Raw genomic sequence first — 144,179 nt, 5'->3', positions numbered from 1 at the left:
CTAAACAGTACCTATTTTGTTGTATAAACAAAGATGTAAAAAGTAGGGTAGATAATGTTTGTTTTGAAAAAGTATTGATCCATTTAAATTGAACATCCCGAAGCCAATATCAGCTCTACGCAAACAGGATTATTTAAGCTGAAATGTGATAGGCTGTAGAAAGTTAACAATATCCTTATTCAAAAGTAGCAGGATGTTTATGTGGGTTTATAGCAAAAAAAATTTGTAACCGCTAACCGAAATAGATAATCTTTACAGTAAAGCTTCTTATAGGTGTATAAAAAGTTTTCAGATTTATTTAATAATTAGAGTCCTGGTAATGTTTTATGCTATTTCGAACCCCCTCTATTCCCCTTCGAAAAAGAGCTTGTAGAGGTTAGTTTCTCTAAAGGATAGATTAGTTTTTCATAGTTTAGTTTTCCCTTATAAAGCATTTAGATTTACCAACACCTTAACTTCGACAAGGCATTTGAGAATTATTATCTCACAAAACTGATCCCTTATGGAAAGGGGGAGTAAAGAGGGGCTAATGAATTTGGAAGTACCTAACTTCCCCTTTTCAACCCCCTAAATAATCTATGTGCACGCCATTGCAGTCCCATTTCATATTTGATTGTAAGTTAAACTTGAAAACAAGAGTCGACTTTGTAACTTCTATTCTATCTCAGTTGAAATATAGAAAGGATATAGATCCCAAATCCTTGTTTATGTTTGTGTTTGAATAGCCAAGAGCTATTCTATAAGGGGAGGGTAGTACAGCATCCTATATAGAATCCCAGTGGGACTAGAGATATATATACACTGTAGTAGGTATATTGTACCCATAGGTAGAGGGAATATTATGCACATAAATCTTCAAATAATGTCATTCTTGGACAACTTTTATAATTAAAATAATACCTTCAGTCTTCGTAACTATTTAGTAAAATTTTGAAATAACATCAAGAGGAAATAAATATATACCATAAAAATATATAATGTTGGACCATTAATTTTTAATGAATAGTTTTAAATGATATAATTGAAAAAAAAGGCGCTTATCATATCCATATGACATAATAGCCGATGATGTTTATTAAAAGCTTAGAAATAAAACTGTAGAACAAACGAACATGAACATTGGTAGAATATTAATCTAAAGGTTTTCTACATGAACTTGCTGTATAATTGATACACAATTTTTAAGACTTGAAAATTTGTTTTAAATAGTGTACCTTGTTGTAGGAATCAATGTTCTAAAACCAGATCAATAGGATTATTATAACGCAGAAAAAGTAGTTTTCAAAAAAATTTAGTCCACAGGTTTTGAAGGGACGTAAAGTTTTGCTATAGTTTCGAAATTGTACCCAACTTTTACAGGAATCAACGTCTAAAGGTAGACATCGATATGACAATTCTAAAAGAACTACTAGTTACGAACAGCCGTACAGATCCTTAAATTCGCCACCTAAATAACCACCTAAATTAGGATACAATTAGACAAAACAGTAGCAAAACAGAAATCAAACTTTAAAATATGAAATGAAAACTTTAGATCTTATAGAAATATGAAAATTCAAAGAATATTTATTATATATACTCAAAAAACAATATGTACATAGGGAATACTTTATTGTAAAAATTACATCATAAACCAATAAAAGTCAATAATATTCATAAATAGATACATCTCTGTAACAAGTTTAAGTTACTATTGTCATAATACAATTTTAACTAAGGACTAAATTTTTCTTGGATTTCATCTGTTGAAAAAATGACTGACTATCTTTGACAACGATCTAAATAAAATATCCATTAGAATAAACAACGCGCATATTATATAACAAATGAGAAGTAGCTCTATCCATAACTGCAAGACCTTAAGACAACTTTTAAAGAAAGCTATTTAAAAATGATTATTCATACATGGATTAAAAATTTCGAAATTCACAAAGCCAAAGTAAATTCTAAAAGGGTTTGCAATCACAGGAATTTTATCAGACTGATTGAATGCTGTTAATTGCTGTTAATACTATGCAATAACATAATGCATTAAAATAAAAAGAAACTGCTCTTTTAAAAGTCTCTTAACAAAAATACTCACATCTACTTGGGAGAATTCATTTTCATGCCTGGTAATTCCTCCTTGCCAATCAGCTTTATTCTGGCTCCCTGCAAATATAACAATTTACATCTATCAAATATGCATAATCAGGGGGTGCTGTTCAGCCAATTCTTTCCATTTGAAATTGCCGAAAATTAAATATTTTGTTGGAGTAAAAATTGTTTTTTTGGTGTAACTGAAAGGGAAGTGGGTAAGGGGGGGGGGGGAGAAAACAGTGTTGAGGAAAATTTCACCTAAAATTGGTAAGTCAAATTACATTCCCTTTTCCCTGATGCATATGAAAAGATTTCAGATTTCAGGCTGAGCCGCCAGCCGTTACTTTTTCAACTTTTTGTTCGATTTAGGGAAATTAGACCTATGCAATATTTCAGATCGAAATTCGAATTCTAAGTGCTATTTAATCCTTGATAACGAGATGGTTGCATTAACCCCACACCCCCCCTTACACCTAAATTTTTAAATAAATTAACTGGGAACATTTAGTACCTGTAATTCTGGAAGCAGGGCAATCTTCAGCTTGGATCTGCTGCAGTACTTCTTGAACACCGCCTTATTAAGAGATATAAGTTTTCCGGAATTGTAATGTAGGGAGTAGATTTGAAATCTGCATCAAATTTTAAGGAATTTTTATAAAATTCGTTTTTTGTATAATTCTTTATCTAAAAGCGGAAATACAAATTAAGTTAATTAATTTTGGCATCTGTGATTGGTGGATTTAAAAAATCTACGCTCTGATTGGATGTCGTACATCATTCAACCAATTAGAGCGCAGGTAGTTTAAAATCCACCTATCCTATTGGTCAACATTAATTAACTTAAAATGTATTTTCGCTTTTAGATAAAGAATTTTACAAAAAATTAATTTTATAAAAAATCCTTAAAATTTGATGCAGATTTCAAATCTACTCCCTATATTAAAATTCCGGAAAACTTATATCTCTTACCGCCTTATAGGAAATAATATCTGGTTTTAGAAAGATTTAAAATCAAAATAAAAATGTTTATTAATAAAGAGTTCAAACCCATATTGATACACAACTTAATTAGCTGTATTTCTTAATAAAATATATATGTGTTAAGACAAAATTCAAACAGGTTAAGGGAATTTTGTCATCGTAAGAAAAAACATAAAAAATATTTGTAACAAACAAAAAAAAAAGGGGGAAAAGATTGTGGATGCATTTAAAGGAAACTGGAGAAAAAGACATGGTTTCAAATACTAAGTCAACCTTGCAAGAATGAACATTAGCAAAATTATACCTTTAATTTACTTGAAGAGGCATTATGAGCAAGAACCGCTAGCTTTGAAATAATGGGCAACAGCTGGTGCTTCTTGTATTGGCTGTACCATTCCAAGGTTGTGCTCCAGACTTCCAGTTTGGGTTCTGAAAATGATACATTTTAAGCAAAAGAGGTAATAAATGCTTTAAATTTTAAGAGACTTTAGAATAGAGGGTCTAACGCTTAAAATCTCTTGTTAGAAAGTTTTATTAATATTTTATTTATTAATTGGGGTGCTAGATAGATTCCTAGATTTTTTAGGTTATGGTTTTCTCAATTCCTATTTAGGATTGGCGGTTATCAATTTAAATTATCAGGGATTGAGAATGCTCATGTTCTACATATTTACATCAAGTTTCCTTAAGATTTGTCTATTAATTGCGGTGCTAGATCAATTCCTAGATTTTTAAGTTTTCATGATTATAAGGTTGCGTGATTTTAAAGGTGTGATGATTTCCCTATTTTACCAATATCAATATTTATTATATGAACTGCTTTATAATATTTTTTCCTGGTATACAATCATAATTTTTTAGCTTTGCTACTTATGGATGTTGTCATCCTTGTTAGGATATTATTCTTTAATATAATATACCTGGAGTAAGAAGTAATAAGGAAAGATACAATGAAGCAGCAGATAGTTGAGATGGATTCAAATGAGCCAAATCATATTCCACCTAGAACAAAATTAGTGTTAAAATTTGAGATGTAAGGCGTATGTACATTGTTCACTAAATCCCAAGTAATTCAATACAGGTTTCAAATATAAAACTTAAAATTTAAAAAAAAAACAGTTTTAAATGTTCGTAATTCCTTCAATCTATTAAAGTAATTAAAATCTAAAATAGTGGTACAAATGTATGTAATAGGGAACAAACCAATCAAACCTGAGCAAGTTCAACTAAATATTTGGCAAGTGTATGCTGTAGAATGTCAACATCTCCTGCCTGAATATAATAAACAAAACTGAATATAATAAACAAAACTAAATATATATATAAAATCAGATATTTGACAATAGACGTTAAATTATTTTAAATAAGAAATTCTCAAATACCTCAAAATTATAGATAGAGAAAATCTAACCAACCAATATTAACTAAAAGTAGTACCAAAAGTTTGAGCAAGCGAATGAGAGAAAACAAAAAAATTTGGATACCAGAATAGACCAATCCTAGCTAATCCCACATTCCTGAAAATACAGGTTTAAAAAGTAGTTACCTTAGAATATCTTCTGAGAAAATGTAGAGGTAAAGGACGACTCACACCAAATTTCAAAACAGTTAAAATCCTATAATAAAGTTTCAGATGAAAAATTCTCAACTCTACAGGTATACTTTAAAGCCATAAAAAACATAAGGGAAAAAGGGAGGTAAGGATAAAAATTCCAAAATGCTCCGAATTGTGTTGCGGCAAAAAAAGGACCTGTTAGGTTGTTGTTGTTGTAGCCATGATTCTCTGAAGTTAGGACTCAGATGCACACGGAGACTGGAAGTAAGAATCCTTTGGCCAATCTTAGATTGGTAAGCTTCGCGCTCAGCTGATTGTATTCTATGTTACATTACAAGCTGACCCGCAATTCTCGTGGAAGCTACTCAATTATTACATCACCCTGGCCTAGAGTTTTGGCAGGTGTTCCATATTAAGCCACCCTAATTAATGGCACTCTCATACGAGGAGCATGGATGAGGGAAAGCATGGTTAGAGCTGCTTGATTAGTAGAATCCTAACTTCCTACAAATCTTCCCCCTTACAACCCTAGGGCATCTCAGGGAAGGTTGAGTGATCATAATCTGACAAATTGCGACAGCATTTGTCAACCGAGTGCAAAGTCTATGTGGGAACTTAGGTCAAATGCCGGCTCAGAAAGCAATTTAAAAGACGAAAAATGACCCCCCATCATTAGAACCAGGAGGCAGCCTAGGTTATACAATATACATCTATACTTTAACATTTATTTATTATACTTTACCTCAGCTCAGTTTGTCTAATTTGTGCAGCTGAATAAGAGTTATCAGTGATGTATACAAAGTCTCTAATCTCCGGTGGATACATCTCCTCTATCTTGCTGGCTGTAAACATAGCCGTTACACCAACCAACTGATACCTGCATAGTCATACATTAAACAAGGATGAAAACATCCATAAAAGCGAAGCACTGAAACGGTAGGACAAACGGACATTAACACTTGTATAGTGTCTTAATTGAATAATCAGAAGAGTCGAAGCAAAATTGTAAGTATATTTGTTGAAAAACTGCTTGATAAATGATAATGTTTATGGACATACTTACATCTTTAGGACTTGATTATAGAGTTGCTTCGCTTATAATATTGTTCTTTGTTGTCCCAGGAATCAATATACCAAAAATCAAATCAAACGGATAATTAGATCACTTAAAAATTTGTTGTTAAAAAAGTAGAAAAATGGACATGTTTAAAATGGACGCACGGACATTCTAGTAATGATTATAGAGTTGCTACGCTTTCTAAATCGTGCCCAACTACTACAGGAATCATCATGCAAAGTTTGAAATCGATAGGACAATTCTAACATGCCTAAATTAACGAATAAAAGCTATCTATCTCGGATGGACGGACGGACCGACCCTAATTATAGAAGAGCTTCGCTTTTAAAAATTAATTTTCTTTGAAAATATATTTTTTTTATATTTAAAAAGAACTAAATCCACAAGGTTTAAAAATGATATATTCTTTAAAGTCAAAAATGAAACAAAATTAATGTACCCTCACTTTTGTAAATATAAATTATGGATGGAAGAATTCATCAATGTAGGTTTGTACAAACCAATCCTTATTTATACAACATAAATTTTTTTTCGACAATTAAAAATATTACCCAGAGGCCATTAAAACAAAAGATATTTAACTAATGAAAAGTGCGAAGTTACTCCAGTTTTCAGAAAAGTTTCCCAAGTAAAATTCTTCAAAGGTCTTACTTACCCATCTCTTTTGACATTGATACCATCGAGCTGCATGTAGCGGTCAAGCAGAAAAATTGTTAAATACAGAGTTTCCTGCAAATAGTGTAGGATTATAATTCTTAAAATGTATATACTAAAAATAAAAAATCCTGGGTATGAAATAAAAATAGTTTGTTCGCCACTAGTCTGAAGTATGAAATATCTGTCCGTCTAACCACTTTTATTCGTAAAAGTACCTGAAGAAGTTTAAATTGTGCATGAACTTCAATCAACCAGTCAATAAGGATACCTCTTATCCTCGCGTTTATATGGAAACCCTAAAAAAACGCTATAATGAATATAGGCCTTTAACTTCATGCCCATAAGGTCACTGTTTAGTTTATAAATAAAAGAATTTAAGGAAAACATCGTATTGGTCTTAAACAGGGGTTATACCAATTCTTCAAATAAAAAGGAAAAAAAATTCCATCAAAATGCATTTCTCACAGAGAACCCACAACCCCTCCACTTTTTATTTGCGGAGTCGAGCAAATCCATTAAAGAAAATTCAAAATTAAGAGGTTTCAGTGCTAGAAAATATGAAAAGCTTTATATCTTTAAATTGTCATTAATTACATAAAAATTAAATATGAGAAAAATGTATGCAAACCATATTATTTAAAGAAATACCTGCAGAAAATTCTTCCGTATTTGAAATTGTCCCTCCAGTTGCCTAAACACATAAATCAATCAAGAGAACTTACAGTTATTAATAATTCAGTTTACAAGCATAATTGAATACTTAATTAACCAAATAATTAATCTAATATTAGCTTTAAAGTTTTACTTTTAGAATAACAAGACTGACAATAAATGCGAAGCACAAAAAACATGGATAGACAAAGGAACAAAGTTGTATAGCAGATGTTCAGGCTCAGTTGTCAACAAAAAAGAAAAGCATAGCGTTACGGACAGAAGAAATTACTTAAATTAAAGAGTAGCTCCGCTACAACAAAAAATACCTCAAATATGAATATAAATAAGGAGCATACTCCGCGCACAATTGAGGATTTTTAGTCACTTCCTCTGTATCATCAATATTGGGTATGCCTACAATTTGTAAATATATATATTTCTCAAAAAAAAATAGACTTTATACTAAGAAAACTAATGAAAACGAACGAGAAGTTTAGCTTATACCGAAAACGAAATTAATACGGAAAAAAAAATCAAAATCTATGTAATTTCAGCTGTCGTTGGGAGTCAAAACATAGTAAAATTGAAGACCTCTACATCTGTCCCCCAAATATTATTAATTTATTTCGTGGCGTTATCCTCTTAGAAATTTTTTTTTCTATTTTGAAAATTTGAGTACCTCCCCCTCCCCCCCGACAACGACGAACAACTATTTTAGATTAGGTTAGGTTTTAGGCTAGGGAGCCGAGCGCTGCGGCTAGACAGGCAAGGGGGCCGAGCGCTGCGGCTAGACAGGCTAGGGGGCCGAGCGCAGCGGCCAGAATTCGCTGTCAGGGGGGGGGATAATCAAGTTTTCAAAATTGAAAAAAAAATTTCTAAGAGGATAATACCAATTTCGTTAGTTGGTTATATTCTTATTCAGCCGAGAAGTTAAAAGCAAAGTAAAAAAATTGCCTGGTGAATATTTACTAAAATAGAGTGATTATTTGATTACCAGGAGGCGGCTGTGGTAATTCTTGAACTCTGATATCACAGTCTTCAGCTTTTCTATAGAATAAAGAATTATTAATTTATATCATTCATAACAAAATAACAGACAAAAAGGTGAGCTTTGAGTAACTTAAAAAAAACATTTTACTTTGTACAATTTTACCAAAACAAAATGTATACTAATCGCATTTAATATGAAACATTAGTGAAGAAGTCTGAACACAAGTTCCATATTAATCTAACTTAAAAATTACTTACAACAGGAAAATATGGACTTTAAGGCCTAAGCTTGTAATTTACCTATGATAATTCTTGTAATTAATATTTAATAAGACAATCGGATAATTATTATTAATTAACATTTTGAATTGTACAAACTAGTCAAAAAAAAAGTGTCATAAGAATGAAATTTATAGAACAAACTAAAAATGCTTAAAAGCTATCAGTTATGGTACGACGCGCATACCAACCCGAAATATGGAAAAGCCCTGCTTTAAAAAATGTATATTTACGTTTCAGAGACACTCTCACAAAGCTTAGGTTTACTAATTTTCTTTGGCTCGCCCTTGAAAGTGCTGAAAGTTTTGCGGGCTACCTGAAAGAGTTATAAACTGTAGATATTCTCCTAATATCTTAATAAAAATATGGCGGAAATATTTTGGACGTTTCGACGTTATCAGACTTATAATTACAGCGTTGCTTCGCTTATTTCCGGATCGGACAATTAAATCACATACAAATTAATTTAAAGAAATCATTAAAAAATTAACATGTTTATAATAGACATACGTACGTTTAGATACTGGTTATAGAGTTGTCAGTACCTAAAAGATTCAGACAAAATGGAAAGATTAAAGTTCATGGGACAATTCTAAATTAGATTAACGATCAAAACTATCCATTACAGACAGGCGGACCATAAATAATTGTAAACAAGACCGAAAACGGTCATAGATGCGTAGATGTAAATTTAGTCCAGATAAAGCATAGAATAAGGAACATATCTATATTACAATTATAAAGAAAAGGAAAGTTAAAGTTTAATTTTAGTTGCCTTTTACCTCCTGGAAATTTTAAAAAATGGGTGAAAGCGAGAGTTTTGAAGTGAAGCGAACACGCATCTATAACAATTTGCAATTAATGAATGAATAAAAAGAGCAAACCTGAATAGTATTTTGATCAGACAGTATTCTGTTTTCACCAAGAATAGTCCTAAATGCCATTATTCAAACTATTATTCAGGCACTTATTGAAATATGTATTAAATATTATAAAATGATACGTTATCTGCTGTAGTCAGATTTCAACTGCTTTGACTTATGTTTACATAAGAATAACTGGTTTCAAAATAGTTCATTTCTTGTTTGGCAAATTAACCCTTTTCGCACGATTTTGTATTAAACTTATATAAAATGAATTGAAAGTCTTAATCGTTATTTAATTTATAAATCATTATACTGTTAATTTTCAAGAAAGGCTTAAGACATTTTTTATATTCATCTGTCTGTTACTTCAGATCCGTAAAACGAAAGTACAACATTTTACTATTACCAAATCAATGGATTTTTTATATATATTTTAAAAATATGCAATTGGTTTAAACGCACATAATGCACTGTAAATAACATTCGTTGATGTACAGGCCTTACAAAAAATAGTTTAGAATAGAAACCAAGGGGAAGTGGGTATGAAGAATAATATTTTTTTTAATGAAGTTAAAGACATCCTTCATCCATTTGAAATCGCTGAAACTGTGTCTCTTGCCCCATGGTCTTTTATTGGTACGGCTGTTTTTTTTATCCAACTTTCTGTATTTTTTTTTATCTTGGGAGGTCTGCTCAAAAATTTCAACATACCATTTATTGTTAAAAATATGTCTTTTCAATATTCATTCTTTTTAGGTAACGAAGCAAATCTATAAGTTGTGTAGGAGTGTTAAACTGTAAGATTATGCAGGGCAAAACTACTCTTTCAGTCTTCTCAATCTCTCCAAATTTCAAGTCGAAAAATTGTACCAGAAAAATAGCCTAAACCCATACCCAGATTTATTTATAAACATAAAGTAGCCTAAAATCCTCTCAGCTTCACTCTCCCTGTTACATTGCTGTTTTTTTGTAATTGCTTTAGAAACAATTTGGACAGTTTTATTTCTCCACAGAAACAACTTCGTTACCACTATTGTTAATAATCTTCCTTGTTTATCCAACAAAAGATGAATGGGGAGCACATATCTCCTCCCGCAAGATTTTAATTCATCCCCCCCCTCTCAGTTGTACCTTTCCATTTTAGTAATGCTCTGCTCATAGTATTTCTCAAAGTCATTTCTTTGTGTTCAACTTTTATTCAAAAAGTTTGAAGAGAAATTTAAAAGTTTTGTATAGAAGAGACTGAGTAGGAGCTATAAAGTTAAAAACATATAGGCAATATCTCTAATACTTAAAATGGGCCGCTCTTTTTCCCCTCCCCTGTGGGGGCTTATTTAGAAAAAATGAGGAGGAGGGGGTTCTGCAAACATGATGATTATTTACTTTTTTGGTAACAACTTTTTGTATGATATATTTATCCTATTCATCTTATTTTTGGATTAATGTTTACTAAGACAATAAGGTACAATATTATATTCGAAGCATTTCTATAATTAAATCCTATAATTGTCATTCTGTCCTCGTACAGTATCCCGTATTTACCCAATTTTGAACAATTTGGTTTAGACTTACAAATTCTTTTCTTCTTATAAAGTGCTAGCTGCCAATCTACAAGAGTTATTCTTCGTTTGTTCATACTTCTTATTTTAGAGATTCGCTCTCATGGAATTGGTCATCCATGTTTATTTAAACCGACATTATTATCAAACAGTTCTAGAGAGGGCCAAGATTAGCCCACAGAAAGGGTAAGGGATTCTACTAACATATTGTGCAAATTTAAACTTTATAATAAATTTGATATTACATTTATTATTTATTGAAGCTGATTCTACTATATAATAATTTGAATATATTTCTTAATAAAAATTTAACTTATTTTCTTAGCTACAAATCCAAATTTTTTTCTACATTTATGACATGTCTTTCCGCATGGGACAGCTTTGATCGCAGCTTTGAAGATTCCTATAACAATGATGCATAAGCTTTAAAGTGTAAAACTTTGAGAATTATTACTTGAAAATCAATAAGTCTATTCTAATCATGTTGAATTTCATGATTCATAGGACTATTCAGATTCTTAAATACATACGGTAAAATGATTAAGTAAAAAGGATGGATCTTGGAAAAAGTAGCCTCGGACAATGTAGCCTCCGGATAAAGTAGCCTCTAGGACAAAGTAGCCTCAGGACATTTAAACAAAATAAAGTAGCCTCGTAAGGAAAGCACTCGGCCCCCTGGCCTGCCTAGCCGCGGGCGCTCGGCCCCCTAACCTATAACCTAACCTAACCTAATCTAACCTAACCTATGTTAGCCTCAGGACATTTATTTAAGAAAAATTTAAGTTTCAATATTGTTTTTACAATTTTAATATTGTATTTACAATTTTTAGGTTAGGTTAGGTTAGGTTATAGGCTATAGGGGCCGAGCACTGTGGCCATGTCCTTTTATTAACAGTGGAGGCTACTTTCCTTAGGAGGCTACTTTGTCCGGAGGCTACATTGTCCGAGGCTACTTTGTCCTAGAGGCTACTTTGTCCGGAGGCTACTTTGTCCTAGGCTACTTTGTCCAAGATCCAAAAGGATTATATCTTATTGAAATAATATTTTGATAGCTTTAACTCTTTTTTTTTCTCTTTAATAATCAAGTTTGAATGTTTTTGCTATTATCCTGTGCCTATGCATTTTCTTAAAGCCTTTCCAAAACTTTTTAATACGCTTTTCCATGTTTCAGGAGACATATAAAGTTTTGAAGAAGGGAAGGAAAAAAAGTTAGGTTAACCCTTTTCACAGAGAATATTGTTTTATTTAGGAAAGCTTATTTGCAATTGCAATTCATTTTTTTTACTCCAAATTTATCGTTAAAAGTAAACATTATTATTTATTAAATTATTTTTTAACATTGGCCTTTTTAGCATTAGATGTTTATATAAGATTATAGATCAATGAAAATATTATAAATGAATTTGATTTGAAATTAACTTTAATATTTTTGTTGCCTTATCGAGAAGATTTAAAGTGTAATGTTAAGTTGTTGTGATGCTATTTCAAAGAATAATCAAATGAAGAAAAAAGATGGGTTGTGGTAGACTTTTTCAAAAAGAAAAGTGTAATTTTATTTTTCATAATTTAATTCCCATAAATAAAAGCTAAAGCATTTTCACTCCAACAATCCTATGTTAACTTAGCTGCGCCATTCTTTTATTGTAAGTATTAAAATTTCCTCATATTGCGTTTGGTCTAAAAGCAACTTTTTGATGAAAAAACATGTGTTTGATGCTTAGTTTAGGCTAGGTTAGGTTGAGTATAAGATCACCGCAGGGATAGTTCTCCGCCGGGATGGGGTTTACAGGGTTATATCCACACATACAAAGGGTGGAAATATGCTTTAAAAAAATTTAAGATGGGGAAGTTTTTTGGTTTAAAAAAAAAGGTTTGAGTGAATGCACTAAATAATAATAATAGCTCAATAATGTTAAGTTAGCAGATAGCAAGACTACCTTAATATCCATCTAGATGATATTTATTCTGTGTTAAATGCATATAATGCACATAGTATAGCCTGAGCTCTAGAGCTTGCCTCTAGCTGCACAAACTTTAGTCCCAAAGTAGCCTTTAATACCTCTCTTCAAACTTTATGTTTATATTCTCAAACACCTCTCTTCTTCTTATCCCTCTTTTCTTGTTCTTTTGGATATCTTTTTATTTGTCTTCTCTTACTCTCCTTTTTCCAAACAAAAATACTCCAAAACTCACAAAGTCTGTCGGTGACTCCATGGAAAGATTGGATTACTCACTTGGCTGCTGTTGAAATTGATTTTGTTTTTGGTGAAAAATCCCTTAATTACTACTACATAACTCGCCATGTCCGATGTTTTATGATCATCTTGGAAGGCTTAAAACAATTTTGGTACCTTTTAACCTGTAAAAATATAATTTTTATATATGATTTTCGTAGTATTTTTATTGGCAACAATCATTCTAACTATTGACAATAAAACCGTTGATTGGAAGAAACTTGGGTATGGTAAAATTTTTTTGGTCAAGGAATTCATTTTTACTCTTAAATTTAGAATCATTATGCATGTACTGCAATAAATTCATACCAAGTGACTTACAAAAGAGAGAATAGATAAAACTTCGAACTTATAAATTCTTGACTGGATATATTAAAATATCTTCTTTTTTTCTTTTTACAAAATATTAGCATAAAATATTTAGGTTGCAATTTTGCAGAATTTTTGGAAAGCATTAAATAATTTTATTGGCAAAGCAATATAAAAAGGTAAACCAGGCAAGCAAATTTTTAATTAGATTTATGGCTTAGCTTCAGAGTTTTTTATGTCAACTCTTAAATTGAAATTCTAACTCATAAAATAAATATCTTGCAATTATTAGATTTAGAAGCGAAGCTAATTTCGTGGAAAGTTGGTAAGATGTCAAAAGATTAAATTAATATGCGCTGAAGCCTCAATTAGTGAATTTACTATTGAATATTTTAAATATGCTGTATATTAAAGTTTAAACATTAAAGAGGAGCCAAATTTTTGCTGCTTATAGGCGCGTGATCATCCTTGGTCTCTCCTCTAAATAAAATAAAATAATTCTATATTATTTTATGTCTAAAATATCTTTCTGTAGGTAAGCGTAAGTCTTTTTGTACTATTTTCCCTTCCTAAGTTAAATAGAATAAAATATATTCATATTGTATACTCTGCATTTAGTATAATCTTCCTTTTCTTTCTCTGTTGATTTAAATTTGAAAGAAAAAAGTTTAAATTTGAGGAAATAAAACCTTCCCAGGAGAATTTGCAGTTCATCATCAAAATGTTGAAACAACAGAAATGTATATTTTTCCTTTTTATTAGACTTGAAGCTCCTCTGCAATTTATATTGCTTGTAATACAAAACAAGTAACAACTTTAAAAGCGAAGCTAACGAACCAGACAAGCGGAAATGGACAAATATAAAGTAATGGTTGTATAGTTGCTACTCTTTCTAAATTAAACGTTACTGTCAAAGAAATCATCCGGACAAGTTTGAAATCGATAGGACACACAGGCCTGAAATTTAATGCTATACATGATTTTTTAGTATGGCTCAGAAACTCTTCTTATCAAGCGGATATAAGTCGGTTTCGAAGCCATACTGGAAAAGCTTTTCTTTTAAAAACAGAAAAAGCAAAGTTCGGACAAAATGAAATATATATTAGATGCCCATTTGACAATACATTGATCATACATTTTGACAATGGAGACAGTTTGGTCGGTCAACTTCTGTTTTATAGTTTATGCTTATCTGTAAATGTAATAGCAGCCGAGAGATAAAATAATATCACCTATACCGTTTTATACAATAAATAATCAAAATTTGTAAATATCTTAAAAATCTATAAAATTTGATAACATCGTGCAAATTAAATTTCCGCAATAATGCAAATCCTTGAACTTGTTTATTAGTGTGCAAAACCTGATATAACTGTAGTTTTTCACCAACATGTTAAAATATCAACACAAAATTGAGCAACACAAAATGCTAATTTGAAACAAATCCTTGCTAAATTTTGGCAAGCTTTATTTCCTAAAATGCAAATATTTTAGTATTGTTTTGGCACCCCGGGGTACGTTTGTGTGTGTGTGTGTGTGTGTGTGTGAGCCGTAAATTCATCAAAAAAATGCTATCCAACATAAAAAGCCACAAAGTGCCCATAGATGAAAGATTGATGAAGTAAAAATACTCATTTGGACCAGGAATCATTCGAACAAATTTACACAAACCAATACTTGCTCTTTTATCTGGGATGGTGAACCAAAAAGCCACTTTTAGGCCTGCAGTGAACCAAAAAATAATATTTTAGTCATGTCTTAGCCCATCCATGCAACATAATTTTTAATGGAAATTATCTTTAAGTAGGGCATCAACAACATACCGCTGCACTGCTGAGAATAATGAAAGAGATATTCTATCCTATTGTATAAAGGTATATTGTCTAAAGCTTAAGGTTTCATTAAATGGTGGTTTTAGGATATTTTGTTTTCAGATTTAAGTCATCGAAAACTGTTATATGGTTTTAGGTTTTTTTATACATAGATTAGAATCTTGTGATGGTTTTAGTCCATTTTTATGCCATTTCCCAGCCCATTGAATAAGAGCCCATAGAAGTTATAGTTGCAGCCGCCATTTATTACTAATAAATGACAATGTGTATAAGAAAAGAATGATTATTCTTTACAGACACTGTCAACCAACCAGTTAGACTAGAATAATAATTTCTGCTCCTTTCACAAAAATTGTCTATTGAACATTGATACACCCCGCCCCCCCCCCCCCCCCCCAACTTAATTCTATAAATAATTGAAAATAAGATTGTTATGTTAGTTCCCTAGCTTACTACCTGAGTATGGCATTAACCCTGCGGGATTACCCAGTACCCAAATTTACCTAACTTAACTTAAACTGACCTGAAGTTATTAATAAACAAACCAAAAATTACCCTCCCCTTTTATTTTTCATTTATTTAAAAATTAAATGGAGGGGGAGGGTTTCAGGAATCAAAAAGGCACTTTGTGTGAAAGTGCATAATTTCTTCTTTTGTACAGTGACAGCTCTTTAATATTTTTGTGTGAGTAGTCATAGCAGAAATGCTCTATGTTAGAAGCCAAAGATATTAAAAAAGGCTAGTCTGCTGGTAATGCTTATAAGTTATATTAGATTCAGACTAATTTCTTTCCCCCAACAATGCCCCTAGATGCTAGGGATTCAGCGGCATGTATTTAATAAAAACAATTAGTAAGATTCAGAATGTGTAAGTATTTCCCTTTATATACATTAATATTGTTGACGGAGTTAATGCTAAATATGAATATAAATATATAAAAATAATAGACCATAAAGTGAAGCAAATGAGAGGAATATTATGGAGCCTATTAATCCTAGTTTCCTGGAGACGGGGGAATGTCTTGTCACTTTAACATGTTTCAATATTTACTTTACATTTTTAATGGAATAAAAAGATGATTTGTAGTTTATTCAAATACTCACAGCGAGTTTCACAAAGCTTAGCTTCCATCACTCAGGGAAAGAGAGGAAAGTATCAGTTTAATTAATCTACAACATTTACTAGTTACCAAAACATTGATTTTTACAGCCATTCACCTTTAAAAATACCTTACATCCGATGATTTCTGAAAGTCGTGAAATATAAATTGCTTAAAAATAACAAGATTAGCACAAACCTAAAGAACCCAGCTCATATAAATACATGCATATACATATATTTATGATATTCATGAGTGTAAGAAAGGACAGGAAATTAAGAATGGAAATGAGTTTATAAGATTCATCATCAGATTAAGTAAAGCCGTTTAAGTTGATATGTATTTAAGTTATACATGGTTGTATAATATATATGGAGTTATGTTCTATATAACTTTGCTTGTCCGCCCATCCTAGACATTTTTAAAGCATAATCTTAACAATCAATGATATTAATTAAATATATTGATAGGTCATGATACCCAGTGATATATGGGGCTCAGAGCCCCAGAAGTATTCAACCTAAAAAAAAACGGTAAACCACTTGAATTTTGCGTATTTATATGAATTTATAGACAAAATATTTTGTCCAAAAAATATATAATAATCTTTACAGAACCTAAATAAAGCTTATTTAAAAGAAGAAATTAATGGAACCAATGCAATGATTAGCAAGGTATAAGTAAAACATCTACATAGGCGAATTAAGTCTGGTAATCATACATACTGTACAGATGAAAAAAAAATAAGTTTAAAAATGGCTAACGATAAAATATTACATAAAAACTAACAGATTATTAATCCGCCATTCTTAGTTGTTCAGCTGCTTTATAATTTGGGTATGGCATATCGTTTTACTATACGTCACTTCAAGAAAATTCCATAGCTGCACGTCCTTATTCTCAAGTTATAAACAGTCTATGTAATACAATAATTACACAGTGACATTTTTCATTCTTACTGTATGATAAGATACTGTTATATCAATTCAACTTTGTTAACTTATGTGATTTTTGTGTCTGTTAATCGAAAAAGGTTGCACAAATGTACATGTGTATATTGAGTGTAAAACAAGGATGAAAACATCCCGCTCACATTATGTATGGGAATAAGGATAATGTGATTTAAAAAGTAGATGTTTGAATCAAGAATATATTAAGTGGAAAAATCACGAAACCTTTCACATGTATTTTTATATTTAGTAATATTTATATTTTGCAGCATGACTGACAGACCGGGGGACTGCCATTTACATATCCAGCAAATTTACAGTGTATGTATTTTCGCCAGTGTAATAGATGTATTTATGGCAAACTGAATATTGACTGTGTAAATGACAATAAATCGATTCCCCTGGCAAACTTACATCTAAAATAATATCATTTATACTGTCAATAATACATCCAACACTGGCATTTGTTTATACATCTATATTCACCAATATTGTTACGGACTGACTGACGGAAAGACAGACAAAGTTAATTTTGGAGTAGATTCGCTTCTAAAAAAGAACATATGTTTATAGTCTTCAAGCTATTTATGGAAATAAGTACACAATTCAAAATCCAAACAAAAACTTTTTTGAATAACGTTTAATTGTAAGGATATTTAAAAAATTTGTTACATTTCTCTAAACAGACCGATGGACACTAATTTTTAATTTTTGTTTCTGATTACAGCCAAGAAAATCACCTTTAGAGCATGACAGACAGACCAACGGACCGAGTAAAATATAAAAAGGAGGTTTAAGTGAAATTTTCATAATAGAATTTCAGCTGTCTATAGGAAACAGTACCCGGAAAAATAATAGCTTTCCGGACGGACAATGCGAATTAGAGATTAACTTCACTTTAATCAAGATAACGTACACTTAAAAACAAAAAAAGTATATGATAATCATGCGTACTAAAAAAAGTATAATTTAAGAAAAGCTTGGTATTGGTGGTTGGTAGATTTTGTGCTTTTTACAAACCTTCAACCCTCACATGATCTACGTTGCTATTTATGATAGGGGTGAAGCTAATAGTAAATAAAAATCAGTTTTTAAACGCAAGTCTTTTCTATAATTAGAGTTGTCCGTCCGTAACAGTTAGCTCTTTTCGTTAATTTAGACAGTTCTAATTATTTAGTACTGACACTATACATTACAAGTGTTAATGATCGTTTGTTCTACCGTTTTAAAGCTTTGCTTTTATGAATTTTGCCATCCTTGCTTTTTAATTTATATCCTCAATTCTAAGATATGATAACCAAAAAAATTGTCTGCTAACCTATTCTAATATATGCTAATATTTGCAAAAAAACTAAATTGTTAAGTTTGTAAAGAAGTGGAAACTTTAGAAATGAATAATTTATTGTGAATGTTGGATGTGGTGTTGTCATATTATACCTTTCATAAGCTATTTAATGTTTAACCTTAGACTTGGTTATCAACAAAAAAGCTAGTCTTGCACTCAACTTTTAGATATTTATTATTCTTCACTGTTTATATTTAGTAGCATTCCTGACAGACCAACTATTGACTTGTTAAGAAGTTTTATCACTAACTAGGACATCTACAATTGGCATCTCAAATACATTATTGGGCTAAATAACATAAAAACTTTTTTGGGGGGAGAGGGGGAATACCACCATTACTCACTTACCTTTGACGTTCTTGATTAAAATTATCATTCTTCAGACGCCATATCCCTGTTTACAATGCATTACTGTACAGTAATGATTCACACATGTTTATGGAAGTGGAGGGAGGGGTGGGGGGCAATTTGACAATTTCTTGCAAATTTTCTAGGAATCAGCAACGAAAAATTCTGAAGGGAAAAAAGTTACATTAAAATAATGTAAAATTATAAAATGATAAAATTAATTTATTTCTTATCTTTACCTTTCTTATGACTTATCTCACAATTAGTTTAGAACAATTCTAATATAAAATCTCAAAGCCCAATAAATAATATCTAGTGGTTTCACCCCTAGCCTCTAGAGATTACGCCCAAAGAAGCTTATAACGCTTATAACATTGTGAACATAATTATAATTAAACCAAATATTTTTTTAATGAAAACAACAAAAACAAAAAACATCATATCTAAAACGGTTATGATTATGAAATGCTATGCTGCTACCTAACTATTAAATATTATCTTGTAAAGTTTATAAAACAATAGGATGTTTAGAACATGCCAAAATCAACCAAATTATTATCCATTAAGGTTGTATTGACGGACGTATTGACGTGCGGACAGAACCACCTTTAATTTTAAAAAGTTTCGCATTTAACAATACCGTGTATTCCTTGATTTTAGTTCATACGTTAAAAATTTTGACCACTTTCTTTTTTACAAATTTAACCTTTTTTTGATAAAAGTGTCACTCAAAAATGTGAAATAGTTTCACTTTCTAAATGACCTATTGGTCTGACATATTTAATTTGTATTCTCCAATTTAGGTTTAGCAGGGTATAGGAAAGCCCCGCAGAAATTTTTGCAGTTATATTAAAATGATTTTTTTCTTGATCCTATAATACATCATGGTTTTATCTAAAACCTACAATAAATCATTCTATGTCAGTTAAAGATTATCAGCAGACAAAAGTCAGAGCAAAACATATAATAAACAAGGATGACAACATCCAGAAGTATATGATGGATATATAAACGTCTAAGTAGAACAAAATAATAGACAAAATCAATAATGATAGAAATTCACGAAACCTTCACATATCTACATGTCTTTTGTTGCATCTGCATGACTGACAAAGTAAGTTGTATTTAGGGTGATCTTTAAAAGATTTAACTTATGAAAAAACAGCAATCTGTCTTAAATAAAAAGCTAAATGTCCTATAATCTACGAAAACAAAAACAATTAGAATAATATAAAATCTTATTTTGAAAATCAGACCAAAGACAACAAAGATATGTGGAAATCAGTAAACAAAAGCTGCGTGAAAGCTGCTTTAAAGCAGTTGGACATTCATTGATGTTCTATACTTTTTCACTGTTTCATATTTATGTAAGGAAACATCATTGAATTAGCTAAGTAAATCGAATTTTCCCTATAATGTCATGTACTTATTGACTGACGGACAGACAAAGTGAATTATCGAGTAACTTCGCTTCTAATAAACAAAGAGTTTTTTTTTCAAAGAACTTATTTCGTTTCTGATATTCGCTTTTATAAATGATGTCATCCTTGTTAATAGCACAGCTACTATATAGCGCAGTGTATCCTTATGTTTGTCCGACTGCTTTTAAATTGATTTTTCTATGAGAAATAACAACTACTTCTTGGTAAATTCAGAAACATCAAAACCAATGATTCATTAAGAATTACAAAATATTTATGTCAAAAAAATACTTTATTATTTACTTCATATAAAATCCTTTTAGCTTGATATTGCTGCGCTCCTTTTTAAAATACTTTTGCCTGTATTTTTATGATATATGAACGTTAATTCAGATAATCCTACATGTTTTCTTACTTTGTTTACAGTAGGCTTTAGAGATCTAGAGTGTTTCAGGGCAAAGGATAATTTTTCACTGACAAAAATCCAAATAAGTACTATAGTTATTCATTTTGTAGAAAAGTATTAAAAAGAGGATTCAGCAGACAGTGGTCATGTCTCAGCTGCAATTGAAGTTTATCCATATAGTTTGAACTGCAGATTGTCTAATAATATTGTAACTCTATGCAATTTTCAAACTGGCACATTATAAATAGTTATAAATATTTCTTATTTAAAAAAAAATTACATTTTAATCCCACAGTGTTTTTTGTAAAGCATAAACTTTGTGTGCCTGTCTGTATGCAACGCTCTGTCTTTTTTTATATCTATATTTTTTTAGAAAGATTTTAAATAATAGATATTTTTAAAAAAGCTCAACAACAATATAGGCTTAGCAATATATAAATAGTAAATATTAAATAAAAACTGTTAAAAATTTTGCAGAAATTAAAGTTTATATTTTTTATAATAAGGAAGAAAAACAAAAAGCTAATATAGTAATTGAAAATATTTTATTAATAGCGAAGCTACTCTATAATTCACAATGTCCGTCCGTCTGTCCGTCTGTCCGTCCGTCCGTCCGTAATTAATGAATTGGGGGAAACGTGATTTTCTCGGCTCCTATAAAAGATAGAGAGCTGAAATTTTTTGACAACATTCCCATCATTAAGGAGCACAATTAACTATAAAACATCAATGGCGGTCGGACTTTTTTATAGCAGGTTTTAGGCTATTTTTTATATTTTCCAAATTTTCCCCATATCTTTGGTGTTTATGGTCCGATTTTCAAAATTTTTTCAGTTAAAGATATCAAAATTAAATTTCCCGTCATTTGAAGAAAACAACAATGACGGTCAGACTGCCTTTTTGCAGGTTTTTGGCTATTTTTATATTTTTCACATTTTTCTCCATATCTTTGGTGTTTATGGTTCAATTTTCATAAATTTTTCAGTTAAAGATATTAAACTTAAATTTCTGGCGTTTTATGAAAAGAAACAATGGCGGCCAAACTGCCTTTTAGCAGGTTTTTGGCTATTTTTATATGTTGATATATTTCCCCATATCTTTGGCATTTTTGGTCCAATTTTAAAACTTTTTTGCATTAACAGTTTCAAAATATTTTTTCCCATTGTTATGTGCATCTAGTATGTAATTTACTTTAACCATCTTCATCATACAAAATAAAAAAAGGTTTCATGTTTTTTTCTCTCCAATAAATCTATTATTGATTTTAAATCTACTTCTACGTATTCCCATCCACAATTTTTGTGCCTCGCTACTTATGGATGTTGTCATTCTTGTTTTATAATGTTTTATGATGTTATCCGGCCAACATGTTTATAAAGCTACCTTATTTATTACAGACAAATAAAAAGATAACAAAATCTGTCATCAAATTATTTATTATTTGCGCAGCTACAATATTTATTACCTTTTTCTTTCTCATGAAAGATAATGAAATATTAATCATACTTTTTCGAAATAATTCATTTTTTATAGAACCCGTATTTTTTACAATTATTTAAAAGTTAGGCATACATATCTTTATCATTACTTTAATTATATTAATCTAACTTAAAAAGAATATTAAAGATATTTTAAGTTATATATTACAAATTGAGGTGTACTTAAAGTTGAAAATGAGTATCATTTTATCTGCTTAAAGGTCTGTATCGTTGTTATATTCTAAATTAAATTTGTGTTTCATGAATCAAACAACATGATATTTGTAGATTGGACTATTAGATCACTGAAACCTTTCATGATTATATTTTGCGTGTAAAAAAGCTGTGACACTGCGGGGCTGTCCATTATTATTGAACCTAATCTCATTTAAGATAAATAACAAAATTAGGTTTTTTATCCGCAATTTTGTTTTGCTATAACCCGTCTTTCTCGAGAGGAACTCGCAAAAAACCTCGTATTGCTCTTATTTTCAATCATGCGGGTAGCCACTCCCAGCCAAATTTCAAGCTATGACCAACTTTTTTTCTTGGAGGGGGGGGGGGGAAGGTTACAATTTTATATTTAGATTCGATTGCTGTGTAAAACTTTTGGCAAAATTTAATTCTTATATATATGATGTATATTACACAATAAACTCAGTTTATCAGAATCAATAAAATCCTTCACACTTTGTAAAGCTTGATTTATGGTAAAGTGCATCTGCACGTCCCCATTCTACATTAACACCCCCCCCTCTCTACTTCCGCCTTTTAGGTTTTCAATTAAAAAGGGAGCTGAATATCGGGGGGGGGGGGGGGGTTAGGATAGGATGGGGGTTAAATTTTGAGCAGCTTCCATTCATGGATGTAGGAAATATAAAATTAGATTTTTGTTTGCAGCTGGAAGGGGGGCGGTGTAACAAAAAAACCAACGACTACGTATGTACGTTAGGTTGGTTAAGTTTAGAAATACTACAGAAAAAATTAAGATTATTTTATAATGTTTTTAATATGTCTTTGGTAAATACTAAATTGAAAATTGCCTATTTGTTTTGAAAGAGGACTTATTCTTATACAATTAATTTATGTTAATTAATAAAACTAGTAGCTCTACTCGTGATATATTTTATTCAGAGATTAAAATAACTCACCCACACCTCAATCCGACCCAGTCCGCTTAAGATTAAATACATTAAAAGCACTACCTACTGCTGGAATTTCAGATGAAAAAACAGGCTCATTTCATTACCAAATAGTAAATACACACTTTCAGACAAAGGTCTTGAAATTAAAGGATTGGTTGTATGCAATAGTTGGGGGGTAATAGTAATAAGGACCCACTTAATAAGGGCCTTACAGTACAAATAAGGAATAAAACATTATAAAATTTTACAGAGCAAATAATATTCAATGACATCTTCCTTGATCCCTGATTTGCTGGAAGGATCCTACTGGTGGGGGACACCATTAGAATTGTAATGATTCCACAATCATCAGGGTGTTGCCACCTAACTTAATAGTAGCACAGCTCCTCAATAAATAGGATATGTCCGAGTTAAGAAACGACCGTCAAACCCAATAAGTTAAATGACTAAAGATTTATTCTTTGCTCGTAATAAAGATGACTTGGTTTTATTTATAACTTGTAGCAGCAACCCTAGCCTCTAGGAGCTAGATAAATGAGCTCATGGTCACTAGCCTAAATAACGCAAAAGTTATATTAAACTTCCTAAATAGTACAACTTCACCCATCCAGTATATTAAGAGATCTTTTGGCTCAAACAAATAAGCCCTACTATTTATCTTATAGCAGATAATAAAAATAATACTTTTTAAAACTTTCAAATTGTCTGTTTTTTTATACATATAATATAGAATGTAGGGATCCTAATAGATAAGTTAATGGAGAAGACTTTTTTACATCCCCAATTACAAAAAAGAAACTTAGAAAGTTACCCATTTGGCAAGTTCAAATTATTGATGGACCCTTATGGTTAAGTTTCTAAAGGTTTTTGAGCCAACGAATGAGAGATTGTGTTTATAAAACTTTGGGGTTCTGTATAAGTTACTGTCCAATGTCCTCCTCCCCCATGAATATGTTGCTGCGTTACTTATGGAAATAATTTTGCTTGGATGTATACATTTCATCATTAAATATACGAGAAAATTTCTGGGGGAGGGGGGATAATATAAATTAGGATTATAAGGAATGGTGTGGAAGTATAAGCTTTATTAATCCGATTCATATCAAATTTGAAATATCTATCCTTGGTTCAACCTTTTAAATTACGACTAAGATGCCATCTAAACTCAAAAGCATAAAAAATAATAATTCAAGATGTGTTCCAAAACATCTTCAACCCTTCATCTTATATTTTCTCCATTTCCACAGAGTTAGGGCTTAAATTAGGAAGGTGCCTTATCAAGGAAGGGAGGGCAAAGGGGGTGAAACCCCACCCAAGAAATGTTACTCCGTTCTCGAACAGCTCGATGTCCACAGAACCCAGAAAATATGAACACACACCGGAGTGTGCCGATACTTTCCCTCATTCTCTCGCCCCCTTCTCTACCTCTCACTATCTCTCTCCCTCTCTTTGTCTCTCTCCCTCCCTTACTCTCTCTATTTTCTGATTCTCTCTATTACAAAATCTAAAGGGAAAGTGGCATTAATTTTCACTTAAGTTTTTTCATTGAAGCTTTTCATAAGTCCAGATAAGGTAAATTGCTATTTTTGGGATGGTTTTTCCACCCTCCCAAGATAAAACTCTCAAGAAAAAATACCATTTTACTTTTACTTTTAAAAATCAAACAATAGATATTTATTTGAAACCTAATTTATACCTATTCATTAATAAATAAACATTTGTTTAAAAGATCTGTAAAACTATGGAATGCATAATTAAAATACGATATAACTGTCCCTTTAATCCTTATTTACTCTTCACCTCTCTCCACTCCTATGTGATCTAAGCCATGCCTTCTCTTTCTCCGAGTTTTTACTCAGGTTCCCTTTTACCACCCCCCCCCCCTGAACCCACGTCCCTTTTACGTTCATTCAATCAGTGAGTTAGTGTAGTAAAGACCGGCATTTGCCTAAGAGTATATTGCAAAAATTTTTTTCAAAAAAAGTTATTATAAAGAGAATATTTAACAATTGTTATAGCATAAAAGTAAAAAACAAATTACAAGTTATTTTAAGTTATCAAGTCCAAAATTAAGTTTATAAAAATGTGAAACTAGATAAAAGTGAAAATATATTGGTTAGTTAAAGTGGTTTAAAATTTTTTAAAGAAATGAAGTTTTATTTATAAAGAAAGGTGAGAAAAATGTATTTTAAAAAGTTTTATTTTTATAAAAATGTAAAACATATATCAGACATAGTTATTTATTTTTGTTTTGACTATTGTGAATGTTAAATTTTACCAAAATATTAAGTTTCTACTTGTCTAAGTGTGAATTTTAGCAAATTTTTGCAATTTTTTGCAATTCTATAATTACTTTTGCACACATTATGAATTCTTTATAAAGTTTGTTTATTTTGAAAGGTGATTAAATTTAGTAGGTATATCCAACACATAATAAAGTAACTGAATGTGTGTTTGCATGTGCATAAAGATCTCAGAAACCACATTAGACTGATTGATCTACAGTTCTAGTGTAACCTGTAATGTAATAATTCTTCAAATCTCATTCAAAATCACTTCAGTTTTTTTTAGGACAAAGCCAATAGAGGCTGCTAGCGGATGGTTTAGTCATTTGTAATACCTTTAGCTTGAAATTGATTAATTATGGATATTAATTTTATATCATCTTTTACCATGTAGGTAGTTAAAGTACCATAACATGATAATATATTCTTGTGTGTTTCAAAAATGAGTAAAATACAGTCACTCACTTCGGCTTTATAAACATACATACAAGAAATCCAAGAAAAAACATTTGTTATATATACTATAAAAGATTGGATGAATTAAAGCAAAGGCTTGAGGAAAAGGGGATGATTAAACCTCTAAACCATGATACTAGGAAGAACTACCATCCCCTTTATTTTCATCCCCTAAAGATGAATATCCGTGTACGCCACTGCATCTAAAGTTTTTTGTTTGTGAAAATTAAACGATTTATTTAGAAAGAAAATTATAGAAATAAAACAAAAAAGCTATGATTAATTTAAAAACTAATATGGTTCTGAAATAAACCTTGACATCTTCAACAAGGTATTAAGATGTAAGTAGTAAATGATGAAAAATTACACCTAAAGAGATGGTACGCATCTAAACAAAGTTTTGTATATTGATTAGCCTGGTAATTAGCACACAATTACTAGTAACAAATATACAATAATTAAAACTTTTCTTTCTATACCCGACATAATTGTTTTTATTTATGTTTTTTTCTATGTAGGAAAAACCCTTTTCTTTAATTTATGAATAACCGTCGGTGCTTTCAATAAAAGCTCTGTATTCGCTAATGAACCCCTCACCCCATTATTTTTATTTTTTCTCACTTCTTATTTTTAGACCCAGCAAGTGGCTTTTATCATTGATAGCCCTATCCCTAGGAAATTCTATCCCTTTGGGGCTAATATAACCTTTACTTAACCTGACCTAACCATAACCACCAAATACGTTATTTTTACAAATACTTCATTTAATACAATACAGTTACTATATGATCCAACTAATTGAAGAATATATTTTTATGCAAAATTAAAATCTTTGAGAATAGAAAATTATATATAAAAATCATGAAATAAGTTTAGAAAATTTTTGTTGTCTTAGTGATAATAACTGCCATCTCCTTCTTTGATAGTCAAATTAGAGCTTCAAGTTCAGAGTAGCTATGGTACCTACTAAAAAGTACACTTTTTTTCTTTTTGAAGTAGCTTTTGATTCTCATATATTGTAATATTATGTATTTAATGTGTATTGGTTTAATTAGTTTGATTAAGATTAACATCATACAAAGATGAAAGGTAGATGGCAATTTTCCTCCTAGCACCAAGTGGACCACAAACTACCTTCTTATCCAATAAATCTGCAATTAATAGGGTTACTGCTCAAGTTTAATTAAATAGGCACTGAAAGGCCCCGCCAGGTAAGGAAATCCCGCGGGTGCTAGGCATAGTGAAGCCTTTGCATAATATATCAAACAGACTTCCTGGTGGGTTAACATCGCTTTGCCGTTCCTATGATCTTATATGAACTGGCACTTCCATATTTCCCCAACCTAACTCCCAATATTTTGAAGAAAAAAAACACCGGAGTGGCCGGTTTCTTTAGTCCAATAGGGCTTCAAGGGAAATTGGGTGGTAGATTAAGATCTAAGAAAATAAATAATGAATTGTCTCAGTTTTCTGGGGACCAGATTAAATGAAGATTATTAAGAAATATGAAATCTGAATATGAGAATGTTTATTAGGCCGGATGTGCCAAGATTTTTATCTTATTCATTGGTCAAATATTTGTTTTTTACAAGATTCATCTGAAATTATAAATTTTGAAGAAAAAAACTATTATATAAGACTTCTATGCCAATCAATATATTATTACTTAGATGTTGCAACAAATTTTCATGTAATCTACTAAAGTGAACCTCACAGGTGGCTCAAATAAAGTTAACCCACATCTACCCCCTTTACCTCATCCCATCCCCTCCTACTAGATGAAAGAACTGACCAATACATGAGGACCATTTTAGCATCCTAAATTGACGACGATATCCAATTCTAAGAAGAAAAAGAAAAAAAATATTGTTAAAATTTTTAACTTTTGTATTCATTTAAGCTTCTTTTTCACTTTAATTAACCATTCATTTTTTTTCTCAAAAAGATTGTATTTTTACTAGTGCCTTCAGTTTGCTTAGAAACTTCATAAGTTACTTCTCTGAAACTTAAATAATTTTGTCTTGTTAAGTCAATATTTAGAACAGTTTTTTAACGGAATGGTTTAGTGGGTTATATTCTATTTTTCTACTATACGTCATAATTCTTAGTACACAAAATCTTTTTACATAGTTTTCTTGTTTATAGAAAATCTTTGCTAACAAAACAGAATAACATTAAAATAAAGCAAGTCACAATTGATCCAATAAAGTAAATAAATAAATAGCTTGTCTCTTTAAATTAATTTTAAAATAGTGCTTTCTAAAAAAAGATTATTTAATTACACCAAAATGCTGACTAATTCATTTCATAGAGTAATTTAAACAAGAGAAGGTATTTATTTTACCTACTGGCTGAGCTACCAGCTTTACGTACGGGGCTTCTATGTAAGAAAGTGAGAGAGGTAACCCTGTCTGAAAAAAAGAAATTATTTTTTTTTTGGGGGGGGGGGAAGAGGAATAAATCAACAAATCTTAATTAAATAGTGTAAAAAATACCTATGACAATACTAGGCTCAGCCGTTTATGTTATAATACTGGCCACATACAAACATACATCCAACTACTTTAATAAGCAAATAATTATATTGAATTTGTTTTAAGAAGATAAATTTCAGGGATCGGAAGCCGCGCGTAAGCCGCGTGTAAGCCTCAGTGAAATCGTCATTTTATCACTATAAAATTTAGCTGGATGTATAAAACTGTCTATTTAGTAGACAATCCTTCTTTCAAAAATTTCTTTTTCTGCTCACAAGCAGGTTTAAAACTGAGGCTTATGCGCGGCTGAGGCGCGGCTTCCGAACCCTGATAAATTTACAGCAATTGATAATAAAATTGTATAATTGTCTTTTTTCTCTCATTATTTGTTATTTTCCATAAACATGGTTTATTGTATGTTTTTTTTTCTTTTTTGCTCTGGTAGTGTGATTTCTGTCAATTGCAGGCCAATACAAAAGACCTGTAGAAGAGCTTTGCTATAATTTGTTCAGCATTTTTAAGCCACTCTTAGGAGAATAACTCCCACCCTTGACTATTGCCCCAAGAGTCTGTACGACATATGTTTAGATTTACAAATTTCAAACACATTCCTCTCAAATTTAATTTTCTCCTGCTCTCAAGTAAAGGAGGGAAATTTACATTCGGCATTATCCCTGCAAGCACCAAGTTGACCACAACAAGCCCCCCCCCCCCCCCACCAACACACACAGACTTGGAAAAAGATGACATTAAGATAGGTTATTTGTCATAGCGAAATCATTATCATTTTGCCAACAATGATGTCTTTGTTTTAGGGGTTCAGATTTGGTTACTTGGTAGTCATAGGACTCAATTGAAGCTTCATGCAACACTCCCTTTTTAAGTGCTTTAACTTTAGAGTACAATTCCTCACAAACCTAATTTTCTTTTCTTTTTTAAATAATCGAAAGGAGGGGGAGGGTGGGTGTTGTCATTTAAGAATTAAAGGAATTTTCTCTTACATTCTTTTGGCCGCCATTTAACAGATTAATTTTTCTGCACTTTTCTTCCCTTTTTTCTTGTTTAAGATATAATCAAAAGTTTGCTGTAATTAAATTGTTGTTCCATATTCCCCCACTTTGAGCTTTAGTAAAATTAAATTTTAATTACAAATAGTTTAAATTATTAAACTGAAAATTAATGTATAACACGAAAGAATTTAAGCTTATAGCCAATATGGAAAATGATTGTTTTTTGTCCAGTAAGAGTTTTACAACTTCTGGACTGTTTGGTTTACATTTTTCAGGAAACCTGGTAATAATTGACTTACATTAATCCCCTCCTCTCGTTCTTCATGAATAGCAGAAACCTTAAATCCCATTCTAAGAGTCCCAAGAGGCTAACGGTGCAGTCTTTTTTAAATTTGATAATTAAGATGTATATAATACATTTTATTTTTATTTAAACCTTTATGAAGTGATATTAGAAAATAAATAAAAGTTATAATAATGCTGATTCAGTAATAATTTGTCCAGGAATCATTGCTAACACCACACTTTATTTCCCCTTCCATTATATATTATATTCAATATTGTCAACCAAGTCAGGGAGAAAGGGATATGACAATAGACATTAATTATTCCCATTAATTAAATTTTCTCAATAATTATTCCTATTGTAGCTAGGAGGAAGAATAGATTAAAGATTAATCTTACAGTTTTAATTGTCCCCTAAATCCCTGTCTCCTAAGTGTCCTTAAAAAGTCTCTTATCCATTTATTTAAAATTTACTGTGAAATAATCAAACAAACAAAAATAATAGTAACGCTTTATGATAATTTGAATGATATGAAGTTTAGTTTAAGGGCGGTAAAGTAGATTAAGGAGTGCATATAATTACTGAATTTACTTCGGTTTTTGAGGTTCTCTAGAGCGTTTTTTTGCTGTTTCCATTGAAAACTGTCAACCTTTTAGTTTGGTACATTACGGGTCATTTTGAGTTTTATTTAAAGTTAGTCAATCTCCCACTTTTATAAGACTATAAAGGCAATTTCTTGCTTGTTTGTTTACAAGTTTACAAAAAATTAATGGAAATAAAAAGATCCATCAAACGAAAATTTTGATTTAACGATATATTAATAATACCCAGTATAAAGTGAAAAATTGAAAAGCCTACAAATATTAATGAAAAGATTTTTCGTTAATGTTGACTATTAACCATTGTGAATATGTATAAATATGTTGAAATAATACAATAGAAACCTTTCATTCAACTATAATGTTGTGGGGTGTGCATTTACAACCACATAGTAGAAAAATTATTTGTAGCAAACTTTAGAAAATGTTTGTTGGTTAATATTGGTTAGAAGATTTGTGTCTTTGGGTGGTTTTAGGCCATCTTATAGTGGCTACGTCTTTAGAAGCCCTGAGGCATTTTAAAGTTAGTTAGAGAGGGAAGAGCACTACAAAACTTTTGAAGTTTTAACACAAATATATCTACGTTATAAATTGTTTTAAAAATTTGCTAAAATAAATGCACACCATTCAATTTTGCTTACTTTGTACCATTCCATTATTTAAGGAATAGCTAAATAGAACATAATTATCTTTTTAAATTATTGGTGTAATTTAATGCTTTTAGAATTTGCAAATCAATTTATTATTAAATATGACAAAGACCAAATTGTGTCTAAAATGTTCCATGTGACGTCATAAAAATGAGGGATTATCCATCTCTTTTTTAGGGGGTTTCTTTCCCACTTCTCCTCTCATCTCCCTCATTTTTATGACGTCGCATAGATCATTTTTGACACAATTTGGTCTTTGTCTTAAATTTTCGAAATTTTTGAAATTTATAAAGAAGAAAATTAAAAAAATAAATATACCTACCCTTTTCCCTGAGTCTTAAACACTCTTTTTTTTATCCCCACCCTCTCCTATCACAATATTGATCTTTTTAGAGTCAACCAATTCAGTTTGGACGCTTTTAGGGATATCCAACAGAGAATGGGGAAACTTATTAAATTTGTTGAATAGCAAAGCTACTCTACATATAATATCTGTCAATAAGAACGAACGTTACTCTGTCAAAGAAATAAAAAGTTATTTCCTGTTTAATTTAACTTGGCTTGTTTGAAGTTTTAAACTTCGGATAATTGAATAAGCCGTTTAGTTTTGGTAGATAAATAATTTCCAAAAATTAAAGTTAAAAAAATATTTTTAATCTAATCCCATTCTATAAAGTACTAAGGTTTTTTGTTGTCTGAAGCTTAAGATTTTAAGATTAACTGCTAAACTGATTGAGTTCTTCTTCGCATGGAAGTTTCACATAGGTCCTGGGATGGTTTTAGACTATTTTGATTTTTTCATTTAATCCTTGGGATGGTTTTAGTCTATTTTCACTCTCTAGATGCTAGGGGCGCAGCAGCTAATATTAATCAAAGTAAGAAACTATCCATGAAAATAATACATAAAGGTTATGGGCGAAGCAATTTGTTTATTTTGAAGTAAAAAAAAACAACTCGTTCATTTGTTTTTATGAAAAACACAACTCATTGAAAGTGGAGTCTACAACAAGAATATTCAATTTGTAAAATATAAAAACAAATGCTTTTAATAATATATACAATGAATTTAATATTTCCATAATTTTAAGTATAAAATTATGATGTAGATTGCCCAATAAACACGAGTAAATCCATTTCTTTATTCCATTATTAGGTAGTTTTAAAAGGAAAATTCTTTTTTTTAACTTTAACAGGCTATTTTAGATTGTGTTTTGTTTAGCTCCTAAACTCAACACCAATAAATAGAATACAAGTGAGCCTTTAACTCAAATGAATTTATTTTCCTTTCATTTATAATTTGTTGTGTTGGGAATATAATAATGGAAAAATGAAAATTAATGGTTGATATTAAAGCGAGGGGAAAATTATCATTATGGATGGAGGACTGTCTTTTGATTATAATCGATTATCCAATATGATTAAATATAAAATGTGCGCGTGTGTGTGTTAATTAGAGTGTTTCAAATATTATTACTTTTTTCTACAATTTTTAAGCATAATATTGAGGTCATAATTAAAAGGAAAAATGTTGGATATATTATTTTGTATGTTTGAATTTTACCACTAGATATTGATAACATCAAATATTTAAAGATTGAAATTTCTTTTATTGGTGTTTTGTTTTTAGTTTTATCATTTTAAGTTATTATATTTTTGTATCAATATTAGATTGATTGTTTTTTCAACTAGTAAACAGACAGACTTGTACACTTAAAGAGTAGCTTTGCTCCTTAAAAATTTAATGAAATTATATTACACAATTAGAAAAGTAAAATTTAATTTGTACTTTTTTTACATTAAGCTGAACTCCAATAGACAGTCATCTTAATTTTATTACTTTTCTTTAAAACAATAATTTAGTGAATGAAAATGTATCCAATGGCAGAATTATAAACAAAGAAGATAAATACTTATTACTATCTACAATGAACTAAAAATCCATGGTATTTTGAAACCCTCTAATTTATAGTTTTAGAGGGAATTATAGAATTATGGGCGCTAGAATTATATCCACATAATAATTTTATACTGGTTCCTAACCCTTATTTTGTATTCAAATTTTAAATAAATAGAACCAGTACTTGTAATAGCATTTTTCTAATCTGACATATCAATAATGTATTTAAAAATTTAATTTTTAAAAGTTGAACATTTTATCATCAAACCCTGGACTGTGAATCCATCTTGTGTATGTTTCAGGGCCAAGGAACTATTCTAACTTTTTCCATTGATCAAGCAAAATTGGCGTATTTTTACTTATTTTTTGCCACTTAGGATATTTGGTGTCTATCGAGCATCGAAAACCATTCCCTTTTATTTTAAATTAATTAAAATAAGGGGTGGGGAGTGTAGGTAACCACACAGGGTCAACCAACGCCCTCTTCCCCTAATTTCCATTGTTATTGTGCTCGATAAGGGACTTTGTAGGAAATCGCCGAATATTTCTATTCTTGTTTTACCCACTTTTTGCCAGCTATTTATTTTATTGACACCAGCTTTTTTATGACCATAGCTTTAGTGCTTTAATAGGTAGTAGTAGAAAATAAAAAATGTAATGAACTATAATAAAAAATGCTGCATCCAAGTTTAATTTAAAACTAAAGGTTGCAGCATCTAATAAAGTTTATTACTTGAATTTGAACCTTTATTACAGCAAGTACAGGGAATAACTATTATATTCACAGAATAAGATTAACATAGATCAGATATTTTAACTAAAACGGTCATAATAGAATACCATTATAGTTCTTATTTAAATTAAGTTAACACAAGCCTGACAAAGCTAAGCAAGCTTAAACACAAAAAAATATTTTAAATAAAATTCGGATCATGGAAAGAAAACGAAGTATTGTCACAGTAGCTTTTGATAGGTTATTTTAGATTAGGTCAATGTTAATAATTGCCACGCAGGGGCTAGAAATAGGAGATAAGCTACTGTGAAAATTCGACGAAACCTGCTACTTCGTTTCCTTTCCATGATTTTAAAATTCTAACAAAACAATTTTCTACATTATATTTTTCCTATGTTAATAATTGTGAGTAATAAAGTTTATATCCAAAGGCCGCCTTGGCTTACACATTGGACAGATAACGAGAAGAAAAAAAACTTGAGCGTGAAATGAAGATTTATGTGGTTATACAATTTCTTGAGTGCAATCTTTTTCGTAAAACGTACAATATTCAGGAAGGTAGGAGACTTTGGGCTGTTTATTACACTAGTCCCCAAGGTTTTATAATAGCGTTTTCTTATTTAATGGTTTAACAACTTTAGGAACTTTAATTAAATTTTGATTTGTTGGTTGATTAAGTTAAATGTTTAAACGTTTCAACTACTAATTGTAATCTACAGAAGGGGTATTTTTGTGTATGATTATTAGGGATGTATATCAATTTATCGGTCATTGTCTTATTACTTTAGATTTCTGAAAATAATTCATTAGAACAACAAATTATTGAAGCAGCAAAAACTGCTCTTTCCCATTGATTTAGCCTTTTAAGTAAACATTCATTTTAATTAATTAGCTTTTATTTCCATTTGCGAATGTATATGACTTGACAATATGCCGATGTGATGGCACATCTTATTTTTTACCCTTTTAAAGCCTTTTTATACGAGTCTACTTGTTGTCAGAGATAAAGGAAAAATCTTTCTTTTAAAAATTAAAGATGTATTTTTGAATCAGAATAAAATATTTATTAATTTCTAAAAGTTTTTTAAAATAATTTTATATTATGTATATATTTTATTTTATTATTTTTATAATATCATAAAATGTATGGTAATATAGTTGAACCAGAAGTTAAAATGAACTTACTGTTTTTTTTTCTTCAGGTATTGATGGAGATGAGTAATAAGTATGTTGGCTCAAACACTACCCCATCTGTTCTACACTGTGAGCCTTATAATATTTTATGGCAGCTGTCCAACATGTACGCTCAGTACAGGTAAACTTGTTTCTTTACAACTGCAAGTGCAACATCACTTTCGCAGAATATTATTTTAATTAAGAACTTTTTTATAGTTCCTTATAACCAGCCTAAATCCTTGTTTAAAATGGCTTAATCAATAGAAATTACGCGAAAAATAAACGCCTTTTGCATTTGGCAATTTTTATCTAGAAATTAGATGTTTAGGCATGTTGCTATTTCAATCTCCTGATGATCTAAATAAATATTAAGTTCATAAAATTTTACCTAATAATCTAAAAATTTGTTTGCCTAATGCGCACTTTTTTATTCAATTTTCCAAGTTTTCTTGATAAGAAGAACCATTAATGTCATTATAAAGTAAACTTTTCACAAAGTTTTTAAAGGAAAAACTTTTCTTTTTGTCTTTTTTTAATTAAAGTATTATCGGCCTAGAAACAAATATTGTGCACAAATTATCAAAATTGGAAAAACTTGTTGCAAATTTTGATATTTCTTGCTTGTCTGCTTCTTATTTAAGAGTCGGGGACTTGATATGAATTCTCATAATATAGAGCGGATGGTCTATTATTATCCCTAGATATTAGTTTTATAAACCTTGTATTAATCTAGGAAAAAAAGTTTGCATTTCAAAGTAATTTTTTAGATTTAAAATTCGCGTTTAGTTTTCATATTAAAATCATGCTTTCATTTTTACAAAACAAAGATCTTTATTATAATAGATTATCCTCTTTATAATATTGTTCTTATTGCAATGTCCCAACTGTTTGATCTTACAATTTACAAAAGTCAAACTTGGACAAAAACCTACTTGGTAAAATTCACAAAAAAAACTGTTTAAATACTTTTATAACTGACTAATTTAAATATGATGGAACAAAAAAATACCTTCAAAGGCGATTTTTTCCATATTTATTTTTTTCTAGTTTATAGTTTTAACATATTAGAATGTTAATAGAAAATCCATTCTATTTTATTATTACAAAGAACATATATCCTAGAAACTTTTTGTCAATCCCTGGGATCTTAGGGTATAAGACAATGACTGATATATTGATGTAAATAATAATACAAGAAGCTACTTCTGTAGATCAAAATTAGTGGTTGAAACGTATGGAAATTCAACTTAGTGAAACAATAAAATAGAATAAAGGCCCCAAAGTTGTATATACAATGATTAAGAAAACATTTATTATAAAACTTTTGGGATAATTGAAATAAACAGCCCAATGTGCCATACCACCCTGGTAAATTGCCTCTATACACTTGTTCAATTGAAGGGAAAATGTATATTTCTTGCAGGGTACTGCCGTAATTTTTTTTATAAGAATCCTGCGACTGTACATTTCTTTTTATCAAATGCTATTTTGAATTGCAGGAATGGAGCTAATGTGTTGGTTTTCTTTACTTTTTTTAAATGCGCGAAAATATCGAATTAAGAAGGGTGAATTTTGCGGTTTTATAAAAGAGCTAATAAAAAAGGGTAAAACAACCCAATACACTTATAAAGCTTCTCAGAAATGTTAGGGCAAATCGGACAAGCATTATCAGAGATATTAAGCTTCAAACAAAAATATCTCAATGCTTTATATTAACGGATGATAGCGGCTGGCCATCCCTGCAAAAAAAAACAATAATATTTTTTTTTGTCCCCAGAGACCTGTATATCCGCACTTGGTATGGAGTCTGGAGCAATCAAAGACAAGGATATCACGGCCTCCTCAGCATTTGAACACTCCAGTGTTGGTCCACATAATGCCAGGTAATGACACGTTCGTTATGGGGGACATGGCCTCAATTGTAGCGCAGCTACTCTACAAATCTAAAGATCGTCTTATGTGATGGGAATGCCTCGTCGAGTAATCTGAATCTAGAGACCACACATATAATTAGGTATATCACTTGATATAAAGATAACAGTATTTTCTTTAAAAATTTAAGCTAGCTAGGTCACATGTAGTTAAAAAATTTTATAGTTTTTTTGTCTGTCCGTTAAGATCTCGCCAACCACTGAACAGATTAAATTGAAGGGTCATACAGTTCCCGGGATGGTTTTAGATTGTCTTTTATAGGATTAATGCTATTTTCTTCCACCCTATGAATAGAGAGCCCCTGGATACTTGGGACGAAGCTGCTCGTAATAGCATATGAATATACATAAAAAAATTGTAAAATAATAATAATAAACTGTTGAGTGGATAATTCTTTATGTGCCTTGTCAATAATATTGAATAATAAAGCTAGAGAAAGGGGAATCTAGTACATAAAAGACAATTATGAATGAAAACATTTATTCTTTCTTTATTGTCCAACTATAATGATTTAAAAGCATAGCTAATAAGCTATACTATGAATATGATACATTAGTCCAAAATTATTCATACAATTTCTATTGGTTTTAAAAAAATTCTTGTACATTTAGTACCTAAATAAACCATTTTAAAAATACTTGTAAAAATCAAGAAAAATTTATTTACTTACAAAAACTAGGGTTTCTAAGGGATAAGACAACGGGTGATAAATTGATATACATACCCAATACCGATTAACAACTAATCACTTAAAAATTCAAGGGATCGTGGTTATAAAACTTTAGGTACCAGTGTAATTTCTCTCTCCCATACAAAAACGGACCATAAAAACTACCATCACTTAGTAATAGAGTAGCTGCTATAAAAACTAGCTTAGTATAAATGTTTATATACATGCACAGTTCAATAACTTCAAGGATAAACGGATAAGCAATGAAAAACAAAACACATTGGGGATTACTTATTATTTGGACGAAATAAAAGGGAAATGGGTATGGTGGTGAAAATAACATTGCTTTTTGGGGCTAAATGCTAAAATGCTTTTTAATTTATTCCTTCATCCCTTTTCCATAAGAATATTAGGTTCATAAATCAAGTTTCTTTTGGTAGTATAGGGTATACTATATAGTATATACTATGGTATATTATAGTAAATCTATGCCTGGTTATTGATTATATTTGTATATATGTATGTTAGAACTGTTCATTTTTCAAATTTATAAACGGATAAGTTCATGTCCATGATCTAAAATAAATTTGCAATTATTATATCTTGCTGAAAAATATTGGTTTTTTTTATCAACCAAGCATTCAGAGTATTAAAAAAGATAAAAACATTTAACTCGAGTCATTTCTTATATAAAAGTAACAGGATGTCTATCTGTACCAAAGGATCATGCTAACCGCTGAAACGAAATGGTTCTTTATTTACATTGTTGCTACTCATAGGGCTAGGGAAGGTTTATAACTATTTTGGGGGAGGATACCAACACCCTCCTTAGAGAAATCGCCCCTAGAAAAATTTATATTCCCTCCGAATTTTTTATACTTTTCGTTTTTAAATCTAAAATTGAAAGGGGTGGGGGCTGACTTCCCCACCCACACTCCTAGAGGCTTATAGGGGCGTAGCCTTTATGTTAGATTTAATACATTCAAAAAGTGAAACTAATAAACAGGGCTAATATATGTATATTTTTTTGTTTATTGTATATATTTAGACAGTGCTAGGGTTCTTTACTTTGCACCAATATTAATTAATTTATGGTTGCAACAAAATAAATAAACAAAAGTAATAAATATAACAAACTTTTAGTTTTAGTGGATTTATTTATTCTTTCTGGTTAACATTTAAAAAAAAAACTGAATTCGCCCCACTACAAGAAAAAAGTGATCTTTCAATAATGGGGAACCATGGAACATTTTCAAGATACCAAAACGAAGTATTGGGTATCTTATAAAACAAGGGCACATTAACTTATATTCCATATAACTTAATAAATTATTATTCATGGTTATTTGTTATTAAATATCAAAATAAATAAAAAAATATTAAATTGATTTTTATTAAATATAAACTTAATATTTGTATGCTATGATATTTAAAAATTTTTCCAAAGAACAAAATATGTTATGTTTTCTTAAAACTAAAAACATTGACAATAATGTTAAATAAACAAGGACAATTTCATCCAGAAGTAGCGGCGTTTTAAAATCGAGCTAACAACAATTTAGATGAGAAAAAACAGTATACTGTTGCTATTACTGAGATAGTTAGATAGATATCACTATTTATTTAGAGTTATTTTAGTGACGATGTCTCAGTGACAGACCAACATATTACAGTTATAGTGTAGCTGCGCAACACAATAACTTTTTATTGATGTAGAGGAAAGAAAGATGATAAATATATGATAGAATCATATTCATTAATCTCAAAATTTATCAGATCTTATGTCAAACTAAAACAGACTAAACTACACTGTGGGAAAAAATTAGAAAAACAAGGATGACAACATCCATAAAAGCGAAGCACTGAAACGGTAGGACAAACGGACATTAATACTCTTATAGTGTAAGAACTGAATAATCAGAATATAAATGTACAAGAGTCGAAGCAAAGTTGTAAGTAAAATTGTTGAAAAACTGCTTAATACAGAATAATGTTTATGGACATACTTACATTTTTAGGACTTGATTATAGAGTTGCTGCGCTTATAACATTATACTTTGATGTCCCAGGAATCAATATACCAAAAATCAGGTAAATCGGATGATTAGATAACATAAAAATTTGTTCTTAAAAAAGTAAAAAAATCATCATGTTTAAAATGGACGTACGGACATTCTGGTAATGATTATAGAGTTGCTACGCTTTCTAAATCGTACCTAACTACTACAGGAATCCACCGGTGTCCTGGATAGGAAACAGGTTTTTTTTGACATACGTCTCACAAGACCTATGTAGTCATGACCGGGAGACAATGACGGTTCAGTACATGACTTTCGTTAAATCACAGCTGATCATTTTTGTGGTTTTTTTTGAAAATTACTTTTATACCCAAATTTTCATAGTTTTTCCTTCAAAAATCACAATTTTCTCGCATTTGCAGCTTAGTTAACTTAAATTTACACAAGAAAAGTATAATAAATACAGCTGAACTAAGGACTGTGTTATCATTAATAACAAAATCTTTAAGAATCTTGAATAATCTAAGATTTGTAGTCTAGAAATGAAATAGGAGTTATTTGAAGTAAATATTTGAATTGATGTCTAAACAACTCTTGTAATTAACTTTTTAAAAAATATTTCATGTCCCTATAGCATGCCTCATGACATATTATATTTTTAAAACAAGTTTCCTTGAAATATTAACAAGTTATCCTGCTCAATATTGGTTCCTGGCTGATTTGATGTCTCAACATCAAAACAATATCTGCTTGGAGTATAACATATATATCCACAACCACAGTTGTCATGTTTAAAGTCCTATATTACCATATATACCAGGCTGCAATTGAATATACAACCAGTCCTTGGTTCAAAAGAGCTTAGTAGAAGGTTAATATTTTTAACAAGTGGGATTATCACTTGTAAGTGTTTGACATGAACTTGGAATCCGTGGAAAGACCAGTCTATAGCTGGTCTTGATTGAGTCTCTGCCTTTTGTACACACTGCTTGTCTTTACTACTGATCAAATGTCATAGTGAGAACCATGGAAGGTTTTACATAGGTGAACCTACAGAATGATTATAGATACATATTGGATTCTAAGCTGGATGAATAATTTGCAAGATAGTGTATTCAAGATAGTGTAAGAGCAGCTAACTGACAGGAAAGCACTTGGCTCATAGCTTGAAGAAAATAATAGTAGCTTATTACTAGAGTGAATGTGAATGCTTGTTACATGATCATAACTGGATTTTATTCAAGTGTGATTTCAAATTGCGACTTTAAAATCCAATTTGAAAATAAACACAGGCAAGTTCTTTGTCCTAAGCAGATCAAAACTACCCTTCATAAAAGCTACCAGTAGTAAAGGGACCTAGGAAGGTGTTGAACAGGAAGACCAAAATGTAGGATTAGCAAAGCAAAAATAAAGGGCAGTTTGTCTATCAAGTGGTGTTAAATTTGGAATCATAGACCCACCTGACTTTCAATCAGCAGAGTAGGCGAAAACCATGGTGAATTTCTGAGTAATAGAGAATGAGAGGATATGAGCTCTTAGCTGAAGTAACTAAGGCAAGGGAGTCTTAAAGACCATGTAGCTAGATGCATGGCAGTCTTGGCTTTCATTCATGGAAAGATCTCTCATGACAGTAGTTAGTTCATAGGAAACCAAAGGAAGTAAAAAGTAAGAATACTTGAAAGTTTATTCTGAATCTTGAGGTTATCCCTTTACATGGCAAAAGTCAAGCCACAAGTTCAATAGCAAACAAGTGCCATAAAGAAAGAGTCAAAAGTGTGTGAAATTGTTTATTAACAAACAAGGTCAGAATTCTAAACTGACTTCCATCAAGATTTATAGGCTGGGTGAAACATGTCGGCCGGCTAGAATAGAGGTCTGGCTATACCAGGGTGGAGAGAGGTACCCTGTTTAGTGGAAAGTATTATGAGGCATACTTGTTAAAGTTGAAGGACAGGGACGGTAACTTTAACATCTTTAAACAAGAAGTTTAACATGTGGATTGATAGGAGATAATGTTTTGGTGATTTGTGTGCAATAACTTTATGTTGTGGAGTCAAAGGCAAAGTCAGATAGAACATGTTAAAGCCAGGTGAAAGACTATGGAAGCAGTTCTGACGTGCAAATTTATTGTTGAACATTAATTCAAAATAATTAACTCTTACTCAATTTCTAGACTACAAATCTTATTCCATTTATTCTGAAAGATCTTGTTATAGGTGATAGCACAATCTTCAGTACAGCTGTTACTTATTATACTTTTCTTGCGTAAATTTAGGCTAACTAAGCAGCAAATGTGAGAAAATTGAGATTTTTTTTGGAAAAACTATAAAATTTTGGATAAAAAAGTAATTTTCAAAAAAACCCACAAAAATGATCAGCTGTGATTTAACGAAAGTCATGTACTGAACCGTCATTGTCTCCCGGTCATGACTACATAGGTCTTGTGAGACGTATGTAAAAAAAAACCTGTTTTCTATCCAGGACACCGGTGAATCATCATGCAAAGTTTGAAATCGATAGGACAATTCTAACATGCCTAAATTAACGAATAAAAGCTATCTATCTCGGACGGACGGACGTACGGACGGACGGACGGACGTACGGACGGACGGACGGACCGACCCTAATTATAGAAAAGCTTCGCTTTTAAAAATTGATAAATAATAAAATTACCTCTAGATGTGAAAGATTGTTAAAAAGAAACTTTAAAAATTTAGGAAATTTAACACATTGTGTTTTATTTTTCTTATTATTTTGAAGCTATATTACCATTAAGATATAAAGCCTCCAATCTACCACCGTTTCAAATATTTCTTCCTTCTAGCAGCATTATCAAAATAATAATGATATTAGGGGGAGGCTTAAAACCTCTTCCATTTTCTTATAACCGTATAACAATAGCTAGTTTCATAAACTTGTCCATAAAATAAACTTCAACCTATTGTGATATTTAGGTTTGTATGTTTATTGTTTAGTTTGGTCAGTTAGATGGTTTCACAAACCAAAGACTCGTTGATTTACTTGGATTTTTTTGTTTCCATTTTTACAATATTAATTGTGGTATTATAAGCATAATTTCAAAGAAAAATAATTTTGAAATGTGTAATTTTCACTTTCTTAAACATTAAAATTTTTTACTTTTTGTGTTATTAGTTGATTGCAAAGACTTTCAGATATTCTTTTTTTACTTTAAATCTTCCATAGCTGTTTTTCTAAAAACCCTCTATTGGTCTTACATCTGCCATTGTGTATTCCTGAAACAATTTAACATTTTCTTTGGACTATTTTCTTTCTCACATCCAGGGATTAAGGGATGATAAAATAATAAGATATGTATAGTAAAGAGAGAGAAATATATAGCAACATATTTGCAAAACAAGGATGTTACATCTGCTAGAAAGAAAATATGGAAGTAAGGCCTTTTGAAGCATGACCGGCAGACAGGCTGACAAAGCTATGTATAGACTAGATGCTCTTATGTCATAGCTATCTTTACTGAAAATTTAAGCTGCTTATTTTCAATAGCAGCCACGAAAATAACATTTCACCCATAGTCTTGCAGACTAACAAAGTGAATCATAGAGTAGCGTCGTTCTTAAAACTACATACTGACATATTTCATTATTCTAATCATAGAGAAAAGGGTATAATGACTGGTAAATTAATGTGCACCCAAGAATATTACACATTCAATGGCATCCCTGCATTTATGATGAATACTTTAAAGTCCTACAAATCTTCAGTAAATAAATGTCTTTTATTGTCATAACTCTGATTTTTAGTATATTGTCTCTGTAATATCAAGTATTTCGAAGTTACTAGATGCTTTGGACACAACCGCTATTTTCTTTATCGTGTTTGTATTGTATTTTACTGTTTTAAAAACAATAATAACTTTTAAAAATTTCTGTCCTTTACTGTACTATAGTCCTTTGAAAAATAAATTCTTTCATTATAAATTCTGCAGGCTTTAATTCATTTATGCATTGATATGTATAAGCATAATATATATGAATGTATCATTACAAAGACAAAATTATTAAGAATGATATTCCAAATTTTCTCCAGAATTACAATTAACCTTACAAACATTTTTTTTCAAAATTTGAAAGCTTTCTAACATAGATTATTTATTTGAACTGTATTGTTAATTTCTATAAATGTAATAATTAAACATCTAATTTTGTATTGTATTCACACAGTAACAAATGAATAACATAAAATTATGTTAGATTATTCAAAATGAGTAGAATTAGATAATCCCCCCCCCCCCCCCCCTCCTGTGTTAGCTATTGTTTTCTTTGTATGACAGTTGAGATTTAGCATCATAACAGCGACACAATACACTTTTCTTTGTTATCTTTCACCATTTTTGGTGAAAGATACCCAGTAGTCCAAGAAAAGAATAAAGTATAAAAGTACAAGGGAAAACATTTATTAATGCTTCTAAAAGTTTAGTTAATATTTGTTTTTTTAAAATCTCTTAGTATTGTACATTATCTCAATAAAACCTTTACTTAAAATTTTAGTAACACTTTGGCAAAAAGACTCCAATAAAAATTTATTTCCATGATCCAAAATTTATACTGTACTAAATTAGACCCTGAATTATCCTGTGATTACATTTCCTCTTAATTCAGTTGGAGTCGGCAAATCAAAATTATAATCAAGACTTTTTTAATTAACCACTTTAAAATAAAAAAGAAATATTTACATTTCTTTATAGAAATTTCAAATATTTATAATGACTCCAAAATTTTAAAAAGTTGGCATTTAGATCTTTTTAAAGTTTTTGGTTTCACGTGCCCAACTTTAATTCATGTTTCACAAATATATGCATAGCTTGGCATTGGGGATCATTACGAAGATTCCGACTGTGCCGTTGGCTGGGGGTGGTTACATTCCAAAACTTTATATAAAGTTTCCTAATTCATGGTTAAGAAGCAGTTTAGGGACAAGTAAAGGCAAATACATTTTTTTCCTACAAAATATTGTTGTTAAATAAATTAACAGGATAGACTTAAATGAAACCTATACATATATAGAACATAGATTTAATGGAACAAGGACAATTATGTCTAAAAAAAGTGCAAATGTTTAAATGCAATAAGTTGAAATGGAATAAATTATTTGATTTATTATTACTTGGATCTTATACCAGATTACAATGTACTGATCTAATAAAGTGAAACTTGTAGCTGGCTAAAATAACGGTCCCCCGTATTCACCCCCTTTACACCATCCTCTCCCCTTGTACTTTATGAACAAACTGACCAATAAGCAACCTAAATTAAAGACAATTTTTCCCCTGACATAATATCCACATATATTATATATCCATTCATATATGGTAATTAATTATACAGCCACTGTAAGCTCTTTGCCTGTGTGTCTCTCACTGATTGACGGATATACAGTCATTTCCCAGAATACAGTAGTTTTGCTTTTGAAAATAAATAATGATTTGCTAGTTAGAGCTTTTTTATTTGAATCTTTCTCGTCATGTCACGTCATCGTAATGATCCGATCAACTTTTTTACTTTCACTTTGGAATAAAATGATATACTAAAACATTTTAAAACAAGAAAGCAACTATCATCCAATTTATGTGGGTGATAAGTCACGTAACAGCAAAATGGGTTACGACTGCTAGCCTGCTCATGATAGAGTTTTGATTTTTTTTTAGTTTCTAGCCACGAGCTGCCAATAGAAGCCTGAGCTGGTTAATGCCGCTTAAAAACCAGTGACTCACTTAATTCCTCATAGATTTTACCCGGTTAAAAAAGAAAACAAGAAAAAAATGTATAAAAACTGACGTTTCCCATCCCTAGCTGTCATCTAATCAACATCTGACATGAACAAACAAAAATGTTGGATAAAAACATTTTGCCTGCAGTAATAAAGCACCTTACAAGATAAATTGAGCTTCCTCGCACTATTTTGCTGTTGAGCAGCGTAGCTACTCTTTACTACTAGGGTATGTCAGTCCGTCACAGAGAGGTGGCTTTTGTTTAATCACTGGTTAACATAGCGATACGTCGCTTTTGGACAAAACATGTTATAATGTCAATTTCTAAAATTACACAATTTATCCTATTAATTCGGTTCTTAATACACCCATAATGTTACATTGCTGTAATTGCTGTGCGACCTATGGACAAAATTATCTTTGCCTTTTTTATGCTTAATGGGGTTAAATAAAAAGAGGATATACACTGTAAAGTAAATATATCCCTCAAGGATATTTAATAAATAAAATTAAATTGGCCCTCGTTTGTGTTAATCATTCAATTTTTTAAGGATTATAAAACAAGGGAAGATATTTTGTATCTGTTATAGAGATATTATATAACATATATCCAATAATATGAATAACATGAGGTGAATCATATGTTAGCCATGGTAACTTTTTTCTAAAATGGAATAATAAGAATTGGGAATATTTCACGAAAACATGAAAATAAAAACGCTAGAAAGAATAAAACTGGTAGTCGACAGATGAACCTGCTATTATCAAATTCCCTAGGGGACAAAAAAGCCTCTCTGGTGTCCTCTTCACTTTTATCCCAATCCCCCCCCCCCCCCCCTCCGATTTTTTGTTACGTCAAAAGGGAGCAATTTGTTTGTTATGGCAGGAGAGATCTGGTAAACATCTGGAAAGAAAAGTGAACTTCAACTTTATTTTATGTTTCATTTTCTTATTATAACGATACATTAAAAAAAGAGCTGCTTGTAAGTGATTAGGAAAGGACTTGGCTCCATATTTTTAAAAACGTACGTTCGTTATAACAGTTAGGTACAAATTTTAAAATCTTTTTTTATATCTAACCAAAATTGCCTCAGAATATTTAACTCTTAGAAAAGCATCGCTGTTAACAGTTAGATTTGCATAATTTGACATGAAAATAAATTTACATTTTTACAATATGTTTATGACTTCTATTAAGATTAATGTTTATTTTGATAAAGAAATGTGTTAAAAATGCTATGATCTCATAGTTCACTTGATCTGTATAAGTAAGAAAGTGTTGTAAGGGCTTTTTTAATGACAAGTTAATACTCTTTTTTTTCATTTTTTGCTTGAGGGGAGAAAATTAAAATTGTAAATGGCCTGGGAATAGCCTTGCGTTTTATTTTGCAGATTTAATGTAATTTAATAAATATTCTAACAAAAAAAAAATATTAAAATAATGGCTTTTAAATCTACGTATATTCAGTTTCTTTTAGTTTGAAAAGATTCACCTTTTTTTAGATTGATGAATCAAATTCTCCCAGAAAAAAAAACTTTTATTATCAATCTTTTTGAGTAGAGATATTCAAAGAAAATAATTGATGGATGATTTCATATAACTTTAATACTTAAACCTGCGGTGTTCTCTTGTTGAAGTAGTAAGAAAAATAAAATGAATGCTTTGGCTGAAAAAAATAAGATACACAAGGAAAAGGTTTTCAGTCCAGTAGGGGTCATTGAGCTGTAAATTATACTAGTAGCCAAAGTTTTATAAAAATAAAATTTGCCCATTTGTTGGATCTAAAAGTTTGGGGACTCTTTGAGCGCGCCTCACCGCTTGTAAGCCTCTTGGAAATCAATCCCCAACAATTATAAATCAGAAGGAATTCTAAAGCTGAACCAAATATGGTAATCCCTCTTTTCAAAGTATACAAAAGGGTTAAATTTGAGGCTTTGTCGCGGCTGCCGAGCTCTGCTAAAAAGCCACTAAAATATTTAGATAAGGATGATGCTCACAAGATAAATTGAAATTATTATATCAAATTTACATTCATTAAGTTTTTAATACACGCCATAACTTATGTCTTCAAATAAAAAAAATACACTCAAAACTATTTTTATAAATCCTTAAAATATAAAAGACTGTACGTCTGAAATATCAAATCTTAAATGAGTAACTATGTATAGCTAATTGAACGTCCTTAAATAGAAAAAGTTAAAATTTTTTGCACAATTTGTTTTTTTTTTTGTTAGGTGTACCTAACTTCCAGTAATGATTTTATTTTTAGGATACGAGTTGACCGTAATGGTGGTGCATGGTGCCCTAAATCAATGATTGGAAAGGATGCAAATGAGTGGCTTCAAATTGATCTCAAGGTAAAATATATTTGGATATCTGTTGTCTACCTGGAAGCAAAAAATACTTATTTGTTTTTGCCTCTTAAACGATTTTTAGTGATTTTTTAGGGTTAAAATTATTCAAAAATACATCATCGAAAAGTTTTGGCCAAACAATCATATAATTAAAATCTAATAAATATCTAAAACTATGCCACATATAAATCAAGAAATTTTTATGCAAAATTTTGCAATGATCAAAATGCAAAATCTGTGATGTCAAAATTTATCTAAATTTGTGATATTTTCTTTATATATGCATGTTTCAATGTATAATATGGATTGTACGTCAGTATGTCTTTTTGGGGTTTAGATTATCGTGTGATTTATATAATCATATCAATTAAAAAATAATTTTGAATGTTTTTGGCCACAAGGTTGGATTGCGGCTACTCTTCAACTAAATCACAAAGTTTCCTGTGCCTCTATTTAATCTTTTATACCTAATTTATCAATTTTAGGAGTTACAAAAGAAACTAAACTTAAACTACCAAGATTTGTTTTGTCATACTAGTTTAAATCCATGTTGTCTTACTGCAATGCACAGTACTAGTAGCTACGCCCCTAGTGGCCTCTTGGAAAACCCCCTAATTTTTATTATAAGTGGTGATATCCACCCCAAAAATAAACTTTTATGACCTTTGAGTGACTACAATATAAAGGAGAACCATATTAGTTTAGCGGATTCTTCGGTACAAAAAGAAACACAGACAGACAAACTCAGAGACATCCTGTTACTTTTATGTAAGGATTAGTAAAACTAGAGTAAAACAAGGATGGCAACATCCATAAAAGCGAAGCACTGAAACGGTAGGAAAAACGGACATTAACACTTGTATAGTGTCTGAACTGAAAAATCGGAACATAAATGTATAAATGTCGAATCAAAATTGTAGGTAAATTTGTTGAAAAACTGCTTAAAAACAGGATAATGTTTATGGACATACTTACATTTTTGGACTTGATTATAGAGTTGCTTCGCTAATAATATTGTTCTTTGTTGTCCCAGGAATCAATATACCAAAAATCAGATCAAACGGATAATTAAAACACTTGAAAATTTGTTGTTAAAAAAGTAGAAAAAGCAACATGTTTAAAATGGACGTACGGACATTCTGGTAATGATTATAGAGTTGCTACGGTTTCTAAATCGTACCCAACTACTACAGGAATCATCATGCAAAGTTTGAAATCGATAGGACAATTCTAACATGCCTAAATTAACGAATAAAAGCTATCTATCTCGGACGGACGGACGGACGGACGTACGGACGGACGGACGGACGGACGGACCGACCCTAATTATAGAAAAGCTTCGCTTTTAAAAATGTAAATGAAGAACAATTATTCATTTGGGTTTCTTTTTAATTGACATTTCCGCTGAAAGACAAACTTAAATACATAAAACATTAAATACAGAACTACTACAAATCAATCAGAATGTTGTATGCACAAAAATATTAATTGAATATTCTAGTTTTCATATTTAGCAATAAATATTACCATAACAAGGATGACAACATCCATAAAAGCGAAGCACTGAAACGGTAGGACAAACGGACATTAACACTTATATAGTATCTGAACTGAAAAATCGGAACATAAATGTATAAATGTCGAATCAAAATTGTAGGTAAATTTGTTGAAAAACTGCTTAAAATAGGATAATGTTTATGGACATACTTACATTTTTGGACTTGATTATAGAGTTGCTTCGCTTTTAATATTGTTCTTTGTTGTCCCAGGAATCAATATACCAAAAATCAGATCAAACGGATAATTAAAACACTTGAAAATTTGTTGTTAAAAAAGTAGAAAAATCAACATGTTTAAAATGGACGTACGGACATTCTGGTAATGATTATAGAGTTGCTACGCTTTCTAAATCGTACCCAACTACTACAGGAATCATCATGCAAAGTTTGAAATCGATAGGACAATTCTAACATGCCTAAATTAACGAATAAAAGCTATCTATCTCGGACGGACGTACGGACGGACGGACGGACGGACGTACGGACGGACGGACCGACCCTAATTATAGAAAAGCTTCGCTTTTAAAAATAGTTTAATTCTAAAATTATAAATATTGAAACTTCTTTTTAAATGCTACTCTAAAATAATAGTATGTCCGTACAAGTCGTTTAAAATAGGTTTTTTTTTACCTGTGGTTATTGACTAATTTTTGTGAGTATTTCTTTATTCATAAACATAAAAAAAAACATCAACAGTCAGACAGTTTATCATTGCGTTTAAGTCGCTTTTATGATATGTTTTTTGTATTTGTTCAATTATTTTGTTTTCATTAGTTTTTTAAACTTAAGATTGTTCTGTAAAATTATCATGTAACCTATATAAAGCTTTTCTTAAAGCTTAAATTAGTGGATCCAACTTAAAAGAAACTTACTGTCTTTTTTTTTGTTGGAAAAATGAGACTTTTCCCTTGATTCACTGTTGAACAGTCATATAACACTTTGTATTGAATAATAGAGAACAAATTAGAATTGATTTGTCTGCTAGTAGAGTATAATATACACCAAATATTAGACTCATGGAGACATCACATGAAAAACTATTTTGTTTGCAGAAAAAGACTTAAAAATTAAAATAATATCAATTAATTAGCAGCATCTTTTTTTGTCTATAAGCAAAGATAGTTAGTTTTAGATACACTAATAGGTCTTTTTTTATGCTAGATGTTCATAATTATATGATCAAACGTCATTCAGACAACTAACCTTTGATTGGACGATCTTTGTCATGGTAATAAGTTGCGCCTGTTTTGTTTCTAGGCGTTGCCTTCTACTCTAACTATTCATGTCGCGCACCTGACATAGCAGCAGAACCATTTTGAATGTTTCACGACAACGAGGGAATGTGCTACATGTTACGGATGAAATGAGTCTTTTGTTACTCTAATTGCAGACTCTGTATTATATTAAATTGTAAAATATATCACCTTCAGTGTGGAGCACTCTGTCAACAGTTAATTAAGATTTATTCCAATTGTTTCCTTAGTCACGAATCTTCCAGGCATCTCAAAGATTAGACAATAACCGATAAATTGATGTACATCCCAAATGACGTACACAAACTTACCCCTACTGAAGACTACAATTAGTTTTTGAAAGTTTGGACACTCTACTTAATGAAGTAACCAATCAAAATTCAATAAAAGTCCCTATAGTTTTGAAGCCAATGAATAAGAAAACGTCAAATATACAACTATTTCCTATTCATTCCTGGGAATCTTCTCAATAACTAAGGTTCGAACTAACGTCATCATTAAGGTAAAGAACTAAATTTCGTTACTAGTTTACTGATAATTAAAAATAAAGTTATTTTTTATTACACTCTTTTTATTATAGGGTGGAAATAGATATGTCCATATCTTCTCAGAAACCAAAAAAAAGCGTCCTTAAAAATGTTTACTCATAGGTTCAGTAGTTTTCGAGATCTTATTCATATATTCAAACTTTAAAAAAACAACTTTGATTATTTAAAACAGTGTTTTTTTGTCCCTCCTGCCGTTGTATAAAATATAAGATTCAAGATAAATATGAAATTACAGAATATAATACTCCATCAAAATTATATCCTCCCCCCCCCCCCCTCCCCTCTCCATTCTTCACAGTGACTAAACTGACTGTCCCATATTTTGCAAGGTGTACAATCACTTATGCAAAGAGTTTCACATTCCCCCTCAAAAACAATAGCAAATATTTAAAGGATGAGGGGGGGAGGGGTTGATTATGAAAATAATGGATGGAAGAGTTTTTACTGTAATAATAATTTGCGGTTCTGGTGATTTTATATTGTGATACTTTGTGCGAAAATGATAGGACACCATTTTTGCAAGGTTCATATTACATGTGCAAATTGTAGAGAAACTAGGCAAAATCCAGGAACAAAGGAAAAATATTTTATTGCAAAAAAAGTTTAAATGATTCTTTCTAGAATTTTTTTTTAGATTTATACATTAAGCGCATTTTGTGTAATGATTTATTTTACAGAAGAAATCAATATTGACATTTAATTACTCTTGATTATCTTTAAAATATCATTTGGTAAGTTAACCTTCAAATTCAACTTCTTTATTGCATTACGTGGAGTGGTATAAAGTTTGACCCGTGTGAAATAATTGTTAATGTAGAATTTTAAAAGTTCTTATCTCCCTGAAGATCTGTCTTACGCCTTGCTTCCTCTTTCCTTTTCAATCAAATCATCTTTAGCTCAAATCAAATAACAAACCTAACCAGTAACCTTCTTCTTTATAAAAGCTTACTTTTTGTTATATTTTTTCTTGCATTTAAACTAAACTTAATGAATATGTCTTAACAGTTTTTACTTTCTCTATCCAAAACTTAATCTCATCCAAACTTAAAACTTTTTTTTGGAAGAAAATTTAACCTAAAGAACTTTTTAGTTTTTTTTTGTGACCTTAGCTAATGTAGAAAACATTTTTGCACTGCACATGTTTATATTTGCCAAAATAAGTCATATGTAATATGTATACTATTCATACATTTATAAAAAGAGTTTAATGTGTGCATGCATGTAACTTATTATCTCAACAACAGTTTGGTATGATAGGAATTTTTTGTCATATGTTTTCAGTAAAGTAAAAGTTTAAAAAATCAAGCTTTTTTAAAAAGACTAGTTGCTACACCCTTAGAGGCCTCTAGAGGGACTTGAGAGAAAGGGTCAGGAAGTCGAAGTTTTTTTAAAGTAAACAAAATTGTTTTTCTTTCTTATGGGTGATTTCGTTATAAATTTTACCAGGACGCAAGAGAAGATTCAATGTAAAGGAAAACCATATTGGTCCAGCAGTTCGCGAGTTCCTTCGGTACACACAGACAGACAGGCAAACTATAACGTTTATATAAGGATTACATATTGCAGTAGTATTTAAATTCTAAATGTGCTATTGAAAAGATATAGCTTGTTATTTAAATTCATAAGACACGACACATCAAGAAAGAAGAACATAATGAACTCGGCATTCAATTTTTTGTTTCTTGTTTGTAGAAGGATGAGAAGTTTTCTCGGATAATCCCTTCAAACATTTGTGGAACACATAAACACCCCCTCAAATTTAAAATAAGGAAAGGTTAAAAGATGACAGAAATCTAGGAAAAGATAAAATATACCAGCTAACACAAGATAGAATCATATATCATTAAGGAAGAACTAAAAGACTAAATTATAACCAATTTAACCTAACCTAAACTACTAAAAACAAGAAATTAATTACATTTGATTACAAGCATAATGCTTTGACAGGATAGAATCCTAGTGTACAATGTACATTATACAATTTTCATAATTGTCGACTACATTACATACAATAATGTGTTCATGGCTGACAAATTATCGACATACTATTATTTTAATAGCATTATGTTGGTTAACTAGGCGTTATTCTACTAGACTACAATCTTTACAATCTTATTTTGTTCTATACTTTTTAAAATAATTCTTAGTGCTGAGGTGGCGTGGTCCATTGAAATTTTTGAGGAAACTGTCAGTTTTTCTTGGTGTAATTATCCCCAGATTGCGTGCCTTGAAACTGGTCTTTAATTCTATGTAAATTAAAGTTCTCCTCTTAATTATATGCCAATCAAGATGGAGTAAAAGAAAGGACAATTATATCCAAAGGCCCGAGTATAGCAGAAATAGCAATATCATTAAAATTTTAAAATGTTATAGAAAATTTTTAGAGCATTTTCAGAATTAAATACAATGTTGAATGATATGAATTCTCCAAATCACTTAATTTTCAAAAATAATAAAAGTGTGTGACAATCAAATATAATTTACGGAAGATTTTCTTTCAAAACAACTGACAGACAAAACTGACTCTAGCCATAGAGTTGCTGTGCTTCCAAAAAGATTTTATTTAAAAGAGATATTCAAGTTCTTTTTCATTTTCCATTTTTATCAAACTTTTAAATTGGTGTAATTGAAAATTGGGTTTAAAATATTTAATTTTTTGCTGGTAAAAAATATTTTTGATATCAAGGTCCTGTAATTTTTTTGCACACTATTAATTAATATTATCACAAAGACTTGAACAGGGGGAAAGGAGAGAGAATGACAGTTAAATTAATATATAACATTTTTTCCCACATATGTATATGTATTTTTTTACAACACTCTCTTTCAGAATTCATTGAATAATTGTGCTCTAATTTCTTTACACCTAAACTTGTCATTATTGTGAATTTGCCTGTCCCTTGTCCCTGTTTTTTTTTTAATTTTGTAAAAATATTACTTTGTATATAATTATTACCATAGCTATTCGTGCATGTTAAATCATTCAGCGTTGCTATTTTAATATCTCTGTGAAAGTAATTAATTCTGGCAAAACTTTGATTTTTTCCCACACACACACATTTTTAATTAATTTCTTTTTGATTAAACATGTTTTGATTTTACATGGAAAAAAGAAGAAATTATTAAGTTTCTAATTTTTTATTCCAATCAGAAATTATTAAGATAATGATAAAAAAATAAGCAGATTTTATTTTTAATTTTGTGTTAAATCAAATAATCACATATTTAAATCCCTGCTGGGTTTGACTTAATCAAATTGAATATAAGGTTTTATGTTTCACTTGAGGTATTTTATCAAGGTGCCTAAAGAGCACAATCCCTAAACCCATATTTTAATACAAAATACAATAATGGGGGGGGGGGGTATTACTTTATGCCTAACCTCTGTGTGGAGCTCAAACACTGCGGGGCTACCCATTACCCTATAAAAACCTTACTTGACCTGAATTGAAATACATACAACGAAAAATTACACTTCCTTATTTCAAAATAGGAGAGTGTCTGTTTTTGTTCCTTACTGGGCACATTATTTTAATATGGAAAAGAAAATTAATAAAAGTTTTGTTTAGGAGCCTCACATCATCACCGGCACAGAGTCAATGGGCAGGTTTGGCAACGGGCAGGGGGCGGAGTTCGCCGAGGCCTACATCCTGGAATACTGGAGGCCACGCCTGGACAAGTGGGTCAGGTACAGGAACATCCAGGGATCAGAGATCATACAGGCCAATGAGAACACATATATTGCTGTCAAAGAAAACTTAGGTGAGTTCTTTAATTTTATCAAATTATACAATATATTTTCAGTTATGCTTTAACAAGCTCAGAATATAGTTCAAATTAAATAAATTTTTAATTAAACGGAATTAGAACCAGTAGAACAATGAGAAAAAAAGGCAAAATTATCACTTTTTATGCTATAAACAGTTAGGAGCAATGTTTCATAAAAGTTTATGATAAGTAAAATGATTAGGAATTGCAAAAAGTTGAAAAAACTAAATGTCTATTAGTACAGGAAATAATATTTAATAGTTTTCTCAGTGACAGTGATAAGGGTCCTAATAAGTATTATCATAAATGTATCAAAATTTATTATTCACTTTTTTGGCATAATTTTATTAATATGTAAAAAATAACATTTTTAACCTAAAGTTAAAAAGACCAAAAAAGTGTCTTATCTCCCCCCCCCCCCCCCCGGTATTTATCAAGCCTAACAAAGCCATCAAATTACAATTATTACAATTATACACAGAATAGCTTTTTAATGTACAATACAATTCATTATTTGCCTTTATTTCTTAATTATTTTAAAACATGCAATAACCTTTTTATTACTTTACCTTATACAAATAAAACTTTTATTCATCGTAAATATTAAATGATTAATTTTGTAATTTAATTCAGTAAAAACTTTGGAGAGTTTGAAAACAATGAGTATTAATTTCTGTAGGCCATGCAAAAATATCCTTTTGAACTACATATTTACCTCACGCAAATGTTGTTCTAACTTCCTTTTATCTCAGCTCTCCTCACTCCGTAAGGCTATGTGTATATATATAACGCTTATTTTCCTTCAATTATTTATATTTAGGCCGAATTTTCAGATATATTCAGCAAGACGAACACATTTTGCCTTAATATTGATTTATAAAACCTTTTTTTTTAATGATGCCCTTTTTAATTCAAAGTATTTAAAACATAATTTTTCAGAGCCAATAATATTGGCGAGTAAGATCCGGTTTCATCCATACAGCCCTCACCAGAGAACTATTTGTATGAGAGTAGAGGTTTATGGATGTTCACTTGAAGGTAAGACTGTTTTACTTAATCCTCCAGCAGTACTCTAAAACTGGGCAAAATCCAAAAAAAAATTCTTAGGTTAGTCTAGGAGTTATGGTTTCCTTAGTCTTAAATAGATAAAGCAAAATGTAATAGTTATTTATTATAGTTGCTATTGAAAGCTTCGCCAGTAATAATGATGCCATCCGTTATAAATGAATAAGATTTTTGAGGGCTAAAATATTTTAATTACGGAAAATAGATTTAGAATTAGTTAATGTTGATTTTATTGTTAATTTCATGACAGGAATTTCCTAAATTGTTTTTTGATTATGATGATCAATGTTAGACGTTAGGCCGGGAAAATTATTCTTTTTTTTGCTTTAAACTATTTTGTGAAAAGAACCTCGTAGGGATCTTAATGGATTGTACAAAAAACGATGCATGAATTTACCCCTAATTTGATAAACAATTACCCCTTGTGCCTTATATGTAGATTAAAATGTTTGTACATTCCAATCAAGATTTAATATTCCTCCTTATTATTTAAGCTAACAAATGCCAGAACGTGATGTTACTTCCATTTAAAAAGCAAAAGAAACTGCAACTAATTAAAATTTTTAAAAATGAGTAAAATTTTAGAAATGTTAATGAGCTTGTTAAGTGTATCTGTGAAATATAAAACCGAGAAACAAAACCTAAATGTTGGTTTAACCATTAACCAAAGTGGGGTGGAGGCAACATTATATACTTTAACAATTTATTAAGTAAACATTACATTTTATTTTTCTTCTTTTTATAAATAGAAAAGAAAATGATAAATAATTAGATTTAATTTAATTGTTTTTCAAATTTCAACATTATAATAACTATTGTTTAATAAGAAGGAGAAAATTAATATTATGTAAAGGGGTAGTTTCACGAAACGAATTTGAACTTAATTTAGTGAACCGCATATTTTTTCCTGGTTAATTGGTTAAACTACATTTATATGGCATATATTTGAAAGAATTTCAAATTTCTACCGCGTAGTTTTCAAAATATCAAGACTTAAAAATCGTCTTTTTAAATTGCATATGTCACAAAAAGACGATTTTCAACTACGTGGTAGAAAATTGAAATTCTTGTGTAAAATGTTACTACACCCCCTATACATAGTTAAACCTTATTTTATATACTTTATATAGTTTATACTACCCAGGATAATTGGGGTATAATTTTTCTCCCATCAAGCCTTTACGCTCTGCCCAATAAATAAGCCTAGAGGAAAAAACTAAATACACTTTACACATGTTAAACCACGGTGCTGAAATTATATCAACATAAAAACATAATTATATCTATAGTAAAACGATATAATGTTGAGTCAAATACATAAAAGTGGAGATAAAATAACCATGTTCACATGGTTTAATCATACAGTATAGTCGACATTAATCAATAACTTTATTGTTAACATGAGGCCACCAGGTTTAACAGGTTCATACAGCTCCTCTTGTTGAAAACATAAATATTATTTTTATGTTGGGTGGTATGTATGTCAGGGCGTTTTGTGGGGCTTTTAACAACCCCAAGTTATGGTTTATGTAGATCTTTTGATAAGGTAAATGTATAACTCTTATGAAAAATTTTAAAATTCTAGTTATGGTTTTTGCCCTCAGCCACTCTTGTTGTTTTAATGGCGGTTGATTGTCGGGCGGCTACGCATACGTCTCGCAAGAAAAAACTATGCGGCTGCTAAGTTCATAAAAAATGTTTATGAATCAAATCTTTTTAATTCATCTAGTATGGTTTGGTTTAGAAAATATGAAAACCTTCAATCTTTTAAATGCTGTTTTAGCCTTACAAACTATTTAAGATGGATAGGACAATGAACGATAAATTAATTCTTCCTTAAATTTGTTGAATTATGCCTTTGGGAGCTCATTTGAATAAGTGGAAAGAAATTAGTGTTTTGTAGATTGATTTATTCCCTTTTTGATATACTTCGCCCCTAACCTCTAGGCACGACGGGATAGTGGGTATAAAAAAAATCATGAGACTCAGGGTCACCTATTTTTGGATGGAAGAATTTTGTCCCCCACCCCTCCCCTGTGAAAAAGCCCAAACGGTTCAGAGGATAGCAAATATTACATGGACGACATATGAAAATAATTTTGCTTTTTGATTACAATTAAAGGAGGTTTTTGAAACTGTTGCATGCATTTCCAAAAAAAATGTTTATTTCAACAAATAGCAGAAAGTTAGAGAAGTTAATCCTCCCCCTGATACTTTTTTCTTTGCAGGTGGCACATCACTGCCGCAAAAATTGTATTTTCATATTGAAAAAGGCATCGGTTGTGCAAATTTGTACTTAAGCTTAAACTTCTACTTTATATTCTTAATTCTTATTACATTATAACCCAATAATCTTTGCTATTGTATTTTGTTAAAATAAAACATTATTTGGACATGTTTAGGGATGTGATTGCACACCTTTTCTTTTTAGGACACTTGTCCAACCCTCCATTGTTCTATCTTAGCTTCAGGGATAGGGATATGGCAATTGAGAAATATTTTTCCTGCCAACTTTTTTTTCAGAAGTAAAAATGTTCAAAAGTTACAATTATATGCCATAATGTGTATGATGAAAATAGGTTTGATTGATAAGCCATAATAACGTACCTTCGGACTGCCATGTCTTAATTATGTAGTAGCTGCGGTAGTACAAAGATGTAACTATTAAAGGAACTAATAAAGAAAACCTAGTTTTTCTTCATAAGTTATATCCCTGTCCAAGTAAGCAACCCTATTCTTTAGCATACCCCTGCCTCGTAAACTTTATTTTCCATTGCATTTTCAAACAAAATTGCAAAGATAAAAATCTTTACTTCATTGAAGTTTATTCTAAATGTTGTTCTAGTTAAAATTCATTTTCTTCAAAAAAGAGAGATGTTGTTTGAAAGTTGTTCGTCCAGGTATTTAGCAGGTCTTGTTATTGTGTTTTACATGCAGTTATGAAGCGATTTAGAGCCGATTTTTCTGGGACGGCTTTTCTCCGGCTACAGCTCCTATTGGCGGCTCTAGTATGAATATTCAAACTATAACTTTACCATGAGGTGGTTTGCAATGATCAATCTTCTTATGTCTCATTAGAAATTATAAATCAAAATATAAATTGCTTTGATTCGAAATTAATTTTACCCCTGTTTTAAGAACCGATTACCTTTCACACTAAGGTATCAAATATATGTATTTATCGCTATTCTAGTAATTACCCTACCTAGAATAAAATTTTATTTTACTAAAAATGTCTTACATTATAAATTGTAAATAAGGTATATCTAGATATCACGTTAAAAAAGTTTTTCAAAATTATTTCATATGCTCCAGATGCTTAAGGTCTCATCAGATTTCATCTTTTATTTGATGTTGCTAAAAATTTGCCCAAGTTGTTATCAAATTAAAATTTTTGAAAGATCTTCAATTTTGTGCAATTTTGCATTTTATCAAAAGTAGCGCAGATACTCTTATCATTAGGGGATGTCCTTATTCGATCTGTAAGTCTTAACAAAGATCTGTCACTAAAAGAGCGTCCTTGAATTGATTTTTTTATATCGTCCTATTCAATGATTTGTATGCTTTTTTAAATTAAAATTGTTAAAATTTTCCTTCTTTTAATTTCGCTTTAGTTCTTTGAGGGTAATATAATAAAATATCCTAAACATTGAAAACTGCAATGCTTCGTTATTTGCAGATACAATAGTCCTTGTTTTCTTTTTATAAGGCGATGCACGTTTTTTTTTATTTTACCTTTTATGTTGAATGAAATGTTGAAAAATAGAAAACTTATCAACAATTTTGTCCAAAATCTAAATGAATGGAATGTAACTGACACTCCAAAATTGGTCATTTTGTATTATAATTTTTATTGTATTCTATAATGATGAAAAATTGATACAGATTTCTAAAACTGAACAATGGGGAATTTAAATCAATCTTGGTTTAATTATGCGGATTATTGAATATTGAATTGGCGACAAAAGAATTTAAGAAAAGGGTGGAACTATTGCTATTTATGGATATAGTCTAATTATGTAGAAGTTACGCTTGTATAAATAGAGTAGTAAATTATCCGAGCAAGTATACTTAAGTCCATTCAAGCCCCCCCCCCCCCCCCCCCCACATACACACGCACACACCACACTGCAGTATATAAAATATCTAGATGGGGGGCCTACGATATCACCCAAATATGGGTTTAGCAAGCATAATTATGACCATAAGTAGCGCAGCATAATAACCTTTAACCATTTTTTAAAAATATAACATTTTTGCTGGAAATGCTGATATGTAAGATTCGGGACATCAATAAAGTAGAGGGGATACCTTGGCCTAAAAAAGGCGCAACTCATTACCATGCACAGTTCGAGAAAAAGTTCGTACAATCAAAGAGATGACTGTCTTTTTGGTGTTACTTAACCTAACACCCGAAATGTTACTACAGAAAAGGAGATTGGCTTCCCTTAGTTATTCTTTCTTTGTGAACCTCACCTAAAAATTGCAATGGACGGACAGCAGCCTCGACCGTATAAAATAATTGACAAGGAAATCTTGTTGTAGAGTAGCTTAGCTACTATAAATGAAAACTACTCCTGGAGCCCTCCTCCCCTTTATTTATAGTTTTATAAAGTTAAGGTCTGTTAAACCCAAAATATATGATGACGTTTTCAATTCTTACCTTAGTCTGTATTTGCTTTAAATGCCTTGGGGGAGTCTTTTGATAGAACATAGTTGGATATTATTTATTTGGTGTAACATCACTTCCACTTAAAGCATTGTCTTATATATTATATTATATACTTTCATTAGGCTTACCTCTCTTAATTAATTAGCTAATATGTAATTTTGTAACCCTTTGCCGTATCCTAAAGTAGCGGAAGTTATGGCACATCATTTTACATTTTTTCCTAACTCCATCATTCAAAATTCAAAATAAAATATATTTATTAATTTAATTCTTCATTATTCCCTTTCAGTTGTGTTTTTTTTTTATCCTGGCAGTACCACACAGCTAGATAAACTGACCAATAATTATTACGTGTGGAGTAGATTCTTAAAAACATTATTTTTATTTTCTTTTTAAAACTTATTCTTGTTATAATAAAGTGACTTAATTTTCTTATCTTAATCGGAATGTTTAACAAGATTAAGGTGTTTTAGCGGGTTCTCATTAGCGTAGCTACTCTATATATACCTTTATTTATCTCTTGATAAAAAGTTTTTGGTGCCAAAGGAATATTAACATGTCAAATGACTTTTTAATCTTAAAAAACGATAGAGTTGTCTGATGGAGTTTAAACTTTTATAAAAAAAAAAAGCTGATATTGGTATTTCTTATATTCAAGTGTTTTCTCACTTTTGGAGCAATTATGTATCTTTAATGTTTTTAAACATATTGATATTTTATCTCTGCCTCTTTTGAACGTTTTCATTCTTAATTTAATGGTATTTATTTGTCTGCAGTGACAAAGCATTAAAATTCCAATCAACGAAAATGCTGCATTTTAATTTACTGTTTTTTTTTGCTGAATTAATTATAAAAATCCCAATTTTCTTTTTTTCTTATCTCCTCTTTGATATAAGTTTTCCTCATAATATGTGGATAAAATTATCTTAAGACAGAATTATCTTAATCATTTCAAATTTTACCCAAAGTGGGTGTAATGTGTGGACTATAATTTTCTTGCGTGGCTACATAAATTTTATTTATAATAATACATTAGGATGAGATTTTCTGAATTAGAAAAAGGAAAAAGGCTTTAATTAAACGATTCTCCCTTATTTTCACATATTTATTTTTGAATTTCTAACATACAGGGAGCCTTATTAAAGGGCTCCTATAATCCTCTGAAAAAAAATACCCCAACTTTACTTAAATATGAGGATTATTCTCCCAACCCTCCCTCTTCTCTTGGGGCAAAGAATTCAGTTTATTAGAAAATTTTATTTAAGCAAGATTATTAAATTAGATGTATAAAAAATGGAATAGATTAACCGATTAAGTAAACAAAGACCTACACATGTGCCACAGTGTTTGAAGAGGGAAAAGAACCCTTTAAATTTTGGGTAATGCGGGTTAAAGTTCAAAGCTTATCTTAAGACTAATCTCTAAGAACAAAGATTAATTTTAGTTAGAGTCTGACGTACAAAATAAAAATAAATGCTTATTTAAAGTTTTCTATTACATCTAGATGTAGTTTGCTAACTTAACTTCGATAAGTTTAGTAGCCTATTCGCCTGATATTATCGCCAACATATTGTACAATATTTCAATAGGCAATTCCATTGATTCCAACTCTTTGAAAAAATAAATGCTTATTTTTTCTTTATGGAAAGCCAAAGTATTCTTGTATTATTTGTTTGCCTAAGTATTTGGTAATACTTATTTAAACAAGGAAATTTATACTCAAAAGAAGCGCAACAACATTGAACAAAAAATGATTCTAGATGAAATTGTGATGTGTTGATATTTTCACATATTTCTGCAATATAAGAAAAACTATACAACTCTCAGTCTCAAAGATTATAATTTTAACAGGGACAATTAAATCCAAAATAACTGAAAACTGGTTTTAATACTAAATAGTTAAAACAATAAAGCAGAGAAAACCATTATACACACATAATGTAGATTCCTGCACTGATTGGGTATTTATCTCCTTGAGTGTAATTTACAACAAACCTGTACAAAGATAGATTGAAGAGAATTTGTCATATTCACAGTTAGTTATCCAAGTGTATTGGTACGGACATACCTAATTATAGAGTAGTTTCGCTGCTGGAAATTATACGGTCAGAGATCAGCCCAACTCTCAATACAATAATTTTCTGTCTACAAAATTGCGCAATTTTTGTAAACAAATTTTATACATTTTATTGAACTTTATATTTATTATTATCATCTACGCCTTTCATAGTTAGCACATTTTTGAACGATATTCAAGTTTTTAAAAGAAATTTGTATGGCATTAAAAACCCCTAATACAAATGTTGAAGATTTTTTTAAAAAGTTTTTTTGTTGCTGAAACTAAATGAAATAATTTTGAATTTCAACAAAATGTTCTATACATTTAAAATATTATAATTTTATTTATGGTTTCATGAAATAATAAGGACAATTTTATTCACACATTTCATAGCAACAAGAATATATTTAGTGAATGTAATGACCAAATTAATTTTGTAAGAGTAGGCGGAAAGCTTTTTAAAAATATGATCAAGCCTTAATTTGGTTTATAAATTATGTAACCATTAAAAAATATATGTATCAGAAAGTAGTAACGTACGAACATACCCTAGTCATAGAGTAGCTTCAGTAGTGAAAACTGTGACAAAAACATGTCATTGATCCCAAATTGAAAGTATAGAACTGTATTGGTCTGTGAAATAACATTCAAATTCTGAAATTCTAGCAAAAAAAAGTTGCGAATCACTGGAGCATAACAGCAATATCATGGTAAAATGAATGGTTAAATTATTTTGATATTTGCGGTTACGCCCCTAGAGGCTGCTAGGGTACTTTGGGTGGGGGAGTGGGAAAAGTCGAACACCCCCTCCCCCCCCCCACCATTTTTATTTAGTTTTAAAAAGAAAATTTTTGAGAGGACACGTTTGTAGTGGCAATTTTTCTGTGAGGGTGGTTGTACCGTTTCCCAAAATAGCTAAAAACCTTCTAGGACCTATGAGAAGCTTTATTGTAAAGGAGACTTATATGGGTTCAGCGGTTAGCGAGATCTTTCGGTACGGAGACACAAACATCCTGTTACTTTGATATAGATACTACTCTGTACATATATGAAATAACGTCCGACTGTAACTTAAATGTGTTTAAGAATATAGCTTCATGCACTGAAATACGCTCGCAGCAGAAATACTCATAATTTATAGTTTATATTAATTAAGACTACTAGTTGATGAATTTGTTCTTGCATTTTTTATATTCTTATTTTTTTATTGGTTTAATTTTTAACATGAAATTAATGTTGATTAATGCTTTTAGATGTCCATTGGATGTTTATTTTTCCCCAATTTAAAATTTACCAAATACCACACACAAACAAAAATGAGAGTAAAATATATAAAAATCCACTTTCATCTGACAAATCAAAATTTCCAACACTTTGTGTGGTGTGACATACTTTTTTTTCCAGTAAATTAATTATTTTTTTGTTAAAACTAAAAATTAAATGCATGGTGTATATCATACGTTTATTCAATTTAGAATTAAACTAGGAACATTTATCTAAAGCGGGTTACTTAGATCTAAAAAGCAGGAAACACGTAGAGAGACAAAGTGACTAAAAAATCAGCCATTTGACGTCTTGAAAATGAGTGATTATCCATCTCTTTTACAAGGGTTTTTTTTCCTACTTCTCCTCTCATCTCCCTTATTTTTATGAAGTCACATGACGGATTTTTGATTCACTTTGTCCCTCTACACCAAACACTCCTTATAATCTAAAGTCGCAAGCCGCCAAGTTTCTAACAACTTTTAGCTAAATTTGAATTTGCAGCTGAAACTAGAGTCTGACTATTAATTTGCAACTGCTATCTTCATTTCTAAAATTAAGTCGCTATAAATTGACATAAAATAAGCATCTTATCTCATAGAGTATCAAAAACTATTGAGTCAATTTTAAACATGCCTCTGCTTGATCCGGCAATATATGTAAAAACCTTTTTGAATTATTGATTAAATTTCAATATTTCAGGTGGATTGTTGAGCTACAGCATGCCCCAAGGTGACAAGAGAGGGACCACGTACGAGTTCTACGACTGGAACTATGACGGAGAATGGCTGGGAGAACATCTCAAGAATGGTCTCGGAGCTCTGGTAGACGGAGATCTCGGGCCTGATGATTATAAACTGGGTTATTATGCTAAAAGTAAGTATTTTATTATAAATCTTTTTCCAGTTTCTAACATTATTTTGTCTTAAAATATAATACAACAACCATTAACCAACCCAGAAACAATTTACATTTAAAAAAAAAGGGCAATTAAGTGACATAAAACATTCAGCCTAGTAAATACTGGTGCAAACATTATGGTAAAAAGTTTCAAGTTGATAGGATAATTATATATCACAGTTTTGTAAATAAACCACCAACTCCATTTAAAACTCATTTGACACACTTACACACACACATACACACAAACACACTCACACACACACACACACAGTATAAGGGAATAGTTTAAACCAAAACTTTGAGCCAAGTTTTGATAAATTGAAGCAATTTGCAGCGCCTGTTTCTACTCAAAACTTTAAATAACATATATATAATATGTATCAGTATAGTATGAGATTGTTTGTAGGTTTATATTAGTTATATCTGTACGTTTTAATGTTTGTCTGGGCCAGTATTTGCAGAAATGTGTTAGTTTTATTTAACCTAATTGTATGTTATTGTTTCAGATCGTGGCTGGGTCGGCTGGAGAAATGATAAGCACAACTTTGTAGAAATTATTTTTGAATTTGATACAACTAGAGAGTTTCATGAGATAGAAATATTCTGCAATAATCAATTTACCAGAGATGTGGCGATATTCCGCGAGGTTCAAATATATTTCTCCATTTCTGGCAACGTGTATGGAACGGAACCTGTGACCCACATTCCGTTGCCTGATCAGATATTTGAGAACCCGAGGAATGTGAGCGTCAAGCTGCACAGAAGAGTTGCGAAGTATTTGAAGGTGCAGCTCTACTTTGCCTCCAAGTGGATGCTTATATCTGAGGTTAATTTTGACAGCACCGTGGCGCGCGGCAACTATACTGATGATATGTTTGTTAAAGACTCAGCTAACCATGCAGATAAGAATGAAATTGTAGACGGGCTAGAGAATGACGTGATTAATATTGATGATGTGGAACCTCCGAGTGTTGAAATTACAGGAGAGGAGGTGGAACCAGAAAAGGTGAATACAAAGGAACCCAACCATGAAACAGAACTCTCCTTGATGCCCATTATAGTTGGCGCCTTGTCCACAGTGATTGTCCTGCTGGCGGCAATCATATTCTTCATTGTCTCCAGGACCAGAGAGAAGAAAGCTTTGTCCAGCAAGCAACCTTCAACTCAATCTAGTCTGCCAAGTGAAAAGGTTGCACTAAATCCCGCCACAGAACCCATTCACTATGCCTTTTTCACCGAGGGAACAATATCCGAGTCTGGATCTAATTCTGGAAGTCGTAGCAACGGCTCCAGAAAGATTCCAATGTTTGATGATAACTACAACAATCGTCAGGCTTCCTATGGTTCACCCCGCACTATGAGATCTCTGTATTCCAGACAGGATAGTGTTAATGGAACAGGCGGCGGCAGCGGTGCAAGCCCCGGGCTACGCCGGCCCACACCTGCGTCGACGCCACGTCTAGGCGGCGTTCACACGCCACGCCGCACAAGGACGCCGCAGAGGCGTATTATCAACAACCCGTTGTCGGAGACAGCGCCGTTGTACATGGAGCCATATCATGCCATGCGCTACAGTCCTTATGCGCGCTGCGGACTAACAGACCTGGCTGTGTCAAAGGAGACCGCTATCTTATCAGGTATTATCATAAACATTAATTCCTTATTTGTACACAGGGTGTTCTTAAAAAAATCTAGTTATCTGTAAGCGAATGATGACAATTCGGTCCAATTAAGTATCGAATCATTATCAATTAAAAATTATTATAATTAAAAACGTATTGCAATCTTTAAATATTTAGTAAAGATATTTCATATATTTTCAGTTCAAGCAATCAATGTTTTTTTTTAATTAATATAATCAACTAATAAAAAAAAAGTAACAACTTTTGCTAAACAATTTGAGTTACTTTCAGACTGGAGGATAAAAAAATATTTACTTACACCAACTCAACTAACTCTAAAGAACAAGCATAATCTTTGTCTCCAGCTTTCTCTTTGCATTGTATAAAGTAGGCCTTTTATAATGACGTTTTATGTATACTCTTTTTTGGAGGCCTTTGGTTTTATCTTACTTTAGTATATGTATAGTACAATACTCTTTTTTATTTATCAAAATATAATTTATTATTTATTTATTATCACAAGACACATGTCAACCGCAATAAAAAAAAACTTTTTTTGACACAAAAAATGGAACAGAAAAGTATGATTAAATATTTATCCTTTGTTTTATAAAAAATAAATAAGGGCTAAGTTAGTATGGATTTTTTATTATCAATCTGTAATTGTTATCACAAAAATAACTTTTCAAATGAAGCCACAATAGTTTTTCTTTCATTTAAATATCCCATCTAAAATAAAATTTAAAAATAATAGAACTTAAATGTTGTAGTACAGGAAATTTTCAACTTATTTCAAAGATACAAACTTGAAAAGATAGATAAAGTGAGATGAATATAATAGGGCGTGCACTTGATTTGTACCTGGGTGGGAGGGGTGGATATATTGGCAAATTAATATTTTTGTGGGGGGGATTTTTAGGTGCCAAAAGTTTTTAGCTTGTTCTTTTCTGATACCACCCCCCCCCCCCCCAACTTCTATCCCTTCACTAAAATGCCCCCATCATTCTGAAGAATGCCTCGGAGAGATGGGGATAAACACGCTACATTTTTAATGCTTCATTTTTTCAAAATCAGTGCAATTAGTGGTTATTGACATTCCCCCCTTTCTTATTTGAACGCCAATGAGAATAGGTAGAAACTAAGTTGAGATAAATATATTTGACAAGTTTCAAAACTTTGTCCAACTACAGACATAATATACATTATAATTTTCAAGTACCCACAGATTTCACCAAGCTGGAATAAAGAAACCTACCATTATAATAGCAGCTTGGTCTTTAAAAACTCAAGTATAAGGCTCCAAAATTATTATACCTTTTATAAAGTTCTTAAAGCTGCCCTTCTTTTGAACGAATTTCTTGTTAAAAGTATTTTGAATTAAGTATGCATAAATCTTCATTTTTTGGAAGTTTCACTTAATTCCTGGGATAATTTGTTTTTAATTTTGAGTCTTGAAATTGTTTTAGGCTATTTTTCTGCATCCTTTATCACCCTATGAATACAAGACTCCTAGATTCAAGGGGTGCATCCGCTCGTCTTTCTTAAATTATCAAAATCTTTTTTATTTTTGTACTCCAGCCTAAGCAACTTCTAGTGGATCCAATTTATACATACATCTAAAGGGTATAAAGTGTCTTACACACATAATAGTTACAAAACTTAACATTTTCATTTTACAACAACATTTGTATAACATATTTAGGATATTTTAAGATTTAGAGACTTTGATCAGATATAATTTGATTTTGGTACACATTTTTATATGTTTTGCATTTTTTGCTTGAAGAAGACCGCTTATTGGTTAGGCTAATCACAAAAAAAAACCAGATGAATATTCTAAACAGCAGCCGGGAAAATCCGTCAGAAATATTATTTTAAGATGGACAGAGTGAATTATAGTATAGCTGCATATTGTTAACCAAGGAAGATTGTCGTTACTTTTATATAAAAATAGCATCTCTGTATAACTTTGTGTATGTGTGGTGAGTGTGTGTATGTGTGTGTGTGTGTCTGCTAAATTTATTCTACAAAACTATAATAAATTTCCAATTTGTCAGATAAGAAACCAACTTAAACTTTAATATTGGCCTCAGTTAAGAAATATTTTTGTTGTTTTTATATCAACATGTTATTTGCATTATGCTTGATTTTACCTTATTATTTAGAAAATCATTTTATGTTCGATAGGTTTATAGTAGGAATTATTATTGTGCATAATGTCAATGTAAGAAACTGGCCAATTAGCCTGTAATCGTCTTGAGGCTTTGCATTCGTAGGTTGCGGGGGCAGAAAATAATCTAAAACCATTCCAAGGCTTTGCTTTAAAATTTAAATATTCTAAACCTACCCAAGGACATATGTGATTGTGAAGCTTTCCTAAAGTGAAGAACTTAATCGGTTCAGTCGTTTTATTTTATTTAATAGAATAGTTGATATCATGTATTTTTATGTCAGTACACTGCTTCTAAGCTTAACAGGGATAAGATAAGGTTTGAAGGAGCGTGGCATTTGATCTAATTATTAGATGGAATTCAGAGATTGTACAGGTCCATATTTAGGACAGTCAATTCCACACAGGGATATTTCATCTGCATAAAGAATTATTATGCCTCCAATTCGAGACTATACATATTTTCTTCATTTAAAGTACAACAAGGACAGAAAAGTTAAAAGTCAAAATATTTTTTTTTAAATGAAACATCCCTCTCTGGGTTTATTTTGATATATTAATTTAGACATTTTGATGCCTTGAAGGTTTATTTGATACATCTAAATACAAGCTGCATAGTTAAGCATAGCACTCATTATAGAGCTTTAATAATAAATAACTACTTAACTAATAATACTATGGTTCCAATAACCCTGTTTACATATTAGATTCAGTTTTTTCCTTGAGGTCATTTTTTATAAATTGAGCAAAGCTGCCAAAGCTTAATAATAGATTCTTTCTTTTTGAGCACCTGCCCTAAATAAAGAAACTTCCATGGTGTAAAATTTTTAAGGAGGGAGAGGACATTAGGCTGTTTATTACACTAGTCCTTAAAGTTTCATAATAACGTATTCTTATTTGAGGACCTTTATTGTATTATGATTGGTTGACTCATCAAGTTGAGTGTCCAAACGTTTCAACTACCGATTTTAATCTAAATAAGGGGTAATTTTTGGTATGATAATTGGGGATGTTCAATCAATTTATGGACCATTATCTTATCCCTTTAGATCCCTGAAAATTTTGAGCAATGAAAATATTCTGCTAGTTATCTTTAAGATTAAATATCTATTTATCTATTATCTAGAGTCATCTAAACCATTTCTAGCATTCTAAGATATCTCATTTAACAATCAAACTAGATATAAGTTTAAAATAGAAGTGTTTTTTATATATAATTGCAATCTAAAAAAAATACAAGTTCAATGATGATCAAGAAAATTACCCCTTATGTAAAGAACCAATCAATATTCAAAAATAGGTATAGTAAGTTTTTGAGTCATCGAATAAGCTAAAGTGGTTAAAAAACTTTGGTTACCAGTGAAGTTTACAGTCCAATGTCCCCCCTCTTTCCTGGGATTTATGCTAACCCCTTGCAAAATAGCTGAAAACTTACCCCTGACTCATTAGTTTTTTAGTTCATTCATTTTTGAGACAAAATTGATGATTCTTTAAATTACATGTATACCAAAAGCAAACTTTCAGTTTAAATATTTGAAGAAAAATAGCCATTTTTGCACAACCTTATTTCTTAGTAATGTATTACTCATCGTAAATTGCAAAATTTATATCTGTTTTGAAAGATATGCATCTTATAAACACATGAATCACATTTTCTTAGTGATATATCCTCAGAGAATTTAGGGCAGGTTTTTAGCTATAAGTATCTTTAGAAATACATAAAATATGATTATAACAGTATACTAATTGTTGGTATATATGATGGGCACCTATTTATTTAATATTTTTATCCAACACCCCCCCCCCCCTTCATTTACCTTCTCTCATTTTTATTCCTCAAACTTTTAGAACAAAAGGAATTCTTTGTAAACTTTGATTAGTTTCAACACTGGGTAAAAACTTGGGAGAGAGCCCAACATATGAAGGAGGTCCTGTAGACAAGTACCGCGACTGTATTGTACCGGTTTTGCTTATCGTTAGGGAGGTGATGGGTTTGAATCTCTGCTATAAAACCACGTCAGGACCTAAGGCAAATTAAAGGTTTACATTTTTATGCTTGCATAAGCGTGAAATTAATAGTAAGAGTAGTGAAAATGCCTTGGCCCAAAATAGGCGGAACTCATTACCAGTTCCAGATAAAGGTCGTGTAATGAAAGGATTAGTTTTCTGTAATAGTTGTAATTGCCTTAAGACAAGTCTTCTAAAATAATCGAATATGCATCTGTCGGTTAAATAACCGAATGTATTGGTTAAACTCTAAACTTGTTCATTGACGTAGTAAGGCCCATAAATAATCAGGAATGATAGCAAAAATAAATAATGCACAGAAAAATCGCAGCACAAGAAAGTTACATTTCACTTGTGATTTCTCTTGACAAACGATTCTTGTCTTTTATTACATCTTGGCTACACGAACTTAATCTTTACGTTCTATTGTTTGGCCGTTAGCAGCCAATAAATTGATGTGGAAAGATCTTGGCTTCTTTCGTGTTTCATACATGATCCAAAAATTTTGTATAGAAGGAACATGAAAAGATTTTGTATGTACTAATGTTGTATACATACAGTCATGGTTAACAAAATAAAAAACAACTTTTTATGTTTTCAAAGAGTTTGAACTCTGTAATAGTTTTTCACTGACCGCCAATAAACCGCCAAATCAAACTGGTTTTTAAAAAGCAAAGAAATTCATTTGGTTCTTATAGTTGTTGTCCAAAGAAACGCAATTAATTTAGAGCAGTTTTAGTAGCCAAATCCAGTATGAACAAATATACCTTTTTAATTCATGTTTCTGTAAACAACTGCTAATATATGAATTTCTAATGCAAATCTATAAAAAAAAATAGTATGTAAATAAATGTCTTAAATTGATTGTATTGGTTTCTCCAAGTAAATATCAATGTTGGATATTTTGACGACGTAAATATCAGGTGTATAAATTATAGCATGTCGATATTATGTCAGTTTAGACCACTTTATGGAGAAATAATTCAAATTTATTTTAGACACATCCTGTGGTGGCGAGTACGCAGTGCCTGTGCATCCAGGTAGTCCTGCCAGCTGTGCCAGCTCCATACAGTCATCTCCAAGGAACTCGGGCAGTAGGACGGACATGGATCAAAACTCTGATTATGTTTTTCTTCAGGTAATCTATTTTATATCAGGAAGAAACACAATAAAACGAAAAACAAATCTTTGGTAGAAAAGTTAGGGCACTGCTAGTTTAAATAAACCAATCAAAATTTTATAGATATACCCAAAGTTTTTAAGCCAGTGTGCGAGAGAATGTGTTAATAGAAATTGGGTACCAGTATAATTTGGAAACAATGTCTTATCCCTCTCTAGGTACGCGAAAGGGTTATATCAGCTGAGTGCAAAAATCTGATCAAATTTCTTGATTAAAAATTGAAATTTTATATTGATAAGAGATAGACCTATTGATATCAAATAAATTCTTAGGAATTTAATTACTAATAGAAGATTTTATATTATTTTTAAAGATGTCAATTTTTAAAAGTTTCAAAAAGCCCAAAAAATTTTTTGGGTGAAACTTTTTTTTTGTGGGGGGGTTCATGGAGGCTTCGCCCCATGGTGCAGTGGGGTTCCCCCAACCCAATTACTGGTTTTTGTTTACAAAAATAAAAAAAAAATAAAGATTTAGAAATAAGGATTTTTTTTTTTGGGGGGGGGGGTCGGTGTCCCACCCTCCTAGAAAATAGCCTAAAACCACCGGAGGACCAGTAGGTATATTCCCAGAAGAGTAGAGCCCAATTTGTTCAGCAGTTACTGAGATTTTACAAAAAATGTAAAAAAAAATTTATTTTTGGGGGGTGGTTTTTTTTAGTTTTTTGGGGGGTTGGGGGTGTCCCACCCCCAAGGAAAATAGCTTTAAACCTTCATAGGACCAGTAGGTATAATCCCTGAAGAGTAAAGCCCAATCGGTTCAGCGGTTACTGAGATCTTAAGCTTCAGACGGACAGACAGACGGACAGACGGGCAGACATCAAGCTACTTTGTATTATAGATAAAACTTATGTATAAATTTATTCTTCCAAAATAAAACTTAGTTCAAAGTTTTCCACTTAACAATAACAACCAAACCAAACAATTCATAGTCAATGCATATAAATGCAGATAAAAACTAATAAACAATTACCCTTTCTTTTAAAATATTTAATTGTCTGTGTGTGTCTGTAATTCTAATAAATTTTAAAAAGGTTTTGCTGAGGTTTAAAGCTACTTTATACATGTGATTTTGTACACTTTTGGCTTGGATAAAAAAATGAGGTTTGATGTAATATACATACATTCTTAATATTTCAATAATTATTCTTATTTAGAGTGATGGTCAGAGTAGCGAAATGGCTGACTCTCTCCGCCTTATGAAGATGAGACTTGAGAACCTGATCCTGTATCAGGTGGACCCGGACTCTCTGCTCTGCCAGGAACAGATATCAGACGGCAACTTTGGCAAGGTGTACAGGGCCGAGATTAGGATCCCCGCCTACGGTCAGCTCAGCCCAGTCTCAAACAGAATTGTGGCGGCAAAGTTTCTGAGTGTTGAGGCTGGGGACAGGGAGCAGTCAGAGTTCATGAAGGAGGTGAGGCTGCTGGCTGGCCTAGAGGATGAAAACATCTCCAGGGTGCTGGGCGTCTGCGAGACTAGGTTCCCGTTCTTTGTCATCATGGAGTACTTGGAGCATGGGGATCTAAATAAGTTTTTACGGACACATTTGCCTGAGGACGCCCCGTTCATCCCGCCTGGGACCAAGACCCTGACCTTCCCAAGCCTCATCTACATGGCCACACAGATAGCCTCGGGGATGAAGTATCTAGAGAGCTTGAATTTTGTACATAGGGATCTTGCTACCAGGTAGTTTTTGAAAATTCTATCTAGATTTTGTTCGATGGGAGGGTCATAGAACTAGAAGATAATATTTTTTTTATGAAAAGGGATTGTCATATTTTGGTCAGTTTTAGACCAGCTAATTTTTAAAATCGGTAAAGGTTGATTTCCCTGAGGCTTTCTGGGGGCTAACACGCGGCAGCCGAGCCCTGCTTACAAGAGTCTATATACAAATATAATACTAGCAAGATACTTTTAATTATAATGATTAAATACTATATCATGCCTAGAAGCTATTGATGTAATTATGTAGAATAGTCAATCTTTTGTCAATATATAAGATGTGTATTTATTTGTAGAGTGAAGGAGAGGGCGGGGGGGGGGGGAGTTGAGTAATATTGAATCTAAGGAAATAGTTTATAAATACACTGGGTAGACCTGAGGGCAAAGCGATATCTGGATATATTGTTCAATTTAACTTGAAAGGGCTCTCCGCCGATGGAGCTATAGGAATTCCAAAGATTCTATACATTTAAACACACACACATACACACACACTCACACACACACACACACACACACACACACAAACATATATTACATTACTTTGTACTCAATCTATTCAAGTCTGACATACTTTAGGATAAAGGTTATTCAAGAGAAAAATCCTATTTATGTTTAAAAATACTTTTATGCTTATACTTGGCATCTACCCATTTAAAGTCAGCTGGCTTCGGCGGCCGATTTTAAAAGACTGCGGCTAATTAAGAAAACAGTCGAGAATAAAAATGTCGGCTCTGGTTGAATTTCCTGCATCTAGCAGTCTTTAGCCCTCGGCTGATTTGATAATAGTGCCTTTTTTGATTTTTAAAAATGTTTTTAAAGCATGATTGTCAATCGCATGATAACAAACTTGGGTTGAAAACAACTGCGACAGTGGCTGACAAGCCTTATTTTTTTCTGACATCGCTAACATATGTTTCATGACATTTTCAGAAAAATTATCTTAAAAAAGCTTCGCGTCTTTTGAACAACATATCCTTTAAACTATTAATTTACTACAGCATACTTTTATTCTGTCTAGAATTCAAAGATAAAAGCTATACTAGTCTTAAAGTCTAATATCACTATTATGTAACATTAGTGCAACAGTCTTGTACACCTCAATAATGTGTTGTCATACTACAGTTTACGAATTTAAGAAATTGTTGAAAACTGAGAAGGCGTCTTTATTTAAATTAATATCAAATTCAGCCGAAAAATTTCGCAATTATACATCATATGTAAGTTAGAATATTATTAGAATTAAAATTTGCAACATACATAAAATCATTTTTTGTTTTTAGATAAAAAAAAATCTGTTAAACATTAAAACAAGTCTGCAATATTATGGAAGGTTAATTTTGCCCTTTTTTAATGTTTTGCATATTAGAATTTGTCTATATGAAAAATGAAACTTCAGTCACCTAATACCATAAAAATCTCCAAGGCTAGGGACACAGCCGCTAGTTATAACAATTTTAACTTAAGTTAAGGTTTACAAGCTTGTACGTACAATGTTGTAAATGCCAGTCTCAACCATTATTTCAGTTTCAACACTTTTGGGTTGTAAAGCCATCCGTTTTCTAAGATAGGGTCGGATTATTCAATTATTTTAATTATGGAATACCTTTGACTTTAATTTAACCCTCTCAACCTAAAGCTTAGCATGTTTTAGGCTATTTTATGGGAGGTAGGTTATGATTATGCTAAAAAAATGCTTTAAAATTAAAGTCGTAAATCTCAAAATTATGCATACCTAAAAGCAATGTTGGATCAAAAAGGCAACTTCAAAGTCTTTAAGGAATGAGAATTGTTTCATACTGGACTATGACTAATTCCTCGGGTCCTCGAAAACCTAAAAAATACATTTTTAAAATAAATTGAAATAACTTATTTGAATAAATGTCACGATACACGTCTGTTGTAAATTTCTTCACGAAGAATAAAAATTAAAAGAAATATCTTTATTCTTTATTCGGTACTTTCACACAAAGTACTCCGTTAAGCACTGAAATCACCCATCCTTATTTTGAAATAAATTGATGATAAAGAGGAGGGGTAGTTTTTCGTTTGTTTGTTTATTTCTTTAAGCCATATTAGGTTAGGTTACATACGCTAATGAATTTCCCGCAGGGTTAAAGCCCTTCACTGGGGTTAGGCAAACAAAAAAATCAACTCATCTTTCTATAAATTTTAAAGATAAGGTGAGGTTGCATATGCTCCGCAAGCACTTTGTGTGAAAGCACACTTTATTCTTACACACAAAAAATAACAGGGAGATGAAGCAACGTTGGTGTAAATGTCACTTCCTGTGAAAAAATCTTTTAACCTTTTTTTTGCAAATGTTAGAATGCTTAGAATTTCATGCTGACTTTTAGCTTGCTTTTACTTTCTCTAGTAGGATCCTTTTAATCGCCTGTTTGACTACTCATAACCCCCCCCCCCCCCTCTTATCCATCCATTGTTTTCAAAATCTATTTTCTAGCCCTTATAAAGCCTTAAACCTATTAAACAATAAATAATTTATAATCTGACAATTTTGGACGCTCTGTGACGCCAAATACATGTATATTTTTCTTTTCCACATTTTGTTACTTTTGAAAGTGTTTATCGGTAACATAAATATGAAAGGATGTTATTATTTTAACTAATTTATCACTTAGTATTACTATTACGCCATATTTAGGTATAACAAAGGCACAAAAAAAGATTGAGGGTTATGTCTGCATCAGTAGCAACTGAGCAGATATTGCTCACTCTCTTGCTGTTTTCTTAAACAAGTAAAAATGCTCATTATTTCATTTTAAAATGACTCAGGTGGGGAAATTACAAACTTCAAAGTCATTCATTTGTTTTCTTAACAATCTTAAATGTATTTTCTTTTTAAGCGCCGCTTCTTTTTAGTTCGTTGTTGTCTGTTCGTTTGTCCGTCATTACGTCAAGTAAGTAACGTTAACAAGTCTAATTTTGGAAAATTTTAAAGAGCAGTTAATAAAAATTTTGGCAATAGTTAGTATGTTCATCATGGATTTGTTGTTAAATTGTTAACTTTGCCTTTTAGAATGTTGTCGTTAAGTCTTAAGTAAGATTAAATGAATGGATTGTAGAGTTTTTCTAAATTAACATAAAATTGTTTTTCCTAGGAATTGTCTGGTGGGTAAAGCGTATCATATCAAGATTTGTGATTTTGGGAGTGACAATGTTGAGTACTGTGCAGATTATTCCCAGCAGGATGATGGTCTTCTCATACCTCTCCGCTGGATGGCATGGGAGTCAGTACTTCAGGTATAGTTATTATTCCCAGCAGGATGATGGTCTTCTCATACCTCTTCGCTGGATGGCATGGGAGTCAGTACTTCAGGTAGAGTTATTATTCCCAGCAGAATGATGGTCTTTTCATACCTCTCCGCTGGATGGCATGGGAGTCAGTACTTCAGGTAAAGTTATTATTCCCAACAGGATGATGGTCTTCTCATACCTCTCCGCTGGATGGCATGGGAGTCAGTACTTCAGGTAAAGTTATTATTCCCAACAGGATGATGGTCTTCTCATACCTCTCCGCTGGATGGCATGGGAGTCAGTACTTCAGGTATAATTAGAAAATTACAGTTAATACATATTTCAAAGGTTTAAAGAATGTTTAGATATTTACAAATTAAAAATGTGCAAACAACGCGCATTTTCTTTAAAAATTTCTTTTTTTCTCTTTCTTCATTATTGTATTTAAAAATAGTCACACAATTTTAATTCAAATAATAAATACGCTTTAATGTTGTTATTATTGTGAACAAATTCTACAACACACATATGTATAATGTATATAGCAACGGATTATTTAAATTTTCTACATATTAACCTTGGGCCCCTTGATTGCATAAAAATTAATCTGACATTTATACCCGCAGATTAAGATCAGTTTACCCATACATTTATGTTAGATTCGTAATTCATTTAATTCCATCTAATTCCAGCAATAATAACCTTAATCCAAATATGTATTTTACTTATAGTCAAATAATTTTCTAAGTTGAGCGGTTGCGCCCCTAGAATTTAGAGGTTCTAAATTCAAATTGGAAAAAAAGCAGAAAAAAAGGTTTAGATTAAAAATTAATAGATTAAGCCTATGACCTATGTGAAGAAGCTTCCCTATGGGTCAAGAGAATATGCAGTTCACCCCCAAGTACGATAATCAAAAGTGTCCCTTCTGTAAATTAAAATTATTTGTGAAAAAGTTTAAACAAACAAATTTTGAAGCCAACGAATGAGAAATCATCCTTATAAAATGTTGGGTACTAGTTTAATTTACAATCTAATGCCCTCCCCCTCTCTCCATGTGTTTCGGCCCCTTTATCTAGTTTTGAAAAAGTATTTGGCATCAGAAGATATATCACTCCTTAGAACATGATATAAAATCTAGACAGACACACATTCTTAATTCTAGCTTCAGTTTCTTTAGTATGGCGTTTGAATTCATTTCTGTTTATGTAGGTGCCGCCTATTCCATAGTTCCTATACAAATAGTCAGGGACAAAGGACCAGGATTTTGACAAACCATTCTAAGTGAAAATTTCCCCAAAACCCACCTCCTTCTCCCCCCCCCCCCCCCCCTACTTGCTTACTTTCCTTTAGTTACAAGTTTAATGCCAACATTAGGCCACTTTTCATTTTATTAAAGCTATAAAATAATCAAAAAAAAATAATTTAAAAATATTAAAATTAGTATGACGCTTAAGGAAATGACAATAAATTTACATTCCTTGTTATTTTTTGCATACACACACTCACATGCAAATAATTATGTAAATAAATTCGCAGGGTTGGTCCATTTTTGTGCAAACACATACACTTTTGCGGCCTTCTTGGATTTCTTAGAATAAACATTACCAAGTTTATTTGCCCAATTTAAAAGTTATGCTATTGCAAATTAAGAACTGTGAAGAAATGTTAACCCTGGAAGTTTAAGAAATGATAGATAGATAGATTCATATTTTGCATCTGAATGCTGTTAAAGCTTACACAAAATAACTTTTTTTAACCAATCATGAGAAATGGGTGATTTCACGCAAAATCCTAAATTGTGTAGTCTACTCTACATTTCATTTTCAAGTTTTAAGCGTTTTAAAAGAATATTAGGGTGTTTTTACTGTAGATTTCATGTTGATTACAATTTATGTGGGCGGAATATATGATCTAGATGCATTCATTGCTTAATCCATAATACGTCCTATGTTTAATCCTTTAATTATGTTTATAAAATAATAAAATAGACGAAACCATGATGCTCAGATCATTATATAAGAAGTCAAATAAAATAACAAATTTATATTAATGCATAATAAAACAGAAATTTGTACTTTTTGAAAGAGAGAAACATTTTATATTAAACTCTGTGTACAATGTTCGTATATATAGTTAGTTAATATGTTTTTACATAAGTTGCATTTTTAGGAGAATCTTTCATTGATTTGCCTTTAAATTTTTGGCTGTTGTCCAAAGCCAATTCTCATATTTAAATTTGGACTAAGAATTTCAAAAGTTTGGCTTTTGATTCCCTTTTTTATAGGAACACTCATTGTTTGTTTCTTCCCCCCCCCCCCTTCTTCTTATTATTATATAGTTATATTATTAGTTTTAAGTTAAGATTAGAATGCAATTTGACTCCTCTTTTAACATAAGATTTGTTAACTGTCGTGGTCTAGGGCTCCTCTCAAGTAACAGCAAAAGGCATAGACTAAATAGGATTTCACACAAAATCAAAGAACTGGAATACTCCAACAATGGCATACCTTCCTTATATGCTCTCTTAGAAACAAAATTAAAACCTAGCAAAAATACCCCAAATCTCCCAAATAATTGTAGTTACATCGGGGAAACGTCAGGAGGAAAAGGAGGGATACTATTATATTCTCATAATAGCTTGGAAACTGAAAATTTTAAAGTAATTTCATCAAAACATGCATGTTACATTAGACTGAAGATAAAAGAAAAATATATTGAGAACATTATAGTGTATCTCCCATGCGACATATTGGAGTGTTTTACTGTTCTTTCTGAAATCGAAAAATTCATTGTAAACAATAATATAAGCAATTTTTGCATATATGGTGATTTCAATATATCATTTGATTCACCTCACCATTCTTGTAAAGCTAAGCGGTTACAAAAATTTCTAAGCAAATTTAACTTGTTTGATCTAGCAGACAAATTAGGCAGTAATCATGCATATACTTGGTCCACTATTCGAAATAAAAAATTACATACTAGCAATATAGATCATTTTTTTGTCAATTTCGATGGTTTTACTTCCATAAGATTTGAGCACAATAGCTTTAGTGACCACATGCATGCGACAGTTAGCTTTAAAAAACCATACGTATATACATCTCCTAAATGGAAAAATTATTTATTTCGAAATAAGGACTTTACCTCTATGCTGGAAAAAAAAGCTACTGAATTTTTGTTCGATTACGCAGATCCCGGCATTTTATTAAAGTCTAAAGAATTTTATGTTGAAAACCCAACTTGCTTAGATAATGAAATGTCATTTAATAGCCTCGAGTATAAAGATACAACTGCTTTTTTTAAACTTCTGAAGCATCTTAAAAATGAACATGATCGTTTTTTCTCTAAATATAAACTGAAAAATTTTCATAAAACACAAGAATTTAACAAGCAAGTTAACATGTTGTATGAAAATTTAAGTAGATTTAATTCCAGAGATACATTAAATCAAATCCAAAATCTAGTAAAAACCCAACAAGATTATTTCAAAGGTCTAGTTTTTACACAAGCGGAATTTAAATATATGCAAAGATTAAAAGTTGATGGGGCAAACAATAGCTATACATTTAAACATATACCAAATCTTAAGAAGCAGAATTACAAATTAAAAATTGATGGTAATACAGTAACATGTCCCCATAAACTAGCAAATATATTTGCAGAAAATCATGCCAAAATTGTGTCCCCTGAAAACATCCCCCCCTCTGAATTAAAGGGTTTACTAGAGGACTATGATTTGACATTAGATGAAATATTTCCGCAAATTAAAAGTCTTACTTCTCCTTATTCTACATCTATTGAGTTTAAGAATATAATTAAGTCTATGAAAAACTGTTCTGCCCCAGGAATTACTTCAGAAACAAAAATTCTATTTGAGTTCTTAATTAATATTTTTCCAAATTTTATAACAAGAGCTTTGAATAACTTATACAATATCGACATTGATCAAAGCCCCTTTAAATTCATAAAAGATAGAAATATAATTTTCATTGCCAAGAAAAATAGTGACCTTTTGTCACCTGACGACTATCGTGGCATAGCGTTATTGGAAACTGTGTATAAAATTCTGTCTAAGGCACTGAATAAAAAACTTAATGTCCATCTTCATAAAATTATTCATAGTCAACAATTTGGCTTTGTTCCTAACAGAACAATGTCCAATGCATCAATTAACATTACAGCCGCCATAAACCACATTGTTAAAAAGAAGGACAATGCTCAAATCATTGCACTTGATTGGTCACGTGCCTTTGACACAATTTTACCCTCAGTTATTGACTCAATCTTATTGCATATATTTCCCAATGGTAGTTTTGCAAAAACGTTTAATCAACTTACAAATAACGGTAGATTTAGAGTAGCTATAAAAGGAACATTCTCCAAATTCTACAAGTTAAAAAGGGGGTCAGCTCAAGGTGACCCACCCAGTGGAAGTAAATTTATAATTACAAACCATATATTTATAAGATGCTTAATCAGCGAAAAATTAAAGCATATTTTCTATAAGATTGGAAAGAAACATACCAAACCTAAAAGTTTTGCTGATGATTCTATTTTAATTTCTCAATTGAAGACAAATAAGGATGTTAATGATTTAAAACAGTTATTGCACAAACTTGAGAAAGGTATCGGGCTTCATATAAACTTTAGTAAGACAAAAATTTTAACCCATGGCACCTTCCCCCCCGATCTTGCTTCTATAGGGAAAATTGTCGACAAACTTAAACATCTTGGAATTTACCTCTCCTTTAATCAAAATTTAGCAAGAATTCATACTTATGATGAATTATGTAGTAAACTTGAAAAAAAAGCAAAGTCAATTCCTCTAAAAAGCAGTTATAATTTGATTAAAAGACGCAATCTTTGTAGCCATTTATTATCAGCCTGTGCTTACCATGTATACAGAATTTATCCCCCTGACGAGAAATATTGTAAATCAATTTGGAAAATTATTTCAAAGTTTTTATGGTCTAGTAGAAATCCTGATGGAAAAATATCATACAGATATAAAATTTCACAAAATCGTATAGAACAAGATTTCACTCAGGGTGGTTTGAACTTTCTAAAACCTGACACCCAAGCATTTTCAATATGGTTAAATAGTTTTATGAATTGTCTAAGATTTTCTTCCCAACATAATGATACTACCATTAGCTTAATTTTAGAACATAAACATCTAAACATTCAAGCAATGTTACCTACATTTAGTTATAAAACAATAATTGAGCATCAAAATTTCTTTAAGAGTCTTTATCCATGTGCAGGTGGTAATTATTTTCATAAGCTAAGTGAGTTTTTTTATGATTTAGAACATGAACCATCCACGTTTTTCCAATCCCCCATTATTTCATCCAATTTTGCTAATATTTCAACACCTTTTAATAAACACGATGAAAATATATTACTTAAAACTAAGAAGCTAACCATCGCTTCCATATTTGAAACAAGAAAAATTGATGAAAATGTATTGTTTTTGCCATGCATAAAATCTGATCTATCGAATATAATTAGAGATGTTTCTTTAATAAATAAATTGAGTAAACTAGTAGAGTCAACAAAAACAGCTTTTCCTAGAGATTGTGTGTTTAGCATGAAGAGAGCAAAGCAACTTTTGATTCCAATTGGAACAGTTTTTTTAAAGAACAAATCTGTATTTTCTCTCCATTTTAAACTAATTCATAGAAATAAAAACTCATGTGAGCTACCTGCACTAAAAACTAGAGTGAGTGATAAGTTATATATTCCAGACAAAGAAATGCTTTCTATGTCGTTAAAAAAAATATTTAGCATGCCAATTATTTTATATTATAAAAATTTTATCCTTGAACAAATGAACAGAACATTAAATAGTAAAAATAAACTATATAAATTTAAATTAACTGATTCAAATTTATGTTCAAAATGTAATATAATAAGTTCAACAGAACATGCCCTCTATTTCTGTGTGTTTCCTACCTATTTTATACATAAACTTGCATTATTTCTAGATTATGTTCTAAATGATAGTAAGCCAGAATTCATCTTTTTAAAAGAAAACTTTTACTTATACAATATGTTTTATGAAGGCTTTTCAAACGATTTCTATCTACAATTATCCCATTTAATTTTAGTTGCAAAAGATAGATCTTTAAAAATAAGCATAGAGGACGATTTCATTAAGTGGGATGACAACAATTTCTATGCACACTCTATTCTTTTATCTCAATTTACTTGTAAACTCCTTCATAATGCTGGCTTGAATAACAATATAATATATGATTTTATTAATTTCATATCAAACTAAGCCTAACATACACATTGTTTCTTTTATTCGTTCTATGTGGATCGATTTATGTCTTAATTTTATCTTTTTATTATTATTATGTTTTAACTATGTTTGTATATTATTTCGTATTGGAATAAATATTTAAATGTCAACATATTGTTTATAATAAGGTTCTGGGAGCTAATTAATAGATAGTTGTCTTAATTTTGTGTGAAAAAAAGAACCAATAATTTCCAAATAGTTCTCTATTTTTCTTAATTTTGTCTGCCTGTTTTAAACAAAATTCTGGGTAAAAAAGTTTATAATTTTTATATTTTTCAGAAACGGTTCACCACAAAATCCGATGTGTGGTCATTCGGTGTGTGCCTGTGGGAGATCCTCAACTTTGCGGGGCTTCGGCCCTACTGCGAGCTTACCGACCACCAGATCATGTCGTGCCTGGCTGCCAAGTCGCTGCCCATGCTGGCCCAGCCCTCACCTTGCCCTAGGGATCTGTATGAGCTAATGACAGAGTGTTGGAATGAGAGTGAAGTGCTTAGACCAACTTTCAGAGAAATTCATCTCTTTTTGCAAAGAAAAAACCTAGGCTATTCGCCAAACTAAATCTATAGAGTAGCTACGCTAATAAAAAAAAGACAATGTATCTAGTTAAATTAAAAGTCAATTAATTTTGTGATAAAGAGAAGAAAAAAAGATTTGAAGTGAAAATTGAAAAGAAATAAGTGCAGTTGAATAATATAGAAACAATATAGATTAGAAGTTGATTGATTTCATACCCCAGTGACGAATATAAACAAACAAATAACACTTTGCTTGCCTTCGAGTTTGCAAGATATCGGTGTTCCCAGGCTTACGCAAATTGTCATATTTGCAAAGTGTTATATAAGCACAATTAGATAGCAAAAATTATAAGTGGGGCTTTGATAATGAAATTGGATCTAAGAAGAAGGATTAGTTCGCGCTCCTTGCTGTTATTTGCAGAATTAAGTTCACACCAATATATATTATTATTATAGTATAATACATATTATAGTATGGATCTTTTAAGCAGAAGCATTTCATCAAATTGTATTTGAATTTTGAATTGCATTATAATAGTTTACATTTTAAATCGAAGATATGTATAGTATATGTCAACTGAAAAATATTTCTCTTTCTTTTTCAGTGCAGCAAAAAAAGCAATGAATAAATTCAACTTTTCAACATTGAAGATTTTTCAGTTTTAATATCCACGTTTATAAAATGTTTGTATACAATGTGCTTGAAAATACAAAAAAAATCCTATTTCTAAAAGATCTATTTAATCAATGCTGACTTTTCTAACACCTGTGAAAGCAAAACAGGATTTAAGCACATAACAACCCCCCCCCCCCCTTCCTCTAATATATGATTACCCCTAAGATGTCCTTCCTTCACCCCCCCCCCCTCCCCATACTTCCTTCCTTATTAACCTTTAGAAGAAGAAGCAAGCAGTCAGGACTGGAGAGGATAATAGAAGATAAATTTATCTTCACCTCAACCTCCATTAATTATGCATTAAGATTTAGCATAGAAACTTTTTTGGGGGAAATTACATTTTTATTCATTATCCTATCCTTGAATACCTCGCAAACGCCTGAAAATTATTTCATGTTAAGGATTAAGTGTTGAAATGTGTTGATAATCCCTTGATCACCACACATTCCTTTGCCTAATTGTTATGCCATAGACGTCCATGCGGGGGAGGGGGATACTGTAGAACCTTTGAGAAGCTGGTAAAAGTGTCTTCTAAAAAAAGGGGACAAATTTGATTTGGCCGAAGTATCAAGATTGACGTCAGATTTTCTTCTAATGTGACGCGAATCGAAATAATTTTTCCAAACGATGTATTATTTGTCACCTTTTTGAAGAGACACTTTTACCACCTTCACCTTTGAAGCCCCTCATTTTACTCCCATTAAAAGCTTGGACGTGTAGTGTCCCTATAATCTATACCCCTGCAGATCTCAACATTGGCAAAGTTAGGAGCATGAAACTTAGTCTTACAAATTCTAGAAAGTCCATTAATGATGCATTAAATCTTATAATCTGTAGTTTAACGCAAATTTACGGATAAAAGCATACTACGTACACCAAAGGATTCCTTTTCATCTTTGAGATTAGGTTTCTTGCTCCCAACTGTAGTATTTATACAGTTAAGATGATGAAAACAGGAGGAATTAACTAAATAAATATTTAGAAAAACAAAACTTTTCAAGATATATTAAAATAAAAACAATAACTTCTATTAGATTTCGGCTTAGTAATATAAACCAAATTAATAGGAATTTAATCTTTAAAAAATATTAAAGAAAGCATAAATTAAAAACTTTATAAAAAATGAAGGTGCTCCATAAATGCCACACATTTTCATAACCACAATGATTCCAAGTATGCAAAAAGAAATAAAAGCTAATAAATTTAAGAGAATCTTTAATAATGAGGATAGAGTGGTAAGGGTAGATTTAGCTTTTACAATATTTCGCGGTTTTGGTGATTTTTTATTGTTAAAAATATGTGGAGTTAATGGCGCACCAAATTTGAAGCCTTGCCAAAATTAATATGCAAAAAAAGTGATAATAATTTGAAATGGTTCTAATGAAAGCATATCAATTTGATAATCAATTAAATATTGTGTCTATTGTCTTAAGTCATTTAATAATATATAATTGAATGTAATTGTTTGAAAACTCATTTAATCAGAGCTTTATTGTTATTTTATACTTGTTTTTATCATAATTTTCAAATATCAATAGATTTTAAAGAAAAGGGAAATTTAAATTTAAAACAAAAATTAATTAATTTTACTTTAATTTTCTCTTATTCTTTAATTATCACTGAGCACGCTAAAGTACACAAACACTGCCGTTTAAACATTTTTAATATCATTTTCATCTTCTTAAATATAAATTTAAAATCAATATTTATTCCAACTTAAATGTACCAGTTTCATGTTTAAAACAATTCTATATTGTACAAAAAATAAGAAATTTTAAAAAATATCGATTTGATTTTACTGCTTTTACTGTTGAAAAATTATGATGAAAAATTATTTATTCAAAAGGCCAGGTTATACTTGCCTTAACCTAAAAATAGCATAAATACAAGAAACCAACATTAAATTAGATTTTTAATTATTTTGAGCTTAAAATTTACCAGTGCCTATAGCTTTTCCCGCTTTTCAAATTTAAAAAAGAATTATTTTACATTTAGCCAAAAAAATTAGAGGGGATGTGATTTTGTCCTATGGCCTTAAACCTTCCCTGGACCAATGCAAAAATTTCCTGAAAATTATAAAATGATCAGTTCAAAAGTTTACGAGATCTTACTGGACTTACATTTATAAGTTTCCCCAAATAGTGTCTGATAAACACTTTTATAATAGTGTAATTATTTCTTGAAATGGTATGAATAAGAAAGTAAATGACTAATACAGTATTAACTAAATCTTAATAATGGTTCTACAATCCTCCAACCACTCCCCAATATACTCTGCTAAACTTAGAACTATTATTTGACATACAATGTATGTCTACTTAATGGCCTTTGGTAAAAGTGGTCATCAATGTCAACATTATGTCAATCATCGATCATTATCAGATATTCTACAAATTGTATTTTGTCAATACTCTTATGTTTATATAATAACAGCACAAGAGTTCAACTGGGAGTTCTGATTTCCCATATGTCTTTATATGAATATCTGAGCACTTTGAAAGGGAATAATCTAATAATTTGGCCCAGAAACCTCTTTATATTATATCATATACAGGGTGGTTATTTTTTTATGAAATTTTTTTTGGATTAAACCCAGAAATAAAAAATTCTTTTGGCCTCTGTTGGCTGTCAAACGGCTGGCCGTTAGCAGACCATTATGGCCGGCTCAAACATAATTTTCTAAGTGGTAGTTAAAAATGATATTTGCTCTGCTAGTTTGGCTGTTAACTGCTGTTACATTTATTTGTGTAAAAGAATGTATTATTTTGGCATTAATCAATTAATTTTGCAAAAAAAAACACTGAATTACAAGTCACATTGAATTATTTAAGCAAGTAATGAAAATTTAAAATTGAAACACCCTGTAGTCATATATAAGTATGTACATATATATGAATATATATACATCCATCTCCCCTCTCTTTGTGTCTTGGTAATTTTAGCTAATTTAATATTCTAAGAGGATAAGATTTACTTTAAATATTATGTCAACACTCATATCCTTCCAATTAAGCTAACTATCAAATAAATTCTACAATAATTTTTAAATTCAAAAAAAAAAAAATTACAATCCTCATTATATGATAAAAGCGGAAAAGCATATCTGTTACTTAGGTTATATTGTTTTGTAATAATAGTAAGTGCCAAGTTTAGTTTAAGACTCCAATTTCAAATTATGACCTAAATAAAGCCTTTGATATAGAAAAGGCTTTTTATAATTCTATACCTAAGAATGGTTCTATGCTATATTTGTATGAGATGACTCTAGTCAAATTAACCACATATCCCAGTAGTTAATTATGTTTTTTATGTATTGTAAAATTATTTAGTAAATTTATTATTTCTTTTTGCCATTAAACCAAAATTTATATCAACTTTTGAAATAAAATATCGACTAACAAATCATTTGTTTTTTTCTTTTCCATGAACAAGGATGGCGATATTAAGAAGAGCAGTAAAAAGAATAGTATAGAAATATAAATAAATAGTAGTTTTAGAAGAGTAAAGGTTTAGATATCCTAGTATATAAAGTAGTATGGGTTTTTGTCTGAAAATTATGTTTTTGATAAGTACTGAACGTAGTAAGTTTGCCTTTTTAGGGATGCTTTACATAGATCCTAGGATAGTTTTAGGCTATTTGTATTTTGGATTAAAGCCTTGGGGTGTTTGGTTGCTACCCCCTTCTTATCTCTTTAAATGCAGAGTCCCTAGATGCTAAGGGGCGCACCTGCTAGTGTTAAATATGATAAACATTGGGTTAGGTCATTTGGGTATAGTCCTTTTCACGACATCCCTCCATAAGGAGCGATTCTTCGTATTTTTAAAATGGATTTTTATAGGTTATTTTAGGTTAGGTTAGGTTATATTGTGTTAGGTGATTGCCCCACAGGGTTAGGTAATTGGCCCCGCAGGGTTAGAGCCCCCCGCAGGGGCTAGAAATAGGAGAAAAGCTACTGTGAAAAATACGAAGAATCGCTCCTTATGGAGGGATGTCGTGAAAAGGACTATACCCGGTCATTTTACTATTATGGTTAGGTTAGGTTAGCGGAACTAAGATTAAGTTTGTGGGTGGAATATAGAAAGAAACTTTTAAAATGTATTTTATATAAAACTTAGGATGAAAATAAATGCCTAATTTAATAAACGATGCAAAAAAACACCCTACAATTTTTTTGTCGATAACTCTTTCTTGGTTAATTTTGCATAAAAACAGTATGACTAACAGACCTTAATTAGAAAAATTAAATAGAAGATATTTAAATAAATAGACAAAGAATTCCTATTGAAAGTCATTTAATTATGTATAGTGTATGTATACATACATATACATAAAAAGACATTCAATAACAAACACAAAAAGTGTTTAGTCGTGCTAATTTCAGCAAAAAACATCCTCAAATCAATATACAATATACATACATGCATTCGAAACATAGTGAAGTAAAAAATAGAAATCAATTGATTGATAACTGACCTCAATATTTATAAGTTTAATATTAAACAAGACTGCTATCTGTTTCCATACATATTTTCTTTAACAAGGATGACAACATCCATAAAAGCAAAGCTCTGAAACGGTAGGACAAACAGACAATACCCCTTGTATAGTGTCAGAACTGAATAATCAGAATATTAATGTATAAGAATCGAAGCAAAATTGTAAGTAAATTTGTTGAAAAACTACTTGTTGCAGGATAATGTTTATGGACATACTTACATTTTAAGGACATGATTATAGGGTTGCTTCGCTTATAATATTGTACTCCTTTGTCCCAGGAATCAATATACAAAAAATCAAATCAATCGAATAATAAGATCACATAAAAATTTGTTGTTAAAAAAGTACAAAAATTAACAAGTTTAAAATGGACATTCTGGTAATGATTATAGAGTTGCTACGCTTTCAAAATTGTACCTGACTACTACAGGAATCATCATGCAAAGTTTGAAATCGATAGGACAATTCTAACATGCCTAAATTAACTAAAAAAGGTATCTGTTACAGACGTACGGTTGGACGGACGGACCGACCCTAATTATAGAAAAGCTTCTCTTTTAAAAACGACACATGTTTTTTTACTCGCGGCTTAGAATCGATCTATTCATTGTCAAAATTATACCCAATGAAATCTAAACGTGCCTGATCTAAATTGATAAACAATAAAAGTTGCATTAAACTCAGCTACAATTTAAATAAAAAGGACAGCAAACGAGAGAAACTTCATAGATACTGTAAAATGAGGAGATAATGAAATCATTCTTTTGTAAAGGACGTTCAAAAGTAAGAAGTAGAGTATCTGTGCTACCAAAATATCTGTGTTGTCCGAAGTCCACTACATTCGTGACTCATTTTATAATTTATTTGTGTGCAATGCTTTCCTCATAAAATCTGAAATATAATATGACAACAGCAGCTAACTCGCTATCCCATATAGTTAAGTAGTAGGATGTCTCTCTGTATGCATGTTCACAAGATCTCTTAAAGGTTTGACAAACCCTTTCACAAGTATCTTAGTTTTAGTTAAGGATTGGATTAATCCCTAACCTAAAGAATTTCTTTTTTATTAAAAATATTAGGTGATGTCATTATGTTGTAAAAGTATGTTCTTCTCGTGGACATTAGTGAACACCAATTTTTTTTGTTCATGCATCATTTCATACGTGTCACACGTATGACCTGCATACTTGAGCTTTTTAAATAGATTTTTTTATGCTTTTTCTCTCTCTTTATAGCAGAATATTAGGCTGTTTTCCGTAAAGTACCTATGAGTACAGAACCATAAAATAAACTGGAAAAAAGAGTTCTTGTGCTGGTATTTTTTAAAATTAAAATGTTTGAAACACCCTACAAGGGTTAAACACAGGGAGTCACTTCTTATTATCAATTTATTTCAAAGAAAAAGGGGGAGGGGTTCTGTGCTCGATAGACACTTTGAGGGATGGCACCGAATATTCATATATATTTCTTTTTTACCCAGTAAATTATGAAAGTACTAGCAGCTTCGCCCCTAGCCTCTAGGGGCTTTGCCCCATGAGGTAGTTTTAAAAAAATAAAAAATAAAAAAGATTTCTGGTGCTCCGAACCATACTCTCTTTTCTGAGGGGGGGGGGAATTTCATTTGGGGGGTTGGGGGTGTCCCCCCCTCCCCCAAGAAAATAGCTTAAAACCACCACAGGACCAATAGGTATATACTTTGAAGAGTAGAATCCGATCAGTTCAGTGGTTACCGAGATCTTCCATAAAGTAGTAAGTTGCGTATGTGTTTGTGTTTGAAAGATCTCGTAAATGTCTGAAATTGCTTCACATTTTTCAGAAAAGGTTCACGTTAATTTGCAGAGAGTGCAAATCTTCATAAATAGAAAAAGAAAATTGGAACAAATAATGTAACAAAATAAAATTCGAATATCATTAAATATTTAAGCTTATTTATAACCAGACGTGTTCTATAAGGCCTTGTTTCCTTTTGAAGGCCATTTGTCATTGATTTTTTAAAAATAATTTTTTTGCTTGAAGACAATATTTATTTAGGTATTTAAAATATTCGCTTAAAATAAAATTCCCCTACCTTAAATATAAATTAGATAAAATAAATTTGGTAAAAGTTAAAGTGCAGGCGGGAGAAGGAATTTTGGTTAAATTATAAGATTTTAAAGTGTTTCAATTCAGGAACCTAGGGATAGGACAAAGGCTGATTTATTAATCATCACCCCCCCCCCCCCTCCTTTTATTAACGATTTTGCGCCTTGATAGATTAAGATTATAGGGTGTAATTTTGGAAAATAATACAGTGTGATTTATTATAAACTAATTCAACCCGTACCCCCCCCCCCCCCATTTCCTCCCTCCTCCCTAACGTTCTTAGCTGCTAATGGCAGAACGCGGTTAAGGAGTAAGATTCATGTATTGTCCATTGCCCCCTCTCTGCTTGGTTTCAATTCCTTTCAAGTTGAGTAATTTGCCACAATAAAGTTTTTCCCCTGCAGCAGCAAAGAGTAATTTCTTTAGAGCGAGCTTTTTGTACTACCCCCCCCCCCCCCCCAAAAAAAAAAAAAAAAATTTAAGAAATTCATTAGATCACCACCTTCCATCCCCCCCCCCCCACCCCCATCCAATAAAAAGCTTTGACTACTCTGTCCACCCCCCTCGTCACTCTTAAAGTAAAAAAACAACTTTTATATCCTATGTAGACAAACGTTTTATAGCCCCTGCATGGTTTTTTCCGGTCCACTCCTCATCGGATCTTAACCTAACCTAACTTGAAATAAGTTCAAGTAAAATAACCCATTAGTTATGTTTTAAAATTAAGTAAAACAACTGAAATTAAAATATAATCTTACCATTTTAATAATATTTTTATGCAGGAAAAATTAAATAGTTTTGAAAATGTAAATTAATCCTTGAACTAAAACTTCATACTCATAGTTCAGGGGAATTATTTCGCGTTAGGCTTAAGAAATTAAACCCAATCTTTTAGTGTGTTAGCTCAAGATAATATGAAGGGGAATAAAGAGGCAAGTAGATTTTTAGATCAAATTTCTATAATGTTTCTAAGTTTTTCATTGTATCGCTGTTCTCGACTTTTGGTCTTAGTGGGATGGATTGAATATGAATTTAAAGCTTCCCCAAGATTGATTGGCTGTTTCATTTTAATTTCCGTAGCTTAGTAAACACTGAAACAGTCTTTGAAACACACACAATCTAAGTTCATTTTTTCTTATTGAATTCGTCAGCCTTCCTGTTCTAAGGGAATAAGACAATTGATGATAAACTAATAGATGTTTAAAACACTTTGGGGACCAGTACATTTTATAGTCAAAAGATGGAAACTGGTCAAAATCTATCTAAATCTAAACTTATGGATCTTATAGTTCTTGTGTTAAACATGAAAGCATTTTGTTGGTTTAAAGTACTTTCATTTGTAATATGCCTTACCCTGTATTTTGTCTAAAAGCTCAAAACCAGTATTTTTAGAAAAGTTGTCTTCAATTTTGTCTCAAATAGGGAGATATTAAAAATTTTATAAAACTAAATATAATCTTAAACCAGGCTATGATTTCTTTCCAGATATTTGAGCTTTCTAAGCTACGTAAAGATGCTAAATGCTGTATCCACTTGATTTGATGCTCAACTACCTATAATACAATACATACACACACATAAGAGTATTCATATGTTTTAAACTATTTACATTTTTAAATAGCGAATCTACTGTATAACGTACATGTCTGTCCGTCTGTCCTTCCATCCTAAAGGGAAATATGGTAGAGTTAGACGACTCAAGTTGAAGAATATGATGAACATCTACTTAATAACTCACTTGGTCTGTAGGTCTGTCTCTAATGCCTCAACGAACAACAAGTTTTAATTATGTTTTATTTCTGCTATTTTAATCAAATAAAACCATTTATTAAAACGCTTATGAAGGTTGTCATTTTTATTGAGTACGTAATATTTCTATAATTTTCCATCTTAACGTATTAAGAACGTTTGTCCTATAATTTTCTGAAAAAAATATTCGTTTTTATCGTAATTAAAACTTATGAAAGAATTAAGTAAAAGCCTTGTGCTTTGATTTTTAATGTGCTGTTTTCAAGTAGCACCTCTATATACTTATATATATGTGTATTTATTTATTATATTTTAAAGAAATGTTCCGTAAAGGAAAGGGAGATTTCTGAGCAACATATAGAAGCCCAAGAAATTCGCAAGGGTTCGCCAATTACAGCGGTAGCCGCAAGTTCTGCAATTAGCGGATTAAAAAAAACTGCTGGACCAATCATCTACGTTCTAAACAAGAATATTTATGCCCATCAGAGCTAAATTTTAATAATTTAAGCTTGCTATATTTCTGTGAATATTACATTCGGGCGTACGTACCTTTTTTTTAGTTATAGAGTAGCTAGGGAAATAAGACTGACGGGTGCAGGATCCTGATTTCACAGATAACAATTTCACTCTACACTTTCCAATAATTGAAAATGGAAGGAATCCATTATCAGGAGCGCAGCTCTTCTATAACTATGGTATGTCCTCAGTCGTACGGTTGTATTTTTTTACAAGCTTCACTAATCAGTTGTCTCCTTGTTAAATGCCAGCCATATTATTGGATGTCCTTGATTGGTTTTAAATATTTTGTAAACTAAAGATTAAGAAATTTTTTACCCCTTTCAAATATTCTTTCAATATGTTTTTTTTAATAGTTTATTTGAAGCTCTTTATAGTGCCATTACAAATGATTAATGGTAGGACTATACACAGACTGAATTACCAATAGCAGGCCCGTATACATTTTAATTGACCAATTGTAGACCAGTATGACGTCATTTATTATAGGCACTATAAAAAGCTTCTATGTAAATACTTTTTTTTTTACAAAATTGACGTCATCACAAAATTTTTGACTGGGTTCTTTGTTACCAAAATGTCATAGCTGCGCTACTTATGTAGGTAAAATTGTCCTTGTTTTTACCTATTATTTTGAAGGGAATATGTTGGCAACATCTTTGCATTCACATTTAATCAATAGTTAAATCTGAGCAAAAGGTTTTATTTAATTTAATTGATAGATATCTTAGCAATATCATTCCAATTACAATTTTGGGCTCATAAATGAAAGTGCTGTTGGACCAAAAAAAAACAGGTATTTTTGATTGAGAAAATTTAAGATAAAATTTGTGACTGTATTGTACACTTACTTTGTCCAATATAAATGTTGAAGATAAATGTTGGCGTCCGAACTGATAGGAGAGGGTGTCGGATTTAAATGTTAAGATAAGAATAAGCACATTAGCCTGGACCAAATAGTGATAAAATATCCTTGCAAGGTAGTATATGTAAATTATACCAGGCTAACCCCACACATATATCTGTCTATGTAGGGAAATATGTGTAAATTATACCAGGCTAACCCCACACATATATCCGTCTATGTAGGGAAATATGTGTAAATTATACCAGGCTACCCCACACAAATATCTGTCTATGTAGGGAAATATGTGTAAATTATACCAGGCTAACCCCCACACATATATCTGTCTATGTAAGATAATATGTGTAAATTATACCAGGCTAACCCCACACATTTATCTGTCCATGTAGGAAAATATGTGTAAATTATACCAGGCTAACCTCACACATATATCTGTCTATGCAGGGAAATATGTGTAAATTATACCAGGCTAACCCCACACATATATCTGTCTATGTAGGGAAATATGTGTAAATTATACCAGGCTAACCTCACACATATATCTGTCTATGCAGGGAAATATGTGTAAATTATACCAGGCTAACCCCACACATATATCTGTCTATGCAGGGAAATATGTGTAAATTATACCAGGCTAACCCCACACATATATCTGTCTATGCAGGGAAATATGTGTAAATTATACCAGGCTAACCCCACACATATATCTGTCTATGTAGGGAAATATGTGTAAATTATACCAGGCTAACCCCACACATATATCTGTCTATGTAGGGAAATATGTGTAAATTATACCAGGCTAACCTCACACATTTATCTGTCTATGCAGGGAAATATGTGTAAGTTATACCAGGCTAACCCCACACATATATCTGTCCATGTAGGGAAATATGTGTAAATTATACCAGGCTAACCCCACACATATATCTGTCTATGTAGGGAAATATGTGTAAATTATACCAGGCTAACCCCACACATATATCTGTCTATGTAGGGAAATATGTGTAAATTATACCAGGCTAACCCCACACATATATCTGTCCATGTGGGGAAATATGTGTAAATTATACCAGGCTAACCCCACACATATATCTGTCTATGTAGGGAAATATGTGTAAATTATACCAGGCTAACCCCACACATATATCTGTCCATGTGGGGAAATATGTGTAAATTATACCAGGCTAACCCTCACACATATATCTGTCTATGTAGGAAAATATGTGTAAATTATACCAGGCTAACCCTCACACATATATCTGTCTATGTAAGAAAATATGTGTAAATTATACCAGGCTAACCCCACACATATATCTGTCTATACGGGGAAATATGCGTAAATTATACCAGGCTAATTCCACACATATATCTGTGTGTAAATTATGGCCCAATTAGATCAATTCTTTCTTAGTCACAATTACATTGAACAGAATAGTCGAACAGACAAATTACAATTTCCTAAAGCGAAGCTTTTCTATATTTAGGGAGTGATCGTAAGGCCTTTATCATGCATTTAGGGTAGTTTAATTATCCCAGGGTTTTTTAATTGAATGTGTTAAATGGCTGTATTATCTTAACAATAAAACCCTGGCTGTGTGACTCAACAGAGGCGTGACGGGTATTATACCCAAGTTATAGAGCAACTTATTTCTAAAAATAAAATAAATATTCAAAGCAATGTATATTCATACTAGCGGATTCGCCCCTAGTCTCTAGGGGCTTTGCCCTAAGAGGTGATCAAAAAAATTAAGGTAAAATTCGTAAAAGGAACAAGGAAATCTCCTGCAAAAAAAAAGGACCAAGGAAATCTTCTGCAATAAAAAAAAATAAAAAAAATGGGGTTTTTGTTTTTTGTTTTTTTGGGGGTTGGGGGTGTCCCACTCCCCAAGAAAATAGCTTTAAACCATCACCGGACCAGTAGGTATAATCCCTGAAAAGTAAAGCCCAATCGGTTCAGCGGTTGCTGAGATCTTAAGCTTCAGACGGACAGACATCGTTCTACTTTGTATTATAGATGTATATTTAGCGTATGTGTAAAGTTAATTTCTGCGATTCAGCAAAATATTTGGACCAAGTCAACTTTTTATGAGAACAAAGCAGTAAAATTTAACCTATGTTGGGTACCTTTTGGTAATAAATCACTATTTAGGACATCTTGTCAGGTTACTCGTTTAATTTCAAGCAATTTCTATGTTTTATTTAAAAAAAATTCATATAAAAAGACAGAACTGTCACTTGCAGACCGACATACAGACGTTCACACTTTCCTTACTTGTGGAATGAGAGAATATTGAACTACATTTGAAAACATTCAAAAATCAAAAGTATTATAAGCACTTGTTACATATACTTTGATACTGAACTACGCTTGACATTGTGGATAATGAACTACACTTGACATTGTGGATAATGAACTACACTTGACATTGTGGATAATGAACTACACTTGATATTGTGGATAATGAACTACACTTTACATTGTGGATAATGAACTACACTTGAGCAAAATTTGTCCCTGTATAATGAAACATAATCCAGTAAATTCTTAGATTTTGTTATCAGCCTCGAGTGTCTGTATCAGATAAGGTGAGAAAAGTAAAAATTGCGCCTCAATATCTTGTTTATGTCATTTAAATGACATTCTATTATTATATTATTATTTTATTATACTATTATATAAAGTAGTAAGCTTTTTTGTCTTAGTAATTAAATTACTGAATTGATTGTTTTCTGTTTTGGGAAAGCTTTACATAGGTATTGTGATGGTTGGTTTCAGGCTATTTTGTTTTCAGATTTAAGTCTTTGGGTGGTCTTTAGCTATTTTTTTGCCCTCCCTGCCCCTTTGAATATAGATACCCGAGATGCTGAAGACGAAGCCGTTAGTCAACAACAAGGATATTAACAACCACAAGTAGCACTGTATATACATGCTAAATATTTCAAATGAAGTTCATTGAAAAGGCCGCCTATATAAAAGAATAACCTGAAATTATGGATTGCCTTAATACAAACAGACATCCTCCTGATTTTTTAAAGTTTCAGTGCCTCAATTTCCAGATGGCTTACAGGTGACTGTCGAGATCTTATAAATTTAGGCATATATGTTAAGTGCATAAAAAAGCCTAAAACCATCAAAAGTCTTAACAAAAAATAGCCTTAAACCATTCCTGGACCTAATGTTTCCTAATATGAAAAACTCAATCTATTCAGTAGATACCAAAATCTTAAGCTTCAGAAAAAAACAACCTTACTGCTTTATAAAATAGGATTAAAAATTACGTATAAATTTCATACTAATTTTTTCTCTACAATAAATATCTAACATAAAATTCAGTCTACATTATAAAAGTTCTATTTTACAAAATTTCAATGCAAAAGGATAAAGCTAAAATTGATCAGGATTGTAAGAGGGGGGGAGGGAGGGGGTATATTAAAAAGACAGGCCAATAAGGTGGATAATATAGGAACAAAGAGAAGGCAACAGATGATACCGAGGGGTGAGGGAAGGATTTAAAATTTACATATTCTAATAGATGGGATGTCACACTGAGCCTATTGACCCAAAAAGTTGAAGGTTTCAACACAAAAAGAAACAACTGCAGAATATTCTAACATCCTGAGTGTAGCATCTGCTCTTTGAAAAATCTACATTGTTCCTTCTGGCAAGATTTAAACTTTGTATTAAATTTTGGGGTATAATCCCTTTCGTGGCAACGCACCTTAAGGGGCGATTCTTCGTATTTTTTACAGTAGCTTTTCTCCTATTTCTAGCCCCTGCGGTGGGCTCTAACCCTGCGGGGCCATTTGCCCAACCCTGTGGGGCAATCACCTAACCCAATATAATCTAACCCTAAAATAACCTATAAAAAGCCATTTCAAAAATACGACGAATCGCCCCTTAAGGGGCGTTGCCACGAAAGGGACTATTTCCAAGTTTTGATGATTTTTCTTCCTATTAAAATTTTTTTAAATTTTTCTCTCGGCAATTTTTCATTTCACACAGTAACACTTACAGGAAATAAAGATAATATTTAATTATCTTCAAGATTCAAAATGTTGTTTAAAGCAATTCTAAGGCAATACTTTTAAAATTTATTTGAAAAATACTTAAGTGTAAAAAATTTTCAATAGATAAAATTTTTTCTCAATAAATAACACTTTGGACAATGCCTCTCCCTTCGACTTATTTTATTTTCTAGAAGAGTGTGATGGGAAGTAATGTACATACATATTATATATACTTACAAAGAAGGGATGGAGGGGGAGTTGAGATAAAATTCAAATTCTCATTTCATACAACAAAGGCTTCCTTGATTGAACACACTCTTTTTATTTTGGATGGGAAAAAATAAACTTTCACAAGATCTGTCCTTTCAAGTTCTTATTTCATTGTCTCTACTAAATAAATTCTTTTTTCAGGAATTTCATTTTTTTAGTTTTATTTTATATCTATATGTGAGAATAAACATAATCTGCTCTTCATATATTAGTTTATTATAATAATAACAAGTGTTTCCAGATAAAGGGGTTAAGTACAATTTCTTTTTATGGTCAGCTGAATTTGAGTTGCCGATTGTGTACACAGTTTCTATGTGTTTCCTCAACCTATCTTAATATTTACTACTAAACATATTCAAACTTCCGAAAAAAATATCAAAATTTGAATGTAAAAACGATTTATACATTATTAATTCAAAATTTTAATTTTTCAAATTATAATTTTTTTTTAGTAGTAAATATTGAGATAGGATGAGGAAACACCGAGAAAACTGTGTACACAATCGGCAACTCAAATTCAACTGACCCTTTTTACAAAAAGGCACAAAAACTAGGTAAACAAGGATGATGGTGTCTAATGCTTTTCAACCAAAAAAAAATTTTTTTCTTGTTTAGTTTTTGCGAACTTTCTAGTATATTGTAAAATATTAAATTTTATTGTCAATATGAATTCACACATCCCCCCCCCCACCTATTTTTTTTTGGGGGGGGGGGTGTTTTGTTCCCAATGGTGATTTCTCCTAGGAAGGGGGTGGTTCCCTTCACCAAAATGATTATAAACCTTCAAAGGTCCTAGAGGAAAGCTACATTGTTAGCGAGATCCTTCGGAACAGATAAACAGACGCACACATAGACATCCTGTTACTTTTATATGAGGATAAAATATCTTGGGACAAAAATATAATATATAATATGTTTGCACTACATGAAAGCCCAAATTTTATATTATGAATTTATTTTATTCTCAAAACTTTTAGTAATACTTTAGTATGATTATTCTCGTTATTAATTCCTAGTATTGACTTAATAAATATAAATTAAGATTATTTTTTTCTTGTTTATTATATATTCTCATGAATAATTTTCTCTTTATCTTTTTGTTTTTATCCTGTCATTATTTTAATAGTTATCTATCAATCTTTATATTCATATTTTTTATTTGTTTAAAACATTAAAAATAAAAACATTTACATAGTTGTTGTTGTTTTAAAATTTATTTCAATGAAACAAATTAAACACATTTAATATTTGGTATAATTATCATGTTATGATAATACAATATTGTAAATTATAATATCTAACTAATGCGAAATAAGTGGACATTATTTTTACTGAGCATCAAATAATCAATAAATTTATCAATTAAGTTACTATTAATTCCAGTGTTATTGAGAATTTTAGAAGCAAATTGAGCAATAAACATTGTCTGAGCAAAACAATTAAAATCGCTGAATTTCAATATTTGTTCATCCTTGCTTATTTTTAATGATCTGTCTTTTGCTATAAGTGTTAAAATACTAATTTGAATATATTCATCATTTTGATATACAGGAAAATGTATATTGAACAGATAAAAGTTTTCTTTCAAAAAAATAAAATCTGGTTTACCATCATTGTAGTAATTATCAAGAAATAATGCGAGACAATGCGTAAAATAACTAGGGAAGTAGCATTCCATAATTGAATGATCAGTGTCTGCTTTTACGTTACATTTCAAGCAAAGATTATTATCCAATAATTTCATTTCATACAATTTGCTTCTACTTATAAGAGTACGGTTAAATTGTTCAAACAGAAAACTTTTATAGTATAAAACAATAGGAAGCGACAGAATTTTATTAAAGCTATTTTTGAAAACCTCAAATTCTGGATTGTATTTTTTATCCATTTTTCTAGTTTTAAATGAAGGGGGGACAAATTGATCTTGCAATAATTCTTTGTTTGTTTTTTTAAAATAAAAGGTATATATTCTGGGAGAGTTTTCAAAAAGCTTTATGATAGGCTTCAAAACAAACTTTTGTTTTGATTCAGTTAAACAGATTAAGTTATTAAATTCAAAACCACTACACATATTTTCCACCACTTTTTGTAGTTTTAATAAAACTGGTTTCTCAGTAAGATTTTCTTTAATGGCAGAATTTAACAATGGCCGATATAAAACTTTGTGCTGTATTTTGATGAAATCAAGAATTGATGCAATGGTGTTTAGTCCATGCTCGTTTAGTTCCATTATATCAACATTGTTAAATTTGACATTTTTTGCCCAAACAGATGAAGTAATATTTGAATGAAGAAAGGTTTCTCTATGCTTTTCTAAAAGTACTAAAAATCCTTTGGCTTTTCTAAACATTAGTCCACTTTCTAATGGATAAAAGGTTCTAAAATTTTTAATATAATTATGAAAGATTTCAGATCCAAGGTTATCAAAAATACTACTTATTGGTACATGTTTGTGAGACAAAAGTCTTGCAATATTTGAGTTTGGAAAAAGATGGGCGTGCTTGATTAAATTTAAAAAAGCATTAAACCAAATAATAAATGATTGTTGAGATGGTAGCAACATATTTAGCCCACCGTGAGAAAAATCCATCTCTATTCTATTTTTTGCAACCTTGTATCTATAAGAATTGTTGCCTTCATTGCTTTTTGAAGACCAAAGAAATTTTGCTGTTATTTTCCAAAGTTTTTTTATTTGCTTTTGATTAGGAGCATAAATTCTAAAAATATGAAAAGCCATGGTGTTCATTAAGGAGAAAGTAATATTTCTACGTTTGAAAACATTATCACTGCAAAAAAATGCAAATTTTTTAGATTTTGTGTTAAGTTTTTCAAATAACTGTTCATATGTATAATCTGCTGCTTGAGTCAAATTAAAAGATAAATATACCCCTAAATGTTTTACTATATCACATTTAGTCCCTAGAATTGATATGTTAAGAGGACACTCCCCATTTGTAAGAATTTTAGTTTTTTGAAAGTTGATTTTGATGTTTACTGTTGACTCTAATTTTTGAAGTGAGTTGGAAACCAATTGTATGTCTTCATTTGATTTTAATTGAAAGGCATTAAAGCCATCGTCAGCAAAAAAAATTGGATCAAATGGTTTTCCATCCAACTTCAAAGTTAGGTTTTTAATTTTAGGACTTGTTAAACAACAATAAAATATGTGGTTGTAAATATCAAATAAACTTCCACTTGAAGGTGCCCCTTGAGAGAAACCAATTTTATTTTTATATTTCTTAGATGAGTTTCCTTTTACAACAATTTTAAAGCTTCCGCCATTTGTAAGAGAGATCCAAGATTTTGCAAAATTGCCTTCTGGAAAAATATGTTTAATTATAGTATTTGATACACAATGTAATGCCTTATCATATGCACGTTGTAGATCAAAAAATATAAGTTGGCTATTGTAGTTGTGCGCTTTTATATGATTTATTATGCTTACAATAGAAATAGTGGCATTGGCCATATGACGCTTAGGTATAAATCCATATTGGTCAGAATGACAAATTTTAGAAAGTAAAGGAGTAACTTTTTTATTAATTGCTTTATCAAGAATTTTCAAAACATTTTCCATTTGTGCAATAGGGCGGCGGTTTCCAGGTATTGTTGGATCAAGTCCTGGTTTGGGAATATATGTAATATTTCTTTCCTTAACAAATGATAAACTAGAATTATCCAAATCAATATCATACATGTTGTTAAAAGCTTTAGTGGTGAATTTAGGTAAATTATCAAGCAAGAAAGCAAATAATTGTGTTGGTTGTGAAGTTGGACCAGGCATGCTATTTGACTTCATGCTCTTGATTACTTTTCTAAATTCACCTGTTGTTGAATATGGATTCGTTAAATGCTTAATTTTAGGATACATATTATCAAGCTTTAAATCAAAAAAATTAAGTAATTCATCTAAATTCGAATTAGGCATAACATTTGGGCACACTAGTTGTGCATGCAAATCACCAAAAATGTTGGCTATTTTCTTTGGACAATCAATCAATTCATTATCAACCAGCAAGTTTGAACATTGTTTTTTTGAGTTTCTAAAGTTTTTATAAGTAAAGTTGTTTGGTAAACCATCTAGTAAGAGGGCTCTCATTTGAAAAGTTTCAGAATTGGTTTGAACAAGCATTTTAAAATATTCTTGCTGTTGTTGTATAAGCCGATTGATTTCCTTACTAGCCTGGCCACAATTTATATTTGAATCAATCATATCATAAAGCAAATTAATTTGTTTGTCAAATTCTTTAGTCTTGTTATAAGATTTGAACTTTAATTTAGAAAAAAATCTATCATGCGCTTTTTTGAGATGATTTATTAAATCAAATAAAACTGTGCTATTTTGATGTTCTGAGCTTACATATGTAAAATCATTATCTATTAACCCAAAATTATTACTATAATTGTGACTGCTAATTTTAAAAGAAATAGGATCTGCATTTTTAATTAGAAATTTAGATGTTTCTTCTTTCATTAAATTAATCAAATCCTTATTATTAAATAGATACCCTTGCCATTTTGGTGCTGAATATTTAAATTTTTTCTTGTTTCCAATTCTCATTGATTTATGATCAGAGAAAGATTGTAAGAAAATTCAATAAAGTTAAAAAAATCCATATTTGTATAAAAATGATCAATATATGAATAAGAATTAATTCTTTGCTTCGTACCCCTCCAGGTATAGCCTGGTTCAATATTTAGTTTATTTGCTAAATCATGCATATTATATTTTTCAAGAAAGGATTGAATAAGGATGTTCCTGTTATTATGTCGTTTTTGATTAAAATCACAATTGGTATCACCAAACATACTAAAATTTGTTATGTTGTTTCTGTCTAAAAATGAGCTAACTTTTTTTTTTAACAATCAACAAATAGGCATTAATGGAAATTTAATTTTACCCATTTTTGTCAATGAATAAAATTAATTTCCAATCAATTTAATACTTTTGTTTATAACTCTTTATTAATACTGGATACGATTAAAAACTTCCTATATAAACAAGGATGAAAACATCTATGAAAGAAAAGCTTTAAAATCATACAGTATAACATACGAACATTAATACTTGTAGAGTGTCAGAACTATATAGGCAGAATGTTAATTTTTAAGTCTAACTAAAATTGTATGTCAATTTGTTACAAATTACTTCAATACAGGATACTGTTAAAGGACAAACATTCCATTTTAAAGATGCAGTTAATTGTTGTCCTAAGAATCATTATCAAAAAATCTTATGAATAGGATAATTATATCAAACAAAATCAGCATTATATAGGGCAAACTTTCATAGGACTCACCATGCAAAGTTTAAAATCGATAAGCCAATTATAGAAAAGTTTTAATTTAAACCAGGTAGAATAGTGACCAAATTAAGATATTGAACTTATATTTTTCGTTCATAACAACACAAAATGATAAATATATAAACCATTATTGATTTTATTTGATTATCTAAACTACATTTATGATAACAACGACTATCTTGTTCATAGATGGCAAACAGAAAAAACAAACAGAAAATATTTTATGGCAGTATATAAACAAATAACTGATTAAACATATTTGTTATTTATAGAAATTGTGCTTAAATTTATGAAGATAGATCAATGAGAAAAAAAATCCTAAACATACAGGAACTGAGTAACATAGTAAACCTTTTTATTGTAGCTGCGCTACGAATGATTTATCAAAACTTAATGCATAACCAATGACCATAATCATAAGTTATATTCCGCAACAAATGTTACTACTCTTACGTCTATTAAATAATTAAATAAACGTCAATTTCCCCACTTTCGAACTCGGCACCACCTGTGACTTCCCCCTATATTTCCCCCTCCATGGCATATCCATTTCCGTAGACCACCCCCCGTCTTAATAGAGTTAAGGGGAGTTATAATAAATGACCCGTGTCTGGTTTTTAGACAGAGATTCTAGACAAATATTGCAGTCTTTAAAACTTATTTTTTTATCAATATCCAAAAATATTTTTTTTAATTATTTACAACCAAGTCTTTAATTGTATGACTCTGGTTTATAGGTCTAAATTGTTCAAGGTAATGAGTATCGCATAATTTCTCTCTAAAATTTCCGTATAAGACTAGTGTCAGGCGCCTGGCATAAAAGCAATCGGAACGATTTTTTATATTTTTTAGTAATGGTCGGGACTCGAACACTTTACCGATTTATAGACTAAAATTCTTAAGCTAATGCTCCATTTTTTATTTTTTTCTTAAAGGTTAAGTAGATGTTTTATCTCTTTCGTGATAGGGCTAAACATTTTTAATGAAATATTTTTTTCAGAGAAGCTATTCCTGTCCCTGGCAATAAGAAGTGAAAAGGTTTGGGTAAACTGTGTAATTAGTGTCCTTTCAAAACCGTTTGGTTTTCTTAATTTCAGTAGGGCATCTACTTTATAATCTTGGCCAGTCTATGCGTCCATTGCCAGCTCCACTTATACCGAAGAGAGTTCCCCATTTTTGGGTAGCTTTAAATGGCTTCTAGCACGGTTTCAGGCTAATTTTGTGTCTCCTCTCTCCACCTTCAAATACTAAACTTAAGATGGTAAGGGCGTATCCACAAACAATCAATAAAAGCTTTAATAATGAAATATAGTATAAAAACACATTCAGATGGACAAAATTGGATATAAGATGAGCTCATCCAACTTAAAAGTCTAGAGAAAACAATCTGAAGTCTTACTCAAAAAGTAGCCAAGTAAATCTCCTTTCTTTTAAAGAATTCTGGATGAATGAATTAACAGACAAGCAGACAAAATCAGCTATTGCTTATTGATCCCTAAAACAAAACAATTATTCTTTAAAAATTCGTTATACTGACTTTTTCTAAAATTTAATCTCAGAAAAAAAGGTTTTTCTGCGCATTTACCTGGCTACGGTTATAATTATGCTGACTAATGGAATATTATTGAAATTTTGACAGCTAGTATGACGGATATGATACATACACAGTGATTGATTGATTATATATTTATAGGTGTAACTACATCTATTTGACAGCATGGAGGGCGAGGACAATGGCGATTAAATTCATCTTAAAACATTTAATTTCCCAACTAAATTCAATAATTTGTAGTTATTATTTCAAAATAAGTGAAATGTCGATATCATGTTAGCCTTGACAACTTTTATAAAGCTATATATGTAAGGTAATTATTATTTTTAAAATCTACAGTAGCATTACGATATTATGTAAGCCACGGCCACTCCCTGTATCCCCACACTAAATCCATTTGACACACACAGACATAGGGGTGTTTAAGTTCGGGGGGGGGGGGGGGAGGGGGTACGGAAAAGACAATTAATAAGTAAGGGTTACAGGTTAAGGGTTACGAATTTAGTTCCAAAATATTTGCAATACTTTCCTACATGTTTGCTTCCGGAATACAGAGATTGGACAATGAACGATAAATCAATCTTCATTTGTCATGATTAAGTTGTTTTAACCTATAACATATAATATATCAAAATTATATTAGATTGTTAATGACCTTGCCTTTCTGACGAACGTACGAACAGACCGACACTAAATGTAGAAAATCATTTAAAAACAGAAAGTTAACAATATGAAAATTTATTCTGTCATCAAAATATCATCAACCAGAAATATTGTAAAAGGTAAACGGGCCAAAAACTATCACGAATAAAATTTTGAACTTATTTGCTGCAAAAAATTAACGCTAAGCTCAAGTAATAGGTTAACTGCGCTGAATTTTTTTTGTTTTATTTATGTTTGAATAAAAAAAACTTAGAAATAGCTAATGTGATTTGGTTGTTCTTTTTTGGGAAGCCTAAAAAATGTCAAATTATTTTAGTAGCTTCTAAACTAAGCCCTTGATGTGTAAGAAGTAAGAAGAATAAAAGAATCAAAATGTACAACATGTTTGTATTAATTCTTTCAACCATAGCAGTTTAACAATCCGTTTTAGTGATGACTTTTACTCATTTTTTACTAAATTGCTAATATCTCTGAAAAATATAATAAAAATCTGTGGCAAGTGTAAATTACTCGCATGAAAACCAGGCCATGTTCAAAAGCAGTGTAAATATAACTGTTTTATCTTGTTTCAATTGTAATTATGAAAAATACTTTTTTCTAATTCTTTTTGTGGTTTGATTCGGTTAAATCGGGAGAATTTTCCAGGATTTTTATATAAAAAAGTCTATGAATCTTAATTATTGAATATGTCTTTTAAAATCTAAATGCGAAAATAAGACAGTGTAAATGCTCTTTTCATTTTTGGACCAACCGACACAGAATATTACAATTGCTAAAAAAAATTTAAAATTATGTTTTGAATTGTTTTACGGTACTAGAACTCTAAAAACATATAATCTTTATATGTTAAAGCAGTCAATCTCTCACTGGGATATACGAATCGATAGACTTGCGGACAGATATAAGCTATATAGAAGTCATGCTACAGATATAAAAAAAACAGTCACGCAACAAATTTTACCCGGGTATATAATTTTTTCATCAAAATTTTGAGTCTGTAATATTATAATTCTAATCACACACAAACATACATTCAAAATTATCATAAAATATTATTTCACTTACATATACAAAATATGAATTGTGATACACTTTTATATACTAGCAGCTTCGCCCCTAGTCTCTAGGGGCTTTTTTCCCCCATGCGGTAATTAAAATAAAAAGTGGTGGTGCGATCATCAAAGTTTTAATTACCTGCCTAAGAAAAGGGGGGGTTGAGGGTGTCCCACCCCCAAGAACATAGCTTAAAACCTTCATAGGACCAGTAGATATATTCCCCGAAGAGTAGAATCTTATCGGTTCAGTGGTTACCGAGATCTTAAGGTACAGACGGACGGACGGAAGGACAGACATCATTCTACTTTGTATTATAGATAGAATAAAATCCAAAAGAGATAATAAATAAAATTTATGTAAAATAGATAGAAATTTAACTTTTTAATAAAGTAAAATGACGACGAATCAGAAAGTTTTAGAAAATAAAAAATTATTGATTGATTCTTTTGTAAAAGAACAATAATTATAAAGAAGGTGTATCAACTATTTTTTTTATAGCTAGCCGGTTCTTTTAGTAAGTAGTAGATGTAAAATTTTTCATAGAATTCAGATATGCAATCGGTTTTTTTGTAGACCTCTTATTTTTTAAGTAATTTAAGTTTAAAAAAAAAAAAATTAAGTCGATTTTAAGGTACTAAAATGCAACAAAAAAAAGAAAGAAAATGGTCATTATGAACAAAAATAGTAAGATCTTTAATTTGACACCTTACTTTTTCAATTCTGTCAGGTAATTATTGAAAAAATCGATTTTTTTAAACCCACGAGAATAAAAACTTTGAACTTAATTTTATTATTTCACAAATAAAAAAATATGGGTTCATATATACCATTAGAATCAGAAAAATATTACGAATCCATTGTAAGCAAAATTGAAAAAAAAAGTTTACAATATAGTATATAAACTACAATAAAAGGAATTATATGAAAATATCATATTATGTTGTACAGGCAACGTCTTAATTCTTCAATTGAGTATAAAAATGGGAAGGGGGTAAAGAGGGGGTAAAGAGGGGGTAAAAAAGGGAAGACAATAGTGTTGTCTGAACAAAAAAAATAATTGGCCATTTCTGTAATTTTTTAATTTTTTAATTTTTTTCAATTTTGCTTACAATGGATTCGTAATATTTTTCTGATTCTAATGGTATATATGAACCCATGTTTTTTATGTCTGTTTGAGAAAATATTTAGGTCTAAAGTTTTTATTATACCGAGGTTAAAAAAATAGATTTTTTCAATAATTACTCAACAGAATTTTAAAAGTAAGGTGTCAAATTAAAGATCTTACTATTTTTGTTCTTACTGACCATTTTCTTCTTTTATTTTGTTGCGTTTTAGTACCTTAAAACCGACTTAATTATTTTTTTTAAAAACTTAAATTACTTAAAAAATAAGAGGTCTACAAAAAAACCGATTGCATATTTGAATTCTATGAAAAATTTTACATCTACTACTTACTAAAAGAACCGGCTAGCTATAAAAAAAAAGTTGATACAACTTCTTTACATTCGTGACAGATGTTTTCTATTAATTCCAAAAAGGCGTATTTTTTCTAGGTTTTAAAGATCTGAAACCCTTACACATTGATTTATTTTAAAATAGTGAAATGTAGAAATCTAATTTAAATCAGAAACCAGTTTTTTGATATTTTAAATTTGATAACAGTTCTGATTTTTCCTAATTGATTAACCCTTCACAAAAATACTGTATTGGTCATTTTTTTTTTTTTTTTTTTTTCTCTAAATTCTTTTTTCAAATGTTCATAAGTAGCATAGCGAAAAGTAAATTATAATGCAGTAAAGACAAAACAGATTTTTTAACGGATAATAGAAAAATATTTATTTTATATTATTCAATATGTTAATTATTATCTTAATGGGTTAATTTAATTATTGTGTGTATTGTAGAAATCCGCGTGAAAACTTTAGAATGCGTAAAGACTGTATTCTTGACGTTTTTTATTTTTTAATAAATATCTGGCAAAAAATCTTTTATTTAATTAAAAAAGTAACAATCAAATTTGTCTCTATTTTCGAATTTTTAAGACTAAAAAGTTAGAAGTAAAAAAAACTTACAATGTTTCCTTTTATGTTTTTGATTTTTATGTCGATTGGACATGTGCACTCTTGTATATGTAAAGTTTCTATCTTGTCATAAAATCTCATCATTAACGGAGAAGGAAGGGTGAAGAGGAAAATTTTTCTAGACCTATCCATTAAATTCATCTTTAGCAATTTATGTGTTAAATTTAAAGCATGCTTCTCTATGGAACTTGAGGAAAAATAAATTAGCTTTAGGTTAAGTGACAACAAATCACTCAAAAAACAAGTAACTTATCCTAACTTTGAGTATTCATATCTTAACCTAACCTTTCCTTTATAAAAATACTTATTAAACTTAATATTTAGACACTCCTGCATTTGTACACTACGTAAAACATGAAAAAAGAAAATTTTGGACAGGTCTAACAAGGGGTCAAGTAAGGCAGGGAGGGTGAGATTGAGGTGTATGGTAAAGAAAGGGTGAAAATAGACACGAGATAGCAATTAAAGAATAAAATAAATATTTATACAACTCTTAGTTAGACAGGAATAAGGGATAACGAGTTTATTTATTTTAGAAAACTTTTCATGGAAAATTTTTTAATAATTGGGAAAAAATGAAAAATCTGCAACAACAAACTTACAATAATTTCAACAAAAAAAGTAAAGTATAATTAAGAAAAGAACTGTGTTCTAAACTTTGCTTACCCCTGTAATAGTAATTTGACTATTGTCACTTTTTACAATATACACAAGATCCACATAGAATATGTAATTTAAATATGTATAGTTTGTTCTTAAAGGAATAAATTATTAAATAGAAGAAGAAGTAATTTGACTATTAATTTTTGGTAGGTTAGACATAACTTATAATAGCTGCTTTAAAATATTCAAATGCTCTAAATAATCAAAATGATATGATCATTTTGTAATTAATCGCGAAAATTAAATTAACTATTTCCCAATCATTTTATTATGAAAATAAAGATACATAGATTTATCTTCAATTGATTCAGCCCTTATTTCCTGTTAACTAGCACATACGTTTAAGTAGTAATTCTTGGAAGGGGAAAATTACACCCAGGGATTTCAAGGGATAAGACAATGGACTATAAATTGATGTACGTACAACCTAAACTATGATAGTCAAAATAACCCTTTATGAAGATTTAATTAGATTTAAAGTATTGACAATGGTGGTTTATAAAACCGGAACAAAAACTCAAAAACTCAATTTGTCTCTTTCAACTAAAATGATTTCAGCTGCATATGGATTCATAATGTCCATTATCAATACATACACTTACGTGGAAATAAAAAGTATAAGTCTAACCTTACCCAGCAAAGCAAATAATTCATTTTTTGTACTCATAGACACAAAAGCACATCTATATAACTTCACAATTATGGTAGAAATACAGTTTTAAAAATAATGACTCAAAAAGAAGTTGAAAACAGACTGACAAAATTATCTTGTGCTTAAATATGACCCATTGTTACATGGAATCAAGCAACTATCTAAAACAGCAGCTGACAAAATCTTGTTTTTCTTAATATGCTAGCATTGACGGTTTGACTGGACATACTACCGTTAGTTATTGAGAAGCTGTGCTTAATAATTGTGTAGGTAGATTTGTCCTTACAATGTAAGGAAGGTTTATAATAGAAATGTTCGTATGCCAATGTCTTAAATGTATTTTATCATTCATTTTACTTCTCTTGTCTGTCTGTGTTTCGCATGTCGAAATGCAAGTTTTCTATAAAAGACTATTATTTGTTGAATATTTACTAATTTTTGTTTAAAGTGCAATAAGAGATCAAACAATTAAAATGTTCAAATTACTATTATTTATGGTTTTTTTTGGTTTAAAATTACAAAGTTAAAATTAAAGCTTTTGATTGAATTAATAATTAATAATTTGTATGCTACTTACAACTATAAGGTAATGGTTATTTTTTAAATCAATTATTTTTATATTCCAACTTTTTTAAAACGCCTTTCAGAGGCGGATTAATTCAATGTTGATACAACAAGTTTGTTCATAAACCTAACTATATGTAAGATGAAAAGATTATCTTAATTTTTACAACCCTCGCTTTTTGTTATCTCTCTTATAATTAGAATATGTATGGTTTCATGGAGGCGCGTGCACACAAAATCTCCTGGGGATTGTGTACCTTATAGGAATGTAAAAAGGGAAGGCTGTCAAAGGATCGTCCATGCATCCTTCCACAACTCCAATGGAGTTTGTGTTTATATTTCTAACGTTGCATTGTAATGAACTTTGATTAAGACAAAACAAGTATGTTATCATCCAAAAAAGCTAATATAAAAGAGTTACAACGTAGTTATACATTACGAAAATATCTTACAAGAAATCTTATGATAAATCTTTATCAAAATTACCAAAATGTGTTTCAAGCTTCATAATTATAGTAAAGCTTAGCTTAAGATTTTCTGTAAATATGTATATTCTAATTTGTATAAATTACTGTTGCATAAAACGACATATACGTACAAGTCCAGACACATTTAAGCGACAGTTTTAAACTTTAAGAAAATCTAGAAGAAAAATTTTAATCCTGAAATGTTTTATCCCCAGCTAAAGTTGTATTTCAAGTTGTCAAAATGTCCTTCTAAATTTCGGTACACGCTCTCTCTTTACTCAAACAAAACATTTTTGATAAATTTGATAGTGTTTGATGTGAAAATGGTACCTGCTGATACTTTGACAGGCGTGTGACAATGCTAGCAAGAGAAGGGAGGCACCACTTATACTGTCTCAACTCGTTCTCATGCACTGTTAGAACTTCCAGACAAATGCCGTGCAATCAAAGGGTTAGTTGTCTGTAGGTGTCACTTCATATAATAACATTTCCGTAGCTATAAAAGAAGCTAGTAAAAGTGGCGGCACAGATTATGACGTCAAAAAAAATTAACCAATATACACTGTAATTGACCAATAGTAAAATTTATAGTGGCCTCTCATTGGTTAATTATTTTTTGACGTCATAATCTGTGCCGCCACTTTTACTAGCTTCCCATAAAATTAATTTTAAATATTTAATAGTTATTTCTCGCATCGTATTATAAACGGCTTTCCGCGGATATAGAAAGTACAATTATGATATTAAAACTAGTTTTTTTAGCCCCGAGGTGCCGAAGGCGCCGGCTAAAAAAACTGGTTTTAATCTTATGATTGTACATTTCTATATTCGTAAAAAGCTGGATATAATACGATGCTAGACATAGTTTTTTCGTATGGATGAGAACCGGTTCCTATCCACCGGATTCGAATGAATACGAGAAAAATAATTAAAATATTTCCTAACAAAATACCATCTCTTTATTCTAATTTGGATTGTGATTCTTTAAAAGGAGTTTTAGGTTAATCGTTGTCAGGAATAAATGTTTTGAATTCATCAGTGGATGCCGTGAGTATATACATAGTCGCATGCAAAAACTTCACACTACATTAATGAGCTAAAGGAAGAAAAATTTGAGATATTTGCTAATAAGCAAAAAGTGGGAAGGGTTGCGTAAAAATCGTACATAGAGTGACAGGGAGTTAGAGTCACAGATAAGAGAGAGATAATGCGAATAATAGACTTACGAATATTTTTTAAAAAAAATAAATAAGACAATAGACGATGAATTGACGGACGCCCCAATCAAGATAAATAAAGTTACCCCCTCTGTACAGATTAAAGTTATTGATGGAAAAATTTGGACATTGTTTTAAATAAAGCCCAAATCTATAAAGTCCCCAAAGTTTTTAAGCCAACAAATATAAGTATAAATACAAATATAAAGAAAACTTTGGGGACAAGTATAATTTACAGTCCGATGTTCACTCTCTCCCTGGAGTTCAATAGAAAATAAATATGGTGCATTATATACAACACAATTAGAGTTTAAATTTAAATTTAAGCAATTTTAAAAAATGAAAATTGTTAAGTTGCTTTTTAAAACCATGTTATATATAATATATATATATATATATTAAAATAAAATTTTTTTCGTAAGTTCATTTGGCTACATGGGATTTACTTAGCTGGCATGCTAGATAAGTGTCTAAATTTTAGACTGCAAATTTGCCTTACATACTGGCTTTATTATTTATTTCCAGCTAGTTGCAGCTTTAATTTTATGATCGTTGTTTATCAAAATAAGATTCACTCGTGCAACAACTGTAAATACATAAATAGTCAATTTGTCCCTGGTATCATTATTCAATCAACCGGATGAATAGGATAATTATATCATAAAAATTATCAAAAAATAATGTTTTAAATGAATGTTTATACTGGTAATGATTATAAACTTCCGACGCTCCCTATAAACACAGCCTGACTGAAAAATGACAAATATAAAAAACGCCCTTAAAAGATATTTTTACATTTAGAGCTTTATATATGAATGTGATATACATAATTAATTATGTATTTGATATAATATTGAAACATAAATAACCTATACAGAAGGTTTCCAGATAAGATATCATAATATCACAAATAAAGAGATGGTTAAATTAGTTAGAATTTAGTGTATTTGTTCCCTACCTAAAATTATTTTTATATAGCATATCTTTTTTACAACTATTATTTGAGTAAGTACAGAAAATTGAAAATAACATCCTTGTTTATTGACAAATTTTAAAGATTTAATTATTATACATGGCTTAAAATTTATTATCTACTTAACTAATATTAATATATGCTACAAATTTAAATTAATTTACATTTACAGTTATTTATAGGTCTTAAAAGTTTTTAAAAATCAGTTGATAAGCATATGTATCTTTAACTCATCACAGCACTTTTCTGCCCTTTTTTCATTTAAACATTTATTAGCTTATAATTGTATCGCTATTAATGGATATATTAATTATAGTTTTTACTTATCTCTTTATGTATGAGCTATTATTATTATTGAGTATGAATGAATAAATATATGATTATGTAAATAAGAATCACAAACAAAGACAAACATTCCATAATTTAAATCCACTTAAATCTCATAATGTTCATATGTTTCAATTTTTGTGAAAAGATTTCTATTAACAATTAGCATCTACCATGTAACTCACTTTTTCCTACCATTTCGTTGACTTTTCTACTTACTTTTATATCTATGAACTTCACTCTTATAATATTTCAAGTGTCTATGGCAATTATATTAATAAATAAATTAAAAATTGTAAAATTTCGGCGAATAATCATCCCTTTCCCTGATTATAATAAGCTTCTGAGTGTGTGTGTGTGTAAACAATAACAATATCTGATATCAGCTTTATCATAAAGATCGACCATCGCCAGCCGCTGTTGTAGACTATAGTTGGCGGCTACAATCATAACAAAAAGTCAATGAAAGTGAAAGGTTTCAGATGTGGATATGAGAAGATGGTCAGTTGGTGATGTAGTCTAAACCAATCTTACTCACTACATTGATAAAAAGAACAATTTTTGTGAGGATAGGGAGTATTTTTGCTTTTGTCTTCTATCTCTAGTGGTGGATGACCCCCCTCCCCCCTATAGATAGCCTAAAAGCTCGACCTATATTTCCTAGAAAGTTGTGAAACGATCAGTTAAGCTGTTCACGAGACCTTAGCAGACATACAAATATATTTTTTCGGGCTCCATAAGCGTGTGTACAAGACGATCTTTCATGCGCAATTAACATACTAACCAGCTCTTTGATTTCAGGCTATAGAATTGCTTCGCTGATGCTATAACAAAATTATTATCTAAACAAACTCAATTGTATGCAATTCAAATTTTTAAAGTGTACAAAGTCTTTAAAAAATCAATTTCTTCTTGCAGTGTAAATAAACCCATAAAAAGTCCAACATTTATAAAAAAAAAACATTCATATAAAGTAACATCCAATATCAGAAAACCAATTTTTGTAATACCTATAGGTTAGCAACGTCAAAAAACTTAAATCTCTGACTTTCTGTAAAGCTTTTGAACGTCTAGCAGGAACTTAGGGATAGGACAATATGGATAGAAAATCAATTGATAGTGCTCTTCCTAAAAATGAAAATAGTAGTCCAAGTAAAACAAATATTTGAAAATCATTTAACTCAGAAGTTTTGACTTATAAACTGGCCCATTAAAATGAATATAAGATGTAAAACAAGGAATGGAATTAATACAAAACGAGCAAGCTAAGACAATATTTTTAGAAACAGCAGTAATTTTAAGGAAAAAAACGCGGAAAACCCAAGGAACCTAGAGGCTTTCTCTATTATCTAATTAGGTAGGGCTCTTAAATATCCTTATTTCAAATGATATCTAGGGCATACCTGAAGGGTAAGCCCCCACATACATAGGCCCCGCAGGGGTTTAACATTAAGAAAAATACTACCCCAATCCCATCCATATTATCAATTTATTCCAAAATAAAGGTGTGGATTTCTGTGCTCTCTATGTACATTGAGGGGAAAGTAGTTTCTTCCCATATATAGCTATGATAACCAGAATATTGAATATAAGATACATTGTCAAATCCCTGCCTCCCTGCTGTCTAGACAGTCAAATATACATTCCTCTTTCATCTTAAACTTTTACAACTATTAATGAATTCTAAGGATAATTTTCTCCTTTGCATTAATTTATCCTGGAAACATCTTAACTCTGACACATAGACGTCCCAGGTTGGGGGTAAGGAGTGTTTACCCCCCTATTTTACCCCTTTAAAAATTTTAAAATACATTACAATACTGCCCCGCAAACCAAGGTATCCCCCATTTTATCTCTTTCAATATAAAAAGATTGCACGTCCTTGCTCTGAAACTTTATTTACACTTTAAATATTCTTTTTTATAAACTTAACAAAACAAGAAGAAATATGTACATAAACAACGCAGCCAACAATTCTAGTCAAGGGAGAATTTTTTAATGATATTGGTATTTGTTTTAAATCATAAGATAGATGAATATTTTTCAATATCTCACAAGCTTTGTTTCTTAATGTTTTATGATAAATACGCATATTTCCGCGAATATTAAAATGAAAAATTGTAATATTTAAACCAGTTTTGTTAACTCCGAGGTGTCGAACAAAACTGGTTTTAATCTTAGGATTGTTCATTTTTATATTCGTGGATAACTGGATATTGTATGTTGCTTTATATGATTTTTCAGTATGGCTGAGAACCGGTTCTAATCCAGCAGATATCAATTGTTTAGGCTTAGGCTTTAATATGGTCTAAAAAATATAAGCGTTTTATGAGTAGCACCTAATCTAAATAAAGTGTCAGTTTTGCTAATTCTATTTTGCAAACACATGTCTTTGTGTATAATTAACCTCATTTTACAATATTAATATCCTCTATATTATAAAGAGTAGAAAATCTGTCTGCATCAATGTCTGTTGGTCTTTTGTGTTTCTGTATGTCTGTATGTAACCATGTCTGTATGTTTTTTATGTAGGATTGTCTGTATGTATGTCTATGTCTATCTGTATGTCTGTATTTATGTATGTATATCTGTCTGTATGTCTCTAGGTTTACTTTTGGCGTTTTCAAACAGTTGGATTCTTGATTTCTTTAAAATTGCTAGCTTGTTATTGCTGTTCTACTTGTGGGCATAATTGTCCTTGTTATCATAATACTCTGTAAACTGTGAACCTAACAAAACCAACCCTTTTATTGCACATAAAATTTGTATAAAAAGAGCATCTATAAAGTTTGTGTTCTGTCAAAACAGAAAATATTAGGTCTTGGGAAATGTGAATATTTAGAATCATTTGATCTTTAGGATTTTTTCCCAGATAACTACCTCTTATCTGTGTGGCTGATGTTTTTTACATATACTGTAAAGAAAGCTCCCAATGCAGTTGATCGCAAGCCTAGTCCGAACTGTTCCTAGATTGGCGCCTGTTATAACTAAAGGGCCCCCACTAGCACCTTAAACTGTAACCATTTTTCTAGATGTTGCGGGTTTAACGGTGCTTCGCCTTAATGGATTTCGTTATCCTTCTTTTATACTACCATTAATAAAAATATATATCGTATGTTGGAGCTTACAAAAAGCCGTATAAGCTAGAATGCAGCTTCTACTAAATAGAAGTTGGAGCTGCCAAGTCTTGGTATAAATAAAAAGGTCTCACCCTTGTTGAAGTATAGACTGTTTGAGGTAGGGAGATGATAATAACGTATATAAATAATTTGCTAATATGAACACACACCAAGAAATTCAAGGTTAAAAACATCCATATCAAGATGAGAGTAACGATCAATTTAACCCCTAGAAAACATGACATTAGGGGCTGCAAAAACCCCTTGTATTAGACTACACACACATGGCTAGCCAAAGGGATAAATATTATCATATACAAATTGTTTAGGCTAGATGAATTTTTAAAAGATTTATTATACTAGAGTAACTGGATGTATCTATGTGTGTGTGAATATAAAGGGTGAGCAAAAAAAATGCGTAGATTTTTAAAATTCAAATTGCGCGGCTTGTGTTAATAGTAGAAAAATGTTACGCATACCATTAGAACCCATAAGAAGTCTATTTTTTGGAAATATAAGAACGATTCCTCTGCTACGTGTAGTTAGGGAGCTACATGTTAAAATGTCCCAACTGACTTAAAACTTGACTTGCGAGTAAATTTTGGGACATTTTACCACCTAGCTCCTAGATTATTTGTAGCACAGGAACCGTTATTATATTTCCAAAAAAATACAGTTCATAGCGGTTCTAACGATATGCGTAACATTTTTCCACCATTAACACAAGCCGCGCAATTTGAATTTTAAAAATGTACGCACGTCTTTTTGCAAGAATTATTGTCTAATATTTACTTATATACTCGCAAGTTAAGTTTTAAGTCCGTTAGGACATTTTAACACGTAGCTCCCTAACTATACGTAGCAGAGGAATCATTCTTATATTTCCAAAAAAATAGACTTCTTATGGGTTATAATGGTATGCGTAACATTTTTCTACTATTAACACAAGCCGCGCAATTTGAATTTTAAAAATCTACGCATTTTTTTTTGCTCACCCTTTAGTAGGATCAAGTAATAACCAAACCTTATAGTCTAAACTTTTCAGGAAGGTTGGAAACGTTTAGGATATTTTTTGGGAGGAAAAATAATATAACTCCTAACATGTTTTCCTAGAGAATTTGAAAATTTGAATGAGGTAAAATAACTGCAGGGGGCAGGGGGGCTTTATTTTTCAATACCTAACCATTGCGTGAGTATAACCTTACCTAACTATATTAAACCTTAAATAACCTAACTCGACCCAATTTAACCTATTTAATGGCAATTTTACAACAAGGTTGCAATCCCGCATGGGTTCAATTCCACGTTCAACATATTGTAATAGGATTTTAAGAAGTATATTTGTCTGTGTTACTTTCTGTACTATAAATTGGCGTGCGACCATTTTTTTTATCCCCTAAGATTGTCTGCAGGTTGACGCCCTTACAACTACCGAATATGGCAGACAAAATTATCTTGTAACATGTCTTCAAAACACTTTTAAGGGAAAGTAAATTTAGTTTGCCTCTTTTTAAATGCAATTAAGCGGTCGTTTTTAAGATCCTAAGTAACAAAGTAAACAAAACAGAAAAGAAATATTTTTAGAATTTATTACGTCACAAAGTATCATAATTATGATGATGACCATACTATCATGTTTGGTAGAGTTATAGAGTAGCCTCTTTCTTTTTGCATCTACTGCTGCTATATCAGATGGGCAACATTTATAGCAAGAGTAGGATGGAATGTCTTGGTCCAAAACAGGTGCAACTCATGCACAGTTAGGACTTTATGTCAAAGGTTGTGCAATCAAAGGGTTGGTTGTCTGCAACAGTTGGGATGTTAGTGCCTTTGGGCCTACTATAAATGTCTATCCCTACGTTGTTATCAACCGTTCCTGAGGTATTGGATAAGGTGAGTTCACCTTAATTTAGTTTATAGCTTAATTAGGAAATAATTAGTTCAATTTTCTGTTCCTGCATGTCTTTAACTTATTACTTAAATAGATTGGCTAAATAGTTACATAATGAAAGTTTGACATTTACCCGACATAATTACTTTATATACAGGCGCATGTATAGAGATTTGACAATATTACTGACAAACAGAAGAGCAGATTCGAATATTTATAGAAAGCTTTGCTATTACAACAAAGTCTTTGGGGTTTCTTAATTTTTACAGTAATAAAAATAGAATTAAACTTAACGCACAACCTGAATATAAGCGGAAAGATTCTACTTATAGAGAATCTTTACCTAATAAGCCTGACACGAACACTCACACACACGAGCACACAAGAACATGCAAGAAGCATATAGGTTAACTATGACAGATTATAGCTGTCATTTAGAAACATTCCACCACACTTCTGTATGTACCTGTTCTTACAAAATCATTTATATACCTTAGGACAAGGATCAGTAGTTGCAAAAAGCAGCTCAGCTGCGGCTGATACGATTTGTTGATTTCTCTTGGCCGAAAATCTAGGAGATAAAGCACTTCAGTTATACTTTGTTTTTTTTTAGGTTTTTTTAGCAGCTGCGGCTGAAAATTGTTAAAAACAATTGCTGTATTTGACGGCTTTTTGACATAATGGATTATTGGATTTACTTTCAGCGGCTGTTTGGCTGACAAATGTTTTAATATGCATTTATTCGTTGCGGCTGCAGACCCCTTCTTGAAACAACACAATGCAAATATGACATTTTAAAATATGCTGTGCTTCCTATTTTTTTCTTGTTGATTTTTCAAACTTTGCAAACAACCATGAAAAAAGTCTATGAAGTAGTACGATGTTCGTGTGTTATCCACTAATATCTCGTAAACGGATAGACCGATAGGTCCTAAATCTTTAGGGAGGTTTAGCATTGGTCCAGGTTATGCTGGCTCAGGGGGGAGAGGAGGGGGGTTGGCATCAAACCTTCTAAAGGATATGAACGTTATGAATGACAACACCCATGATTTTCGTTTTAAAACATTAAAATTGATTGCTGCTTTCCCCTACCCACACTTTATTGGCAAAGCCCCTAGAGGCTAGTTGTGAAGTCCCTATTCCTACATAATATGATAAAATAAGAAAACATTATTGAAAGGTACAAACTGTACAAGTATTGTATACAAGTCTCGCCTGTCACTAAATAGTTGGCTATGCACCCTTAATTTTAAGAAGCTATGAAAAATCAGTTTAAAAGACCACCCTGGCGAGCGAGCATATACGAACTCCAATCCTTAAATATTTTTTCAATGTAGGATACTTACGGAAATAAAACAAAGCTAATGTGTTTAGATTTAAATTAGTGCCTAAAAAAAAGAGATTTTTGGTACTTATGTGCATATCTAAGGCAAGATTAAGGAAAAGTTATGATGTCTGGAAAGTCTAGAAGATAATTTTGAAAATATGTGGCGAGGAGGAGGGGGGGGGGGCTACAATCTGTATAGATATTTGTTTTCTTCATGATTTGTGAAATTTCATGATATAATTATTTTTTACCTTTTAAGCTTGTTATTGCTGCGCTTATACTAAATATGCAAATAATTTTTAAGTATGGAACCAAGATGGCGCACAGCCAAGAGAAGAATGCTGCCGTGTCATGCAGAAGTTAAAACTAAGACAATATACGCGAACAAGGATGTGTAATCTCAAAAGTAGAGTCTTAATTTAGCCACCAAGTTCGAGTCCGAACAGTTGCACGGTTAAAACAGTAATGTTAAACATAAGGTTAAATTACCAACCAATTTGATTGCAAGATCTAAATCCGGGGATACTCTTTGTAAAAACCTGAGTTCTTTTGAGGGTTAAAACAGTGAACGATAGATCGATGTACAATGAAATTTGTGATATAAACAATTACACAGATAAAAATTATTGGAAAAGTTCTTACACTGCTAGTTTGTATCAGCAACTCAAGATTTTTTAAAAAGAACCCAAAAATTTTACTTCCATGAATGAGAGGTTTTATGTTTTAAAACTTTGGGTCCAATATCCCCTCTCAAAGATTACTGCCAAAATTACTGTTCCTTTAGATACTGTGCATATTTTAGTTGTAATTGTTTTATAAAGTGTGTTACTTTTTTATATGTTTCATCATTATTTTGCCACAACTAAGTCAAAAATGCTTACAAAACATACCTTTTTCGACTTAAAGTACTCAAATAGTTCCTTTACAAGCTCCATCAATCAGTTTTGAGATATCTCCATATTTCAAGGAAAATTGACTCAAATACTTCCTTTACAAGTCCAATCAATCAGTTTTGAGATATCTCCATATTTCAAGGAAAATTGACAAAAAAGGCAAATTTGTGTGTTACCTTTTTATATGCTCAGATACCATAAAATCAATAAAAAAATACTAATATGCATTGATTTTACAGAAACATAATATTTGGTGGAAATAAATGATCTGCAAAAAATTTTTTTTTGGAAAATAAGAAATTCAACCCCCATTGCCCTAGAGGACAGCTGTTGACCTCTAGTGCTCATGGTTTTGTCAAGTACATGTTAAAGAAAAATTTTAGCCAAAAAAGTACATAAAAAAGTATTTTAATGTGTTAGAAAATTAAATTGTTTAACCTCAAAAGTGGGGATGCCGACCTTAAAGATGCTCTTACTGGTGGTGATGGTGACCCGGAAGGCATTGAAGTACATGAGCATTATGGCAACACAACTATTGATCTATGTTTTGTTTTTTATATTCCTAGCAGCCTCCAATCAAGAGAAATCCCTAAATGATTTTTTTATTCTCAAATTCATAAGGTAAATACTGTGATTTTGAAAAGTTCTTGTTATATTTTTTCATTGGAGGCTGCTAGGAATTTAAAAATGAGAACATAGATCAATAGTTGTGTTGCCATAATGCTCATGTACTTCAATGCCTTCCGGTTCACCATCACCACCAGTAAGAGCATCTTTAAGGTCAGCATCCCCAAATTTGAAGTTAAACAATTTAATTTTCTAACACATTAAGATACTTTTTTATGTACTTTTTTGGCTATTTTTTTTTCTTTAACATGTACTTGACAAAACCATGAGCACTAGAGGTCAACAGCTGTCCTCTAGGGCAATGGGGGTTGAATTTCTTATTTTCCAAAAAAAAATTTTTTGCAGATCATTTATTTCCACCAAATATTATGTTTCTGTAAAATCAATGCATATTAGTATTTTTTTATTGATTTTATGGTATCTGAGCATATAAAAAGGTAACACACAAATTTGCCTTTTTTGTCAATTTTCCTTGAAATATGGAGATATCTCAAAACTGATTGATTGGACTTGTAAAGGAAGTATTTGAGCATCTTAGGTCGAAAAAGGTCTATTTTGTAAGCATTTTTGACTGAGTTGTGGCCAAATATTGATGAAACATATAAAAAAGTAACACACTTTAGGTTATTAAGTATAAGTTATCATAAGTTTAATATGCTAACAAATGTTTCTTTCAGTCGGAATAATGTTGCGCTACATATATACATAATTATACTTGTTTAACTAAGACTAATAAATGTTAATAATGATGTTGTTGCAACAAGTATTGAAAACTTAATTTTCATCCCTAGTCCTATTATTTCATTCTTATTGCTGCCCACACAAAATCTTCAATTATACCTGGACAACATATTCCCTAGTATTTTTAGCCCGGTAAATTAATCCCACGGCATTTGTGACAAAGTTAGCGAGATCTTAAGGGACAAACAAAAAAAAATACTGCTTTATATAATAGGATACCTAGTGATCTCAAGGGATGGGGAAAACAGACGGTAATAAACTTTTTTTGTGGGGGAAAGGGTTAAAAAAGGCATCGAACCCACCCTGGAAATCCCCGTTTAATAACTTTTTTTGTAGCAAAGCTAATCTATAATTCCTAATGTCAGTCTGTCTGACCATAAGAGACACAGTGTCTTAAAATTTAATGTTATTCACATTTCAGACAGTTTGTCAGATTTTAAAAATATTTAGAATATTCACATCAAAACGTAAGTTCTTGTTGTTTTAAAGGTTGTTTAATTGTAGACAAAGGGGCAGGTAGTATTGTAGTATTAAATATGCTTCCGAAATTATTTCAGATGGTCCATATGATTTAATTTTATCCACTACAATTGTTACTTTGTTATTATGTTTCTCTTCTAGACATCTTTTTATGTTTTGGTCTTCGCTACTTATGGATGTTGTCATCCATGTTTTATAAAAAGGGTTTTATTCAACTCGTGTATTTTGTAATTTTGATGACATGTAATTTGAAATTCATGCCCTTTTATTGCCTGTGTACCATCGTAAAATATCTTGTAAATCTGTCCAATCAAGCATAACTAAAATTTCTCTTTTTCTGATAGCGTAGCAACTATACAAGTCACTATTTTTTTTTGTATATAGCCTCAATTTTACATTTTTTCTTTCACCTTTCTTAAACTTTCCCCTGTCGTTCTGAAAAAATAACAAACATTATTGACTCAAAAGATCTCGCTAACCACTGGAACTATTAATTTCGCCATTCAGGAAATCAAAGCTTTTTTATTTAGTGGGTGGAGGTAAAAAATTGAAAATAAAAATTTTGGCGGTGCCTAAGGACCCCTCAAGTTTATGTTGGGAGGGGTAATTTTTTCTAACATTTAGGCAAGGACGTCCAAGCTTTTTTTATTTGGGGGTGGGGTAATAACCCCTTTATCCCTCCCCCCTTGGACGTCCCTGTTTAAGGTTTTAATCCTTTTTTGGCAGTTTAACCATTCTAGAAAAATAACATCAACTTACTTTACGGAGAGGATTATCGAGTCGAGAAAGGCTTCGTCAATTTTGAAAGTAATCGTTCTTGGTGGCTATTACAAGAGAGAGAAAAATTAGCATTTTACAAGATGAATTTTAGAATATGTAAAATAAACATGCAACATTGTATTCAAGGAGAAATTATTACTTTTTTGCATATTTTTCGAAACTTAATGTCTTTAATTTAATTTTTTTTAATGAAATAAAATCTTTGGTTAATTTTTAAAGATATTTGAACTTAATAGTCTTTTTAATAAAGTAGACACTCTAACTTTAAGGATTTTTCTGAAGAAAGCAACGAGGGTACGAAAATTATGATTTTATAGATTATCATTATTAAATTAATCATTTATAATTAATAGATTTAATATCACTAAAGTAATTTTGAATAGATTATTGTTACATCTTAAAATGAATTTTATCAAATTAAAGCTCTTCATGAAATGCAAAAAAACACATTGAACTAGTGTAAAAATACATTCGCTAAAAAAACTTTTTTTATTTTATTATTTTCAAAATCCGTCGAAAAGGCAAGAGTTTCAAAAAAGATAGTTTTGTGTTCGTTGAGCTGTTTGTAGATATACCTAAGATATAAGTAGCTGAACTGAAACAAACTTTGTGTAATTGCTCGCACACTTTAAAAAATAACGAGGACAGTGTTCATTCATAGCGCAGTATTGGATGCTCGAAATTTAGTTTAGATGGAAAGAATAGTAAGGGGAGTGGAAAAAAGTGAAAAAAGAAAGAAATTGATATAGAAAGAGAAAAAAGAAAGGAAAAGAAAATAGAAACAGAAATTTACTATGAAACAAATATATGTTGTTGTGTAGCCCTGATTCTCTGAAGTTAGGATTCAAATGCACACGGAGACTGGAAGTGAGAATCCTTTGGCCAATCTTAGAAACAAATTTATCATATCACACTATACAGCTCAGGTGATATTCAAATATAAGTGCTGAACATATAAGAAATTAGTATAAAGATAAAAAAAAAAAGCGGTAAAGACAGATTAGTATTAGTCTGACATCAAACAAGATTTTTTGTTGAAACATCTAATCTACACCAAAAATTTATTCGCATTTTATTTTATTTTTAAAAAAGTAGTAAAAACGCAAAATTATAAGAGCAGCAAAAAAAAATTAAAAAGGAGCTGTCTGGCTGACAATCCTTTGAAATTCTCACACATGGCATATGGGAATTTACACTAGAAAACTCAGCTCTCTACCTTTAATAGCTGATGAGAAAATCTTAAAATTATTAGTGGGAGGTCGAACAGACGGACCAACACTAGTTATAGAGTAATTACGCTATTAAATAATGCAAATGTTTAGCTTCTACGGTAGTCAAGTTAAATTTATTTGACAAGGTTGCATCATTTTTAAAAAAGAAAAAAATAACAAGGATAAGCACTTATACAGTAGGATTAAGCAAACATTTCGATGAAAGCTGAAAAATTTGTTTACATCTATAGTACAAGTTAGAACGATGTCTATCTGTCCGTCTGTCTAAAGCTTAAGATCTCGGTAACTGCTGAACCGATTGGGTTCTACTCTTCAGGGAATATGGATTGTGAGTAAATTGGTTGCAAACAGGTTGTTGAAGTTCATTGTCAGATTTCGTAAAACGTCGCGGCATAAGGAATACATAGACAGTCCACAATGTAGTCTAAACTCTATCTCTATAGCTAACTTCAATGTAAATCCATGATATTGTTTTTTTATGTTTTATGTAGACATACAAAGTTAATTATAGAAATGCCACAAATGACTAGCTCTTAAGTGGCATTGAGTCAAAGAATAAATACTTTAGATAGTCAAGTACAATGTTGAGTAGATAAGTAGGCATATAAACCAATAATTTACATTCTCCTCGAGAAAACAATGTATTTTTTCATACAAATCAAGGATGATAACAGTACAAATTTGCTTAAATTGTCTGTCGGTTTTTTGTCTGTCTGTCTGTACCGATGGATTTTGATAACCACTGAACCGAAATGGTTTTCCTTTGCATGGTAGCTTCTCATAGGTCCAAGGAAGGTTTATAAGTACTTTGGGAGAGGGTACCACCATCCTCCCAAGAGAAATTACCAAAAAAATGACTAACCCCATCCAGCGGCCGTGAAAAATATTTTTTTTTTGTAAACAGAGGCATCTAGGGGCGTAGATGCTAGTATTAAAAAAAGGCTAACGTTGTCTGCGGCTGGTAGTGGCTTAGATTGGAAAAGTGATCAGAGGAGTTTTCAGTGCAGCTGTGGCTTAAGCTTCTAATAAGCCGCATGGATGTGGTTGGCTGCGGCCTAGGCTGAGGTTGACTTATATCAACTGCGCTGCGAGGCTGACGAAGAGGGTTTTAATTGCTGAATGGCTTTGTCTGCCTTGCACTCTGAAGCTTTTTATAGTGCGTATAAAATGACGTCATACTGGCCATTGGCCAATTAAAATGTATACTCGCCTGCCTTTGATAATTTAGTCTGTGTATTGGCCTATCATTGGTCATGTGTATTGTATGACGTAATTTTTATACACACTGTGAAGAGCTTCTTCTATTATCTGTATTCTATGCATGGAGTAACTTGACTGAGATGCGCTAAAAATTAGTGTTCCAGTACTTTCACAAATTATTACTACAGCGCAAATTTCTTACTATGTATTAAACAGTTCCTTCCTCGTTGTTTTACATCCAATATAAATTATCAGATATTGTTTCTTTTTGCTATTATGAATAATTTAAAAGATAATTTGCTGCAATGATGGCATGCCTGAAATTAATTAGATGTGCATCTAACTCCATAAAGAATTATTGTTTAATCAGTTTCATTGTTCTGCATCTATTTAATTTTGATAAGAATTCCGTAATTTGAAAGTGGAGCATTTCATTACGTCGTTGTTGAAGTTGCGTGAAGCGTACCTGGAAAACTTTTACATATCCATTAAAACAAGGTTGATGGGGTGTATGATGTAATACAAACACAAGAGGGATGTAATTTCATTGTTAGGGGGGTGGATACACCCCCTTAAGTGTCATCTTCCTTACACAATCAACATATTTTAAAAGTACAATAAAATTTTAAATGTTCAAATAACTGAAATTAATATTCTCAATTAAAAATCGTAAGTTTTATATGTCATTGCATAAATTTCTAAAATTATAGGAGTAGGGGAAAGGGTTGGGATGTTGTTGATCAACTTTTAAAATAAAGGATTCTATTTCATATTATTATGCAATTAAAACATTATACACTTTCTCCTTTATAATATTTATCTATTTTTAGACATTTATCTTAAATTACATTGAACAAGATTTAAAGTAATTATACTTATTACGCAATGTTGGAGTTTATCGTCCTTGTCTTACACGTTTAAACTCACAAAATATATTTTTAATTCTTGGTTATTTAAAATAATTTCCCTAATTAATTAGAAGGATAAAAATCCTATGCTTTCGCTGTCAACCCCCCCCCCCCTCTCTTTTGTCATTTTGCCCTCCTACACTTTTTTGTAGTAGAGTGGCATGTCTACAAAAAGGCTGTGTCGGTAGGTCTTTCCGCTACGTTCTATAATCCATCTTTATTCTCAAAGCTTCCATCTTTTGTGCCTAAAATTTATCTTTGGTATTTTTTTTGTTCAATCACATTTTGGAAGGGGGGGGGGCGGTTTCCTAAACTCCAGCTTGATAGATTAATATCAATCAACTTCATGAAAGAAACTTCCTATTAAAAATAAATTGGATGGTACAGATAGACAGACACACATACTTTTAGACACCCTACCTTTTTCACATTTTCCCTTTTCCCAAAAATGTATCTGTCTGTCATCAAACTGATTTTTATGAATGATTTTCATTTGGATGCTTGTTTCTAAATTATTGCATGACTAGCGAGCTCTTTTATCGTAGTGCAACTACTCTATAACTTGGATTTGTCAGAGCATCCATCTGATGTTCACACTATCTACACATTCTTTGCGCAGTTCCTCTACATTCCACAGACTACAGTATACATATTTACATAGCTTAAGCGGTTAAATTTAAAATACATGAATAATTATCATTTTAACATAAAGTATATTTTCTGTATATGTCATAAGATTTTCTGTAGCTTGAAGATTTTAATTTTTTGTTCTTTTTGACCTACTAGAATATTTGCACTTACATCTACAAAATTGTCCTTGTTATCGTGTGGATTGAATTTACATATTTTACACATATGCAACGTTTGTCTGTCTGACTGTCGGTATGTCTGTCTGTGCGTGTGGATTTTATGTATATGTGTGTGTAGCTAAAAAATTGTAAATTTGGTGCAAAACATTGGTTTCCATTTTTTTTTGTAGTAATTAAATTTTATAATCTTCATTTAATTCTCCTTTTAACATTTTTGGAGATGCGATCCCCAATTTTCAAATTCTTTGAACGTACGAATAAGACTTTTACAGAAATGCTTCGCATCCAGACTATCTACCTATGTTTGATATAAAGTTAACACTATATAAGAGTAGAATCTAAATATTTGATTGACGTGCCCCTGTAATTATCAAGTAAATTTCAGGCACGAGACACAATTACTTTAGCTAGGCCCGAGGCATTATTTGTATACATTTATGCATTCATAGGCCTATCTTTACCAATATAATACCATATATGGGTAATGCTAGCCTAATCATGGTAAATTGTATGTGATTCATTAATGTTATATGTTTATTGTTAAAGTACTCATGTAACCATTTAGTACAAGTATGTATGCCTACAACCATGCCTGATTTACGTCACAAGTTAACATACAGACATTTTATTAAACAGACAAACGCTTAGATCCTTATTATAAGTTGATGTTATAGCATGCACCTCTTAAAATAAGTTAGTTATTTATTGACTCTCCTACCATCAAGTTCTTCTGGCTTTAAAAGGTAATGACTTAGTTGTTTGGCATGCATTGTAGTTTAAATTTAGGACCCTCAGTACTTAGCATGAATTGAGCTTAGGCCTTATGTTAGAATTCTAACACTTAGCACAATTCAATGCTTGGGACTTAGGGCACTTTTCTGTCCTACACTACTTATGTTTATTATCAATTATCCTGTAAATATTTTCATACTTAACTTATTCACTTGTAATGTAAATACACTTTATAAAAACATTTTCCTCCCTTAGTACTTAATATACTTATATAATTCCGATCGAATATCATAACCAACCATTTATTCTTAGATTAAAGCAATATAATACTTCGCGTGGGTCTTTTGTTGAGCTACCACCAGCTCAACCAAATTCGTATTATACTTGTGGGAATAGAGGGACAAGCATTCTAAATAGATGAACCGACGATGAGAATGTCTATGTGTATTGCAGTAAAAGTAGGATTTTAGTAGTACTCATAGAAGAGCGGTCTCCATACCATAATATTGGACAAACGCCCCATTCGCACTACCATTTTGATATTTTAACAAGAACCACTATGTCATTGTCCATGAGTAATAAAGTTATTGAAAAAGATTTTTGAAAGATAAATAAAAGTTTTTAGGCAGTTTTAGGCTATTTCTGGACCCTTCCACTGTCTCCGAATATAGTGCCTCTAGGGGCGAAGCCATTGGTTCTACATATAGTATGTTAGTTTTCTTTAAAAGTGTATTATCATATTCTCAAGTATTGTTCTTTTGCTTAATGTTAAGAATACATGTAATAATGAAGGGAGGGATACAATATCTGAACAAAAAATTTACCACCAACAGCTTTCTTCCGTCCAGAGGATGTTTTATCGAAGTCTTTCTTTCTTGATAACAATTATTACTTGTTATTGTACTACAATTTTTGAACAAGTTAAACTTGTAATTGCTCTGAAAGGCTGAAAAGTTGGTGGCAAAAACTTCTTGAGATAAACTATCCCTATTACCCTTTACATGCATGGTCGAGCTTAGCTGAGGTCGTGGGTAATAAATCTGCGGCCACGTCTCTTCATGTCTTACCAAGTATTACCCAGTCATACCAACCTAATTGTTCAATTCTTATGCAAATTATGGACACACAAAAAATGGAATCCCACTTTTACTTGTCTATACATTAGCCTGCCTCGAAATCCAATTTTGAGTGAATCAACTATTAAATTGGAACTCAGGAAAAATGAGGGTACCGTATTGCGTAGAGACTGTACAGATTAGATGCATACAGTTTGTACTGCGTGTATAATGATGTAAGGCATCAAATAAATAATAAAAGCAAAGTTTTTCTATAAAATTCGATCCGTACGTAACGGATATCTTTTAAAGTTGATTTAAAACTGTCCCATCGATTTCCATAAACTTTCCATAATGATTCCTATAGCAGTTAGGTTCGATTTGGAAATATCTCAAAAAACGCGCGGCTAGATCTAACTACACATTAAGAACACACTTCTTTGTAAAAATATATTTCGCTTTATTCAAGCCTTCTCAATTCTATAAAATAATAACCATATTTGCAAAAATTCTTAAGAAAACAACAAGCTTCATACTAGTTAAAATTAATATAAGTTTAACAAAAAACAAGTTAAAAATATTAAGTTCATTGAAAAAGGAATTTTTTAAAACAAAATAAAATCCAAATCTTTTTACTTTGAAATATGGTGTACCTAATTGTTTGAGAGTTTATGTACAACTGAATTATTTATTGTAAAGGAAGGGGGGGGGGAGGGTTAGCAGATGAAATATTGCAGATTTGGAAATATTAGAAATTTTGAATTATCGTTATCAGAAAGTCTCCACTTTTGGTATCCTATTTTTTTTATTTTAAAATAATGATTCCTAAGACAACTATGTACAATATTTTAAGTGAATATTCAGGTCCTAAAATGTATGTATGTAAAAGTAATAAAGTATCTGAATTTTAGTATATTAAAATTTTTAACCTGTCTACTATTTGAACTTCTCAGTCCACGCAATTACTTAAAGAATGCACGATTTTCCATAACTTATATGTAATATATATGTACACTTAAAACTATATGTTATAATAATTGTTTTAACCATGCAGAAAAATTTACCCTAATCTTTTCAAGCCAACTATTATTTTTTGTCAAATTTTAATTGTAATGTAAAGAATGACTTTATTTATTAGGGAGAAACGAATCTTTAGACAAAATGTGAGTGTTTAACTGTTTTATAGCAGATTTTTATGCTCATTTCACATTTTATTAGATTGTAAGGCCATTAAAATTTCTATCATTCCTTATTCTAAATTGTAGAAGCTTATTATAGATCCTATAAAAAAAGACTTCATACTGTCCTATTATTGGTGAATTAAAATGTATAAAGCCTGTCATTGTTTTTTTGGATGTTTTTGTTGTAAGTAAGATAATTAAGCAAAGCTTCTTAGAAGAGCACTTCATTTTTGGGACATATTTTATTGTTTTTATGCTGTAAGCTAAACAAAAAGTAAATCTTTAAACTAACTGCCACTAAGATAAAATTTACGGATTATGGAAAGAATCCGAAGTAGCTTGTTTCGTCGTATTTTTACAGTAGCTTTTGGTAGGTTTTTTAAAGTTAGATTAGGTTAGGTAAATGTTAATGATTGCACCGCAGAGGCTTTAAATAGGAAAAATCTACTGTGAAAATATGACAAAAGCCAAAACTTCGTTTTCTTTCTATGATCCAAATTTACTTGAGATGAAGCATCCCTGGCTGGTAATAATATTTATGATTCTACCCCCCCCCCCTCCGCTCTTCTCATCTCCTCTCATAATAAACCAAAATAATTTACATTCATCCAAAGCAAAACAAATTTCCATTGATTGATTAATCTTAATCAGGATAATTTGTGTAAAAGATCTCAGTTCTTTTAAATTGCTGTTCTATATCACCCCTCCCCCCCTCCTATATAATTTCTTTATATTAGGAACTTGACTTACTTAGGTCGAACCCGCTTATAATCTTTTAAATAATGTAAAAATAAAGAATAAAAATTTATGGTAAATTTAGTATATTTTACATATATATAATTGAGATTAAATTTTAAAATTTTACTCAACTCTAAACTCTTTGTGCCTGCAAATGAAAATAAATTTTGGTTGTACAAGCTATTAACAATATGGCAATCTGATAGTCTGCAGGGAGGGAAATATCAATGATAGATTTATTTATCTTCACCCCTTTCTTCCACACAAAATCAGGAAGCTTCCAACAGCAATGTCTTATAAATAAGATTCGAGTGTAGGATTAAATTCTGGTCCATATTCCCATCCCTGTATCCCTGGATAGTCCGCCTAAAATGGAAAGAAATTGATTATGGATTTGAAAATGTAAAACTGGCAGCACTTGTCTTAAACGCTGGTATGCTATGGAATAATTCAACAAAAAATTAAAAGCAAAAATTCAGAGGATTTTTTTGCTGGAATTTTGAAGGTTTCTGAATAAAAGATTAAAGGAAGTCGAAAATGGACTTGATTATTTTACAGTAGGATATAATTTTTCGTAAAACCCTATCTCATACAATAGCTGATGTATTAGAGGGAGGGAGGGGGAGATGTTTTTGCCATCTCAATTTATCTAAGGACGTGTTAGGGTCCCGCTTCTTTACATGACAAAACATTATTTTGCTTTGATAAACCAAAAGTTTCATATTTTGCAAAGTTAAGGAATGAAATTAGCACCCACACAATAGCATAGTATTTATATTTATATTTAAGACTTCAAGAATTAACAACCACCTCATACGATGGGGGGTTAATCTAGGGTCCGATTTTATACATATATCGAGTTGAACAAATATTTTTTAAAGGTTTAATCTGTAGAATGTAGAAAGTAAAGAGCATCCTAAAACCAAATATTAATTGAACTTCTGAAAGCAGTGTTATTAACATTTATACTTTTAAAAATTGCGTACAATTTCCGTCTACGAGGTAATTTTCATCCAATGTAATTATTATTATTACTATCTGCTTCGCCTCACACCTTAAGGGCTGATATCAACAAGGTGAGAAAAGCCCCAACCACTTGGTCTTTTGTTTCCTTGCTAAGATGTTATGATTTAAGTCTAACCAACTAATATACCATGTAAGAATAAAATTTAGATTTATAAAAAAAAATGTTGTAAAATCAAATCGAATTTGTTGAAAATGTTTTGAATTATCAATTTGTTTGATTTACTCAGACCTTTTAAAAATATTTATATTTTTCAAAGTCCAAGGGCATTACAACAACATTTATCCAGGTAAATTTAAATCCAGAGATAAGGTCAAATATTTCAAAAAAAAAGATTCTTTTACAATTGATATATTTTCCCGCAGCCGTAATCAGGTTTTTAAGACAAATAATGTCCATTGTCCAACCTTATATATCCCTGACACATATCTTTGAATAAATTAAACTTTATAGTAAATAAATATACACAATACACACACATACACAAATTTAATGGAGGCATTTATTTATTTAAATAGAATCTGTCCTCCTGTGTTTTGATCAGATTGGGCATTATATTGAGGACAGTGTTAGTGACCGAATATTTTTATAAATTTCCTTAAAAGGCTACTTTTTGTGCTACTAACATAACAAACTTTTGCCTCTTAAATACAAATATTACTATCTTTGTTTTACAATCTAATCAGTAAAAAAAAATTTATTTACAAATATTATTTTAATATAGTTAAAATACAATTTGATATTAATATTTTATGCGCTTAAGTATACTGTAATAAATTTATTGTCCTCGTACGGCAAGATGTCCAGCAGTTAAGTGTATAAATACAGTGGTGTGCACAGGGTTTTTCCATGGGGGTGCAAAAAATTATAGTATTCCCTTAAGCTCATTTCGAGGGGTGTCATCTTATTGTCAGGGAGGTAGGTACCCCCCCCCCCCAAGTTCCAACATAAGTGTTCTCTACATAATCAACTTACTAAACAATGGACAAGCTTCCTTTAATAGGTAAAATTTCTCGCAAAGCGCATATATTCTTTTCATAGCTTTTTTAGCTTTACAAACCCCTTGACTTCTTTAGAGGGTTGAATTAGTGGGGCATCGATCCTTTTCAAGGGATGTAGGGGGGTGTAAAAATAGGTAGGTTTATTCAACACCCTTAATTTATCCTATGGGGTGGATACACCCCCCTTCTGCACGCATCTGTTTAAATGTCTAACATAAACTATAATATTGCCGAAAGGGGACTTTCTCCAAGTATATTATTTAGTGTTTATATTATGTAATTACTATTGCAATTTCTCCGAGCCTCTTGAAGCATATAGCACGGAGACCCTTTTAATTTCATGAAATATCTTAGGGTGATAGTTGCTAAAAACGTAAAGCCTCCAAACCATTCTTGCAGGTATAAGAAACGAGCTGTAAACAACAACTGAATTAATTCAAAAAAAAATTAGCTGTTTTGTATTTATCAAGACTGCTCCCCAAAATCAGCTAAAATTAAGGAATGCTTTTTTTCAAATTAATTTAACTGTTGGTTGCATATGCCTTTGTTGCACCAACCCAACTATCCAAATACTAGCAAGACCTTTGAGGCTGGAATCCTTCAGTGCATGGTAATATTGCACCTGTTTTTGGATATACGCATTCCCTCTACTCTACCTAGGAATGTTCCGCATCTAACCGAGAAGTAGGTATCTTATTAATGTCTTTAGTTATAGGTGGAGATTCGAAGCCATCACTTCATGTAGGACTTAGATAATTTGTTAGTTTTACATTTACCCCGCAACCATTGGACGTTATTGTTTTTCCATACGACTATATGTGGATAGTTTGCTTTTATAGAAAAGCAATAGATGTAAATATTATTTGTGGAAACAAGGAAAGTCTTGTGCATAATTAGTGCAAGAAAAAAGAAGCCAACAAAATTTTCTAACATGCTTAATCAGAATAGAATTTTGTTTGATATCTTATCAGCATCGTACTACAGACAATTTTCCACGAATATTAATATAGAAATATTAAAAGTTTTGTTGGACCTGTCTTTAGGCCCCTCGAGTCTAACAAAACTGGTTTTAATCTTATAATTTTTCATTTTAATACCCACGGAAAGCTGGATCTATAACTATGCGAAAACTAACTTCTAATGACCAAGAAAGTTAAAGTCAATGAAGTTGTCGCTCTGTGACGGACCGACGGACATAATCTTGTGTTGTATATTGTAGTAGCGCTTCGAATAAACCTGGTTATGTATTATATTAGTAATAAATATTGAATATTATTATATTAAACATCAGATAAGCATAAACATATTTGTTTTTCTAGATAGTTGACTACCAAGTATGTGCTGTATTTTTATTCAATATTACTTATAGTAGCGAAGCTACTACATAATTCAAAATGTCCGTTTGTCAGCTAAGTTAAGAAGGTAACGTGAGTTTCTCAGCTGGCATTTAAAACAGAAAGCTGATTTTTTGGGGAAAATATTCCCTGCAATAGTCCCAGGACAAACACAGGACACTTAACTTAACCGAATCTTAAATATTTTAAACCATTTTAAAGGCCTCTTTAAATGATTTATCCCTGCGGGGGGCTCATTTGTATAATTATATCTTTAAATAACCTAATAATAGACTAAAACTAAATTAACTTGGTATTTTAGACATTCCTGCATTTGTCCTCTCCGACGTTTGTCACTCCTGCGTTTGTCCTGGAACCAATAAATGAAGTGGAAAAAAATGAGGCAAAACTAGACTTTTTTAATGTTTCGGTTTTCATTCCTCCATTTTTTTCTCTTTTTCCTTAAAATTTGTGTTTATGTATGTATCAAAAAATCTAGCTATCTGTGTAATGTTTATATCTGTGTGTGAAAGTTACCAAATTCCCAGTTTAATCAAGAATTCCTTTGTTGTTTCAAATTAGAAATAGAAATTTTATATCTCCAGCTTTGATCTTCTCTCCACACTTTATGTACTAGTATATCCTAATATTAAAGTAAACGGATGTTTGTTTGTTTGTACCAAGGGATCTCGCTAACCGCTGAACCAATCGGGTTCTTCTGAACAGGGAGCTTCTCATAGGTCCCATGAAGTTTTATAACTATTTTGGGGGAGGGTACCAATACCCTCTCGAGAGAAATCGCCACTAGAAAAAAAAAATATGAAAAAGTGGTTTTGGGATTCAACTCCTTCCTCCTCAAGTGCCCTAAGAAGCCTCTAGGGGGCGTAGCCGCTAGTGCTATATATATAGAATCCCACACTTTTATTTATTTATTTACAGTTTATAACTCTTCAATGAGAACTCCAAAATCATAATATAACATTGTGTGATGTCTGTCTGTCTGTCTGATATGCACTACAAGACAATCACTTGACCTATTTGGTTCTTTTTAATAGAATCTTGGTGTACCTCCTTTTATTATCTGTTAAGGGATAGTTCAACTATTCTAAGATAAATTGAATGGTAGAGCCCTGAAAGGCTCGGATCAAAACTACTGGTACAAAATAAGGTAGCAGTTTGTTTCGTAATATGTGTGTTAAGACATCTTGAATTGCTTGACCAAAAAGTCAACAATTTTTCTTATTTGCAGTGCAAATGTTAGGCAAAATAACCCCATTCAACCCAATCTATAGAACTCACTCGAATAAACATTTTACGAAAGCTTATTGTTAGTCGTAGGCAGGTTTTAAGCTTTTATAGGAAGGGGGCGGGTACTTACATATCTATGTCAATAAATAAGCTGGAGAAAAATGTCCATCCCAACATTAAAAATAGAAGGTCTACAAATAATATCTGAGTGATCGTTTTCCAGAAAGTAGGCTGTCAGTCAGTGAGGGATAAGAGAAGAATAGTTACAGAGATGCTACGCAGCTTTAAAAACTGTATTTAACCTTAATTTTGAACTGATGATTATCTTAAGAAAATGATGGAAATGCAATCTCAATTTCTTTCAATTTGGATTCAAGTTTTTCATCGTAAGAATGGGTCGATTATTGGATTTTTATAAAAACAAAAACAGTGGTAATCTTTACCCTCCATTTAATTGATATGCAAAAAATCAACCCATGACCGAACATAATCTCGATTGATATTTTGTCGTTTTTTGCTTCAAAAGCTGTTTTTTTATAAATCAAATTTAAAGTGGTTAGGTAATCCTTCTCTTCCCAACCATTTCAATGTGTCCCCTGGGAACTCTAGGGGCTCAGCCGCTAGAACTTTAAATTCAAAAATCTTATGATGCAGTGTATGCACCTATCTTGAGCCTTATACATTTTTATCAAAATTCAATGATATTTATTGAAAGGGTTCACTGATAATTTATTGATTGCAGCGCAGCTTCCATATATATATATTCTCTGTCTGTTTTTGTCACTAACATCTAAAAGTAAAAATTACTTTAACGAACAGTTTTTTTATAATCAATTATTTTATTTTTTCTATATTATTAATTTTAGAGAATTATTCTCATTGTTATTGTACATAACACTTTTATTGCAGCATATAACTAACTGATGCGCTTTTTATGGATATAATTGTTCTCGTTTTGTAGTTTTGCAAGAGTTATCTAAATAGACTTCTTCTCCCAACATAAAATATAAGTTGTGCAAATTTGATGATTGCAAGATAAGTTAATCAAAGGTGCAACAACTTTTCAAAAGCAAAGCTATTCTATAGATAATGCGTGCCGTTCTCAAAGCAATCAATAGTATTTGAAGTTTTCCATAAAAGTGTCTTGTTGAGCACAAAAACCCTCACCATCTCACCTTTTTGATGAATTGAAAAAAAGGGAGGAAGGCAGTTAATAGTTTGTTTGTTTACTTGTTTACTTAGGTCAGATTAAGTTAGGTTATTTTGGCAATGTATAGCCCAGAATGGTTAATGCACCGTAGGTATGGATCCCGTATAGTTAGGCCCTCCCGCAGGGGTTAGACAAAGGAGAAAAAATACACTCCCCTTAATTATAATTAATTTTAAAATATTTAAGCAACATAACTACTCTACAAAGGATTATGCTTGGATGTTCTGCTTAATGTTAAAAAAACCAAAAAGCAGCTTTTTAATACATTTTGTGTTTAAAAAAACAAATATTCTGCTAAGTTATAGAGAAATAACTAATTTTTGTATATAGAAGAGAAACAACATTAAAAATATTGGTTGGTTTTTAGGTGTAAAAAAATAAATCAATTCGTAATTTTGTGATTGGAAAGAACAAGTGAAAAGATTATTAGGTTAATCAAGAGAGCAACACGTTTTAGAAGCTACTCTACAAATACTATTTGGTTGTTGGGGTTTTAAATCAAAATTATCTTAATTACCACTCTAAATATCCCATCCTTTGTATATTTGGTAAAAGTTTTCTGCAAACTAAATTTTGCAATTCAGATAAAAATCACAAATCCCATAATCTTTTTTTTCAGGGTTTAGTGGTTTAGCAGCGGTGACCTTGGCACTTTTTTAAACTCTTAACAGCTGACTGCTTGATTCGGCACTAACCAAAGCAGATTTATGATTACATTAGGCTTTAAAGTTTATAAGGATGACTATGTTCTTAAATGGTGCATCAAGTTGCTGGATGTATTTATTACTAGGGTCTTCGTGTGAAGCTTAGAGTGGAGCAGGGTAGATAATAGTTTTAAAGTGAGATCAACCACCTCCAAAGAACCTACCCAACTGACAATTTTTTTAGATGAAAAATCCTATTATTCCCCAACAAGTTCATAATTATTAATTTGAAATGCATAATTGTAGTCCTTAATTGCTGCTTATTATCTTAATTAAATAGATAATTCATAAAAAAATCACATATAGCAATAGGGAACCTCTTCCCTCTCCCCTCCCTCTTTTATGTTTTATTTTTAACAATTTACTTAGGAAGAGAAGTATCCCTTTTTATATCTTATTATGATGGAATCATCCTATTGATGTGATTTTCAATATAATTGTACTATACAAGATATAAATTGTAGATTATTCCTTGTATGTAAAAAAAATTGTAATGCCAAGGTGGTGTTAATCTACAATCAACAAAGATTTAAAGAAACCCGTTGTAATGGATGTTGTCATCCTTGTTAAATCAAATATTAAGATGGGGCTTCGGGTGGTTCACTTCATCTAAAAGTGATGTTGCTGATTTTCTGGAATTGAGGATAAGATAAAAGACGAGCATAATTATTTGAATGTATCTATTGATTAAATTGCTTAATTATGGATATTTTCATGATTATAAGGGAGAAATATAATTTTAAAAGCGTAGGACCATTGAACAAAAATGTATGTCCGTATGTTAGATTGATTATAGTGACTTTTATTTTTTAGAGAAAAAATATATCAAATCAAGTTAAAAATAGCCAAAAATCTTATCCTATAAAGTAATAAATTGTTTGTTTGTGTGCATTTCCCTTAAGATCTCGTTTACGGCTGGGCCGATCGTTAAATAATTTTCAGAGAAGTTTAGTAATGGTCTAAAGAAAGTTTCAGGCAAAGGGACACCCTCCCCCCAATACCGAAGTACTATTTAGTAATAAATAGCGCAACTTTACTCGCAAAACGTTTATAAAAAGTTAATTTTTTACAACGATATGAGAGATTTTTTTTAAATTTGAACCTAAGCCTAATAGTTTTTGCATGGATTTATCATATGTCAAAATATACATCTGGAAAGAGAATGGATAAACATGCAATTATTTTGCAAGCGAATTTTCGGGCTTACCATAGAGAAAACAAAAAAGGGTCGAAATAAAGTTTTATGGTAGAGAAAAGTCAGGAAGCCTTAAAAGGAATTCAAAGCTTTTTTTCTGGGGATGGGAGGAGGTTACAAAATCTAATAGGGTAGTTAAATGAATTTTGAGTTGGGGGTAGGGTTATATCTAATACCCTTCCCTCCCCCACCACAAAAAAAATGTTCCATCCATAAACCTATGAAACATGCGTTCAAGAGACGGTCAAGCCTGAATTCGATGTGAGGGAATCTACTCTGTATAAATCATGCTTTGTATGTAGGATTACTGTGAATCTCTTGAACATATTTCTTTAGGGAAATAATCTTTTTTTGTGCAGATAATGCTTTAAAATAATTTCAAATAAAATCACTCATTCAAGGTTTTTAATTTTAGTAACTTGATTACAGCATAAAATTGACAAGTACAATAGATATATAAAAAATGTGATAGGTGTAAAATTATATAGAACACAGAATGCGTGGTTTAATCCATTATTCATTGTGGCTTGGATTCTGTTTTAAAGGTCGGATAAAAATAGGTTCTCACTGTGATGAGAAAATATGTATAGTATGATAGGATGAAAACGAAAACAGATTTGGCCCCTTTCATTTTCCTTTCCGCGGACAACAATCTATAAAACTATAAATATATGTAATATTTGTAAGTACATCAATTCTATTTTAAGTATTAATTGATTTCAAAAGGGCATAACATTTCTTGTTCAGTAGTGTTTTTTTTGCTTTTTTAGTAGATTTATTAAGAGTAACACATTTCTACTTAAGAGATATTAAGAAAAACTTAAATTATATTTTTCTAGAACTGTGAAAAAGATGAGCAGAGGCTTTAAGACATAATATTTACAAATAAAAGGATAACATGTTTGCTTTTATCACAGGGATCTAAAGGGATAAGACGATGGCCAATAAATTGATGTAATTGTACATCCCCCATTATGATACAAAAAATGCACTTTTTTTATATATTACAATTAGTGGTTGAAATATTTGGATACTTAAATGAGTGAACAAACCAATCAAAACTGAAGAAGGTCCCCAAAGTTGTTGAGCCAACGAATAAAAAACGTTGTTATAAAACTTTGGGGACTAGTGTAATAAACTGCCCAATGTCTCCTCCCTTCCTGCTTTTATGGAGCTAGCGCTGCAGTAAAATTTGTGAATGTTTGTATATATTTTCTAGTAAATTATATACAGACTCTTTTAGTTTAGATTTGTAGCTTTACCCACTTAGATACCTCTTGAGAGTGTATCCCCCCCCCCCCCCTATAGTCGTAGTACAATACACCTGTATTGCTGTTATGGCATACTTTATGAAAAAGTAGGACAAACAATCATCAATTTCATGCACAGTTAGGATTTATAAATAAATGATCTGCAATCAAATTGTTGGTTATTTTAAAATGCATTTGTAAAGCATATTGCCATTGATTAACATGTTTTTTTGGGGTTACTTTAAGTATGATTGTATTTTTGGCAGAGTTTTTTACATTTTGACAAAAACACATCCAGATGTATTTCTGCCAGTTGCAGGAACGCCATGTACCCGGAAATTAATTAAAGATTTGACGTTTGTCATCATAATCTGGTGAAAATTACACTTCAACGATCTGTCGTAACGTCGGATATACTTAGGTTATAGAATATCAGCACTACATAAAGGTTCAAAAAAATTATTGAACGAATGGGGAATGGGGTGGGGGGTGAGTATTCCCTGATAAATATTTGTGCGAAACTGTTTGAATATTAAAAATGTAAACATTGGAATCAGGGCACGGATGCTTTTAATTTAGATACAAAAATAATCAATACCCAAAGTTGTTAATATCAAATTATTATAGATGTTGATATGGATGTGTTGATTAGTGTAGCCAATGTATATCATTGATTTGTATAAATGGTCATCCTTCCAAACATTTCAAGTATTTTATTTTAGAGGAGTAAATACTTAATAAGGTTGTAATTCAAGTATTTTTTATGGTGGGGGGGGGGGGGGGATAAGTTTTGTTTACCCCCTCTTCCAAGATTTTCGTTAAAAGTTTAATTGGAGTGGGTGAAGGTGAGGCGAGGAAAGAAATACTAAATTTGCACGGCCTGGTTTACCTTCTTTGGCCCCTTCAAGGATAACACCTTGCAAAAACCCTGTACACGCGCCTCTAAAATAAACCTAGACAAAAGTTGAATAAGAATCTACCATATGAATATTCATTGATTCTCTAATCGTCTCCTTAACATCACACAATATCAAATATTCAATATAATTAGCTTACAACACAAAACAATGAAAACCTAAGGTTTTAAAATCTTTTGGTACATTATTATAGTTTAGGATAATCTTTACTCAAGGCTCTTAAAAGAAAAAACAATGGAAGATAAATCGATATAAACACCCAATTTATAAAATTGTTGAAAATTTAGACATAGTTTGCTCACACCAATCTAGTCCCCAATGTTTCATAAAGAAACATTTATAAGTACATCGACCTACTTTTATATCATCAAAATTAAAAACTTGAAAAATTATTCTGCTAAAAAAAGGACTCTTAAATTGCACCAAAGATTTTATTATGAATTTAAATTAAGCCTAAACATCAGAAATTTACAACAAAAATATCCAAAAAGTCAATGGGGTTAAAAGGGTAAGGTTTTTCACTAATTGTGACTTGGGCTAAATTATTGATATCGTTTAAGGATTAATGGTTTAAAAATTCAGATGATTGTTCGCGCATCATCTTTTCATTTTATGATTAGATTCTAGTTAGTCATTCAAGGCAGTGCAGTGGCGTACACGAAAATTTATCAAGGGAAGGCTTTGCCAAATTTAACTCTTTTTATGGAACATGTTTTGTGTGTTAATAAGGTAAAGCATAATGGTATTTTTAATGAAAGTAGGCATGGCAACATTTATAAGTAGCAAAGCACAAAAAAATCATGGATGGACAAACGACCAAAGTGAGTTATAAAGCAGATGTCAGTGGCCATAAAAGAAATAAAGGGAGAAAATGTAATGATAAATAGAAAAATCACAAAACCTATAAATATACATACATATACGATTGATCAATTAACCAAGTAAACTGTTTATTGGATGCTCATTGGTTCAGGGAATCTTCACAAAAACGTTCGTTTCCCAAAAAGATGATTTAGACAGACGGAAATTTCAAATTAATAGATTAGCAACTAACAAGGACTTTTGTCTTTTAAATTAAAAATAAAAAGATTATTAATCCAAGAATTATAATTTTCTTTTTGTTTCTAGATACATGTTATTGTATTTACGGGATAAATTTGTTACGGGGATCCTGTTACACTAAATTGTTTTATCAAATATCACTTCCGCGCGTGCAGCATAGAGCAACACCGACAAACGTACTAAAACGTAACGTACTGTGAGGACAAACGTACTAGGGGGACAAACGTTCTAGAGGGACAAACATATTAGGGGAAAAACATACTAGGAGGATAAACATACTAGGAGGATAAACATAGTTGTATCGGAAGTATAATAGTGTGATGCGTTTGTGAACTCGAACCTTTATCCTTTTGTTTTCCTTATCATTAATGTCAGTTTGGAAAGCGGTGAAATTCAAATGTTCATAATTGAATGCGGCATTCAAAACAATGCTTGCGCATGGAGAATAAACAAAGCGAGCGTAGCCATCTTTGATCTTTCTTTCAAAATGTGCGGATTATATGCGTGATGAAAAACCATGTATAATCAGAATTGTGGTGTTGTCCGTACTGAAAAATACCTTTGATTGCTTCCCGGCTTTACAGGAACAAAAACTTCGGTAAGAATTCTTTCTTTAAGCATTTTTAATGGAATGGAATGAATTTTAAAAGACGGCAAATTAATCTTTCATTTTTACTTAAATTAGACCAAGTAATTAATTTATTTTTGTATCAGAATATTTTAATCGTAGTCTATAATGATTTTGTTTATTAATTACAAACTCGTATTTAATTTTTGATTAATTTTAAGCACAAAAAGTAACCCTAGTATTTTATATATTTTAAAATATAATTTCGAATGCACGCAACCTCTCATAATGAATATTTACTTTATTAAAAAGACGATTGATCCAAATAAGAAAAGATTTATTCTCTTTTTCAAGATTTATTTTATCATGTATTTAACATTTTAATATTTGATTATTAATTTTGTTATTTTCTATTTCAGCATGACCGTTTTCATACAATAAATTGTATTAGTAACTATGCTGGTTTTGTCTCTTGTGGGAAGTAGCAGGTTTCGTACGTCTGTACGCAAAGATCTGGTAAACGGCCAGCCAAATGCCGTTGTACCGAAACAATGAAAACGGTAAGAAGTCCAGTCAGCCAGTCAAAGCCAGTGACAGTTACCGTATGTGTTGAATGTGAATAAAATTCTACACGTGACTATAGTTGTAATCAGTGTTAACAAAAGTGAAAATGGCACCTAAAAAGACTAGGTATGAATTATTGTCGGGCAGATTGCCTATGGCAGTTGAAGTGATAACCGCAGAGTTAGCCAGAGTGATGCAGGTAGTTTCAGACACTGCAGACATTAATGTTAATCTTGCCAAGGAATGCATCCTTGTCCATGATGCGAACCTAAATCTGGAACGTACCATGAGCGGTCTTCAACAGCTGGATGTGTTAATCCAAGATGATATTAACCTAAAGGATTTTTATAGTGACGTTATCATGGCACGAAAGAACTATAGCGAGTTAAAACTTACATTAAGTGCTATTGATGAGCTAAGAGCGATAAACAATGAGGTCTTAGTTCTTGGTGATGATCTTGCAGCTCACAAAAACAGTTTGCAGCAACGTTGCATGCAAATAGTGAAAGTCATTAAAGGTGATTATATACCTCTACCAACTAAAATTATTAGTGATATGACTAAACTGATGGAGACGCTGGCAAAGGCTAAGCAAGAGCCTGTTACGCCAGTCTCAGGTGCCTCGGTAGATCCTATGCTGCCGCCATTTGGCGCCCAATCGTTTGCTGCCAGTCCGATGTTTTCGTCTCATGGGTACATGCCACGCCTTGACGAAAAACTCCTTCCCAGCTTTGATGGGCAAGAATCTTCTTATGCGCAATTTAAGGAGAAT

At 31.0% G+C, this 144,179-nt stretch overlaps 3 protein-coding genes across 3 annotated transcripts in view; 2 read left to right on the top strand and 1 right to left on the bottom strand.

Moving 5' to 3' along the window:
- Positions 1-1,550: 1,550 nt before the first annotated feature.
- LOC145316514 (G2/mitotic-specific cyclin-B2-like) lies at positions 1,551-9,348 on the bottom strand. The gene is made up of 15 exons (XM_080157088.1): positions 9,158-9,348; positions 8,507-8,589; positions 7,999-8,051; positions 7,331-7,418; positions 6,999-7,041; positions 6,566-6,646; positions 6,349-6,422; positions 5,358-5,492; positions 4,607-4,676; positions 4,273-4,332; positions 3,981-4,062; positions 3,365-3,489; positions 2,591-2,653; positions 2,084-2,151; positions 1,551-1,778 (listed from the first exon to the last, which is right to left on the bottom strand). The coding sequence occupies exons 1-14, from the start codon at positions 9,215-9,217 to the stop codon at positions 2,086-2,088; spliced, it is 1,083 nt and encodes a 360-aa protein (XP_080013214.1). The 5' UTR covers positions 9,218-9,348; the 3' UTR covers positions 1,551-1,778; positions 2,084-2,085.
- A 15,837-nt stretch (positions 9,349-25,185) lies between these two features.
- On the top strand, positions 25,186-85,100 carry LOC145316511 (discoidin domain-containing receptor 2-like). The gene is made up of 12 exons (XM_080157084.1): positions 25,186-25,437; positions 34,858-34,970; positions 36,609-36,714; positions 47,471-47,558; positions 54,485-54,677; positions 55,623-55,721; positions 64,445-64,618; positions 65,152-66,282; positions 71,443-71,582; positions 72,778-73,310; positions 76,469-76,610; positions 83,194-85,100. The coding sequence occupies exons 2-12, from the start codon at positions 34,883-34,885 to the stop codon at positions 83,473-83,475; spliced, it is 2,976 nt and encodes a 991-aa protein (XP_080013210.1). The 5' UTR covers positions 25,186-25,437; positions 34,858-34,882; the 3' UTR covers positions 83,476-85,100.
- A 57,481-nt stretch (positions 85,101-142,581) lies between these two features.
- The window catches only part of LOC145315402 (uncharacterized), a 6,632-nt gene continuing 5,034 nt past the window's right edge, over positions 142,582-144,179 (top strand). The window contains exons 1-2 of the mRNA XM_080155384.1: positions 142,582-142,873; positions 143,263-144,179. The exon at positions 143,263-144,179 is cut by the window's right edge and continues 3,503 nt beyond it. Of these exons, the coding sequence (XP_080011510.1) occupies positions 143,514-144,179 (666 nt within the window). The 5' untranslated portion in view covers positions 142,582-142,873; positions 143,263-143,513. The remainder of the gene's footprint in view (positions 142,874-143,262) is intronic.

Source organism: Acartia tonsa, chromosome 4 (assembly GCF_053477335.1).
Source record: "Acartia tonsa isolate MP-2025a chromosome 4, ASM5347733v1, whole genome shotgun sequence".
Classification (NCBI taxonomy): domain Eukaryota; kingdom Metazoa; phylum Arthropoda; class Copepoda; order Calanoida; family Acartiidae; genus Acartia; species Acartia tonsa.
The sequence above is the reverse complement of the archived record's forward strand: the minus strand, read 5'-3'. Positions and strand labels throughout refer to the sequence as shown.

Bases quoted from the DNA above. Each gene is read 5' to 3' on its own strand.
- LOC145316514 (XM_080157088.1), bottom strand. From the start codon at position 9,217: ATGGCATTTAGGACTATTCTTGGTGAAAACAGAATACTGTCTGATCAA. The intron at 2,654-3,364 runs GTATAATTTTGC...TCTCTTAATAAG, and splicing joins CCTCTTCAAGTAAATTAAAG to GCGGTGTTCAAGAAGTACTG. The intron at 2,152-2,590 runs GTACTAAATGTT...TTATATTTGCAG, and splicing joins CCCTGCTTCCAGAATTACAG to GGAGCCAGAATAAAGCTGAT.
- LOC145316511 (XM_080157084.1), top strand. From the start codon at position 34,883: ATGTTGGCTCAAACACTACCCCATCTGTTCTACACTGTGAGCCTTATA. The intron at 34,971-36,608 runs GTAAACTTGTTT...TTTTGTCCCCAG, and splicing joins AACATGTACGCTCAGTACAG to AGACCTGTATATCCGCACTT. The intron at 55,722-64,444 runs GTAAGACTGTTT...TCAATATTTCAG, and splicing joins TTATGGATGTTCACTTGAAG to GTGGATTGTTGAGCTACAGC.